The sequence below is a fragment of the Dermacentor variabilis genome, chromosome 6 (assembly GCF_050947875.1).
Source record: "Dermacentor variabilis isolate Ectoservices chromosome 6, ASM5094787v1, whole genome shotgun sequence".
NCBI classification, from domain to species: Eukaryota; Metazoa; Arthropoda; class Arachnida; order Ixodida; family Ixodidae; genus Dermacentor; species Dermacentor variabilis.
This window is the reverse complement of record NC_134573.1, coordinates 90544331-90688509: the sequence shown is the minus strand read 5'-3', so window position 1 is coordinate 90688509 and position 144179 is coordinate 90544331.

Here is a 144179-nt window from a genome sequence, read left to right as displayed (position 1 = left end):
CAGATGGTGAAATTGGAATGATGGCGTTGGAACAACCACGACGGCTTCATGCACAACGACATGGACACACCTAGTGGTCCATTCTTGTAGTAAACTGGGGTCACTGGGTCTGCGTAAGAGGACGGACGGACGGATGGATCACGATCTCAGGATCTCTCATTATAATATGTTGGGGATGTTGCTAGCGCGGAAATTACAAACACAAGACGTTTACACTAGTTAAATACTAGATTGCCGCCCGTTGATCCGCATCAAAGCAGCGCGCTGTGTAGAATACCATTATGGCCATGACAAACGGAGATTCGTAGAAACCGAGAATTCAACGAATGAATGAATTTTGAGGTTTTACGTGCCAAAACTCCAGATTAATTTAGGTCATCAGGGGATCTTTAAGTTGCCCCGCAATGTACGGGACAGAGGCGTTTTTGCATTTCATCCACATTTAAATGCGGCAGCTGCGCCGTGAATGTGATCCCGCGACCTCGTGCTTAACAGCGCAACACCATAGCCGTTAAGCTACCGCGGCTGATGTGCCAACGATACCATCCGCTGTCATATGTACGCATGTCGGTCTTGTTACGTCCTAAACCTTCATATAATTTTTTTCAACAAATATTGGGAGTTTACTGCTACACTACTGAACGTACAGCAGTCCAACTTTGAGTGAAATCGTGGCACCTCGACGTTGAGGCCTAGGCTAACGAATATTTAAGGATTAAAAAAAATGTGCACGTTTCTTGCGCAAGTTGAAGGTTGCTTCCCTCGTAGCAATTAACTGCAGCGTGTGGGCTGAGTGAGTGCAGACCACCGTTGCTAAGCCCAGCTGACGTACAGCCAATATCGGTGATCCTTTTGTGCCTATTTAATAATAAATCGCATTCATGTAAGACGTCTTAAAGCAACTTTTTTTTTACCTTCAAGGACACCAAAATGTTCCCATTTCTTCTGTCACATCACTACAAAGTGTCGCCGGTCGCTATGTAGATAACCTCTCCGCTGAAGACACCACGAGTTCACTAATTCTAGCACCGAAATCAAGCAATGAAATGGTCATCCATTACTATCAATTCCTCTTTTGATGTGAATACTCTTCTAACCAATGCTTTCTTCGTATGTCGGCTTTACGAAAGCTACGCAGTCTTGCCGCCACAGCCATGGAATTCAAACTGCAGGACAAGCGGACTTCTGTTGGATAGCTCCTTTCTAAATTGCTTCATTGAGTTGACAAGATGCAGCAAGAAAGCCTTCAGACGTGACTTGGGAGCTTAATGCTGGCCTTCCCGCATTTTTTTTACGCTTGACGTACTTTCATGTTCCCAGCCAGCCCTACAGCCCCTTCACCTAATCTTTCCTTCTGTCATCGTTCTCCCTCTCGTCATTTACTTTCTCCTTCTGGTTCATTGCGAAGCATTGCGTCCTCAAAGGGAAAATCCTTGTTCACCTTTCACGTACGGGGCTTTCTCAATGCAGCGCGTACGTGTAATACAACTAAAGTCAGTGACGCTAACCCGACCTTCTTGGAACGACACGTGCTAATGAAGCAACGCGTTCTTTTTTCGCTCTTCTCACAAGTTGTAAGGAAACTATCTGCTTTAGAGCCGCCACCCGACTCGACATTCTAGACTCGCTCATTATGTTCCTCTCTTTTCCCTGCAGAACCGCTGCAGTTTGAGTTCTGTGGCAATGCAGACACTCTGAAGGCATAGGAGTTCTCTCGTAGCAACTTTTGGAGAGGTGCTAGAAGCGTGTCACTGTGGTTTCTGTGAATTACGGTTCGCGAGTTTCATGGGAGCATAGTAGAGACACGTTCACGCGGCTACGCATCGGCAAGTTGCATACGAAGCGTTACTTCAAGGCTCTGACTGCAACTTTCTAAGTGCAGGACATGCAGCAATAGCGGGTAATTCTAAGCCGACACATCATTTACTGTACAGCCTCAGGACATTCTTGGAGATTAACATCTATATTATGTTGGAGAATTATGTAATGTCCAGCAACCTGACGTACAAATTTAGTTGATGGTTTGTAACCGCACATATATATCGTGTGCTTAGCTGCTCAACTAGTAACGAACTTAAATGAATTATGCACGTCAGAAGGAACTCTCACAAGAGTGAAAGTGGGTGCAAGTTACAGCAGCGAATCCTAATTGGTGAATTGCAGGCAAGTGACATTCTTCAGAAGTCAGGTATTTGCTCATTGTAGTCGTCCAGCACTAAATTATGGCACAAAAACGTCGAATCTAACACGGAAGCGTTCAAAAATAGCGGAAAAACGCGCAATCAACAAAATAAATGATGAGCGCATGACGTTAGTTTATCAAAAATGTAGCAGAATATATGAACTCTACAACTTTTTAGAGGTTATTACTTAGAATTTTGTGGGCGAAAGCGCAGCACTCCGCTTAATTATACTTAATACAAGAGGTCACAATGGATCTGACGTATTAGAGAGCTGGGCTCCAAGAAAATAGAGAAGAAGGGAATGGCGGCAGCAAATTAAATCAAATGACTTGTCGGGAAACTTGCAGGTGGGTAGTGGTCTTGCTTGTAGCAGGACGCGGTAATCAAAGATTTTGGTGCAAGATCCCTACTTGGACTCATTGTGTGGTCCCGCCTCCATCAGAAAGCCTTTGCAGAAAAACGGCGTCCAAATTACGTCACCTTCCCATAAGTAAAAAAAAAAAAGGTGGCCATGGTGTCCTCAGACGACAGTGTTGAATAAACCCGAGGCTGTGCATGCCGTTTGGCTCTGCCTGGCGGGTGATTCACTAGATGGCACCGTGGTAACAATGGCGCCACTGTCGGTGCTATTGAGTCTCCATCATCCGAAATTCAATATCCCGCGCCTACGAATCAGGCAAGGCAGCAGAGCGTTCATTCACTGCCGATGATGTACGAGTCCATCGCAACGCGTCGAAATGTGCAAAGCGAGCTGCTGCTGCGCGAAACAGCGTTCGCCGCCCAAAGTCAGCGATAACGCGACCGGCAGAACTAGCGGCTTCGGAGCGAGCACGGCGAGCTGCAGCGGATGCACCTTCGCATGCTTCAGCGCAGGCGGAGATAGGCGCGCTGTGCAGTTCGTCGAAACGGGACTCGTTGTTGCGCGCATGTGCAACCCTGAGCAAAAGTATGCGGACTAGGAAATGCGCTATAAATCTTATTTTCTTCTCGGCCTGTGAACGTAACTTGAAATGAAAGACTCAAATTCAAAGTTGACATTGCGAAGTTTCCAGTACACTCGTCAATTTCAGTTTATGCACACTAATTACGAAGAAATTCATTTCTTTTCGGTGACCCTGTGGTCCGTGTACCTTTGCTCACGGGCGTACGTGGCGCCAAATGTGTCTGAAATGGGGCGGGCAGCGTTCGTGTACTGGAAACTACCTTCGGCGTTATGCTGCAGCACATCCAAGCTCGTCGAATCTATCAGGACGTCGTCCTTCAATCGGGACGCGCGTTCAACACAAGCGTTCATCCGCGCGATGAGCGACGAACTAAAGACTCGCTTCTCCAATCGACTTGGCCCTCGAGAACATGTCATGAAGTAAAGTACGCATCGACATACTACTCCGATCAACGTTAGCTACGATCACAAGGCCGTGCTACTGGCGATCAAGTTGGACCCGCTAACACCGTCGCCGGAGCCCTTGGACAACAACGACGAACAAGATGCAACTCCCTTCAGGTACACTTCAAGACGACGACAGCAACATCCCCCAGAATATGAGGTGGAGTTAGTTTACAAGACTGGTGAAGAAATACAGTGTAAACCTCGTGGCGCCGATCGGAAAAGTATCGTCATCGCTCGGCAAAGCGGTGACATAGTGCCAAAAGTGGTGTCGCCGACAAGGAACACTCAGCGCTATGTGCGTGAAACACTATTTTAATGAGAACGCCGCGAAAAAAAAAAGAACTAAGCTGAGAGATGACAATATGGCTGGTTTGTCGCCTTGAATAGTTGTGACCTCATAACTAGCAATGTTACACTCCGACACATAACACAGCCGCACTAACCTCAGCAACATTTCACCGCAACACTAAACTCAGCGATAACTCAACCACATAACTCAGCAACACAGATAGCGACAAGTAACACTCTCGTATTTACACATGAGAAGAATTGCTTAGGTGCCCCCGTAGTTTTTCTCGAAGTCACTGCTTCGCATCGTTCCTATGTAGGCTGTCTCGTATGATTATGACGTCTTTTGTCGTGCAGCTTGCAAGGCGGTCATTCTGCACACACCATGTGTGCGCTATTGTTGATCACAGGAAGGGATAAAAATCGGGAGCCTCACAATGTTTTTACTGGTTTTATTAATTTGACTTTTATTGGCTAGGCATCCAGTAACTAATTACGTTATCAGGTGAAATTTCTCTCGAGTGCTATGGAATTCCTTAAGTACACCACTCTTTTGTGGAACCAGTTTAAAACTCAAGGCGAGTGCATCATCGAAGCAGGCAGTGTGATTAAAAGAAAATGGAAGTGGTGGTCACCTGACACTTAACATAAATGATGCGTGTCCGCACATCACGACGGCGCTACAGAAAGCAGAATTCATTGGGTGTGTTTAGTCAATCACAGTGGTTTGGGACGGGACACGATGAAAGGTTCCGACAAAACAGCGACCACGAAAGATTTAATAATGTCCAAAACCATTACTAAATATTCTGTGTTCGGAGCTCCTCTCCATCTTTCATCATTTTGTGCACACCGTGAATCCAACCTAAGGTTGACTAAGCGGACTATCAAAGTCCAAGACGCGATAGTAAGACGTACGGTGTTCGGTAGTGAGAGGTCTGACTATCGAACGCCATAGGTCATAAAATCACACCTGGTGCCATGTATCCTTATCAGTTTAACAGCTTGCTTAATGCTAGCTTGGTGTTTCTTTTTCTTCTTCTAGGGAACACAGATTTTTATGGAAAGTCAGCGAATGCAGTGTCCTCGCAGACAAGTTCCTCGGTGAGGCGTACATACTTTGCAGCTAATAACGCGAGCTGCAAATCACTAATTACTAAACATTTATACTTAACATCTTTATTATAGCTATAGGGGCAGTTGTGTCATTGGCGAACTTGAAAGCAGTCATATTTGAATGCAATCTCATTATTTAAAGATCTTGGAAGTCGCGCCTAGTTCGAAATACTTATCATTGAATTTCACCGGCAAATCCAGGCAATATCGAAACCGAGCACTGCGGGAGCGCGAAGTAAGCGGCCCCACTGCCATAACAGGCCGAAATGCCCTGTGACCAGTGTCGGCATCTACTGATAGGGCACGCTTTCCCTGGCAAGCATGTGCCGATGTGTGGCGGGTCATGATTTGCCGCGGCATGTTATCATTAAAACTTCGCCCCCCACTCCTTTACATGGCTGTGCCGTCTGACGTGTGGATGGACGGGCTCAGTCTCGATATTCCCTGGGTTTACCCTTCAATTGCGATGAAGGATACGTAAAATTATCTGTGTTTTTTTTTTATTTCTAGACAACTATCGCGTGGTGGATGTCTCATTCTCCCTTTATTAACAACTGGTAAGCCATAAATTGTGATACCCTACAAGCTTTTATATAAACTGCTCTCAAATGAACGAAAAGAAAGTTGATTAATTAATTCATGTTAAAGTACCATGGCACTGTCTTTCAGCAGTTCTTAGTTTATATTTCTAACTCATAGTAGAAGGTCCAATATGGTATACTAACAAATACCTGCCCTCTCAGAGTACATTCTAACCCAAAATTTCAATTTGAAATCGTTACCTCTCATCTCCTCCAAGCGAGAGGCACTGGCATTTTGCTAGGCTGCGTGTCGTCAGGAACTGAGGGGCTGTGTGCCGTCTGTTTTGAAACAGTTGACAACCACGTGGGACGTGTTTCTCCGCACGCTTTAGCACCTAGTGGCGTAGCAATGGCATCGCCGCTGAATTGTGTGTGCACCTTATTCCCTTGCACGATAAAAATCAATAGCAAACTAGGGAGCCGCGCGGAGACGAACATGCAAAACCGAAAACGATGCATGACGGCCATGAAGCATTCACGACTGCTGCAATCACTTCCTGTGTCTGCAGTGCACGAAAGCGTGGCCTTAGAGACTAGCTTATGTTACCCGAGGGAGCCGTTACCGGGGGTGCCCATTCATTTCATCACCATTCAGTGTCGCTTGATGGCTTCACGGTTCAACTGCGCCAATAAAAAAAAATTCAAATACAACTTTTTTACTGCATCGAATGCACTCACATTTTACTAGCTTTCTGTGGGACGTGTACAGTTTAACATGCTTGGATACTTTAGGCTCGAAAGTTTGATGTCATGGCGTCTTCAATTAGTTCATTCATAGTAACTTAAACGGGGGCAAAGTATCTCCGCCTCGTCGTAGAGCTCGTATGCGAAGACGACAGGTGTGTCAAATCTCTTCTGTCTCAAAAAAACCCATTATATGTGCTCACCATTTCCGGATACGCTCACTTGGAATTTCCCGCTACTGGTGCCCGTTTTGACAGTGAAGCCGTATATGGTAAGGGCATTTCTGTCGTCGATCGTCCGCGAACAACCCGCGAGCTAGCTCGTTGGCGTACCTCGGCGCAACCGCGCGAACGCGCTCGTGCCACTACTGATGCGTTAGTCGCGTCGTCTCCTTCCACAGCTAGCTCCGTTGCCGCTCATTGCTTAACGGGGTATGAGCCATTCATTCTCAAGAGGAAGGGATAATAATAACAATAATAATAATAATAATAATAATCAACAACAACAACTACCATTGAGTATCAAGTCGACGGTTACACCGGCGTCGCTTGCGCCCGTCGAGTCGGATCGCGAGCTGGCGGAGTAGCCATATGCGTGAGGAACGACGTAGCCACCGGCGTCGGGCTCTACGACGTTTCGTCCACCACCCAAGAACTAGAAAGCGGGGCGTATCTTTGCCGACGTGAGTGCACGTTCGACGCGCTTCGTCCCAGCGTGACGAAGACGACTTTATGAATGACCACGTTGGATGGCTGCTTTATCCGGTAGATGACGATCTAACTCCCGTCCTCGTCATTGCCAACTTCAACGTGGACGTGTCGCGGCCAGATGGCAAATGGGTGCCCTCGTTTATGCTCGAACTATGCGAGCTACAGTGCTACACCGATCCCAAGGCGCGAACTTCAACGAGGCGCTCGTGTTCGGGCTTAGCCTTCGCCGACAATCTGTCCATCGTCGTCATCGAACCTTTCGCCATCTACAATAGCGACCACAAGGCTATAGTAACTTGCGTAAAATAATAAACACCAAAATATTTATTTACCGCTGCGTCGTGCATTATACCATCCATACAGCTTCGCCGGTCAAGCTGCGGCATTTTTTTTCTTTATGTCCTCATCCTCATCACGCATTTGTAGCTACTATATCTACGTGGCAACTAGCTCGAGCCTTAGTACCTTTAAATTCATTGAGCATCCGAGGGTATAAGAGAATAGAAGTCAATAAGAACTAATAAGTTAATAAGTGATTAATAAGAGAAGTTAATAGTGAACCGCTTCCTTTTCTGAACAATCACAACATATGAAGAGGCTTAGCCCATATGGGAAGCAGATAAGTACAGTGTGAAGGATGGGTAGGCCGAATTCGAAGAACGTGGTTAACCGTCAGTGACACAGCTTGCTCTCACATTAAATCTTGCTAGCATGATTACGGGTGCCATGAGCGGCCTGTTATGTTACATAACAAACAACGACAGTTTCAGCGACGCACCGGAGTCATTTATTTATTGCACACTCGAGAAAGAAAGTTTTCAAGCCCTAATTACGGAGTCGACGGACAGCCAAAAAAATGCTAGATATGTGATTGTGTCGGTTCTCTTGTAAACAAAGCAGAGTTGTTCAATATTCTCATTTTCTTTTCCCTCGGAAGCAGTAAATAAACAGGAATTTTCTATGCAGTCCTTGCTGTGCACTGATATAACCTCAGTTTCAGTTTATTGTTCCCTAATTAGAGTCAATGAGTTGGAGATGATATGCAGACGAGTGTCCCAAAGTCAAAGACTAACGGGACTCTCGATTAATGCTAACAATATAGAATCGTGTCAAAGATCAATAACCTTGGTAAAACAAACAAACAAAGAGAACCACGTAAAATACACCAAAGAAAAAGTTAAGAAATGACATACATTTGTCAGTGTAAAATTCTATGACATAAAGATACTGTGAATGCATACAAATGGCAAAGGTAGCGTAACGAACAATGTACACCAAGTTATACATGCGGGAAATCTCGCCGCAGGCTTTCTATGCTGAACTACAAGGTATGCTTCTTTGAAAGCGGTAGCTTTCACTCTCTTCTAACACATAGCGCTCATTACAGATAGAAGTCACGTAGTCTACGTGGCACTGTTACTTATGTTGGTCTCGCAAATAGACGCGTCCAAGGACGTCCGGGATTATTAGTGACCCTGGATAGCAGCGCAAATGTTAAATCGTTCACGTTGAGAAAATTATTCGTCAAACTTATACGTGTGATCTTCCCTTTGTCCATAACTTATAGTTATGTTGGCAGTTCAGAAGAGATATCGTTACCAGCACAAAGAGAGTTGTTTCCGTATCTTCACTGTCGACGGATACACAATGATGTCATTATGTAAAACTTACAGCAGCTCAGATGAATTAGAAGGAGTGTAAAAATTTTACGGCTCCTATGTTAGCAATATCTCCTACGTGCTTAACTTTTAGTCGCTCAGACCACAAGCTGTTATTCAGATTACATCGATCTATTTCGTCTTACAAGCACAAAGGCAGCCTGTAAAGCATGCACTGCCACATAACGGCAAGCCCAGTGGAAAAGCACAAACGCGGAATGCTAAGCATGCTCTATTTGCATTCGCCGTGAACTTGACTATCTATCGCCGCGCTTAGAGAATAAAAAGTCTGGCGATGCTTAGCGCATCCCGCCAATGCGAAGAGTCGCCAATGTGTTGCATGCCTAACACGAGAGGCGAGACCAATTACTTCAACCCAATATGGCAATTCCAGATCTTGCGTGCTCAAATCTGTGTACCTATTCCAATTGTTCCCCCGGCGAATAGAACATTAATGCAGCTCAGGTGACAAGCTGCTCTATTGATCATTTTCAGTAATACTGATGGGCTCATGCACTCAAAAGGAGGTACCAGCTTTCTGTCTTACATATATTTGAAAAAATTGTGTAAAATTAGCACCCGCTTTTCATATGTGACGTATCCTTACGACAAACGCATACTCACCTTTCATATGTGACGCAGCAAGTGACGAGAACAATGTCTCCGTGGTATTCTTAAGCAGTTTTAGTATAGCGAGACATTAGAGGAAAATGAATATTCGTTATGTTTCATGTCACTAAATCTGTGTAAGTTCTTCGAAGAGCTATTGTATCACTGAAGCTCCACAACTGCTCAGGATGTTTGAATAGTTGCGAAATACTTGGCAATCCACGACGAAGCTTTTATGTACCTCCGTGGCTTGAAATTACAGCCAAGTTCAAGCGGCCATAAGTATTGCTACATTGCTTTCGCTTTATTAATGTCCGAAGTGTCTTAGATCGCCACTTGTGAGAAGGCATGAAGCGAAGTGAGCACTTCGTTCTATTGAGTCGTCGTTCGAATAAAAGTTACCACTAGTCATTGCACTGCTTCTGAAGCTGCTCATATGACCTGATCTCTCCCATCTTGTTGGTGTCCTCGCCTTTAACACATGCCACGTATCGTCGAGAAGAGATTGGAACAGAATACAGCTCCTCCCTTCCCCGTAACTTAGTGGTCTGCATCACCTATACTTAAAGAATAATTATTATAAATATTAAAATTACATTGCAAAAGTCATCACTGCACGTATTTGTGTAGCCGCTGGAGCATAAAAATGCGAATGAAACGTTAATAACGAGTAAAATGGTGCTTCACATGTCAACCTCCCTGTAGCAATGATGAACTCATGCATAATCTGACAGGCTTTCTTCCCGGTATGACCAAGTGTGCTCGCAGCACAAGATCAAGCATTAGGTACTGAGACAGGAGGGACAATAACGAGATAGCGGTTGTTCAAAGTATGTCTTTCTTTCGGTGTTATATCTTCTCAAAAAGAGGATAAGATGATCCACTGATTCAACACGACATGACGCACAAAGTTTCGATGGCGTAGATCAGTCATCGATACTTTGCGTTGTCGTCAGGGGCGCGCCAGGACATTACAGGATAAGGCTGACTGTGTGTCATCCGATACATCAAGCAGAGGGTTATTTTTGTGACCTAGAAATCGGTCTTTCCTTCGGAATCTTGTCATAGCCAGCAGAGTAAAATTCGGTAGAAAGAAACATATGGGCCCAATAAGCGCTGCTTTAGACAAACTGTCCGCAATCTCATTAGGCACAAGTCCCAATCCACAAGTCATAAGAATGGCGCTGTTGGGCGAAAGTGATGGGCCAAGGTGATCTTTTTAAACAGTTGTGCAGGCTTTCTTTTAAACGCGTCAAAAAGAGAGCGCGATCGGTAACTCTTCGGAAATAATGAAAGTTATGTTTTCAAATCTGTTTTGCGGACCCTGCATTACCATTGTAGTCGTAAAGATAATATTTCCGATGTTTTTATATTTGTTCACTACAAATAACTGTAACCTAAGCACAAAAGAAAGTAAACATGGGGTTGGTAGCAATATGTTGCATTTTCCCAACAGGCTTCAATATGTCTGACATGGTTCATGTAAGAATAAAACCCAGCAATTTGAACGTGACGGCCGCACTAACCGTTTCCTAGTTTTGGAAGTGGGCTGGAAGCTCTATCGGGTATAAATGTAGCAGAATCTGAAGCAAGGATGACCGCTCACTTGGTTAAAGAAACAAAATCCACCTGACTCACTCCCCCGTGTTCCTTTAAAAGACAAGCAATGACCTCAAACGCGCGTCATGAACATAGGACGTGTATTAGGCGAACGTGTCATCTACACAACGTAAATTCATTTTTTGCATTAACCTTAAGTAGCATATATGTAAATTACAGTTATGCAATATTTTCATTCATGTAGCGTCATATGAAATCAACTTATGTAGCAATACATAAATGTAGGACTTACATAAATAGAGGCTTGTGTCGGCGGATTCTCACAGTGTGTGGAATGCGCGTAAATATTTCCCTTAATTTTCCTCGTACAACGACTTTCTTTGCACGTGGGTACTACGAAAACCAGACAGCGCGTTATGACTCCACTTGCAGACGACCCAGACGACGCGGCGAACGAAGTCACTGGCGGATAGATTTCAACCATCCTCGCAGGGATTTCAACATAACCATCTGTTTTGAGTTAACGAATACAGCGGGATTAAAAGATAAAATATGACTACGTTACAGGTGTTGAAAAGTTGAGTGCCCGCTTGCACCGCCGTTTCCTCCTAGTTAATAGCATACTCAGATTCTTTCAGCGACTCCTTCTTTCTTTTCGATGGTTAAGTATGCCCGACGTCTGCGTTCTCCCATGCTACTACTGTGAGCCACTGACGAATACGAAAATCGGTAGTCCCTTTATCACACTGTGCAGCAAATGCAGCCTACGTCGTGCTTTTGAGGCGGGTCAACCAAAAGGCGGTGAAGCCATCGACTTGGGCACTTGGCTAGTGCCTATGTCGCAACGCAAAGTGCCGGATCTATTCAGTGCGCTGGTTCGGAAACTCGATTTTCTACAGAAGCGCCCCACTACTACGAGTTCTTGGGAACTCTATTATAAAGTCTGCTCGTCTCGGCTCCTCCGTGTGTAGAGAAGTGCGGTCGCTGAAGCAAGGCGCGCTCTTTTCGGAGATCAAAGCTGGTGCAGTTAGCGTGCCCCCTGGTGAAGGTGCGGTTGTGACTTTTAGGCTTACATGTGCTCGGTCGTTAAAGCGCCGGCCAGAGCATTGGTGAACGTAATATTGAATGTTGCGCTTTCACAAAACAAAAATCAGCTGTGCTTCCGTGAATGCAGGCTGCTAAATTATTGATGATGGACGACGTCACATGTGTTCCTGTCCACACGCATCTGTTATTATTTTATTATAGTTCTATACACAGGAACTAACAAGTAATTTTAAATATTGTTAGTGCACCATTTCCCGAGTTCTCTATACATGGGCTTATATGAGTATGCCAAGAGTTTAAGGATTATTTTGCGTACACACTTTTAAGTACAACTTTGAGCCTCAAAAACACCATTTTGGAAGGCTTTTACATTTTCACACAGTTTAGTGGGGCACTTGCGCACGACTTCTGCGTTATTGCGTTTCCATAGATAAAGAAGAGTGCTGCTTGTCTCAAACTTTAAAAAAATCTGAAAATTCATGGTGCGATAGTATGAAAGATAAAGGTCCTATAAAAAATGCACGGGGACGCTGAGTAGAAATAGCAAACACATTACGTAAACGGCTGAATGAAATATAGCATCTTCATCTGTATCAATTGAACCTATTAGCACTGCATGCGTCTCCGAAAGCAACGCCGAAGCCCTTGCCTTTTACCTGCCGATGTACTGTACCATTTACACTTGAACGCAGAAACATTACGCCAAAGAAAACTAGTTAAAACAAAAATACAAAATTTACCATGAGATAGTTAAGTATACCTCTGTAAAATTTGGTGTGACTCTTGTTTGTAAGAATTTTCTTTTAATATATTCTGAAAGTTCACATGCCTTGGAAGACCTGCTTCATGTTTTGCTACCATAAATGGTTAGCGTACTGTATAATTTACATACTTCTAGCCCTTTAAAGAATAAAACGCCATTCATAAATTTACCAATGCTTTTCAAGGCGAAAATATCATTGGGTATAAAAAATTAGGTAAATCTGGCAGATCGATTTGTCTAAGGCTTTAGAGGTTTAAAACAGAGCATGAAATTGAAAAGAAGTTATGCCAGGCTCCTTGGCAGCAGCAAAGCATGAATACAAACATAAAGCGTCGGCATTTTTCATCGCACAAAGGGTAACCTTAAGTGCACATAAAATCAAGGACACCAATTGAGATAGAACGTATCAGTAGGGATTTGATGTTGTGCGAAGGTAGTTAAGTCTTCCAGGAGTCATGCGATTGCTCGCCGATTAAGTACAGGGAGGCTTCGAGCTTTGTTCCAGCGCTTCACTTTCGCACCGCCTTTGCAGCGGGCCCTTGGAGCGTTCGGAACCATTTGCCGCACCCGTTCGGAACGGTTCCTTCAATAATTTTGAATAGGTGTACGGTAGCGCGATTAAAAGATAGCACAAACGAAGACACACGGGAACCCACACAGCACTGTGTGTGTCCCTGTGTTTCTTCTTTTGCCCGATTTTTTAATCGCACTACCGTACACCTACTAAAGATGCGTTGCCAACAAACCCACCTTGCGGCCCTCGCAATCCTTCAATAAGTTCCGGTTTGAATTCAGTTCGATGATGGCGAAATCAACGGTTCAGCTCTGGTTCGATTCGACACACAGCCCGCAATAAACAACGTACGTATGAATGTGCAAAACATAAGTAATGTTTATACCCGCTGAATAGCTAAGGAGCTTTCACGATATAGTGCTACCGCATATTTTGCTACCGATACATTGCTACCGCATTGCTACCGTTTGCAATATATTGCTTTGTAGTTCGCAATTCGCGGCAGAACACAGTTCCTGATGCAACGTAGAATGGCTGGTCCACAAATTTGAAGAGCTAATAGATGTAAACTGCAATTCATAAAACCGATCTCCAAGGGTCAAAGAATACTGCTGAAAAATGAGCTGCGTGCAACTTCTCGTTTTTTTATTCCTTCAAATTGGTAGTGGATGTTGTGCTTTTTCTAACATTACTTAACATATGAGTGCCAACTCTAAGTGGTCAAGACAGCGAGAAAAAAAAGTCCAAATAGATCACCGATAGCCCTCAAAAACCCCTTACGAGAATGCCTTTTATATGGTGTCCACTAACGGCAACCTTTATTTATTGGTAATCGACATGGCAGAAGCATCGCGTATATTTGTCGGCAACCGGTAGAATATAGCGATAGGATGAAGAGGGTCACTTTTTGCTCTCTTATTTCAGTGCATACAGCACACAAGTCTCCCTTACGCTTATTTTTTTACAGTTGATGTCTTTCAAACTTCAAATGCGGCAAAGTACGTAACTGGCAAACATAAGAAAATACGACCCGGAATTTTTTTTATCTACAAGTTGTTACGAATCGTAAGAGATAAGACAACAAAGCTCTATATTGTTCCTTTTTAATTTTTTTTTCACTTGCTGAGTCTGCCGTGAGAAGCGTGATAATTGGTAAACATGATGGACGTGAGAAGACGTGAGTGCGAATAATAAAGCAAGAAAACAGCGGGCAAATGCAATAAACTCTAAGCAGCCAGCGTCAGCTGAGATTCCGCTCCCCACTAGAACGCATTTACGAGAGCTGAGTTCTTTGTCGAGGTTCCCACGATTCTTCCAGCCATAGAGCAAGTACAGCGTGACCATTAACGTTTATTGAGACGCCTCGCTTCAGCGGTGTAGGAAGAAGTGACTGGTTCCTCTTTGAAATAAATATTGCTCCGATATTACACTTTATCTGGTTTAAGCCACCTTCAAAGAAGAGAGCAGCCGCCTCGCGGTTCCCGCAGGACGCTTTTCGCCAATAATGGAAAGAATTGGTACTGCTTGTATACAAAGGCACGATGCAGGACATTTTAGATCAGACACAATAATTCGATGTTATCGCGCACGTCACCGCAAAGTTCCTGGTAATTGATGTTTTATGCAACAGCGTCCGCCGGAGCACTTAACCTAGAAGCGTTGAAATTGAGCCATCATGCCTTGTGGCTCTAATGGCTGAGAAATAGGCCACTACATCTACAAGTTTTGTGAAAATAAATACTTATATGTAACTGTTACTTTTTTTCTCCTAGTATTAAGTCATTTAGCACATAGGAGACATTAAACCATCATAGGTTAATGGAGGGGAAACGATTGTTTTCAGCCTCGCAGCAACATTGTGTATTTCGTTGTGTACTTGCATAATACAATGCGCCACATGATTATCGAGTAGCTGCACTACCAAAGCTAGGTACGGCATATAAGGGTAACTTCATAAGTCATGAATGTTACAGTTTTATGCACAAGCTTCTAGGCAACACAATTGGTCTCTTATTTGCAACTGTTTATTTCTTTGGCGAAATCAGAAACCACGCTTTTCTGCTAAACATGTCTCACGCAAGTTTCAGAAAGGGCGCCCAAATATTACTTTGACCTTTTGTCTCCCTTCCGTCATTACACTTATTGTAATAAAATTACTTCTATGGAGGCTAACATTATACAAGACTTCGTAATGAGCGTACTGCCGGGTGTAAAGGTGGCAAACGTGTTTCTGCAATGAAACAAAAAATATTAGAAAAGGCACGCGAGAGAAGTTTCCTTCGCTTAAAACGTATCGTATTTCGCTTCTTACAATTCTCCATAATTTTTACAAATAAATAATTTTTGGTAGCACCTGGACGACCTCACTAACCCGTGGTATAGAAGGTAACGCGCACATAACCAGCATGTGCTCGAAGCAAGTGCGCTGATTACCCACTTTTCTCTTGGGTTGTCTTAATTTCATTAGTTACACTTTTCAGGTATTCTTCTATGAGTCGCATTTCGGTAAAGAAAGTTAGCAAACTCGGTTTGCGCTTCTGACAAAAAAAAACTGTTTTTTTGTTACACAAGTTAATTGCGTGGAATTATACAGTATAAGAATTGACATGTGTTTGAGGCTTGATAATGCAAATTTTTGTGTAGCGCATGCGTTACAGTATAGCAAAAAATTATTGCTATTTTATTTAAAAGAAAAAAATAGGAGCATGCTTGATGCACAGTGGCGTATAAAACTATCAATTGAAAATAATTCGCATTGAAGTATGTGTAAGGCTTCTAAATGCTTGCCACTTCAACTGCCGCTAGCGCAACGTTCTTTAGAGATGCCTGCAAATGGAACGAACCACTGTCGATTCTCATAAAGCATCAGCTATCTTGACTAGAACGACGAATGTAACACCGCCTCCTATTGCCGTGCGGGGATTTATTCATTCCCATATTAATTAGCTAGTTGGGCGATATCTCCTTGGTGTCTACTAGTGCAGAGGCTGACAATGGCGACCTCAAGTTGCTCATACTGCATGGCTCCAATTCTAAATGAGGCATCCTTGTGTCTTCTAATAGGCTACCTAGTAAATTGCGGACTTCCAAGACTTTTGTCCGCAAGAGCTACTCGTCCTGACTTTTAGGTGTCTATTCTTTCATAAAAGTCCATGGGAGATGATGTTAGGCGAATATATAGCGTATGTGAAGCTGGCGGCTGAAGGTGGTGAACATTGGGACGAATAAAATGTAGAATGAGTCATGTAAGCTCAGACTAGTATACAATAAGATACTCAGTCTTGCCGCAAAACGACAATTCCGAGAGATGGTGGCCCAGTCGTCCAAACAAGTGCTATTTGCGAAGGAAAGGAAAGGGGGGAGACAAAGGGGGTGTTGCGGCAGCAGCATTCACGGTTTGTCTGTTGGTACCGCGTTGGCCACTCAAAGTAAGAAGCCACGCTGTCGGATCCGACTGCTGTCTACTTCCTTGTCTCCGGAAGTTTGCTCTCTTATTATTTGTTGAACATTCTGGACGCGGGCTGCTCAAGCTATCTTTTCCCAGTCTTCTGTGATGGATTGAGGTTAATCGCTATCTGCGGTTGCCATAGTCTGCGGGCCTTGATCGTCTGTTATCCACGACGACAGAAAGGTGAACTATTCCGAGCTTTCTATTGTACGTCTCGGACAAGTGCTCCTTCCTTCGCTTGCGGGTGTTATGGCCTGAGTGAAATGATACACACAAAAGTTTTTTTTCCTCGTCAGTTATGTGGTGAGTCACGAGACGTTGTCTGTCCGTAAGACAACATTTAGTATTTTTGTTTTGTTTTTGCCATAGAGCCCATCCTTCCTATTTCTTTCTTTGTAATGATAGGAATGTCTTACGACAAAGAACTATAAAAAGTTAAGAGAATATCAAAAAGTTTTGTCATGCCCAAATGGCGTGGTAGGAGCTTAGAAAAAAAGTATAAATCCTAATTCCCCAACAAGATGAACAAAACGAGAACACGGTAAATGCGGGAGCCAACGTTTTGACACCTGGACTTTTTCAAGGCGAAAGGAAAGCCTATGTCGCCTTCAAGAAGACAAGCCTACTTGCCGAAACGATGGCTCCCGCTTTTACTTTGTTCTCGTTTTGCTTATCGTCTTGAATTTCCGTCTCCCGCCTTCCCTCTGTTTTCTATGAATTTCCCAGCGGGAAACTCAAGATAGTGGAGCACCTTAAGTTAAATTTGATGGGACTATGTGCCTCAGGAACTGCAAGAAAATCAAAGCAAAGTCTTTTTCGACGAACAAAGCGCTGAGATAAGGCATATGTGATCACACAAAAGGAATAATTAAAAGGCTTAATTTTAATTAAGGTTTGTATAAGCTTACAAAGTGCTAAAAATGCAGCTAATATCACGCCAAAATGCGCTAATAGCCCGAGATTCATCAAAACACCTATAATTTACTTATACCTCTGTGCTTGTTAACGTAGTCTAATGTTTAGCAAAAAATATTTTTTTTTCCTTGAGGAGAAGGCAACAGTCACTGGAAGCAACTATAGAAGTCTGACACCGATGAAAGAGATCTCCTCTTTCAACTATGAGCTCGGCTTCCAAAATTGCGCCGTACATTGCGTAGGTATGTTTTTGTTATGTTTCAAATATCATCCTTATTAGTTTTTGTTGGCCACCAAACCAAATTATTGCAACCGACATTTCTCTACGGTAACAAGTCCACCAAGTAATGACTTGCAATTCGTTGCTATGCTGAGACAATACGTGAGAAGGATGTCAAATTCTGTTTTGCCCTCAACCCTCACGATGGAATCACTGTCTTCATCAATAATGAAATAAACGCACAGCGCTGAGGAACGAGAACAGACGAAAAGAATAGACAGGAAAGCGCTCGTCCGGTCTGTTCTTCTCGCCTGTCCTCGTTCTTCGGCGCTGTCAAGTCATTTAATAATATATGTTACAAACTCTCCCAAGCTTCCATGCCTTTAATGTTACCCGTAATCAGATTGCCGCAACTCTGCTGCCATAACGTGAAAGCATCTGACTGGCGCTGGTTAGTTGCGTTCTTTGCTGCCAATATATATGGTACTCCAAAGTTTCATGTGTCTGAAATTGCAAGGTGTTTTCAGAGAAGTACCCTTGCCACAAAGTAAACTTCTTCCGAATATAAAACATGTAAAACGGGTACGTGCTATTGGTCGATTATCTCCATACCGATCTTTACACAATTTAATAAAAAAAAGAAAGCTGAGAGAGAGCTGAATTCTACAAATCTTGGAAGCAAAAATTTGTTTGCGCAAGTTGACAAAGATCGACAACAAAAAATATCCTCATGACTAAAATTTACAGATATGTATCTCTCTACCAAATACAAACATCGATTATATCTGAGCTGCATCTGTTAGAGCTTCTCTTAGCGACTAAAATATAAGTTTAGAGCTTACGTTAAACTGTTACAATGACTACGAGGGTTTCCAAAAATTCCTATTCTCAATTTATCGGCACTTGTAAGAGTATTGTATATGACATCACTTGTTTCCTACTTTTATTTATTAGCAGGAACAGTTTACGGGGTCATTATACAGGGTGGCTTTTTTTTTCAGCTGCACCAAATCTTTATATATTGCCTGTGGCAGATAGCCCAATTCTAATCCCCGCTGCAAATTACTCGAAAAGCCGGCCATTACTTCTGTGAGCAATCAAAATACTTAATTGAATAATTCAAATATTTATGATAATAAAAATTTTGATTATTAGCATTACGGCAAATACTTCAATCTGCGAATTAGAGCCGGTGAGTTCGGAAGGCTTATACACTTGGAACAAATTCTCACAACTGTACCAGCTTCGAGATATCAATGTGCTAAGTGTCTGACAAAATGCATTGGTGTTCCAGTTACTTTGTTCAAGAAAACGATGGTTCATTCATTGAAGCACAAAATTAACTCGAACGCCAACGCATTTCGTCGGACGCCTTGAAAATTGATATCTCGAAACCACAGGCGCCAACTACGGGGCAGGGGGGGGGGGGCTGCTCCGGGGCCCGAGCCCCCCTTCCCTGCGATGCCGAAGCCTACCGCTCCCCCCCCCCCCAACGTTTCATTGCCACAGTCTTGTCACCCACATTATTTGAGATTTCTTTTGACTTTCCTCGACCTTTTCACTTAAAATATTATTGTGGCTAATAGCGTACTGCATCATTCTTGGCGCGGATGTGCGCGGGTTTTAATTCATACTTTCCTTTATTACTGCGAATCCTGACAATAAGAGGACAAGCGCATTAGAAGCACCAGCGGCGGCTGCCTCACCCGTATTTCCTTATTTCAACATTTTCTTAAATTTCCACTGTAAACGCCATGCACATATACAATATACTTATATATATGCACAGGACAAAATTTATTGTATTTTTAAACAGAAAGAGGTAGCCAGTTAAAAATTATATCTAAAGGTAGGTATAGCTTATGCATAGAAAATGAATATGTTGCTGTATGTTCACCTCGCTTCAAAATGCTTTGCGGACTTTTTGATCTTGAAAAGAACCTGTAGACCTTAGTTACGCCTTCGGCAGAGTCTTTCTTCAACGGCGTGTGAAATGCACGTGAATATGTTTCTCAGTATCGCTTCTCTTTCCAATAAGCAAAGCTAACGAATAATTAAGAATACAGTTCTAATTATGTACATTTATTAGTGGTTGGAAACATCGTCAATTGTATGCAGAGGTCATAAATATATACAGGGTGTCCCAATCAACTATGAAGCACCAAAACGAAAAGAAAAAAAGCACCGTAATGCGTTGCTCGAAGCAAACCTAGTGCATGTTCTTCCTGTACAGTGGAATAGGTGCCAGTAATGTTATTGTTACTGATATTTAATTAGGTAATTGTAATATTTTATCTAATTCGAGACGTGCTATCATAATCATGAAAGTGTCGATGAGGCACTTGTAGGCACAGCCAAGGTTTGGTATTTTCAGTGACTTACTAAATGTTTACAAATTTTTTCCGACTGGTACATAAACCCTGCGAAATATGGCGAATACCACAGGACTGCGCTCCCACCCTCACCATAAAGCATTGCCCTGGAACAGGCCCCTTCCGAGTTAGCCAGAAGGAAATGAAGGAAATAAAGAAAAAAAAATCACTGCCCAAGCATTTCGTACATATGGTTAACCAACAAAGCTGAAACGTGCGGCCCCAGTGTATATCACTGGGTTAATCCCGACAGTTCAATAAACGACGGCTTCGTAAGCTGCCGGATCCTCGGTATGCAGTTGCTGCTTGCGCTCGGCTGCACGAGCCTGTTCTTGTGCGCGGGCTGCAGCATCGGTACGGCGTAGACGAGTTCGCTCCCGGTTCTACTCACGCCGCTGCTGATCGAAGGCTGCCTGCTTCTCAGGCGTATGTTTGACACGTGGCCTACCCATTTCGGAGCCGGAGAAAAACTGCTGCGCGCCCGCTCGGCTGCGACGAAGAGCAACGACGTCACTACTGGCACAGCCAATCACACACCTCACTTGCTTTCTCTTTCGTCGACGGACGGACGAATCGGCCAGCCATATACGGCTTCGCTGTAAAACATCGTGACCGAGCTAGTGCCTTTAGCGTAGATAAAGTGCGCGGATGGTTTACCTATCCCAACAAAAGCGAGTATACAACGTCTGTGCAAATGTTTAAAGGTGCGTTTTATTTTGTTCCAGTCGCCATCTCTTTCTCTAATGACCAGAAGGTAAAAATAATCCTTGCCTTCGGAGCTGCAAATGTGAAGAGGAAGGTCGAAAATATATATATCAGTCATGGCGGCAGACCAAACGCATCGACCATCAACAGTAATGATGGAAACCGGAGACAAACCGGCAGCTTCAAGAAACGGCAGCGTAGGACTCCATATTTGAGTACTAGCCTATACGCACGGATGTTCTTGCATTTATGGCCGCACACCCTCATGCTGGCGTGCGGGACGTGGCCGCTCAGGTAACCATTTCTAACTCAGCAGTTTGGAGGATTCTATACGACGGCCTTTCACCCACACCACCTTAACCAGCACCAATGTTTGGAAGATAGGGACCTGTAGCATGTGATAACACATGTAGCACATGTAGCACATGTAGCATGTCACATATGCTACATGTGACATGTAGCATATGTGATAAAGCGGACTCACTTATGCGTAGCTGCAGAAGGAGCTACGCACGTCCTCTAGGCAGCAGCTGGTTTTCAACGGCGCTCACGAATTCATAGAGAATAAGGGTACACTGAAATCTCATGTATTTTCTTTTTGTTCAGGCGTCCCGATTTCCAGTTCGGCTCATTTAGAAGTCGTTATTTACTTGAACGCATCGGTTTTGCCTTTTCCCTACACGTGGGTCGCTTCTCGGTCTGTTTATTTCGCTTTTATTTTATTCCATGAACCTGTTTTTGCAGCACGTATACACTCTCACTAAAACTGAAACCATCGCTTTTTTGTTATTCGAAGCAAGTCTCTGGCTCGAAATATAGCTGCGGGCGCGCTTTGTCGATGCGGTGCGAGCAATGCCGTCATTTTCAAACATGCTATTCCTATTGCATTGCTTCTCGCGTTTCGTGCGTGGTCAGAGCGGCGCTTAAATCGCGTTATCAAGGTGCTTTTGTTATCAATCTGATCAGTCGCCCTCGAGAGACGGATAATAAGCCTGACATAGACAGGAAGGAATAGCTGCAAAGCCACGAAACCTGCTCTTGGTGCTCGTTCCATACCATATCAAGGTGATGCGCTGTCTCTTCGGATTTACGACAGGCAATGCAGTTGTTTTCAATCAGCTTATTTGAGGGCGCTGCTTTATGATGCGGCTAAAAGCGCAGTTACGTAGCATCTTTTTTATATTCCGTGAGGTTCTTTTTTTGCCAGTCGGAAAAGATAGCACGCAATTAGTACGTCGCCGAAAACACAGCAGTTAGATGTCATTTGGGGGTGCCAGGGGGGCCTACAAATGCCTCATTGACACTTAGATAAGTAGGACAGTACTTCTGGAGTTCTATAATTAATTGCAATTGTCGATATAAATTTCAGGAATGAAATAATTGCTGGTCGATAGTCCACTGCACCGGAAACAACCTGCACTAGGTTTTCTCCGAGTAACGCAACTGCTCTTTTCTAAGTCCTGGTGCATGATAGTTGGGGCACCCTGTGTAATTCAATCAGTAAAGAAAATGAGGACAAGCCGGGTTCACTATAAATCAGAATCAGCAGCAGTCATGCGCAGGAGCACTTATACTCGGACTCACAGAAAAAGAAAGAAAAAAGACAGAGAGAGGCTGCAGTTTGGCTGGAAAGGCGAAGCAGTATTACTGATGGCGAAGCATACGACAATTACACGAAGGAAGATTACACCACCGACAGACGCCAGATTCTTGGCGGTGGGAGAGGCTCTGAAATTGAACTGTATCCTGCTGTGGGGTCTTTTAAAATCTCATATAAGGCCGTCACTGCAGGGAAAAAGTCTTCGAGGTCACACGAAATTTCTTCTAATGCAAGCAATATATATATATGTGCTTCGGCAAGCCGGTCGCCCCTACTCCCCCCCACCCTGCTCCCGAAAATATGAAACCTTTCCCCGTATGCTTAAAACTGATGCAATCCTGAGCATTTGTTTCAAGTGAATACGTCTTGCGAACTCACCAGCTAGAATTCGTAAATTGAAATAGGTTCCAAGTGGATACGCCTTGCCAACACACGGGTTATGATTCGCAGATTGGAACATTGGTCATAATTTTATAATTAAAACGTTCATTAATGTAACTATGCTAATTATTTACTTAGGTATTTTGATTTTCGTAGAAGTAAGGACCACCTGATGAGTAATTTAGATCAAGGATTACAGAATTGTGCTATCTGCAACACACAGGCCATATTAAATATTTGTTGCAGCTGAAAAAAACATCCTATATGTCTTTATACCTCTCTTACAGGGTTGTGTGGCTGACGCTTCAGTTTTCTTAACTATTATGAATCTCTAAAGCTTAAGTAAAGTAATTCATGACGTAAAAAAGAAAAGAAAAACATATCCACTCCTTGCAGTCAGTTAATTGCAGCTTTTTCTTTCCGATCCAGTAAACGAAATCAATTGAAGTCCACAAGGTGCAGAGCAATACCATTCCCCATTCCGGAGTCTTTAGATAGGAACTCATAAGGTCACTCTTGCTCGATTAAATCGCAGCTGCAAAGAAAACGTTTTTTTTCTCATGATTCTTTCCAAGCAGACAATTTTCCTCGCACTTTCAACTGCGAATGCTATTGCTTACATTTTTCATAAAAATAAATATTTTCTTTTGTATGTGCGTTGGCTAGAGTTGAAGGAAGGAGACTCTGTTCATAGAGTATACCGTCTTATCAATTCCGTCTATCAAAATGTAGCCCAAAAAATGCGCTGGCGTCCGCGTTTTTATGTTGCTTCAGATCTGGCGATGACTCAGCTGCAGTAATTAGGCTCGCACATTTCCTTTACCCTTGAACACAAAAGGCTTCAGGACTGATTGTGAAGTTCAGTAGCTTCATGAAATAGACTAATGCTCGGCTGAAGTAGACAAAGAAATACGCCAAACTTTCTGAAAGGTTTGTATAGTCGCTGTAAACATTTAGAGCAATACGTAGACAGACAAAAAATGTCTGGTTTACCATGAGGAAGCATCATATCTGATTTTGGAGCTTGTTCGCTCGACTGCCTTTAACCAAAATTCTGCAATGACAATTTGCTCCTCAAAACACAAACGGAGACGTAGCTTGTGCTTCAATAAATAAGGAAAAACTGTATTATGGTCTAATTTGATTTATACAACGAAAGAAGAGATAACGTGAAAATTCAATGAACCTGCATTAAGAATTTCGTTAATGCTTTAAGGCTGAATCTATTTAGTGGTCGTCTATTACTAGATGAGGTGACGAGCCCCAACATTATTTTTTTGCTTGAGTGCTTACAAGGTGTGAAAATGTCAGAAAACTGCCGCAATAAATTAAAATACATTGTGGCGAATACCTCCTCGACCACACATTGCGCACTGTCCGTCTTCTTGACCATCCACTTCTGAGCACCGTGTACTTTACATAAGAAAGAAACAGTAAATTTAACTTGCATTGTAATTGTAAACTTCTTTGTGCCCATTCTTCCGTGTGTGGTCTGGCTACTGCTGTATTGTGCTGGGTAGATCGATAGGCGGATATATTTGCCGGCAAATGGCGCTTACGTGTATAACCCCTGTAGGCTGGCCTACAAAGTAATGCAAGAACGCCCACTTGTAATAAACTTATTAAAGGACAAAGTGCTGCAACAAACACGAACATAGAATGTCGCTCATAGGTTTATCTATAGTACACCTGCCTCTTAATGAAATGGCACATTACATTCGACAGATACCTTGATTTACATCATTTTTTCTCATTTAGCCACTCGATATATCTATTTGCACTGAGTGAGTTCCATTCCTGGCCAATCCTCAAGGAAGGGTTGGCACTACTGTGGCAGAAGAGGCACAGAATCCTTCAATGTACCTAGATATCTATTGCACTTCTGTGTGCATACACCTGTCATGGACACTTCTCCCTATACAAGGGCCATAAAGTGATTCGTGCACGTGCACTCGCTGCACAGACGTCTATGACGTCCATCCGTCTGATTTAGTGTTTGCATCTCATCATATGGCTTGCGAGTGGTCAAGTGCATGGATGTAAAAATTGCTTCAAAGTACATTTTAGACCACTGCAGTCGATGGACATAAACAATGCGCGAGATTACACGTTGCATGGTATGAAAGTAAACACAATTGTACGCATCGCCGCTGGATGAATATCGTCTAATTATCTGCTTCACATAGATTTGAACGTACTCTATTCAAAGTATCACGTCGCCTCTCTGGCCCATGGTTTATGCCCGATAGGCTCGCGCCTTGCTACCATTTCTCACTAGAAAACAAGCTGCTGCTTGCGATGCATTGCTGGCCCACTAAGGTCGAGCTATTGTTCCATTCACCTGGACAAAATCACCGCCACCTATTTCTCTGTATAGCAAAAAGAAATATTTATAAAGCTAGAAACCTCGAATGGGTGATGGTGGTGACAGCGTCTGTATTTTAATATCACATGCTGGCCTCCAAACCTAAGTTGGTCTCGCATTTCTTATATGAGGAAAATATTTAAAGTACTAACGAACCGCGGTTAGGTCTCGCCATGGGCTACTGATTCTCAAGGCAGTACGGCAGCAGAAAGGTTGAAAACACACTGCGCGCAGCCGAATCCTGCTGCTTCGCAAGCTATCAGTGGGCTTGAACGGTTCAGCTCGTTTTGCAGTGTAGTGATTTTTCTCCCCTGCAAGCTTGATCCGCGCGAGATACTGCACGGGTGAGCCATTTTCACTTATTCTGCCGAGTTATGTTGCTATTTAAGCAAGATTTCTGTATCGTTTCACGCTTCTGTTGATGCGAAGCAATCATCAAAGCCATATCATGGGAAAGGGGATGGTTTCGGCCAGCTCTTGCATTTTCGGGTATGAGCACCGACAGATATTACCGAATGAAGACGATGAGCGGAAGTCTCTTAAGATTTTGGACGAGTAAACATTCTATTACGTTATCACTGTTCGTTGCGGGGCACTATGTTATATCCTAAATTGTCCTGACAGCCCTGGTACGTTGGTATAGCGTACTGGCTGAGAACATGTGAAGTGAAAAACCCTGTTCTTTCTAGAATACAGAATTCCAGCAGAAAGAGCAAAGGGCAGGCGGGACAAGAAAGGTAAGCCCTTCTGATCCCAGTAGCAAGTTGACGCGCTTTCACTTTTCATTCAGTGATGGTTTAAAACGCCTTCCGCTGTCAGCGTTATCGTTTTTCTCTGTGTGGCTTGACCTACAAACACACTAGACGGCACTGTGACGAGCTGTCATTTACTTTGCGTGGCGCGCTCCTTGCTGTAACTTGCTTTCATTATATCGCTCGCAATGCGCGCAGTGAATGACGTAAGCAGAAAAACGCTTTAAAAGCTTCCATCTGTCATCACGGCAAATACCGGGCTCATGTTAGCAACCAGCATTCACCATGCACGGAGTCGTTTGCGCGCTCGCCTTGTTAGCATTACACACGCAGTTGTGTAATCGAGCGGACTTCAGCTTTTAAATTTTTAGGTGTGCTTTTTGATGAGAACCTGAGTTTTACACCTCATGTAACGAAGATTCATTCTAGCATTTGTAGGTCAATAGGCATATTGTGTAAAATTAGATACCTTGTTCCTACTTGGTTGAAACGCCGTCTGTATTATGCTTTAATTCAGTCTCATCTTAGTTATTGCCTGTTGGTATGGGGGACTACATTCCAATCAAACTTGGATCGATTGATATGTCTCCAAAAACAAGCAGTTCGCTGTGTTGAGAACCTTGGACCCCGCGATCACACGCCACCTTTTTTCACAAAGCATGCACTTTTAAAAATTAATCAACTGTACGAACTTAAGCTCGCTATATACATACGAGGCGAACTCGTGAAAAATTCACTCATTCTTTATCAAAACCACCTCTCAAGCTACACCCAATACAATTTCAGGCATGACCATATTAGAGTTCCATTTTGCAGGACGAACTACGGTAGAAAACAACTAGCATACTTAGTCCCATCCTTCATAAATGCACATCCTAACACGATCACTATAGCGCAGAACTTCAGATCATTAAACTGCTTTAAAAGTGCCATGAAAAAATATTTGCTTTCCCTTTCTGATTGACATTGTGCTAATTGGTTTTTGTGTGTTTTACGTACAATTATTTTAAGTGCGTTTCATTTTGTGCTTGTAAATATATAAAGTTTTTTTCGTGTTCATATTACTCTGTTGATCCTAAACTATCTCTACTTGAAAGTTGTATAGTGATTGTTGAATTTAATGCACGTATGTTTGCAATGTATGCTATGTATGTCTAATCCACGCTATTTATATGTGTGTATACTATCTGTATGTTATATGCTACCGCACTGTTGAGCAATGTATGGGTGACAGGGCCTTAGTCAGGCAGACAATGTACTGCCTTTAGCCTTGCCATCCAAGACCTTCACTGTGTCTAAATCAATGTTGAATAAATAAAATAAAATAAATAAGACGGCTGCAGCGAATTTGTGAAATGTGCTTCTTCTGTGTCTCGATACTCTGAATATGTGTTGTCAGAGCACCCAGAAGGGTTTAAAACTTTACCTGCGAACGTGTTACCTTTTATATCGTTCGTTGAAATCCTGCTTTTACTGGAGGAAAACAGCCTTAAGGTTTTCTTGTCGTCGTTGTTGCAGAATAGAGGAGAGGATGTAATCTGGAAGCAATGACAAACTATACTTTATTTGCAAAGCCTTATTTGTCTAAATCAGTGTTGCTTCATCTAAAATCGAAAAGGCGCGACAGTGCGTGCATGATATGAATAGTTTAATTATACAACTATTTTTCGATTAAGAAATGCTTCACCTTGAAGACGCAAGGGTAAACTCTTTAGGCATGCTTCTAGACGACGCACACGGACATCGAAGACTTTCATTATTCTTGCATTCAGCATTTCTGCGCTGTCTCAGCAGAAACTGTTGTATCAGCAAGGACTCTCCAAGTGTATTCGTGGTTTTTGTAGTAGCAGAACGCCTAATAGAGCCGTGTAGTTGAAATAGAATTTAGTGAGTCGCCAAGCTTCTTCAAAATTGCTCCTTGATGACTGAAGTCCAAGAAGTATAAAGATTCAACTAACGAATGACACAGCTAGAGATACTAAATCTGATCTCGTGCTTTTACACCTAGTATAAAGAAAGCTTGTTGGCCGAATAACTACGACCACTGCCGGTGTAGCAACAATTCGTTGATGGGCCTAGTCGCAACAGCTGCAGGGGGAAAGCATCAAATCGGCGCATGGCATGTGCGGAACACTTGGCGATGGCTCAACGACATGGTGACGGGAAAAATAGCACCGTGCCCCACGCATTCATCTGCAGCAGTTCTTCTGCAGGCTTTGTAGCTACATCGATCGAATACTGCTGCATAGAAATACAGCTCGTGAGACAAGTCCTAGTACTAAGGGCCAACTTCCCTTTGGGCACACTGCAAGCAAGCAAGGAAACAAGTCAACAAACTAACTTCGCACAAACAATAGTACAAAGAAGTGGCTCCTGTGTTGCCGACTGTCACGTCTGACTTATACTCCATTCACCTGGGCACGCTAAGGGCCCCTTGAAGTTAAGGAGCATAGAGCTCTCAAATTGAACATTAGTTCAAGGGACGCAACGTGTCCTAAAGCATAAAAGTGACCAGGAACGAAAGGAAGCTGACAAAGCGCAGGAAACAATCGAGGAAACTCAAATGCGTAGCAGCCGATAACGCAATAGGGCACGGCATCCATGTTGCATCAATTTTGCTGATGGCATTAGACCGTGCCGGTGCTGCTGCACCGGTGAATTCATGATTGAGATTTTGGGTACCGTGACAGTGTTTAGTGCTTAGAAACCTCTATAAAACATCGAAACTTGTTTTTAAGAAGTAAAAATATAACTTCCGTATGTATGCGGAATTTTTTTCTTCCGTAGGACGCCCTCAAGGCTCAAGAGTATTCTCACGAGATTTCAAAGGACGAAGACGGATTCCCTGAACTCAAACCTCCCTTCGACTAGGCTTCCTTTGATGCGCCTGTGTAACTACGTGCAACTTCCCTTGACGTAGAGGATCTTTGGTTGAAAGCACTTTGAAGGTGTCCGTGTCTCTGAGGTATTACTTTTACCGCGCGGCTAATGCCTTGCAGATGCTAATTCCTCTTCGATAAGTGTGTTCGTTACTCTTGAGTGTGGTCGCCATTGCAGCGATGGCTGCTTCTTTGTTATCTAATTTCACCGTTCGTAATGTAGTATCTTGGGGCAGACTGCCTGCCATACATTAGTCCGTACGCCCACCCCAAGATATATTATCGCCAGGTATCCAGATGAAGTTTAACGGCATAACAGCGGCTTGCGTCATTGTCCTCTAAGACACTTGCTAAGGATTTTATCTGCAAGGGGTGCTCATCGTGCCTAGTCTGTGAAAAGCGAAGTGGCAGGAGACTTACAGTTCCAGCTAAGATTCCAGCTAACTTTCACTGCCACCCGCAGAAAATTATTGTCGACAACTATAGGTCCGATTTACGAGCTTTAGCACCCGTAGTGCCACAAGGAAGCACCCTGGGACCTTCATTGTCTTTACATGTGTATAAGTGTTCTCGTTAATATTAATAAGATTGTTGTCTACGCTGGTGACAGCGCTATTCAAACTGCAGCGAGAAACCCAAGTGATCCACTACATAAAGCAAACGATGTACTAATGGAACTGTACACCACAGCGCTGCCTTGTCCTTTTCATAACAGTTCTAATATATATAACGTGGTAGTATTTAAGCAAAATTTTCTCTCCGGTTTACATGTTGACGCATTTTTAAGCAGAAAGCAAAATAAGCTCGTATTTTTGACTATGGTTTTTTTTGTGGTTATGTAATCGAGAAGCGCTGGAAACTCATGGACCGACAACTGAAGCAGACATATTGCTCAGAATAATCTGCTGGTAATTACTGCTAGTGTAGCAAATCGGAGTATTCCGTGTCTTTTTTCAATACCTAATAACAGCAGCAAACAAAGTTATCAAGCAACAAGAACACTCTATTCATCAATATTATTGAATCGCTTCAGCTTATGCGCGAGCACGCCACACATTACTGCAAGAAAGAAAATTTTGAGTAGCACACTATGACAAGGAGTAAGCTTCGTACGACAGTGCCACTCAAACCAAAAGCGAGAGAAGAGCGCATGCACAAACAGAGTTGCACGCGATTTTCAGCAGGTGAAATAAAAGGAACTGTGTAAATGAAACTACTGACGCTAGAATTCCTCAGCCTTTCATCTGCTGCAGTCCGGCGCGCAATATTTTGTTTCTAAACTCGCTTGTGTTGCAGGACTTGCTGTACGAATAAGCGTTTCAACATTTCTCCGAATCTCGAACAACTTCTTTTGATACGGTGTGTAGCGGGAACGGTACAGAAAGCTTCCCCTAAGTACTCAGTGCAAGTGGAAAATAACGTAGCGACAAACAAGCAATGCTTTTTTTTTCGATTGTGTTATAATACTTCTGTGTGCCCATGTATGACCGTACTATACATACAACCCTTAATTAGACAAAAACAACGAAGCAAATAAAGATATACAAATCTTTACAACATTGCTGAAGTGCTCAAATGACGAGTGCAATACGTCAATAAAGAGTGAGAATGAAACAGAGAAAGAGGAGCGAAGACGAGAAAGTATGACCTTTAATCATAATATCAAACTCTTGCTTTCAGTGTTTCATTCGTACTATTACAACTTCAGTTTCCAACTCTTGTAACCTCAGCTTCTCGTTACTGGAGCTTTACACTACAACTTGCTTGCGCTACACTTTAAGTGGCTGTAGGGCAAATCTCTTGAGGAAACGGTTCAGATGCAGTAGCAGCAAGTAACGCAGCTTTACCGACATAAATCGTCTTCCGTTAATGCGAAAGCATTATACAAGGTGCCCCAACTATCATGCACAAAGACTTAAAAACTCGCAAATGCCACATAGCTGGACAAAACAAAGGTAATGTTGTTTGCCATCGCTTGCAGATATTCAGATTATTTTTTTTTATTTGCGCCTAATTACATAGTTAATCTTAACTATTAAACAACTTGTCAAATGTCATGTTTAGAGGAAAAGTATTATGAAGAAAACTCTAAAGCATCATGAGAAACTCCCGGAACAGCTTCCTGTTGCTCAATACGTGATATATAAAAGTGTTTTTCCGAGCATGAAGTAGGCCCGCGAACACACGCAAGATTGCCGCGCGACTGACCGCTAGAGGCACTTGGAGGGGATTCGAGGGCTTCTTTCACGCTCGAAAAGAAAACCACTTTTATGTAGCACGTATTGATCAACACAAAGTAGTATCGGTAGTTTTTCAGGCTACTATACAATCTTCTAGTTTACACTTCTCATCTCATTATAATAACGCAGCAGTCTATTAGATAATTAAGACTAATTATCTAATAAGGCCAAAAGCAAAAAATTAATAATCTGAGTATCTCCAAGCGACGGAACACAACATTACCTTGGCTCTGTTCAGCTACGTGGATTTGCATATATTGTTAACCTTGGTGCATGGTAGTTGGGGCACCCTGTATGTCGCTGAGGGAGAAAAGCTGGCGTTGTTCGTAACGAGCGGTACAAAAAAAACAATGTGACGTCATCAACGTCTTGTATGAAGTCAGTAGTATTACGGGATTTGTAAATGGTATAGCAACGTTAATTAGTCGTAATTAAGGATAATTAATGTGAATAGAAGTGAAACAAAGTGAAATAATGTTAGAACAAGTTAAAGTAACTTAAAGTGGAGCTGATTGAATTAAGGCGAAGTAAAATGAATGATGGTAAATTAAGCCGATATAAACTCGAAAAAGATGAATTATAGACGGTACAAATTAGAGAAGGTGGCGTCAGGTGGAATAAGGTAGAGTTGGAAATGATACTTGACATATGCTATCATGGACGTAAACAATTATTTTAAGAAGTCATTATGATTTCGCATTCAAATAACGCTAACATATTTAAGTGACTGCTAATTTCTTTTTGTTTCCGCCATGAAGGGTGCCGCAAAAGATACACCTACGCGCTAGCGCCGAAAGCGCGCGCACACACACAGAAAGAACACTAACAAATAAACGGTTGCAATTTAATAAATATATATATGGGTTTCAAAAAAAAGAAGAGAACCCCATAGATGTACTCACGAAATATTTTTATCGATTCCCATGTTATCCTCAGTTTCATGAGGTAACAACAGCTGGAGACAAAATGGCCCTAATAGCAGTAAGGGAAACACAGGCAGAGCATAAGATACGTGAACGTAGACAACGGCCGAGATTTACGAGAGAAAGGTTTTACCACACACAATTTGAAGCAAGAATTTCTGAACACTGCGGCGGGAGAAGAGTACGCGTACATAGGGAGTCCATATTTTTTTTTCTATTTTCCCCAATGTCAAGATTTACGAGGCGTGGTGGAAGCCATGGCTTTTACATTTGCTTGTCATATTCAGAACATTGTTTTTTTCATGTTGCTTTCACTAAGGAACTATCCCACTAGGCAATCGCCACTCGTCTTTCCGAGCAATTAGGAAGCGAAAGACTTCAGACCGGAGGCCACGTATTTAATAAATTTGGTGCATATTAGATACATCGCGTGTTAAAAAATAAGAAAGAGCAACCCCTTCCGTCGGTACATGACAATTCCAACTAAATCTTTCGCCAATTTCAACTCAAAGTTCACATGACCTATAGCACTTCGCAATGTGCTTTGGTCATCACCACGCTTGCAGGCATTATATCCCGATTTTTTTTCACAGTAAAGTCTGATATCTATGCAAAGAAATTAAAGAGGTTAAGACGATAAGTGTGTAGATTTTGTTCTTTGGCAGCTTGGCATCCAAGTGAGCAGTGATACTATCTCAAGAAAAGTGAAACCATCGTGCACTAAGCACGTCTATTTTGGTAGGAGTTGTAAGACAAAAAAAACATTTCTCACAACATTAATAATACCTGAGAAATTAAAATATATTGCATGTACCTCAATACCCACCAATATACTACTTCTCTCAATATGCCGAAATCGCTTGGTTTAATTGATTTCTTTAACCAATTCCCTTCGCCACTGTACAGTGCAGAATAAAACGAGAAATTCTCATCAGTGATTGTTAGCTTTCTAAATTTCATGTTGCTCAGGACAGGCGGATTGAAAATTTCATCGTTATACTTGGCCTCGCTGAACATTTTTGTTAACTCGCTTCTTAAAGCTTTTCTTGTGCCTCATGATACTGATCTCAGTTTGTTTTTTCTTTCTGTTTGTACAGAGCACGGCCTTTTTTCTTTCGAGCATTGCACGGTCGCCTGCGTTGCATCTAAGTAGTAGCTATGCAAATTTCGATTCGTTCTTTACTGTACCAACCACATCTCATTAAAAGAAAAAGTTGAGTTTCGTTGTCGGTAATAACATTTGAAACTCTGGATGCGGATACTAATATTAAGAGGAAGCTTTAGCTCGGGCCCAACTCCGACGCGGCCTATTCAAATACATGTAAAACGCAAAAACGTTTTTATGAGATAACCCCTGGACTGATTTTGATGAAATTTGTCGCATATGAAAGAGAAAGTTAAATTCTAGTGACTGTTGGAAGCGGAATTTCGATTTAGGGCTTGAATTTGCTTAAAACGATTTTCAAATATTTGACCGTTTGAAAAAAATAGAAGCACGAAGTTTATAAATTCATAGCTCTGCATCAAGAACCGATATCGCGGTTCTGTAAACGGCATCCATTAGATCATTCAAAGCGGACAAATTCAATATGTCATTTTACATCTTACGTGAATTTGTTACGTTGGTTACAACGGTTTTGCAAAAGTTGTATTTCTCTATGATTAAATTTTTTTTATATTCATGTGTAACATATCAATTTTGTCCGCTTTAGATGTACTATTAGATGCAATTCACAGAATTGTATTATCATTTTTAGTGGTTAAGTTACAGAGTTGTAAACTTGATAGTTTCGTTTTCTGAAAATTTTCGATTTTTGCCAATTCTTAATAAAAAATTGACGATCTAACTCAAAAATTCGAAACCAACAGTCACTAGATTTTAAGTTTGTCTTTTAAATGCAACAAACCTCGTCAAATTTGGTGCAGTGGTTGCCGAGAAAAACGAATTCTCCTTTTACATGTATTTAGATAGGAGCACTTGAGCTAAAGCTTCCTCTTAAGTCAATCCAAAACTCGCTTTCAGGTTCACTGTTCATGTGGAAAGTTACCGTTACAATTCACATTGGCGGCGCGAAAACAATGAGCTGAAAGTCGCGAAATGCAAGCAAATCTTCCAGATCAGCTGGCAATTATTGGGACGAAGCCAATATAATTATTAGTTTAAGTTGAACAGAATGCCACTTAGCGAAATTTCCTTGGTCGTTTCTAAACTCTGAAAAGTGCCGGCTATCATTCTACTTGAGAGAGCGGGCGCAATTACTTCCGAGCCGATGGCAGTACGGCGAAGTTAGTTGAAATACGGGACGAAGTACCGGAGTAACAAATATGTCCTTAACACGATTGGTAATCCACCTTAATGCCATAGACGTTTTATAATATAACGATCGTCTATACTGTTCGTGTCATTAAGCAAGCGTAAAAATTAGCTCCACGAAGACATATCACTGCAGGGCAGGAAACTTAACCAACATAGTAACAGCCGTGATCTTCGCGATTTTAATCACACGAGACGTAGTGTACATATCTGATCAATATCTCGAGCAAACATGGGTAGAGCCACATTCCCAGGGCGTGCATGGTGGATTCTTTGATGTTCACTGTCTGCCTTCGAGCTCAGCTACCAAAGAAAATTACTGAGCCATGAACATTATCCCATGAAATGTAATTAAAGCGTAGGCACGACAGGAAATTCTTTCGATAGGAAAAGGATTGTGAACGTTGATCCTTCTGCGGGACTCATATGGGCAAACAATAAGGAATGGAGTATAAGCATTCTTATACTCGCCGTATTTCACCAGAGAGGAAGAGGAGTATTTCAACATCCAGGACAAAACTTCGCGGGCTGCAAAGTTATATAAATAAACCTGACTTGTTTTGTTTCTTAGAGCTAGTATAGAGAATATCAGCGGTAAAGTGTCTGCAGAGAAACTTTTCAATGCTCCGGAACTACGCGTTGGAATGTAGTGACGTATTGCCGTCTTCAAACAATGCAGAAATTTTTGGAATAATACCAGCCTGGGCTTTCGTGGTGGCGCTACCGTATTCTGCAAATCTAAATCCTTCGTTTTATAGTAAACTCTTCTGCTAAGAACACAACTTCAGGACAGCATATCGCCTTCAGTTTTGTATTAATTTCTTGCTGACATGATTTTGTAAATATTTATTTCGAAGCCAATGTGAGCCCAGCTTCTCAGATCTAATTGAAACACTCGTGTTGCCCTCTGAACATATTATAGTGAACCGAATTGCATTAGCGATAGAGTTTGCTCTATTGTATCATAGTGGAACGAAAGCATACTACTTGTGATGAGTGAGAGGTGCATAAACTCTACAAAAATAGTAAATATTGTCGACTACATTCTCCTGGTTATGCAACCTAAATAATTGCTCATACATGTTTCAGCTTACCGCCTGCCTCCTAATCATAACTTACGGTGGCTGCAATATTAGCAGACGATATAACGAAATAATTATTGCCATAGTAACTATCACATTCTTTTTCCGTCTCCTGCTGCCTTCTGAAGACATAAATATTCTAAGGTTCGTGTGTGTGCGGGAAAGGGGGGGGGAGGACGCGTGTTTTACATGAATGCATTTGCGAGATAGTATTTGAACGCCCTTACCTGTAACACCCACATTAAGACAATAAATTAGATATGTCAACTCCTCGTCTGGTAGCCTTAGAACAACTCGTAGAGGATTATCGATTAATCTCATTCATCTTCAAAATATCGCATTGCAAGGTTGATTATTTAGGTCGCAGGAATGCATTGCTTGTTCGTTATATACCTTCACCTCCCAGGCAAACAGTTCAAATACGAAGAAAGACCTATAAAATCACATTTCCTTGTGTCGTGGTACGTTTTCATCGAGCGGCTGTGGTCGTAGGTTTATCAAGGTAATGCATCCGTTGCTACAAAAATAGTAATATTTCTTGGGGTTAAACTTTGTAATGCAGCGTCTGTCTTCGTTGCGCGAGCACACAACTCGATTATTTTTTTTTCTTACTTGTGCTTTCAGAGCGTAGCACTCGGATCCCTTCTGAAAAAAAAAAAAGTGTTTGCATACTGGCCCCGTACCTCATGGCTCCAATAAATTACGCATTTAATGAGAGCAACCATGTGTCTCAGAAAGGTCCATCTCTAACGGAAGCGCTATATGCGAAAGAGATGTTGAACGACTGATGGGGAAATTCTTGGCCAAGATCATAAGTGCAGGTCGCTGCTCCATGCATCCTTCGTTGCTTTTGACGATCCTTCGACCGCAACCGTGTTCCCTGGCAACGACAACATAAGGGTCATACGATCAACCAAGAGCGGCAGCTCGTCTCAAGCCCAATAATACCACAAGACTAGGAGTCTCTGTACCTCTGTGAACACAACGCTAGAAGGAGCAACGAAGGAGCTTCGCGTTCATTAGTACAGGTTTTGCTGTACTAATCCGGCTTTTTGATCGCTGTGCCGTCATCATCCATTAGCCGAGGGTCTGAATGGCGGGACGTTATATCTATTTGTTTGGCAGTGCCATGACTTATCCTTTGATAGGCAGTAGAGAAGGCTGCAGCACGCACATGCCTGACCTTTTATCCCTCTTTGCTTATGTCTTTATCCTAGAACAAAAGAATGTACGGAAACGCAATGCACATATCGGAATCAATGTGAAGCTAGTATCTCGGAAAGCGGTTAATTATCTGATATACAGATACATTCGATGCGTTCAATTTTATTTATTCTCATCCTGCGCAACCTGTAATCTCGTACAATGCTTGTGTTTATTCCCGGCAGAAGTCACAACTTTAATGCCATTTAATGTCTATGCGTATGCGTTCACAATATGTCCCAAAATGCACACAGTAGTTCATGCGAATATACACTGTGAGAAGTCGACGCAATAGTGTCACTGTCCATGAGAGTAGTGAGTAGAGTACTGAGTAGTGTGCCGTAGGCAAAGCAATCTTTGTCAAAGGATTAATGGTGAGTAAATGTTTATGCAAAGAAAGGTAAGGTGCGGTATGCATTGGTGAGATTGAATATTATTGCCAAGAAACAAAAGTGACTGCACAGGCGACGTTAGCGCCGAGCATGGCCGGCGGTCAAACCCTAGTAGCAGTCTTCAAGTCAGCTCAGTTCATATACATGTGTCATCCTAATTTCAGAGCAGTCGGTAATGCTCCAGCAAATTCGAGATTGAAGAGCCCCATTCGCGTCGTCACTTGCGATTTCCTTCCTACGATTCCAAAACGTTTGAATTCTTATCATAATTGAGATACGCGAAAATGTTTTTCGTATTTTGTCAAAGCTTTGTGAGGCGGTAAAGTCGTACCCTGAAAAAGTTCTTACCCTAGGACTATTTCGAATATCGGCGATATGTAGGTGCATGCATAGACACAGGGTGACTCAAAGATAACTCGTCCTACCTGGACCACAGTGCGTTGTCGTTTGCACATTAACCCCATGAATGTCAAGGAACTAGCCCACTGTATACCGTTTTAAAGTTGGCAGAAGTCAATTTCAGCACCTTGTAATGCTGTATGGCACAGTAGGGGAGCAAGGAATCTTATCAGGGGAAGGAGGGGAGGACTCGGACTTGGTTGAAAGAAGGGAGGGAAGAGGGGGGCAGTCGGGTGTTTTCGCACGTTGAATAATTCCAGGTGTTAGGTGCACATAAATTCCAGCAAAGAGTGAGTCTAGCAGTAGTCCTTGAGAAATGTTTTTGACAATCCTGGTTGTACCGAGGCATAGGCGGTGCTTCTCTTCTTTTCTCTGCATCCTGTGTCTCTTTATTCCATCCCTAATCTGATTTTCTCGGTGAAAATTCTTATAGGAAAGCTAATAATTTGTCACATACTTTTTTACCGAACCAGTCTTCAGTCGCGGTGAAACATGACATACTGCACCTTTTTTTTTACCTTCCCTTTTATTGCAGTAGAGACTAAGTTTAAACATGTGTGCTTTAATGGCGAAATATTATGTCGGGGTCATTCAGCATAGACAAGACTAATAATTGACGAGAAAAGCAACGTTGTGAAGATATGTATAGCTAAAAGTTGGAATCAAAGCATGAATACACTTAAAACACGAAAGACAATGATAGGCAGCACAAGATAAGTTTTTTTTTTACTTTATAATTTCAGATCATGGTCGCCTACCCTCGGTGCTACTTCACATAAAATTCAAATCAACCTACAGGTTAGTATATGTATACCTCCGTATTCCTAGCTTTATCAGATGCGAAATGAAAGACAGTGTGCCTAAGAAAGTGTTTGGCTTCACATTTCGCTTGCAGCTGCTGCACAAAATTATCGCAAGCTTGCCACGCCAACTATCTTAGCCTTGTGGATCTGTGAGCGTGAAGTGGGAGCTGACACTGATCGTCATTGAAAGCCAGCTTTCCAGCCTCAAAGGCGTGAAATACCACTTATCTATTGTTGTTTGAAGTGACTAATAGGATCTCCTTTGTTCTGCTTGTCAGCTAATATTACATGGAGAATAAAACTTTGTTGATGTGAGTTTTGCCATGCATTGCGGTGGTGTTGTTCTTTCTGAACTATTTCCCCTCTCCACACTCTTTTTTTCCCTCATTATTCAGAGCACCTTCTTAACTTATAGCAACAAGGCGAACTACAGTTGTGATCACTGCAAGTCAGCGAGCGTAAACAAAGTACAGCACTGTCCGTTAGACTGACAAATGTCGTAGCACTCACTACCCGTGATGTTCAGCCACTTCACCGTTGCCACGGCGTCAGAAACGACAACAACCGGCCGATCCGACGTAGCGTTTAAGCATAGATGACGCGAAGCTTGTTTGAGTTCGCAAGATAATCAGCTGCAGCGGATGACGCGAGCGCAACCTCTCCGTATGTAGCCGTCAGACTTTGTGCGCGTCAAGAAGACGATGTGCGATTCGCGTCATGAATCGTACTTCTCGGCGTAAGCACATAAAATTACGACGCGCATACACTAAAAGAAGCCATGCGTTGTAGTGGCACATACTCATTCTACGGGAGTGGTCAATGGTGGACCTACACCCAGTTTCACATACTCAGTGACGGAGACTATCGAGGTACATAAGAGGTGACCCGAATTATGTCTACTCCACTAGACAGCAGCATCCAGTGCCCGAAAGGTGACGGGAGGTGGAAAGAAATGTTGGCATTGAGAAAAACTGAATGCTAACAGTTTCTTCAGGCATGTCGTGACGATAAGCCTAATCTACTGTTCTGTTTCCTTTTTCTTTTTTGTCAGAGGAGACACAGACGCCAAATACGAGCTTGCGTTCTACAATGGATATTTGGAGAAGGGAACTACGACTCTATTATGTTTGCAACAATTGTTCACGTTAAAACACGCATGGTATCATTAAAAAAATATTTCATAGCTGAATTTTCAAATGCACGGTACAGTCAGAGGCTGATACCGGTTTCTGTAGGCATTCTTTGACCGGTATTTGGTTACCGGTACTGTAAAGGTGCTAAGGCCATTCCATAAATGAATAATAAAATAAATATTCCCGTCTGAAATAACATACAACCCCGATGTGGCTATACTGATAAAAAAGATTTGCTATAGAGAAATACGTGCAAAATAGTGTGAGACTTGCGTATCATCAAAACGTGGCCATGAAAGCCCACCAGTTCTTTTAGTTTACTGTTAATTTGTCCTAAGTAAAACATGATATTTTTTTAGTCAGCAGCGCGATGTTACCAGCAGCACGAACACACTTGTTTAGGCGCCCGCCTCCAACAGGAAAAAAATGCCCTAAGAATGAGGCGAGACCTGAATAATCTCTTGAATGAAATTGGAGTCATGATTGCTTGTTAGTGGGGAAGCAAGGAACATTGAAAAAATTGCCGCCCCCCAGACTGAACTATGGATGCGTGAAATACGCATTGATCCTTTTCTCCTAAATCAAAAGCTCGGTGAACCATCAGGCTACTCACAGTCCCTGTACAGCACGCCGCAACGTAGACTTTTAAATGATTTTGAACAACAATATATTTACTAAGCTTTCTTTCACACAGTCAATCGTTGTGCTTATGTAACTTGTTATGAAAATCAGTTTTCAATTTGCTTGCAAGTTATCGCCTTCAGGGAAACTACTCGACGTTACTGTAGCTATTATGCAAATTAATCTAGCGACTAGTGTTGTGCTAAAACAAATCTTGTTCATAATGGCGCATCACTGCTTTGCGTATAGTTTCTTGTAGAAGAAGGGAGAGAACTTTCATCAATTTCTGGTCTTTCATAAGCTACGATAATGTGCAAGGAGAATGGGTGGCTTGGATTGTCACCCTTGGAATTCACTATAAACCACCATCGTTCCGAGGCATGTCGCCTTCGTATTTTCTACCTTGAGCGGTGCCGCAACAACTTTTGAAGCAATGTTCTTTGTTTGTAACTTTCGGACAGTTCTCTTAATTTTCATCTTCACTGCTTCACATACTTACAGGTATGTTCTTTTTACAGTCAGAATGCAGGAAAAAAATAAACGAGAAGGCTAAACAGAATAAGTAAGACAATTACTGCTGCTCTCTGTCTTTTTCAAACATAAAATACTTTTTCTCGACAGATCACTAGTCATCCTTCATAATAACGCTGAAGTTAGCGCTAGTCATCCCTACTGTGCGCGCACTGAAAGAAAATATAGTATAGCTTCAGACAAATGTCAAAAGTGACATTTACGTTGACAGCAACGACTGAAAGGATTATAACAAAAGAGTGACGACGTCCGCCACTGAATAAATGTCGACGCTGAAAAGAATGGCAACGAACCTATGTAGACGGTGATGTCCCTGACCATACGTGCACCACTTTTTCGCTTCATAGGTGCTATTGTATTCGAATAGTTAGCAACAGAAGAACCTCTCCCCAATGCGTACTCCCATCTTTTCCGACTTTTTAAAACATGAATTCTTCGCCGAAGCAACGAATATCACAAAATTACATTTATAGCCGCATTCGAATTGAATTCCAACCAAAACCCCGTCCATTTTCTCCATTTCATTGCTTGACAGGGCGAGATCATATGAAGTCATTGTCCAAACCTGAGAGCACACTTCGCCAAGCACCAGTGACGCCACCGTTCTAACGCACGCGACCGAAGCCCTACAGGTGAAAGTACAGCTATGGGGTCACTTCTAGTCTTATCTTCACAGACAAATTGCTCTTGGTTGGAACGGAGTTGGCTAAAAGGATTTTTTTTTTGAACTTTTCAAAATGGGATCGTATCTCCTTCGTCACGCTTGAAAGCTTGCTTCTCTGATGGTTTAAATCTTGTATACCCTGAAAAAACAGATGCCAACTTGAGTGAGGCGAATTTCTCTTTTTGCTTCTCGTTATCGTTTCGCCTCAACTACCCAAGCAACAAAAAAACAACTCTAAGCGATCGCGATTGCGTCACTGTCTCAGGGCCTCTAGCACTTTCTCTGTGCGTAGAGCGTTTTATCACATGACGACAGAAAAGGAAGCGAAACTTGTTCTTTGTACTCTCAATGATATGAACTCGAATGACCATTTAGTGAAGCGTAGTCTGCACTACTATTTTACTTCACACCGTTAAGTTCTCGAAAATTTGTTTCCCTTGTGCTTCCCTCTTTCCGTCCGATTATTCCAATACACTAGTGACGATCGCGTCATCGTCAACGTTATTTTGTCGTCCTCGCGCACAGACGTCATCCCCCGATTCTCCATTGCTGTGGGGCGTCGAAGAAGAAACCCTTGCGCATAGTCGCCACCATGGGGTTTCAAACCTTTGGTTTGGCCACGATATGCATTTGGGAGTAGGGCATGCCAATGACTGTGCTAATGCGCAAACTTACAGCGACGGGCAAACAGTGTGAGGTATTGCACACCGCACCTGACGGTGGTATCGTCTCATATGTATTTCGTAAGCTACAAGAAGCTATGCTGTAGTGGACGCAGATGATGTATTTGAATCACAAAGAACTTGTTCTTGATAAAATAGGAGTATTTTGGCGCGCAGTTCGTCGTCAAGCTGCTGGAAACAACGGCGACGGCACAAAGGAGGCATGCATGACGGTGATAATGATGAGCCTCAAACAATGCACGTACCTGCAATGCCTGCAGTACGCGGCAGCTGGTGAAAAAAACAAAAGAAAACAATGAAAGCATCGACGGACTCGCTGTGCATGATTAAATGCTGGTTACGTGCCTCCACGCAATCTTCTTTCCATGTATATTACTCACTTATTCACCTCCTGATCCTATTGTATTTGACGCGTCACTGCGATGACGCCCATCGGGTCTCTTTAGCCGTCCTGCAACGTACGGACGCTCGTTGTTTTCTCCACAAGTCTCGACAGCTACGCAACATTGTTGGGCGACTCCCTACCACTAGGGCACCCAAAAGTTGCTAGACGTACAACGGTTCCCAAAGGGGAGGATACGAATCATGCACATGGGAAAACGGGCCTCACAAGCTTGGACCGTCATCATGTGGCTGGCGCGTGCCTAACGCGAGTCAGTATTTTCACGGGCCCATCGAAGACGCGAAATCTCTGCTCGCTTGAGCTTGCTCTCTTCAGTGTTGATAGCGGTCCTTCGGTGCGGCGGCATGTTGCCGTTACGAATCCGTCAGGAGAAGTCCTGCACCCGATGTTTTCAGCCTGCTAGGCAGTCTTGTACTTCGCGTGTACTCCTCGAAGTCGTATACTTGACGCCGCTACTCCAGAATCACCGAATATTTGGGCGCGTTCAACGTGGCCCGCAGCAGCGCGGCGAACCTCTTACCGCAGCGCACGAACACAATCACGCGGCGGGCGAGCGCTTTTTCGTTCGGAGAAGCCGTAAACTCAGCACGCTCTCTTCAGTGCGCCTTAACTGTAGGCTAGCGTGCTGCCGGACCACCCAGCCAGCACGCAATGCAATCTGGTCTAGCAGCTTCCGCGTGATATTGACATATTCTATTCCAGCACCGGCCGCGCCAAAGTCTGCCAAACACCGCTGATCGCGCGGATCGACGGCGTCTAACGTTATTAGGGCTTTTATATGCCCCGTGAAAGGGAAAATCCCGCGAGCATCCAGCGTTAACATCGGACGACAGGAAAACCCACGTGATCAAATGATAACGTCAAGTTCCCGGCGCCTAACCTCCTGCGGCTCATTCTGCGAAATCCCACGGTTGACCACTACGGCTTTGGGTGAATGCTGTGGCCCACACCAAGAAATTGACTTTGCCCAATTAAGTTTACTTAATTTCAAAACCGACAGGGCCCACTTCCAAAATTGACTTAGCCCATCCCCAAAATTTGGGTGGCCCATTCCCAAAACTAAGTCTGCCTAATTAAAAAAGTGACTTCACCCACGTTCAAAGCTGACCTGGCCCACTCCCAAAATTTACTTTGCCCAATTCGAAAACTGAATGGGCCCACGTACAAAACCCTACTGGCCCACTGCCAAAATTGTTTTCGCCCACCCCCAAAATTTCGATGTTCCACGCTTAATATTGACTTTGCACAATTTGAGCACATTACCAAGTGAAAAGTATTGTGCGGAAGAGTCATACTGCTTTCTCGTTGACTGCATGTAAGGAGACTTAAGTGCCTCTGTAACTTTGCTGCCACCAGCCTTTGCGACCGTTGACAATGCAAAGCAGCCTTGAAGTACAGGCGTGGTCCCTGCTAGCGGGAACACGCGAGTCATGGCATTGCTCCGCGGAGAGCTCCACCACCGGCTCCTTATGAATTCTTGTGTCGCAGGCGCAATCAAAGCGATTAGTGAAAATCCCGGAACTAGTCCGCTTTAATGAGTCGTATGCCGAGATTTCATGTGGCGCCCGGTGGTGGCGCTCAGTGAGGCGATACCACAAGCTGCCGTGTTCCCGGTAGCAGCGGTCACGCTTGTAAATTTCACTTCAAATGCCGTTAAACGGCGTCGCAGCCAAGAATTCAGAGTGAACATACGAAATTGTCCTAGTATTGTAAATCCTCATGTGTGCTATCAGCAAATAAAAACAATATTTCTCAGCACAAGCTAAACTTGGCAGAATTGTTCTCTTGTTAAACTTAGAGAAGGTATCTTTAATTGTGGTAGTCAAAGAAACACTTCATTTTGGAGGTTTGTAGCCGTATAAGGACAGACGTAAAAGTTATTGCATCACTTACATTTTGATGCAATAACTTTTACGTCGGACCTTGCATTGCATCATTTATATTTTTGAGTCCAGTGAGGAAGAGGCTGAAGAGTTCGGACGTTTTCATGTCGGCTCCGGCTTTCTAAAATGTTTTAGCATATTTTTTTCAGTGATTAGCTACATAAAGTTTTCCCCAAACGCTTCGTTAAGTTCTACGGACTATGTGGACACCTCGATTACAGGTGGGACTTCCCATTTTCCTGAGAACCGCATTTTTTCTCCACCTACAACGTTGCCGCCACGCTAAGTCTAGCTCGCCGGTCGTTAGGCCTCCGACTGCACCGGCTGCGTCTCGGCGGCGTGTCGCGCCTCGGCGCGCACCGTTTACATCTCCCACCAGGGTGAGCCCGCACCTCTGTCTTCGCTGTGGATATCGAGGTCGCCGGCCGGGATATTTCGCCAGAAGAAGTGTCCGCCCAGTCTGGCAGGCTCACTGCCCGAGCCGCCACTCAAAACGCGGCAAGGACAATTCGGCCCCGACTGATGAATCATCTCAAGTCCCAAGCAACCGGCTCCGCTCTCGGGCGAGGCAGCCCGTTAAAGCTCAACGACGGAGGATATCAAGATTGTCATCGGCCCCCAGGGCACCCTACATATACAGCCAAGATCGGCAGTCCCGTGGTGACTGTAGCCATTCTCCAAGCAGCCAAACTCACCAACGAAGAACGCTCAAAAGACACTGTCTGCCCGAATACGCAACAAAACATCGTTGTCGTCAGCACACCTCACCCGGACCATGCAGACCGGTACGCTTGCATCCGCTCTATCCAAGTGAACGGCGTCACCCACAATGTGAATGCCGATGAAACCGCAGCTGAGCACACGACGAAGGGGGTCATCCGTGGGATCCCACTCACGGAGACCCCCCCCCCCCCCCCAGCAGGTCCACAACAAAATTTTCACTACCCGAAACCCGACAGCCTTGGCAGCCAAGCGCATCGCCTCTACTACAACACTGATCATCGCTTTTGACGGACTGGATGTGCCTTATCAGGTCCGCTACGGCTCCATGTTACTCCCATGTTCGCTATATCGGAAGCAAATTGACATTTATTACCAGTGTGGCTGCCTCGGACACCGTATGGACGGTTGTCCCTACCCAAATAACAAGATATGCCGGGACTGTGGTGTCCGCAACACCCCTCTCCCTCCCCCGCCGACCACAACTGTAACGCCAAGTGCTCCCTCTGTGGTGATCCCCATCTCACCGCGGACAAAAGGTGTGCCACTCGTTATAAAACCCCGTACGTAATCCACAAGCGTAATGGGGAACGACGAGCAACCAGCCAAGCCGCCTATCAACAAGCCGGCGCCTCCACCGTCAACACCAGAACCAGGCCACGCTCCCGAAAGCCATCAAGGGGGAGCCGTTGCCGCTTCAGAACTAAATCTCGATGAGATGAATAATGAATAATGCTGAATAATGAGACTGAGGTCTGCGCATACGGCTACCAGGTAGCATTTATGATTTTCGCCTATGCGGCGACTGAACAATCGCGCCATCTGTCACAACATGGTTACGGCTACTGCGAAACCAATGTGTCTGCCGAAGCCGATGCATATCACGTCACCGTTTAGCTGCAGCGGCACCGGCAATGCTTTGAGTGGCCTCGCAGACGACACACATTTAGTATTTACTCTGAAAAAAAATTTGCAGGCGAACCTAATGTATGATTTAGCTGTCTCTTAGTGGCACTAGCTAGCACCTCGACGTTGGTGTTGTTTAGGTTACCTTTAGGCGAACGCAATGCAGTTGCCGAACTCGGAGGCAAACTGTTTTCCATTATTTAAAGGCTAAACATCATGCCACCTTCCTGTGTGTGACGTCATTAGTGACGTCATAGCTCCCGATTTATACTTACGGGTTTCCAGGAATTTCGCCAAATTCTTGCTCATGTAGCCGGTTTCTGGAGTCTACGATTACTTGCTTCGGTGTGCGGTATTCAGTGACAGTGACAAGAACTTTATTAGAGTGTCCTGAGGAACTCGATTGGGGGGAACCGAAGGCTCCTCGATCAAGTTGGTCGCTCCGCCCATGACGGGACAGGGAGGTGGTGGCTCTCCGCGACGTTGCAGTGTTTCAAATTCATTCTAATTATTCCAGACATTTAAGTCAGTCAACTTGGAACCAAACTTATGCTCTGATATCATAAATATAATAAAACACATGAGTTTTTACTGTACTATTTTTCCAATTTTTTCTGCTTTATTTTGATTTTCCTCCCCGGTCGTCTCACGAGGTGAACCGAAAGTGGTGCGCAAGAAACAAGAGTGGCACTCCATACTCGTGCCACTAAATAGAATGGTAAGTTGGGCTCACCACCGCGTTATTAAACGGAACCCTGCAATACATGGTACCTTTGTGCGAAATTTTAGCAGAGATGAGCCAGCGGTTAGCAGAGCTAGCCACGTATACCTGATGCAGTTTATTTATTTATTTATTTATTTATTTATTTATTTATTTATTTATTTATTTATTTATTTATTTACAAATACTGCTGTATCAATACATGAGACATGGCAAGAGTGGATACACCAGACACTAGATCAAAACAGCATACAATGAATTTGAAACATAATTACAAAATGTGATTAGACAATTCTTTCAAAAACCCTTGATTAGGTTTTTCCCGCAAGGGACCAGCTAGGTTGTTCCAAATTTCTACAGTGCTTGGAAAAAACGACTACTTGAAACAATTTACAAAACACTGGAAAGGAACAATATTAAGTGGGTGGGAATGGCACGTGGCACGCCCAGTGGCATAACTGAAGTAAATCGGGGCATGAATGCAACTTTGGCCGTGTACAATCTTATGTAGCAAAGTGATGCGTTCAGGTGTGCGTCGATGAGCCAAGTGTTCTATTGATAATGCGCATGCATGAGATGAGGGAGAAAAGTTGCGGTCATATCGGCGAAAAATCAACCGTATTGCTTTCTTTTGTATGGCTTCAAGCTTACTAACGTCAAGTGCAGTGTATGGTGCCCATACCACTGTGGCGTATTCTAGTAATGGTCTGACAAGGGATTTATAAGCTGTTAATTTGCAGTCCTTAGTAGAGAACTTGAGGGTTCGCTTTAAATATCCCAGTTTCCTAAGTGCCCTAGCGCAAATTGTTTCAATATGAAGGTGCAGTTTAAGTTGTGAGTGGAGGTAACTCCGAGATATTTGAAGGTGTTCACAGAATTTAGGTATTGCCCATTGCAACTTTAACTGAAACTAAACGGCTGCTTTTTATTACTGAAAGTCATTTGTACAGTTTTTTGGTAATTAATACTCACTTGTTGATGGAACAGCCAACACAAGGACAGTTCCTGCTCCCCCCCCCCCGGGCCTCTTGCTAGAATTTGGTCTCATTCTATATCTACGACGTTGCCTCCGACAGCTATCTTATTCCTCTTCAAGTTTACAAGTCATATTGCTTTTGTTAAACGAAAAACGACTTTCGGCACAAGGTCGCTGTTTAAACTACAAGCCTTTTTTTTCGCAGTACACGCATTATATCTGTATATTTTGCGTTCATTCATAGTTACACTACCTACGACACTGCTTCCTGGGGAACACATAAATCTGTCAGTTCTAATATATCGAACATGTACAGAAGCAAGCTATTCGCACAGTTACTATCAGCTAGCTATTCGCATACTCTAATTTTATCCCGTTCTTCAGGCTAACTTGCAACTTGCAAAATATTATTCACACTCATTCGGGCACGGACATCCTGCGTCTTCAAGGGCTTACAGATGGATACGTAGGACCTCAACCTACAACATCCGCTCCAGCATACACTGGCAGCGCTAGCGACCACCTGGGCTCGCCCATATAAGCATCAAAAGTACGTACAGCCATCCTAACACTCCAACCTAACTCGGCCCCGGGACTTGATGGTATTACTATTAATGTGCTTCACAACCTTGACGAGGACTATATAATAGCCATCAAGGCTCATTTTAATGCGTACTGAGAAACTGGACACCTCCCCTCACAATAAAAATAAGCTAAAGTGATTGATTCCCAAATACGGGAAGAGCATCCTACTAGGAAACTTCCAACTTATCTGCCCTGCTTCATATATTGGAAAGATCCTTGAACACGTCATCCTCGCTCGCTTACACAAACATATGGACGATAACGATCTCTTCACCATTAGCACGGTTGGCTTCCGTGCGAAACATTCTAGTGAAGATAGCATGATTCAGCTCAAGCACCAAATTTTCGTCGTCGATAAAAGTTCCAGGTTGGGCACCTGAGCCATCTTGGCACTGCACCTAATCAAGGCCTTCGATAACGTCGCTCATGAAGCCATACTGGCCAAACTGGAACAACTCCGGGTAGGACAACAAACGTCAAGTACGTCAGAGGCTTCTTTCCTGGTCGCATGGCCACCATCACCATCGGAGGGTTGCAGTCCCCAACTATTCTCCTCGGCAGCACAGGCACGTCGCAAGGAAAGGTCCCGTCCCCTTTTCATTTTAATGTGTCCCTGCTCAGAGTACCCCCAGTATTAGCTAGCGTCCCAAATCACTAGTATAGTCTCTACGCAGACGACATCACCCTTTGGGTCACCGGCATTAGCGACGGGGACATGCAAGACACGCTGCAGCAAGCTATCAACGAGGTTTTTGCACACGTAGACCCTCGAAACCTTGAGTGCTCTCCTCAGAAATCGGAGCTCCTTCTATACAAGCCTGCGTCAGGATGTCGACGACCGGATCCTCAACTTCCCCCACCCCACCGAGATACAACTCCACGTGCATCCGCAACGCATACCTACAGTGCCTAGCGTCCGTATCCTTAGCTTACGCATCCAAAAAAGCGCAATAAACGCGGAGATCATCAATTAGATACGTATGCGCACCAAACCACTCAGCTCATTGCACGTATCGCAAATAGACATCCCGACATGAAAAATAAGCAACCTGATACGCCTGGCAACTACCTACGCCCTGAGCAGGATAACCTATGTCTCCCCGTTTCTTCGCCTAAGTGTGACTCACAAGTTCAACCTCAACATCATGATCAGCAGGACCCAAGAGAAATCCCTACAGCTTACCACTTACGCCTCTAATGAGAAACTGGAAACCCTCGGCATTCACAACAGCATAGACGAGTTTACGGAAGCTTAGAGCATTACCAAATACGAGCGGCTAGCCAGATCCATTCTACGCGTCCTAGGCACAACCTACACCAGCCAATTCGCACCAAATGTATCCGTAACTCCTAACATTCACGCTCAGCTAGTTATCCCGCCCTGAACACAATGAGGAGCGACGTGCACATAGAGCTAAACAAGTAGAAAAGCAGTACGACCAAGCCGTGGACACAACGGAATACCCCCACTAGAATGCCGTGGTGTCGCCGTAGTTTCGGGCTCGCAGTACCTCCGCACCGCGACCGCATAAAGACTCACCACTTAACCCGAAGAAGAAAAGGAAACAGTCGTCGCTTCAGCCTACGCCTGTATCAATGGACACTGCATCACCGCCGATCTCAAAATGGCCATTCGCAACTGCACAAGAGGTCTGATAGCCCAAACACAGAATGTCTCGTCCCAAACACAGAATGTACTCTGCGGCACTCCCCCGGCAAGGAAACGCCGCGTCCTGGTCATCTGGGCCCCTGGTCACTCGGGTCTGGATGGAAACGAAGCCACCCACGATGCCGCCCGAGCTCTCGCACATTGGGCGCATCATCCTTCTCCTGCATCTCCCGATCCTGACGGGCCCTCTGTTCTGAACCGCGGTCATGCGAGGGACCGAATGGTCACGCTCAGAGAGATCCTCTTCCACTACCGCATACAGCGGCAACGCAATCCCCCAGCACACAAGGCACTCAATAGTTTCCAATCCACCACTTGGCGACTACTTCAGACACGAACCTTCCCAAACCCCATACTATACCACCACACTTACCCGGATGCATACTCCCCACTCTGCAAAGCGTGCGAAGCCCGCGCTGACCTCGATCACATTATCTGACAATGCCCCAAAACCTCACTCACCAATATCCACCGCACTAACCCTACACGTATCATAAAAAGGCCGAGAAGTGGGAGACTTGGCTGCTCAGCTTGGACCCAGAAGAGCAGCTCTGGGTCGTTGGAAGGCCGAAGACACGAGGCAGAAAGCAAGGACTCGCCAGCATTGAGGAAGTGGGGCACCGCGGGTTAGTCTCCCACCCCACGCCACCTCCGGACCCCATCAAGGACCCAATAAAGTTTTATCTCTCTTTCTGAGGCTAACATTATTGCCCCTGGTTTGTTGTCTGGGTTCTTTGGGTATCATTTAAGTATTATCTTGTTTAAGTTACTTAACAAAAGCTTCCTTACAAATCTATAGACTGCAGATTATTCGCTTGTACCGACTGCACTAGGTTTATGCATAGCCTAAACTATCTATTACTTAAATCTAACACCGTATGTTGAAAAATACCATCCCCGTTTGCAGCGTTAAAATATAGGATGACCTACCACAATCATCATCATCATCCTTTATTATACCCTTAAAAAGGCCCTTGCGGGTATTACAATCAATAAAATCATCTTCATTTTCAATGGATTAAAGTATTAATTGAAATGTTTTATTTCTTTAGATAGTTTTATGTCCGATAATGTGTTGTGTTGTATAGTTATGCTTTTTGATATATGTGCTTCCTGGCTAATTCCCACTTGCACATGTATCGCATTTTGCACAACCATTTTTTTACCTTGTATTTTTTTATGTTTTGCTGCGTTAACAGATGTTTTGTGCGCAACTTGTTTTTAACCGAGGGTCCGGTTGCAGTCACTTGCTTTGTGACCCTCGTCTGTATAATATTTTTACCTAATCATTGTTTCCTGAACTCATAATAAACTGAGACGGAAACTAAGACTGCAGGACCTAATTTTATTGATGACGATGATATGCGTTTCTTGTGGCGCAAGGGCCAAGGATGTTCACAGAGTGCCACCTAATTTTATTGCTCGAGTAGGATCGCTTTGCACCGGCTTGAACCTATCAGTAGTCAACGTGTCCCGAGGCGCCGATAAACTATCGTCCACCAATGAATCCATCATAGCAGTAGTTGTCGCGGTTGAAAAGAACAAGAGAAGTATGCACTAAGTCGTACTTTTTAGGCTACCAGGCCATTTCAGAATGGATAGCTATGTACTTCTCATAGCGTTCGCCAGGTTCATCTCTCAGCTGTGTGTCCTGTCTACATCTGCGAGTTCCCGCGAGCGCCGTGGGGAAGCGTTTTCCCCAGGCCTTCCCCGCGGTCTTCTGGTGAGGTCCCGGAACACGCGATACACCGGGCTCTCCTGGAACGCTTTGGCGTCGCACTTCCATCTCTGTTCCCGTAGAGAGCTTGAGCTGCGCGGATGAAATGTTTCACTCGCTCGCTCGCAACATTCATCAAGCCGGTTGTTAAGTAGCGCGCACTTGCGTACCGTGGTTTCTGCCCGCGAAACGTAGCAGAGCACATACGAAGCACTTTATCAGCGGCGCATGGAGCAGCCGCAAGCGAGGGCGCTTCCACGTGGCCCCGTGCGCTCGCCAGTTGCGTTGGGCCGCGCTCATTTGTCTCTCCTGCTCTCCCGTGCCCGTGTGTTCATTCTGGGTTCGCCCATCACGTAACTAGGCCCCTTCCTTCAACGAGGATGAACTACGTCGCCGCAAGGCATATTCGTCTTGCACCCGCTGCCTCGCACGTGGCGTTCCTTGCGCTCACGGCGGATAAATGAACAAACATACGTTGGTCTAATTCTGGGGTCTTGGATGCCAAAACCACTAACACCACGGTATTATTAGGAGGCGCTCCGCAGTGGGGATTAAGGAATAATTGTAACCACGTCGGGTTCTTCAACGTTATCCTAAACATAAAAACACGATAGCATTCGTTCGCCTTTCGCACCCTTTTCACTACCATTGAAGTGCGACCGCCACCGCCGGCAATCAAAGACTCATGGCCATGTGCGTAAGAACAGATGTTAGGAGAAAACAAAAGGTTGGGAAATGTGTTTATTTGTGGCTGTGAAAACTCGAATAAGAAATATGCATATCCAACGCACATCTAGGAAACTACGTGAAGCGAAGCTTTCGTGGATAGGTTAATCAGATGCTAAAAATTGCCCGTTTCTGTTACCATGCCTATGTAGTCAAGGGAACTGGCCCGTGCTCACGTATAATTCTGCATAATAAATATAATTCCCAAGTGTAGATCTGCTGAATTCATACACGAATATATATTAGAAGAATAATATGAATGAACAAGAGCATACCCATTGCGGAGAGGTAGACTTCATAGAAACAAAAATCCACCATTCATTATACCAGCCTTCAAGTCTAATTTAAACATTAGTCACGTGATTCTTCCATCAGGAAAAGAGCCCTAATTTGCTTTTTCTTCAAATGCGCATCAGCAGCAAGCATACTTAACCTGTCCTGTGTTTTTTATTGCTTTCGTTGTTACATTTCTCCTTCTCCTTCTATTCTCTATAGTAGGGAAGAAACCCAGCATTTCTGTTCTAGTAGAGCTCCCTACCCTTCTCCTTTCTTTCATGTCTTTGTTTCAAAAACAGTCTTAAGGTAAATTATAAATGCTGCATTTTTTCTGTAATGGTCTCTGAAGTTTTCTAAAATTCAACGAGGCACGCTGATTATACACCACCATTGAGCGTTTAAAACCTAAACGCACTCTGATGATAAGCGTAAGCAAAGCGTCAAGTATTTATTTTCTTGCCGGTGTGAGCCGTTTTGTTACTTAGCTCAGACCTCACAACCTCGTAAAATTTAAAAGCCTTAGCATTAGCTTGGGCTACTAGAAGGAAACTAGAGCATGCAGCACTTTTTGTCTGTGTTTCCTGCTGCATGACAAGAGATGGGAAGAAAGAAAAACATGAAATATTGCCGTGAACTTGTGAACATAGAAAAGTTCAAGTAAACTAAGATTAGAACAAAAGAAGGTGTTATAAAGCCCTTGTAAAAGGTAATAAAAGTTGCGATGACAAAGTGGTGGGTCATGTTAAAAGTTAAAATATTTATACCATTTCGCACGATACCAAATATTGTAGCAGAAGTAGCCTGCGCAAAGTGGGGTGCTTCCTTTGACTCCTGCATTCAGCGAGGCTGGCTTGCTGGTGCATTCAAAAACGAGTTGCTCCACTGCACTGCGCAAAAGATGGCACGATGGATTACAAGGCACGTACAGGCAGAACGAAAAAAGAACGTCAGCAGCACAAATGTGGGGTTCTACGCCTCCCCAGATCGCCATCACTTCTCACCACGAATCCCTTCTTTCGAAGAGAGCAGAAGCAAGTAAAGTCACGAAGTTGAATTACACACGCACCGCTTGCTACGCTGCTCGGGAGAAAGAAATGGAGGGACAAAGAGACAACGAAAGGCAGAGAGAGAGCGCCGACTAGTTGTAGCACATCTGAAAGTGCTTAGCACGCCTATGTAGACGAACCTTGAGGCACTGTTAACAGCCTCGTTAACACCCTCGCTAACGCCCTCGTTAGCATTAGGGACACCCATGGCTGTGGAAGTATTTTGGCTTCAGAAAACGCTATAGAGTTGAACTACTTTAATGCCCTCTGCGACAGGCGACGCTGGACGTGGTAGATGAAACAATAGTTAATTACTAGCTCTCTTACTCAGGTTTCACAATATTATTTCGCTCCCTGTTACGCTCCGTACTCTTGGTGAAGGGAACAGGTTTTCTTGTTGAAACGATGGCTCTTGGTTTAGACTTCTCGTGTTCGCCCACGGTTCAACACTTGTAGTATATGTGAGTAGGTCAAGTCGTTCTTAAATGAAAATATACTGCAACTCTATTTCTGAGATAATTCCCTGGAATAAAAATCGTTCTGCGTCTGAAAAAAAAAGAGCTTTCCGTTTGCTTGTTTTTCATTTATTAGTGAAGGAGGGAAACGAAAATGTGCAGAGTCGAGAATGGATCCAGAAAGAAAGTATGTGTGCGAGCCGCGCGAAATCCACAAGGAGAAAATTGTGCAATAGTTTGATGCTCTAGATTCTTAGGCGATGAAAAATTTTTTCGCAAGAACGCTCCTGCGTTTATAGGCTTTTCCGTTCCTTTCTGCCCTTTCGCACAGGTTCCACTCAGTGGAATAGGGCAGTATTTCCCTTATACCAAAACGCATAGTAAAATATGCAACCACTTCATTCATGGTACCTCCAATGATCTCCATAAGGTGCCACGAATTTGGGTATCAAGAAGGAATTTCTGCGGTTTTTTCGCAATCGATCGGTATCATCATCTCCAAATGTGGACCCGGTTTTGAAACAAAAATTTTGAGTGGAATAAAGGTGGTCAATTTTTTCTTATTCCCACCCATACGAAGTAACAGAAGATAAAGTAGGAGGAGGCATCGGGGAACCTAAATGTTATGTTTATTAGAAGCATGGAAATAATCCGGTAAAGAGAAGTGAAGAAGGATAAAAATATAACTTTCTCTCCGGTGGCTATCAAAGCCGACACTCTCCGCATTAAGCGCCCTCTGGTTCACCAATAATGCTACCGCACCGGCCATATCCTTTCGCCCACTTTATTCGGTGTCAGGAGGAGGAGGCGTAAATAAAAAGAGAAGGCAGGGATGTTAACCAGAAATGTGTCTGGTTGGCTACCCTACTCTGGGAGAAAGGAGAGAGGGAATAGAAAGATGAGATAGTGGGATGGGAGGCATAGGAAAGATGCAGTGAGCTCGCGCACGCACACGGAGGGAGGGCCTGATTGAGTCAAAGGCGTTCACATAGGCCAGTCGCCCTCAAGAAAGACAGAAGTGCCTTCACAGCTTTGTGGGCCGACGAGCGATAATAGTGCATAGCATTATGATCTAGGAGTGTTAGCCAGCGCCGCTCAGGGACAAGGAATGTCCCTTCAACGGCAAGTGTCGCATAGCAAGTGAGTTTAAGAACGAGCAACTGACCTGCAAGGCCGTTCGCACTACTTTCTGGAATCAACGGTGCCAAATTTGAGGTTGTCTAATGAAACTTTCCTTACACTTTTTCGGGATAATATTGCTTGACCGGTCAGGATGAAGAGGTTGCGCAGCAGCATTGTTTTCTATTCAGTGTAACTTAAGATTGCGTGACGCAGTTAAAAATGTCACAGTGTCACCATAAGGGCGAAGCAACGCATGCGATAGCAACATGCTAGATTAATACAGAAAGTGCTACACTCGTAGCTGTAGCGGCGGTATGAACTCACACAAACGTAAGCTGAGTAATTAAAGACGAGCTGCTGGGCTAGGCGCCTTGTGTTTGAATCCTGCCATCGCACAATTCGTTTATGTTAATAATTGAAGCCAACGTCCTGGGCCAGCCCCGAAGGCAGTGCAGAAGCGCGCCAATAAAATTACATCATTCCTAGGATCGAGCTCTGTTACTCTTTCGCAATTTTTATATTTAAGTCTGCCAAGATTTAGGAAGGAGGCATGCGCTATAGGCGTCTTGTTTCATAAAATTTGTTTGTGGGCTACCACACTAAAATCCTAAGGAATAATTCTGTCAAGAATGTAAGATGTGGTACGAGCAACTTTAGTGATAGAATGGTGTTGCAATAGGACCCGCATATACCACGTAGAATATAGCATGGCAATGACATATAGCATACATATACCCACGTAAATATATACCGAATGTCGTGGCAACGCCGATGGCGATGGTGACTGCAAAATATTTGCTTGGAGTGTCCATATAAGTGCTATCTCAATAAAACCATTTTTCCTCAGGACCTGAATAAAGTTCACTGCCTTCCTGCCTGCCCGCCTTCTGCCGCGATCACTTGAGCGTTGCTGATGAGAACTTACTGACTTTCCTACACGTTTCGAAGTGTCAGCCTTTTCTCGGTCACAATAAACGTGCACAGTATGAAAAAAAGACAAACAAAGTGGCAAAGACCGACGTGACATAATCTGGATGGGTGAAAATATATTGGACAGAAATAAACCACAATATTCACGAGAACTGTCTTTGACATACATATTGTGACGAAGCTCTTCGCGGGAAACGTGATGTGTATATAAAAAATAACGTTCTTGCTCATATTTCAACAGGCATGGTAGAAGGAAGTGCAATATTGACGTATCGAACTAACTTCTTTCCTCTGTTTCCGGGCTTTTCTCCCCCGACATTATTTCTTGATCCTTCTCAAGAGATCCAGTAACCGGCTGTGTACAGAACTCTTTTGTACAGGGCGAAGAAAAGAACCTAAACCTGAGGCGGCGGCGTCACTACAAGTCACGCTGAATTTCCAGACGTGCTCCGCAGCTCTGAGCGACGATTTAGCAACAAATAAAACAGAAAAAAGGACGCGCACCACTCCCCGCAGTTCCAACAGACCTCTTAATTTTGTATGCAGACTTCCACAACTGCCACCGCCTGGCGCCAGCTGCATGTTGTTGCAGGGCGTGAACAGTGGCGCAGCTTTGAGCTGCAGTTGCTTTTCTTTCTTACAGAATTTATTTTTAGAAACTGCTGTGCTGAAATGAGGGCGCTCTCTATTTTTTTTCTCGAAGGAGGCCCGCGAGGTATATGGGTCTCAGCCTGTCTGTTCATATTCAACAAAGTAAGCCGGCAAGGCCTCATTTGCGAATAAAGTTAGCGCGGTGTTATTTCCTTAAACGCTTGTTAAAGCCTATTATAGCAGACATGTTGAGTCGAACATGTACATTCTAGAAGAGCACATTGTTGAGCTAGTTGGTTTTCCACAATTGAACTAGTAACTAAGCGCGATAAGAACCACAGAGACGAAAAAAGTGGACAAAGACATGCGGTACACTCACAACCGTTTAATGGAAGGATTGAATCGTACATATATACCATATTGTCCCTCATGCGCATAGCAAGCAAAAGAGAACAGGCACATGTACATCAAAGGCGATTGTGCTAGAAGTCAAACTCGGCATCTAGTAATGAGGTATAAGGCTCAATTATACACCTATCTCTATTCTTCTCGATAAAGAAGGCCTCAAGGGCAAACCTACAAGCGGCGTTGCCGCTCCGGCCCAGAATAGCAGTCTCAGAAAATCGAGCGTCACACCCACACGCGGTAACGTGAGCCACCATATGTGTGCCCTTATCCTCCTGTTTCTTTAGTTTTTGCGCATGTTCCCTTAAACGGAGCCTTGAAGCAATTGTCGCTGTTTCATTCTGTACACTTCGAGGTGGCGAAGCGAGCAGTGGGTAGTCTTGCTTGGAATAAGCTTTGCAAAAAGCGTGCGTGCACCGAATGCGTTCTAGTTTCTTAAACCAAGTTGGACACCTTTTGGCAGATAGTTTCCCTTCAACGGTCGTCAACGCTATAGTAGAGCCTCTTCTGCAAAACGTAAAGCTTGTAGCACGAAGAGCAAGAGGAGAGATACAACGACCGAAAGTGAGATCGGTCGTTATACCCTGTATACGTGCACAAGGTGTCACACAACCTATATAAAGAGATTGCGAACCATCATGGTATTCGTTTCTTTTTTTTCTGCGCCCAACAAGCTTTCGATGCTGTGCTCTCGTGTTGCTGTGAGAGCAGGCGGGGCTACCGCACGAGGCATGAGAAGCCCTTTGTTAAGTGCTCCAGAGGGGTTGTAAATGCAATTCCCTTGCACCCTTCTTGGCAGCTCTACATTGGACAAAACGAGCGTTGCGTGCATGAGCGTTTAAGGGAACATTCGCAAAAACTAAAGAAACAGGAGGATAAGGGCGCACATATGGTGGCTCATGTTACCGCGTGTGGGTGTGACGCTCGATTTTCTGAGACTGCTATTCTGGGCCGGAGCGGCAACGCCGCTTGTAGGTTTGCCCTTGAGGCCTTCTTTATCGAGAAGAATAGAGATAGGTGTAAAATTGCGCTTTCCATCTTAATTACGTGATGGCGAATTTGACTTCTTGCGAAAGCGCCTTTGATGTGCATGTGCCTGTTCTCTTTTGCTTGGTATGCGCATGCGTATACACATGCATACAAAAGCGTGGACTGTATTCATGTTAGTTTCGCAGGTTCTGGAGAGGACTGGTAGGCTGTGCCATAGAAATCCAATAAAGAACGCCATGTTCAGTGGCAGCCTAGAGTGTATTGACACCTCCCAGGTCTTCCCTGCTAGGAACCTAAAGGTATGGCGAATTCCCGTCTGTAGCTTTTTAACATAATTCACATGAGGGTTCCAGAAGAGGTATAGATGGCGGGCCGAACGCTGCATGGAAGCCTGTTGGAGAGCCCAACGAGTGTTTGATTAAATAGGCTTGGGTTCAGTACACCACCCCGAGGGGGCCCCTCAATCACTATAGTGCTGGTAAGGTCGGTCATTCTCGGCAAGTAGGAAAAAAGATATGCTTTCTAGGTAGCTACTAATCCAAAAATAGACCTTGCCGCCAAGTCTTACTGCCTCTGACGTGATGATGATCGCCTGATCTGTTACGTTATCATATGCTCCTTTATCATCCAGAGCAGGATATAATCATTTCCAATACTTCTGGTGCTCGACCCACGTTACCAAGTTGTCAACGTTGTCTATGGAAGAACGGCTACGTCTGAAACTGGCCATTGCGCCTGGATATGTCTCGTAACGTTCGAGGTACCATGACGATTCATCCATTGCCGTACCCTCGCCGCCACGCCGTCTTGGTCGTACGATCGTCTTCGTTCTCGCTCCTTCATACAGTTGTCATCCGGAAGCCGTCGTTGCGCCTTCGTCTTCATTTAATTGTCCTCATATCGCCGGCGTCATGGTGTCGGCGTTACACCATGTTCATAATTTAAGAATGGACATATTGTGACATGCCGCCGTCGACATGCGCCTTTGTCGTTCCATCAATGTCATTCGGCTTCATCATTCCATCGTCACTGCATCAGCGTCATGAAGTGTTCGTCGTGCCTTCATGCCCAAGGGTGACAATGGCAACAAAATGCTTTAGAAAAGTGGTACGATATCGGAGTATGTAGCATATAGCCAAACCAACAAATGTCTTAGATTTACCACTAGAGGTGTTAAATAAAAGGGAGTTCACGAATATGGACTGTTGCTGCATTGATCGATTGCTATTCGCATCATCGTGGACAGTCATCGTAATACGAATTCTGCTGTAATTTTTTCTTCAAATGCTCGTGCATAGAATGGGTACGTTTGCCTTCGTATTGTATAGCTTTCCTTTTCAGTTCTAATCTTCTCTCGGAGAGAGACTCCAAACCTTCCGACAGTTTTTGCCAACAAGGTGTCCTTGTAGGGACATTAACTTATTTATGCTCCCCTCTGCGTTGTTTATTTATTTATTTAGTTAGTTATTTGTTTAGTTATTTATTCATATACCCTAAAGGCCCATTCGGGCATTACATAGGGGAGGGGGGCACTTACAATTAGAAACGTGTAAAAAGAACATTCATAAGATACAGTGACATAATTATATACAGAAAGAATAACATACGCAAGTAAGCCCTCAACACAGAAATAATCACACATTTAGAAAAACATTCAACTTGCTAAAAAAACATAATGGTTAATGGCAGATGCAATGTCCCTCGGTAGTTTATTCCAATGATATATTGCCAAAAGTAATGGTGAATGACGGTACAGATTATTGCGAGCAAAAAGGGGTTGCACTTTAAATGGGTGATCAAAACGCTGAAAAATACTATGAGCTGCATTGATGTAAGATTCGCGGAACGGGGATCTACTATGATAAAGCGCGTGAAAATGTGATAACAATGTTATTAGTCGGCGGTTTTGAAGAGAGGGCAATGAAAGTGATTCCTTGATATGCGTAACACAGTAGTATCGCGAGTATTTCTTTTTGTGGTATACCTTGCTGCTTTATTTTGTATTGCTTCTAGCTGATCGATCAGCTAGGTCTGATGCGGATTCCAAATAACAGATGCGTACTCTACTATTGAACGAACAAGCGTAGTGTATGCTAATAACTTAGTATCAGAGTTCGCCCAGTATAAGTTACGCTTAATGAAGCCGAGTGTTTTGGATGCCTTACTTGTTATGGTATTAATGCGCTCGTTCCAAGATAAATCAGAGGATAAGTGAACTTCGAGATAATTAAATGTGGACACTTTCTCAACAGGGATTCGCTGAATCGTGTAGTAGCTAAATTCTGGATTATGTGTTCTCATGAACGTCATGTGGGGGGAGGGTAGGGGGCTTGGTTTTAGAAATGTTAATTTCCATGTGCCACTGGCAACACCAAAATGAGAGTTTGTCGAGGTCTACCTGGAATGAGTTCTTGTCTTCGGCGTTACTAATTCGTCTGTAGATGATACAGTCACCTGCGAATAACCTTATAGTAGAAGATAAAGTGTTTTCTATGTCGTTAATATAGATCAAAAATAATACCGGATCCAGGACCGAACCCTTTGGTACACCGGATTTTACATGCAACAGTGAAGATGAGTACCCATTCACGTAGACTGACTTCGGTTGGTTAAAAAATTAGCTATCCAATTTGTAATCCTATTGTTTATGTTAACATTCGTTAGCTTCATTAATAAGCAGATGTGCGGAACTTTGTCAAATGCTTTTGCGATATCAATAAATATAGCATCTATTTTTAGTCCACCATGAATGGCTTCGTGGAGGTCAGTTACCAATTCGAATAGTTGGGTTTCACAGAAGCGACCTCGAAGGAAACCATGCCGATTACTAGAAAATAAATTATGATCTGATAAAAATTTCATGACGGTGGATGATATCATGTGCTCTAGTAATTTACAACAGATACTTGTTAATGATATGGGCCTGTAGTTTGAGGCTAAGAAGGGATCACCAGATTTAAAAATGGGAATCACGCGTGCACACGTGATTCGGATGTGTCAGGCACGCATCCTGCATTAACTTACTGTTGAAAAATAGCTACCAAGATACGTGATATAGCTGGTCTTGTAAGTTTTAGCAATTTTGCGCAAATGTCATTTGGTCCGGGTGCCGAATTGATTGGTAGATGGTCTATAGCGGCTTCTGCACCTTCGCGAGTGTTTGTGAGGTCATTCATTGAAGTATTTAAGCTGATGAAGTTCAGATCTGGTGGCACTGGTTCTTCTGATGTGAAAACCGAACAGAAAAAAAGTGTTTAACTCTTCCGCAACATCAGACTGCAGAAGAGGCTCACCATCTTTCGTTATCGACACAAGGAATGATGACGATGGTTTCGGATTTACTACTTAACAAAATTTTTTACAGTTGTTTTTTAACATTTTTGATAAGTCGTAGTTGTAAAATTTTTCCTTCGCTGCTTCTATTTCCGCTTTGCAAAGTCTCGCCTGTTCGAGATAGCATTCCCAGTCGTTGGCAGAGGTCGAAAGCTTTCCCTATGAATACATTCTTTTCTTCTTATTAATGCACGGCTTAACATGTGTTGTAAACCACGTGTTTTTATTTGAAGATGGGATAGTAATTCTTTCAATATATCTTTCCTTAAGTTCAGTAAGCGTCCTTTGAAAGATCTGCGAATTTTCGTTTGTACCACGCTCGGAAAAGGTCAATAAAAACTGCGTAGAAAATGTTAGTAGGTCATTATTTAGTCCGCGTACATCCGCTCTGTTGTAATCGTATATGGTTTCCTTTGCATTACGAGGTTTTTCATATTTTATTGTGTACTCACAGTGGATAACATTGTGGTCACTCATGCAGTCAAGGACGCGTACATACATACCTTGTGGATCTGTAGTCAGTACAAGATCTAGAACTGAATCACCACGTGTGGGACATGATACCACTTGGCTCAAACTAAACAAAGAAAGAACATCAAGAAACTGCCTACATTGATGCCTTCTGGCGCCCTCGACGGGTTTGCATGTCGGGCAGTGGATTCCGGGATAGCTAAAGTCGCCTGCAAGTATTATTTCCGATGACGGATTCCTGCTTTGAATATTGCCTCAAGAATCATGGAGGCATGCAACAAAGTCAGCTGAAGAACTGGGTGGCCGATAGCAAACCCCGATAACGCAAGTTACAGACGGCGATAAACGGAGTGCCGCTCCACAATATTCCCAGGACGGAAAAAGTGTCAACAAGGTGCGCACTGAACTTCTTATTTACAGCGATTATGATGCAACCGCCTCGAGATGTGCTTCTGTCTTTTCTGAACAAGGAAAAACTATTCGAAAGCCATAGTTCGCTGTCAGCTACATCAGAGCACAGCCAAGTTTCGGTACCAAGGACTACGTCCGCGGAACAGCATTCAATAAAGGCTTGCAGATGGTCTTGTTTGTTTAACAGACTTCGGAAATTTGATACTATGATTGACAAGGTGTTATTCGGATGGGTTCTTTCAGGTTCATTCGTTTGTTCTACGTGTCTGGTGGTCTGGGAGAACTACCACCTTATTTGGCCGAGGAATCAAACGTATAGTGCTTATTGGCAAGAATTAGTTTATCAAAAACTAGCTTGAATTTTTCGTTGTGTTGGCGGTTAGTCCGAGCAAAATCACGGAGTTTATTTCTGATCTGCCGCAAGCGCGGTGAAAAGCCTTCTTCTACCCATACTCGAGCAGATGCAACGTCTTTAAGCTTGCATGCATTCCTCAGGATATTGTTATATCCTTAAAGTTCAAAAAGTTAACTATTGTAGGGCTATTATATCCCGGCTTTTCCTGTCCCAGTCTGTGAGCCCTTTCCATACCACTAGGCTGAATGTCGAATGTATTCGTTATAAACTCTGTAATTAGTTTTTCCCTGTAATTCCATTTCTCAGTTCTTTCCTCGGGAATGCCCTTGAATATAAGGTTGTTCAGCCGCCGTCGGTTGTTCAGATCATCCACGGCGAGATTGGATTGTTCAATTTGTTTGAGTTCAATGGTTCAAATCTGATCCCGATTTTCCTGCACAAGCATCCCCACTGTGGATACATCTTTGTGAACGCTGTCAACTGTTTCTAGGCGCTGTTCAATTAGTGACAACCATCTTTTGACATCTGTAATATTCGACTGGATGTCCTTGAGTTTGACGCACGTGTCTTTCTGAGATTTTTCATTTGCCGCAGAAAGTTCTTTGAGAAGATTCGTAATTTGATCTACCTTGTCAGGACCTGGGTATGTTTAGACTTCCCCTGCACAGATAATCAGGTGCGTGACACAGAACAAAACTACGAACAATTGTACCCCAGCCTTCGATGTGCGGCACACTGACGCTGGCCGTAGCCACACGGGTGAGCACGATTTAGTGACTCTACTAGGCGCGACGAAACAGCTGTTCCTGGCGCGGTAGGTACATAGATCAATGCCCATCTGTGTTCAAAAAATCTCACACAATTTCAATTGGGGTTTGCAGCCAAATAGGGATTCCGAAATGCGCCAAAGCGCTGCAGACTCACCTACAATGAGCGAAAGCAACGGTTTTAGCGCTGTGAAACTGGCTGCAAATCCCGTTTGACGTTTGCCGCTGAGGTTTCTTATACTTGGCTTGAGGGCGCTGCGGTGCGGGCCAGTATCACCTGCGCGTGATTGCGCGACGATGGGTTCCACGACGCAAGGTGATATGAGTCCAGGACACAAGACAGCAGCTTTTGTGCTTGATGGGTGGCAGTCGGCCGGTGCATGCGCAATCAGCCGATTGTAGCAGCGACTGACGGGCGTGTCACAGGGCCACACGCAGATTTCCTACAATGAGCGAAAGCAACAGTTTTAGCGCTGTGAAACTGGCTTTCATGGAAGCTTTCATGGAAGCTTTCATAGGTTTCATGGAAGCTTTCATTATTTTCAGTCAGCTCAACGGGTTCTCCTGAACGCCTCTGCGGCGTAAGCAAAGCTTTTCTCGCAGTTTTAAGAAAGCAGGTTGGTAGAACGAGCTTATGTGCTCGCTCTATGCCATTTTTATTGAAAGCAGCGCTGGGTGTCTTTCCCTTGTGCACCTGTGCTATCTTCGATAAGAAAACGGGAATGGTGTACAATTAGCTCCATATGCAGTGAGCTGCATAACTTTTACAAGCAATGAGCTCCATAGAAAATATCCGAGGACATCTAAACACTTCCTAGTAGTTGTGAATGCCAAAGCATTAATGTCCCACTGAACGCCGCGGAGTGGTCCTCCAAGATTTGCGCCGAGACTGATATACCATAACGCTACATGCTGTCCGATCCAGCAAGCACCAACAGCCTGCGATGCCACCGCCATGTGGTAGTGTCCTACTGCGTGACGTCAGTGGGCACGCGCGCAGGCTAGCAGGCGCGCCCAAGGCCGGAAAGCGCGTGCAAGACGCTAAGCCCAGAGGTGGTGACATACAGATTTACGGACTCCGCACCAGCTTCCGAGAGCGAGGCTGACGTGGCATCGCGGTGATGCCCTCTCCCCTCGAGCAACACCAGGCGTGCTATCGCGGCAGCAGCTGTTCACTTTCGCCTGCACTGCTTCGTCGGGGCACGCTCGTAACCAAGCGTCGCAGCCAAAGCGAACTCCATAGAGGCGCGTTCGTGACGTGGCATCGCAGCCAATGGGAATTTACCTGCCATTTCGTCGCTACTGGTTATAGACAAATGTTTTTTCGCTCAATGATCCATTTGACGCTTTGCAGCAAAGTAATGATAGGGCCAAAAAATGCGCCTTTGGAGCGTTTTGCCCTTCTCTTAGAATATTACTCAAATAATGTCACCGCAGTGAAGAGTAAGACGCACAGAGAAATTTTGTGAAAGTGTAGTTAGGGAAGAGAAACTTAAAAAAAAGCTTCCCTTTATTGAGGGCACTCCTGGGACTGCAGCATACCCACTCAAATAACTTGGTCAGTTGATTTCTGATCCCTTTTGGGTGACCTTAGACCCACGGACACGCGTCCGCATCTTTTTCCTCTAATGACCATCGACCTACCGCAAAAGCTTTCTACTCTAACAAATTAGCTATAGCAAACTGTCACGTCACTAAGAAGGCACAGTTAGAAGATATGGCGTGGTAAGTTGAAAATGACGTGTTCTTGCCCTGTGACATATTGGACCGCTCTAACATATCGCGTAAATAAGAACCCTTATAAGACCGTTTGCTATGAAACTTGCACTTTCATGTCATGTTTAAAGCTATCCCCACACGACGTGTGTTACCCACACGTTTGATTTTCTTCATCATTACTGTACTCACAAATAATAAAATGTTCTCCGCTTTTCCATTGGTTCCTGTCAATTCTTATTTCTTTCTGCTTCCTGTGTTGTGTTTAAGTTGTATTGATGATCGCCTGTTCCCTTTATGGGTGCCCCATTTCATTCACCCTGAAAATTAGGTCCTTTATGCTCAGAAGAACACAGTCGCGACATCATCGTTTGACTGAAGGGCCTATGAAAGGAATTTGTATACTTAATCACGAGGGCAATACCTGCACCGCCCTTAGTATATCTGGCATGGCCAGTCCTACGTTCGTGAAAAAGTTTTAGGCACGCTAAAAAGCAATCTTTATAATAAATTAGTAGTTAGCGTGCATAGAAGAAAAGTTAATTTCCAAGAGCAGAGAAGATGGCAAGGCTCTTCAAACTTAATTTCGACAAGAAGAACTGGCACGATTGGAAAGATTGAACGTATACGTCGACAGAGAGCACAAAAGCAAGCACATAAAAAATTGCTTATATTTCCGTTTTGTTCCCCCAAAATAATATGCCGCGCTTTCCTTCAGTGCGAGCAATCTTTCAGAGGCCTCGTTCTCTAGCGCTTGCTTGAGTTCCAGAAAACGGAATTTCTCTGCACCATCTGTGTCCCTGTAATCTAGTCGTAGCATGGCGACAGTTACTACTCAGGAAAAGAACGCAGTAGAAGCTATCTAGACATTCCGCTCGTCGTGAAGCTGGATTCCGGTTCGTAATTGCCTGCTCCTTTTGTACAATAATAGAATGTGCAGCCTTTCTTGTCGACTCAAGTCTTATGTGTTTTTGTTTCTACGCAGAATGCCATAGTAAGCAAGCAGTGCCCTACGTCGAAACAATTCTCCGGGTTCGGCCGCTGAATTACGCCTTCCGGAGATGAGCCACGTGGCATGGTGCTTTCTGGGTATAAATGCTTCAGTTCTTTTCCCTACCTCGGAGCCGTTCGACGACAAAGGAAATGAGTTTGTCCAGTGCAACGCTGCCCTTGTTTACGTCATCCGGTGTGCGTCCGGCTAAGCGAATTGGACACGCTAGTGTTTTATGCATGCCTATTTATTTTTCTGCGATGTCACGAGGTTTTCGGTGGTGGAACTAGTGTTTAGAATTGACTGACCCACTTATGGCCATGACGTAGTCATTTAGCATGCCTATTTATTTTTCTGCGATGTCACGAGGTTTTCGGTGGTGGAACTAGTGTTTAGAATTGACTGACCCACTTATGGCCATGACGTAGTCATTTATGTTGCCAAATAAATGATATTCACTTACAGAATTTTTGAGCGTGTGCGAAAGTTCACTATCAGCACATAAACCGTTTCTGCAGTTTTTTTTTCTATTTGCACGCATAGCCTGTACCTATAGCCTGCATAGCAGGGAACGCTGCATGTGTTTTGTTGAAAGGATGCAGCACCCAGGAGGGGTTGGAGTAGTGTCTTTGATGATACGCGCAGCTTCAGCAGGAACATGTAGTATATGCGCAATCAAGTATTTGGAACCTGGCTTTCATTTTATACCCACTCGCTCTCTGGAGGACCCAGAGGAGACGCGCCAGTTGCTAGAGGTACTAGGCACACAACTGTGCCACCTAGCACCCATCCACTGCCTAGAGAACTATCAGGTGGTACCCAATTCCTAATTTATAAGGCGAAAGCCGCTGCAGTGTTTACAACCGCTTCATAATTGGGGAAAGCGCGAAGGAACAAAAACGAAAAAAGGAAACTGGGACACCCTTTCTTCGCGCTTTTCCCAACTCTGAATCCACATAAACTCTCCCAGTGCGCCGTATTACAGACACATGAACCTGCAAGAAGGCGAGTACAAGCAATACGCTGCCGGGCGCAACACGATTAAGGGACGGTTAGTCCAACATGCCGCACGTGATACACAAGCGCATGTCCTACCATGAAGGTTCTTGTGTGAGGTAGCCCCGGTCTGGAGGCCATACTCGGGCACTCTCCTAGTGCTAATGTGTCATCATATGAACAGCGGTTCTCACCAACCCACCGCAAGCCAACGCTAATGTAGTGCTACAGTAGCTACGGCATTTCGCCAATGTTGCTGGAATCCTCACAAGGATGTCATTTTAACATTTCTTTTCCTACTCTTTTCTTTTACATAGGCCGGCGGCCTTACAAAACTTTCACATTTCTTTACACTTTACCACAGTAATCGCACGAGGCCCTGAAATTACATTCTGTCCCTGCCTTATGTAGGGCGCATGAATCTGGTAATTTTCAGTCTCCTCAGAAATTAAATATGATGTCAAGATCGAAAAGAAATTCTGGAGAAGACACAAGCAAACATGAACACATCTGACTCGATGGCCGCGGTAACTCGGTGTCAAAACGCTAAAGAGGGGAACGGCGGAAGCAGCAGCAATCGAATTCAACATCGTGGTGCCTGTCGCTTCAACGCGACATAAACGGCCAGAACACAGCTCATACGAAGCTATCAGCCTTTGTCGCACCTAGACTGTCTAAGCTGCGCGCCCACTGCAGATCGCGGCTGTGCCATACGCAGCAGCCGCCGGAGTAGAACGCCTCCTCCCCTCTATCCCCTTCTCCGGGTACCTTGTGCGCGACGGAAGACGGCGCGCTTCCTCCCTGCTTTCTTTCCTTGTGCGCTCGAGATTGAGCCCCATCGCCGGTTCACCCGTCGGGTCACATCACCGGGGCACGCTTTCACTCCACATACGGCGCTCGGCGACTATGTTATCGCCCTTTGATTTTGCATGGAACATCACGGCGACGGTGACGGCATAAATACCTGGAGTGTCCATATAATTTCTCTCGAAATTAAAGTATTTTTTGCGCATGAAAGAAGCCCGCGAATACACGAGACATTGCCACGCGACTAGGCGCTCGAGGCGGTTTTCGTGTATTGGTGGGCTTGTCTCATGCTTGGAAAAACACATTTATGTAGCCCCAACTCAGCAACAGAATGCTGTATCAAGAGTTTTTCAGGTTGCTCTAAATTTTTCTCACTTGCTTTTAATCTAATTATCATATTGGAGAGGTTCATGAATAACTAAGACTAATTATGCATATAGGCGGAATGCAAAATATATTCTCATTAGCTTCAAGTGACGGGCCAGAAGATTACTTTGGTTGAGCCCAGCTACGTGACATTTGCATAATTTTATAGTTTGACACAAGTTACATGGGACATCGGGCATATCTAATTTTACATAATGCAGGTGCAGTTACGAGTGGTAAAAAACCTAAGCAATCAATTGCAAAACTCTCAACCTAAGGTAGGTTCAGCCGGGATTTTTTAATACTTTAGCATTCTTTCGGTATTTCACGCACTTTCTGGGGTTATCTATCTATGCATCTACGTTTGTATATTATATCTAACGCCTACCTGAGTCACTTACAAACGGAGACAAGAATACAAGTTGTCATACAATACGATTCCAAATACAACTACAATAGATTACAACAAAATTGCCCCTGCGACCAATCTCAAGGAACGCACATGGCATATATCGAATGATCATATTAAAACACATGTGAAACATGTGCGTTCCTATATGTTCATGCAAAAATACACATATGTAGCATATGTGTCACCTGGTATATTTTCTAGAGGTAATCAAATGAAAAACAAGTATGAGCATTACGAAAATATTGGAACATAAAGAAATACGATAATTTGAGCCGATAAAAAAATCGGTTTCAGTCTAATCAGCTAAGCGCTGCCTTTCTGATATTTTATTCTCTCCTTGTTTGTCTCTTTGCATGACATAGTAAAATGCCTCACATTTCAGACTACTCCTATCTCTAGCTTTCTTTAAAAGTACCACAGCTTGAAATCACAATGTTCCATGAAATGGGACTAATTTATTTTTATATCATATCTATATTTCTATCCTATATATGTTACTCTACTGAAAGGCGCTTCTCTGTGAGAAAAAAAAAAGTGTCTTGTGTGCTTTTTTTCTCAACAAGTTATAAGAAAGTGAACCTTTCTTCGTCAAGATTAACGGGCTTACATTCACAGCTTCGCTGGTCATCCTTTTTCACAAAGTGAAAGGTCACTGAATTTTTTTTCCATTTCCTGCATGTTTACAATTCACAGGTGTCCAATACATCGGTCATATTAAGGCACTCGTAGGTGCGCAGGAAATCCCATTGTGGATGCCGTCGTTCTTTTTTCTATTAAGTGCACTAAGCAAAGAAGACCCCATCTTCTTGATATGTGAAGGGCACGATGTGCTTGATAATATTTATTTATTTATTTATTTATTTATTTATTTATTTATTTATTTATTTAGAAATACCTTACAGGCCTCAAAGTGAAGCATCGAGTAAGGGGGGCAGTACATAGAAAATACATGGAATACAAGACATCTATAAACCGTATCAGTTTACAAACTACAACCGCAAGTACAAACGAGATGAAATAAATTATTTAATTCTTGATTGCTGGGGAAAAGAAGAAAACATAATATAATAACAAGGAATAAATCACACAGATTGTTTTCAGTGAAGTCGTGTAATTAACAAGAGCAGAGTGTTAAAAGTATTAATGATTAAAAAAATGACAGGAAAGTTACTGACCCGACATTCCAACGGAACGGTGTACATAGCGACATAACGGTAATAATGCGACAATAAGCTGTAAAAGACAGTGCAAGTACAAGAAAGCATTGTGCGACAAACGTAAAACTTCACATTTCTTTTGTCGTGTATTCAGTCTAGGCATCACGAAATGAATCGTAGTTGGACTGGCATGCCATGCTGTCCGGGAAGAGCAGAGTAATGGAATGCTTTTGTAGAACCGTAAAGGCGGGCATAGCTGAAATGATTACGAAGCCTATGTGACGTGGAGTAGGCTCGCTTCAAGAATGCGGGTGTTCGAGTGGAGGAAACAAATCTGTGGAACAGTGATAAAAGGGCAATGTCTCGGCGAGTGTTCAAGGATAGTAATGAAAGCTTAACTTTTATTTGTGTTACACTAAACTTGGGTAGCTGTAATCGTTTATGATGAAGCGGCTTGCTCTTGTCTGGATCCGTTCTAGCGTTTCAATGAGGTATTTCTGGTTAGGGGACCAAATGGGAGATGCATACTCGAGCTTGGGACGAACGAGAGTTAGGTAAGCTAGCTTACGAACATTTGAAGGAACATTTCTTAAGTTGCGTCGCAAGTATCCCAATGGTTGGAAGGCGTTAGCTGAAATGGACATGATATGCTTACTTCAAGAAAGATTCGATGTGAATAGAACTCCTAGATACTTATGCTGTGTAGCTGTTGTAACAGTGTAATTGTTAATATGGTAACTGGTGACTTCAAGGATAGAAATATAGTGGGGACGTCAAAAATAGAAGTGATATTTCAGTCAAGGATTAAAGTATTTGTTTCAAATTACATAGATTGCTTTGATTACGGCGCTCTGTTTTCAAAGGCAGTTTATCAAAACTATATTCGGCTTCAGAGCGCAGGCATTGACCCTCAGATTATTGCAAACAGGTTCATATCCCAACCCGGCTTTATTCCACAAAATTTATCCCGACACCTATGCCACTAGTTCTTGCAGGCACTGCAATGACATCGCTAGCCTAGACCATATGCTCTGGCGTTGCCCCTCGTTACGAGGCACGGAACAAATCAATGTGGACAAGTGGCTCTCCGCTATCAAGAGCCCCGATGCCGGGGCGCAACTATGGGCTGTCCAGAGGGCCCACGATGCGGTGGTCGGGCAAGGCCTGACTGTCCCAACGTGGGAGCGGCCCGCAGCGCGCTGAGTCGCGTACCTCAGGACCTTATTAAAGTTTTGCATCCATCCATCCATCCATTCAAAAACTGACCTAATTCAAATGATCAGATACAATAGCGCGTAATAATATTGGTTGCAGTACTTCCACAATAGCAAATATTAGCGAGTTCTGACATTGTTCGGCTGCTTACTGATCTTCTCAGCGACACTGCGCACAGATAAATGCGTAGCTTGTTTATGTTTTCAATTGTAGGGCCGCCATATTGGATGTGAAGTGGACGCAGATGTTTACAGCCAGCTACTCTTAGACCTCGCAGGCCGCGTTGGAGAAAGCAAATATTGTATTGTATTGAGTTTTAAGGCGCATAAGCAACTCAGGCTATCAAGCGCCAAACGCATGGTATCATTTATTTCAAATATTGAGTATCCTCAGCGAAAGTCCTTGTCCGGACAAGGACTCTGAGGAGCCCAACAAATTAAATGGAGACCTCAGCCTTCTTCTCAGGACTGAGAAAATGGGTGAGGTGCATCATAAGATGCATGAAAAAACTGGGTAAGAATTTTTAGAATTAGTAGTTCTTTGATATATTTCGTTTAGGATCGCTGCGTCTTTCAAGAAACTAAAAACAGATGAAGTTCCTACAAGTGGGTTATCTCCTAAAAGTAGACTTGGATGGAAGGGAATGCGTTCATTGTAAAATACAGTAAAATATTTTTTCCTTAGCCGTTCGAGTTGTGTGCACGAGAATAAAATTTAAAGTGAGTTCATCTCCACATTTCTCAAATAATTAGGAGTAATACGTAATGACATCCTGCACGGAAAGCTTGGCGTTTGATCCTGGCAATTGATGCTGCTCCTCTTTGTTGCCTTTTATTGGCTTTTCAAGATTCCATCTCAGTATCAGCGCAACCTGTGGAAGAAAGTGAACCGCCTGAACGGCGTCTGACCTTTAACAAGTGCTTATTTAACATTTATCTTTGTCTGAGAGGATAACTGACCCTAAGTTTTTGATTTACCCTAAAAAGAAAGGAAATAGCAACATTCAAGAAGCTGGCAATATCAGATTCGCTGCGGTCTGCGTGTAATGCGACTAAGACAGCGTACGGATTCATTCACGCTGAAAGCTGCACTGGAAGCTCACACTCTGGATGTATATAGGGCGTTTTTTTTATTAGTCCCACTGAATTATTAAAACTTTGACTGTGGCAGGTAGTACAATTCCAACCCTTGAGCTAAACACTCGATGAGCTAACCATTACCCCTTTGTGAAATGAAAATACTCAGTTGAATAATTGACACGTTTGCGCTAGATGACTTTTTAATTAATTACTTCAAGGTACATAATTCAGTCTACGAGTTGTATCTCATGCATCGGCAAGGCATGTCGACATGGAAGGAGTTGTAGGAGGGCGCCATGGCGGCGTAGCGGCATTGGCGTTGCGCTGCTAAGCTCGAGGACGCGAGATCAAACCCTGGCTGCGGCGGCCAAATTTCGATGGGTGCAGAACACGAGAACGCCCGTGTACCCTACATTGGGTACTCGTTAAAGAACCTCGAGCGGTAAAAATTTTTCCGGTGAAACTCCGTCGTGCTTCATAATCACGTCGTTGATTTGGCACGTAATAACCTAGAATTTCTTTTTTTTTACAATTCTGAAGACGGCGCTTCTTCCGACAAATGCGCTGTCAAATTTGCTGTAAAAATGCATTTTCGCTCGAATAATTTTTTCTTGCGATAACGCTGTTTCTTTGATGCATTGAAGCGTTAAAGTAACTGGGGCCCCCATGTATTTTGTGGCACACTTACAAAATTTATATCTCGAAAATGGAGTAGTCCTGAAGATTCAGTACAAGTGGATACACTTCGCAAACCCACCGGCTGAAATTACCCAATTGAAATATGTGGCGTAATGCTTATAATTCAGATGTTACTTAGAAAGAAGTATTTAGTGTAAACATGTTAATTGCTCAAAGGGGAATTTCTCGTCGAAATAACGGCCACTCATTGACTTTCGAGCTGTAGGGTTAGAATTGCGCTATATGACGTAGTCAATTCTCTGAACTTTGGTGCAACTACAAAAAGAAATCAACACGTGGTATAGTATAGTTCACAGCGGCGTAGGTTAAAATTAAGCTAAGCGCCTAGGCAGTTAGCAAGAGAATGTTGATGTCTATGTGAACTCCCGAAGCCACGTCCTCGAAATCTCGCGCATCCGGTATTCTTTGGTTTTGACTAACGTAGATTGTGTGCAACTGCCAATCATTTCTTTCCTGCGCAATTCACGCGCTAATCGTAATAAAATTACGCGGATGATGGGTGTCTGCTGAAGAAGTGTTTTGTTCTTTTAGTAATGATGCGCTTTTCTCTTTGCCTTATTATTTCATCCTATCCACCGGAGTAGTTCAGTGTCTGTGGCGTAGTGTTACTGTCGACGAGGTGGCGCGTTTGTTTCCAGGCCACTGCATGAACATTACACTGGAGCCGGATTAAAAAGAAAAGAAAACGATCCGGCACCCAGCAGTGTGTGCCCTGTAAGAGCTTTATGAAGCCCACTTTAAATCAAAGCCTTACATTAGGGTGTCTTCTTTAGTCCGCTTTTAGCTTTCGGACTTAGAACTACCTCCTCCAATCGAACGTTATCTTTATTTCAATATAGTAATTCTTATAGAAAAAGCAATAAGAAATGCGTCGGGTACCCTATACACGCAGGTCAATTATTACTTTGTCTACCACAGCTGCACCTTAGTAATTTCATTACAAGCCCATTATTACCGAGAAAATAGTCTCGGCGATCAACAATATTTAGACAGTACCATCCACCAATTCTTTCGCAGCACAGAGCGGGCGTTGACATGGCCGGCCGTTCCGCGCCTCCTTACGGCTTCGAAGCGGCGAGATCAGCAAGAGAAGTCGGCTGATACAGTCGCTTCGCGCCGTTAGAAGTCGTCCAACAGCCGGCTAGTCTATTCCCCCCAGCAACTGTTAAAGAATCGGCCTGCTGTACGTAGTCGTGCCACGTGATTCACCAATAAAACCAAAGCACAACGCTTACCCAGGTATATCATCAAGAACTCAGCAACAAAAAGCAGGCATATTACTTCGAACCTCATCCGCATTGCTAGAGTCATGGCCGAGTACCCCAACTCTACTGATGGCAAACTGCCACTCATTTCGAAGCTTTGCAGCTAACACTCTCCCCTTTTATACCCCAAACGAAGGCTGTACTTAGAGATACCGTCAAGAGACCTAACTTATTCTTGCCACCAAGAACTCGAGAGGCGCATGACTGGCGTTCGACAATGGAGACAACGTAATGGATTATCGTCTGGTATAAAGCGATGCTGACTACAGAAATCATAAACAGCCCAACCATTAGAAAAACGGCTTACCGAATATATTGATTGCGTTGACATGCCTATAGTGACGTGTACAGCTTGAAAACCAAGTTATTGTTGTTTTGTGCACAGGCGCCTTCGGAAAAGCCTTGTTTCGGATAAGGAATAATAATTTTTGAACGTGTGCTTCCTGTTTAGCTTGTAAAGTGCAACTCAAAAGCTATTTGTAAGGCCAGCAGTGTGCCGGTTCAGCTAGTCCACAGATATAGAGGGGAGAGAGGGGAGGTGTTAGCATACAAAAAATAACTACCTGGCACCGTCACTCGTTAATTTCTTCGTGTGTTGTGAAGTAGATCAACTAAAGCTGAGCGGTTTCTCAGATAGCCAAAACTCGATATCAGTCAAACTGCAACGTTTCTTTTTTTACTCACACATTCCGTACTGTAAAACGAATGTCCTCCATGCAGTGCGAAAGTGTCAACGTGTAGAAGCAATTTTCATTCACAACTGGAATTTTTACACAATAAGCGAACATAGATTCCAGAATATGCAAACCTACACTGAAATTATTAACCGTCACGAGGTAGTTACACGGAATTTGACTCCATCCCGTCTGTTATGACGGTGCGCCTGTTTTGTGCCTTATACACGGTTGAGTACACAACAGGTATCTCACTGACAGTACTAGAAGTAATGGTGCATAAACACGCCACAAGGATTTACATGCTTGCGTCGTTTTGCCTTCATTGCTCTTTGACAAAAGTTTGACAAAACGCAAAGGCGGTGTCTTTTCTTTTACTTCAGCCTTCGCTATACATGTCTACAAAGACTGACCAAAATGCATAGCAGGACAAACTGGCACTCAAGCCCTTCATTACAAGTATTTCACAAGGATCAGGCGGGCAGCCGCCATGGCGAATGAGCCGAGCGACACTACTTTTATGTCAGTTCACTTAGGCTTGCACAGAAGTGGTTCACTCATGCCAAATAGAATACCTGCTCATAAAAAATAGTGAAATACTTGTGCTTACCTGTTTTCATTAGGAAATCTAAAAAAAATCACAGAACTGGAAATCCCGGTGTTAAAACACCACAGAGTCGCACATGTGATGCCTCCATTTAGCGATCTTCGTCTAGTGCTTTCGTGACCTGGTTTTTTTGCGGCTTTCATGCCTTGCACGCCTGATCAAGCTTCTTTTTCGTATCTTTGCCGGCTTCATTCTTGGCCCGGCAACCGAAGCTGATGACCGAGCGCGATCCGGCTTGTGATGTCGCTGAGCGAGTTCCAAGGCCGAGCGGAGGCAAGCTCGACGGCGAAACGAAGTCAACCAATTCCCTCGCTTCGCCCGATTTAAAATTCAGAAAAACAGAAAAGAATACTAGACAGAAAGAACTTTGTTTGCCGTTCACTCAAGTTTCTTTATTTTTAAGAAATTGTGATTGGCAAGGATAGCAAACATCCTCATCTACTTCGTTTCACCAGATCTTGGGATGCCACGCAACCGCTAGGAGCAGCCACTTTCTTTCGAAACGAAAACTAGCACTCGCCTTTCCGGGGTTGGTATCATTGGGTCTTGACCGTTCCTCCGGAATCGGGAGTCACGGATGGAACACTATTTTTTTATTGGGCGAACCTACGAGCATTGTGCGGCTAGATGACTAGTCTTACCAAATCATTATAACATTGCCCCAACGTTCCCGTAAGCGATCACTGAGACACTTTGCCATCTGACCAATGTATATCTTCCCGCAGTCTAAAGGAATACGGTATACCACTTCTTCCATGCACGAAACAAACGCTTCTCGGTGTTTTTTTTTATTGCAGTCATAGTGCCTCTTTGTAGTACTGTTTACTTTCGCGCACAAACCAGACATTTTCAAAAGGGCTGCAAGTTCTGCAGTACCAACTAGCCACCTGTCTGTTTTCTTGATGTTGTGCTGGAAGACTGGAGGTAAAACATTCAGCACGTGATGGGCCTGGAGGCAAACTGCGGACTTGATACGTCTGGGAGTGACCACATCCAACCCATCATCATCTACCTTGGTAAGATGACACTGAAGAAAGCAACTCCGACTGCGAGCTGTCCGGTGTTGAGCCACTCGACGAAGCATAACAGCTTCTTAATAACGAAAGAACAGCCGTTATTGAGGCTATCAAATCTTTGCCAGTGGGTTCGCAGCAGCCAACCATCCTTCTATGATCTCTCAAATCAATAAGCAGTTAATTTAGTCGCATATTCTTTTTAATATAAGCTCAGTTCTGAAAAAGTAACGTCCTGCACAGATCGGGCCCAATTTAAGTACTGGCATGGAAACATGGTTAAATGGTAGAGATCTCAATACAACCCCAATTATTAACCCTGAATAACCATGTGGGGCCAAAAATGTTCATTTGGTCAGCCACTATTCAGCTTGACAAGTCCTATGGGGAAAATTATGCAGATCCCACGCACTGTGGGAATCGATGTAAACGAAGCTTCCTATGCTGTTTAATTTGACTGGCGATAATTATAGGTGATGTTGACGGCGAATGTTTAATTTATTAAACGTTTTGTCCAACACGAGATTGGTGAGTTGATGTTAAACGTTACGTTGCGTGCGCCACTGCTGTTTGTCTGCGTAATACACACAGCACAAAGGGAAAGTTGTTTGCTTGAGGCGTTGCTGTGCTCCATACTTCATGACCTCTGAGAGGGTTGAACATTGTAATTGCCTCGCTTAGCAGATCGCATAGTGGCGGAAGCATTAAACATTAAACATAATGGGTTTGTATGTGGTAAAACCACAATCAGATTATGAGGCAAGCCATAGTGGCGAACTCTGGATGAAGTTTCACACCATGGTGTTCCTTAACGTGTCCCTAAATCTAAGTCCACGAGCGTTTTTTTTTCTTTATTTCGCGCCCGTGGAAATGCGGCTGCCTCGGTCAGGATCAAATCCGCGACCTCGAGCAATGCCATAGCCGCAAAGCTACCGCGTGGGCACAGAAGTGTTGATTAGATGTGAGGCCGCTTCCATTGTGTCGCCTAGACCCTGAGGTGCACTTTAATTAATGCGGCTCTGCTTCTACACGCTCTGCGTGGGTTGGGTGGTAAACACATTTGCGTAGTTTCATTTTTCAGAAATATCATAAACGCACCGCGCTGTACCTTGAACTTAAGTTTATCCACTTTCCCCGCAACCGGTGTCGTGTCAATAGTAGCAGCGTTTTCTTGCCTTATCACGTCACTTTTTCCCTGTCCTCCCCCCCACCCCTTTGATTTGTATGGGAACTGCGAGTGAAGCGTGGCAAGGCTGTTATTCACTCATTTCTCGACTGCGTCGGTTCTACCTATTATATGCCTCCTCTCTTCCATTCTATCTAGCTTCCTTCTGGACTTGCAAGTTAGTAGGAGGGTGAGCGCTTGCAGGGAGGTGCAGACAATTGCAGCAGTCAAGAGGCTAATGTGGTGACGCCCAGGGAGCTCCAGAGGGCATTGCGGACGTACGACGCAATGCGGTCCAAACGAGTTTCTGGCGTACCTTTTCTTCTCTATCACTCTCCTTCCATGTATATACACGCTCTGTCCCATGTACAACGCGGTGTGCCACACAGCAGCAGCAGCAGCTGCAGGGGGGAAAGCTGTAGGAAGAGGCAACGAAATATTGGCTTTAAAAAGCAGTAGTCGACGCGAAATTGACAACCACTGTTAGCAGCCTGCATATCAAATCATGTTCATGTGGTTGCATTGTTTATTTTGGTTATCTGGCTCAGGCAAGTTATGCGAATAAGAGAACAATTATAAAACACCACTAGCTTGGCGAGCCCCATAATACTCAGTTGAGCAGTCACCATCGAGCTTGACGGGCCCCTTGGCGAGATAGCAGTAGTCAGGGGCATGCTTGAAAGGCACCATTAGCATTCTCCACTACAAATCACAGTCATGACGTAGACATTGTTTAATTTGTTTATTTGACTGGACAAGTAACGTAAATGCAAGCACAATTATTCACCCTGTATAACTCTGCTACCTTTTGTTTGTATGGAAGAATGCTGGCTAAAGTTGAATGTGTTTTATTGAGGCACTTTGTTTATAGCACAAGCCGTAGACAAAGTGATGGCCAGATTCAGACAACAAAATTGGTGCAGGAATAAATGGTGAATGTTGCAAAAGCTCTAAGTGCACTGCTTTGCTGGGCTCTTCACTGAACAATGTCTTTGTAACGATGAAAGCGTCAGGCAGCAAATGACACCCCACTGCACCATGTTATTCTTGTTGAAAACTTGTGGCACCATATGTGATGGACAGCAAAACCGCCGGTTTACTACAACTGGAAGCCTGAAAAATGCAACAACATCGCAAGGTGCTGTTTCATAATTTGGCACTCTCTCATGTGCACTTCTTCCGAGCTGCCGCATGCACTGATGCATGAACATATGAAGAGGAGGAAGAGGCGAAGTTGCTCTGCGATCCACGTGATGCTTTTAACAAAATGTATCTGTAAATTTTCACGTTGCCATAGCTGGTCGAACTTTCTTTTCTACAAGTTGGTTAATGACGTTATGGAAACAACACAAGAAACAAAAACATAAAACACAGTCAGATGACTGAGAAAGTAGACAAGAGAGAAGAAGCAGGCACTGCTGTTCACATGACTTGGTGCTTTGAATGAGACGAGTTAATGAAATTGTGAAAAAAGACGTAGCTGAAAGAGAACTTACAACAAATAGCAATATAAGATACCAGGACGAAATAAGAATAAACACAAACACGCATAGAAGCAGGCACATATTCACACTCATGCACACAAACGGGAGCGCGAAATCTAAAATCTCAAATATAAAGAAATGGTAGAAATAAAGAAAGGTATATATAAAAGCACAAAAACGCACACATTTACAAAAAAAACAGGAGTAGAAGTATTAGGAGTAGGTTCACAAGCTCTTCTGCATACCTTGCCGTATGTTATTTTTTCTCACCGTTCCTTTATCATTGTCATGGAAATTTTTATTAGCAACATATTACGAAAATTGAAAAGCAGTGCAGAAGTCTGTTGTGAGAAAGCATATCGAGCGCTTGCCGCACACATCATACGTGACTGTGTCGCAGCAGGCATTCTATAGCTGCGGCGTCCAGTGAGTAAAGAGTTCTAAGTCACACAGCGACTCGAATTTATCTGAAGTTTCTGAAGGGAAACAGACACTACGATGAAACATGTGACCGTTACTAATTCAATCACATTCGCTCAAGCTTCACGTGTCACTGATTATTAGCAGTGGCTGACAGCAATCGATCGACGATGTTACACAACGCTCTAACGACGCTGCTAGATGCTCGGCTAATGCTGCTGACAACAATCGTTCGCGCTGAGCTGGCAAAAACGAATCACTGCGCTGGAGGTTGCTTTCGCAAGTCTTTTCTGTTGAGACACTCGTAGGATTGACTCATCCACGTACGCTTTCCTCATTTCTCCTGAGAATGGTTTTGCACCATCACTTCACCCCGTCCGACGAAAAACAAAGCGACACAGTACACGAACAGACTTGCAGCTAACAGCAGGCACCAGGATTTCACCAACTTTCCTCGTCGTAACTTCACTTTGTAGCAAAACAAAACACACGCAGCATGTCTGTAGCGGTCTGTCGCCGCGGGGTCCTGTCTTCAGACAAAGGGTAGTGCAGCATCAGCGATGCTCGCGGCAATCTTTCATTGCCGCATCGCGGCTCAGAACATACGCATGTGGCACAAATGGTGCATTGTAAGCTCGCAACAATATTTCAGGCATAGTAGACCACCACGAACTGTTTGAAAATTCACTCTGACGAGGGGCAGACGCATACGACTGACGCGGCTTGGCCCCGATCGAAGTGCGCGGCCACTTCAGCGTCGGCGGGGTCACCTAGAGTGCGCGTCCATTGGTGGAGGCTCGTGTGTATCCGCCTTGAAGTGGAAAGCGCCCCTCCCCCTTTTTTTTCTTCAAAAGTTCTACTTGACCACAGAAATACAATGAAGTTTCAGTTGTTTCAGTTTATTTATTTATTCATATACCCTAAAGGCCCGAGGGCATTACTTGGGGGAGGGGGGGATAATCTACACCCATAAAATCAATTGACCAATCGAGTACAAAAATTATATATAGGTAGTAACGAACGTAGACTACTATTAAGACAAATCTTATAAACTAAAAAGGAAAGCGTAAGAGAACAAGCTAACAAGGCTTAGAATTCACATCCTGAAATAGTAGTCAAATGAACGAATTTGCGCATGTTGTATAGTGTTTTTAACAAGACAATGTAAGCACATAACAAATCTGAGACAATTACATTCAGACACCAATATGAAGCTTTAATTTGCGAATGACTTCGTCATGGTTTGTTATACAGACAATATCTTCTGGCAAATGATCCCGACGGTTAACAGCGAGGACTAAAGGTTAATATCAACACAGTTTAACAAGAACTGCCACAGCTGTAAACTGGATGCTGGACTGCAACACCTTGTGCTCATACGGAAGGGACAGTAAGCTTCTGAAGCGAAGATCCCACAACGTTTGAAAGTTGTGAAGTTATCCGTTCATCAAGATGCACTTAAAACTGTGCAATACATAAAAAATGGGCAGGTGTAGGTCAATTAGACGGTGCATAATGCAGCTAGCAACATTACATAAAAACAAAAACAAAAAGATAGAAAATTTGACCGCTTAGCCGGATACATGACTTCACAAACAGGATAACAAGATGTCAACAATGCATTAAACTCATAATCAGGCAGCGCCAGGACAAGAAAATCATTTTAAGCCACCGGAGAACTTGTCAAAGAACATTGCTAGGTGAACAGCCACAAGGAACAGCATATTAAAAGACTTAAGATTTTTTATCGCTTGTTCAAGGCACATTCCCATAAGTAGTGAACGTAATGTGAAAATGTGTTCTCGAAACATTAGTCAGTGAGATCGAACCCTGACGTTCGAGTGCAGCATGACTACATCACAGGGGGCCTGGCGTTACTTTCTAACAACATACATGCACTTATGTCCCTCACGGAAATAATTGTAAAAGTAAAATCTGAAGTTTTGAGAACATTTAAAGGCATGCGCTGCTTTCTTCTATACTCGTGCACTAGTAGGTACGAGGTTGCACCAGTTTTATGCGGCTCGCTGAGCTGGTGTTGCAATCTTATCGTAAGTTAATTTCTTTTCCCTTTCTCCTCTGCTGGCTCCAATACTTGTTAAGGAGGGAAGGTGTTTAAGGTCCTAAGTCGGCGCCCCTCGATGATTCGAGTGCACGGTGGCAGCGCGAAGGAAGAGCCGTTAAAGAGACGCTTTATTCAAACGCCAAGGCGTCGGTCCGAGTGCAAGCCCGAAACTCGGCTCTCCCCCACACAACCAAAACATGACTTTTCAACCCTCAGTTGCACAGAAGAGTCGCAAACTAGCCAATCCCACATGCGAGTTCACACCACTGCAACCAATAGCACAACAACCTTGGGGCCGCGCACGGCATCGGTGGAAACAGCGGCACACTTTACCGCACGCCAGGGGACAGGCTTGCACAAAGACACGTGTCATCGCCCTCTTCTCTGCGTTAGGCTCCGACTATCGGCCTCGGTGTCCTCCCCTTTCCACTGCAAACGGCCGCCACGCAAGCTGCGAGAATTTTTCCACAAACCCCCGGCTTATCGACTGCATGTCTGGCGGACAATGGGCTGTCGTGCCAGCACTGAGAAAACTCTGTCCCCCGTGCAGCTGTGGGCCGGATGGCTTGAAATCCGAACACCGCAATTGGGACCCGATGGCGATCGCACACAAAAACATCCATCGGTCGTAGCCGGCTAAGTGGCCGCAAAAATACCGCCGTTTTCACAAGTCACTCTCAGAAGGCGCGCGCGGATGCCGAAAATTGACACTAAAACCGGCTGGGCAGTGTCGCGTCGTTCAATTTCCGTGACTACGCTTCCATGTCTGGCGGCGAGGCCCAAAAACAAAGCGCAGTCAAGACCATGGAGGTCTACGGGACATGTGGTAAGCGCATGGGCATTAGTGGTGGCGGCGACCTCTAGCACCTCCTACCTTTGTTCACCGCTCGTGTCCCCGAACGCTTCCCTTCAGCTGGCACCGTCTTCCCTTTTGTTCCCAGCGAGGGCGCAGATTTGGCGGCTGTTCTACAGTGGAAGGGCTAATCCGATTTCTTTACACGCGTGGGTGTCAGCGGCATCCCCTCTTCCCGGAACCCACCAGCGTTCTTCATTTCCAGTTATTGGCCGATACAGCAGTGTGTGAAACCGTCCTGAACTTTGCTGTACTCACCTAAACTGGGCCACACAACAACAGCAAGGCCAACTGCCTAGCCTCGAACTGACTCCATACCTGAAATGATTGTCGCCAGAAGTCTCCCATGTAAAGGCATAAGATGTTCATTGCAGTACATTATATAAAGAAGTTTTCAGGTTTCTGCCCCGTAAGTGAGTAATGTCTTACCAGTACTCACCTACGGGGTAGAAACCTAGAGACTTACGAAAAGGGTTCTACTTAAATTGAGGACGACGCAACGAGCTATGGAAAGAAGAATGGTGGGCGTGACGTTAAGGGTAAGCAGAGAGCAGATTGAGTGAGAGCAGAAACGCGAGTTAATGACATATTGGTTGCAAGAAAAAGGAATTGGGGGGGGGGGGGGAGGGCAGGGAATGTAATGAGGAGGGAACATAACCGATGGTCATTAAGGGTTACAGACTGGATTCCAAGAGAAGGGGAAGCGTAGCATGGGGGGGGCAGAAAGTTAGGTGTACGAATGAGACTAAGAAGTTTGCAGGGACAACATGGCCACAATTAGCACATGACCGGGGTACTTGGAGAACTATGGGAGAGGCCTTTGCCCTGCAGTGGGCGTAACCAGGCTGATGATGATATGAAAAAACGTTAATTACAGGTAATTTAATTTGAAACTCCAAATATTTTTTCAAGAGTACAATTGCAGCCAGCACGCTTGCCGACAATGAGGCGCACGCTCCTGCTTTTCAGCAGGTCCTTACCGTTCTTCGGTCAGCGCTGCTTCCGTCTCCGTTTGGTAAAGATGAAGTGGCGGCGTCTACATGCTAGACCGGCCTGTCACTTCCAGTCGGTATCACCTGAGGAAGCAAACAGCACTCTACCGCCACGACTCTTGAAGCCGATGCGCTTGCAGTCGTGTCGGCTGAATTTCCAAATTCCACGTCAATATAGGCATGAGGTTGAGCCTTGCGCTATTTGGTTAGTCGTACGTTTCTTTTGCCGACACGCAGACTTCAATAGCGTTGCCGGCTCCACCCATATTGACACGTGCTGCTGTTCCATGTCGCAAAAGGGCGTGTGTATAGCATACTATATAGCATACTTAGAAAGTATGCTGTATAGCGTGCGCATGTGTTACTTAGCCCACTTAAATGGCATTTCTCAGTTGTTCTGTTACGGCATGTCAAACGCTTGTGCGTCACTCCATCGCAAATTGAAGTCAAATACAAGCGAGATTTTTCCGCTAACCCCAAGACGAAGGAATGTGAAACTGATACAGCAAATAACAGCAGGCGTCCGTTGTTTCTGAAGAGTAATCCATGGCACTCCGTGATAATGGGTAACGTGCGTTGGGCGACTGTATTCCAAGAACCTACATCTCGCATTTCCGGATCTAAAGTTCCTATCTTTAAGAAGATGTCGTCGTTAAGAGTAAGCTGTAGCTCGGGCCCAACACCGACACGCATATTCAAGTACACGTAAAACAGAAAAAAGTTTTTCTGAGATAACCTATGGGCCGACTTTAGTGGAATTTGTTGCATCTGAGAGAGGAAATTAAATTCTAGTGACTGATGGTAGCGGAATTTCAATTTATGTCCTGAATTTTGTGAATAGGATTTTCAACAATTCGAAAGTATGAAAGAAATAGAAGCACGAAGTTTACACATTCATAGCTCCGCATCGAAAACTCATATTCTTAAAGGGCATCCATTAGCTCATTGAAAGCGGACAAATTCGGTATGTTGTTTTGCATCGTATGGGAATTTGTTACGTTCTTCAGAAGGGTTATGCAAAAGCTGTATTTCCATATCACTAATTTTTTGAGATTCATGTCTAACACCACACTAATAAACGCTCCCTACACCTAGAAACGTCATCGCGTACGTCGCACACATTACGCAATCATAATTGTTTCACGCGTATCTATGGTAAAACTGAAGCATTTAAGTCGTCTGAAATTCCACGTGTCGTTCGGCTACGGAACAGCCTCCCCGATAACATAGTTGCGGTAATTGACCGTGAAAAATTCAGGCAGTCACTCAACTCGTTCAACCCTTTTTAACCCTTGATATCAAACTCACTCTTCTGTGTTATTTTTCTTATATTTTGATTTCACTGTAATACGTTTCTTACAAACTTACAGATTTCCTTTTTATCGTACTCATACACAGCATTATGTAGCTAATACGTTTCTCTAAGTTTTATGCCGTGAACTTCACTATTTTTTTATTATTATTAATATTGTCACTAGATTGTACGAACTGATGTGATTCTATGCTCCCCTTACTCAATCTCCATGTAGGGTCCTTGTAAGGATTTTTACAAATAAAAAAAATATCAATTTTGTGCCATTTATATATACTATTAGATGCAATTGCCGTAATTGTGATATTGTTTTTCGTTGCTGAGTTACATAGTTGTAAACTTGATAGTATCATTTTTTTGAAATTTTCGATTTTTGCCAATTTTAATAAGAAATTGACGACCGAAATCAAAAATTTAAATGCATTGCAGGCACTGAAATGACTTCGCTAGCCTAGAACATATGCTCTGGCGATGCCCCTCGTTACGAGGCACAGAACAGATCAATGAGGACAAGTGGCTCTCCGCTATGAAGGGCCCCGATGCCGGACCGCAACTATGGGCTGTCCAGAGGGCCCACGATGCGGCGGTAGGGGATGGCCTCTCTGTCCGAACGTGGGAGTTGCCAGAAGGGCGCTGAGTCACGCACCTCAGGACTTTCATTATAGTTTTGCATTTATCCATCCAACGAACCTCGTCAAATTCGGTGCAGTGGTTGCCGAGAAAAATGAATTCCCCTTTTACATGTATTTAGGTAGGAGCACCCGAGCTAAAGCTTCTTCGTCTGCGGTAATTAAACGCCATACAACTCGCACCATGACATCACAGATACATCGTTCGTTGCGTTGCGCTCACACGTGACCACGTCGAAAGACCGCTGTCGAACGGGGCCGCGTAAAGAACCGAAAGCTACCGCAATCAGGCTTGATTAGTTTGCGCTTGCCCGGTCGGCAACCGGGAAATAAATTATGCCGCAGCGCATCTTTTTAGATTACCCGTAAGGCGAAGCTTCATTCTGATGTCAGTGAATATTATTTATGGGTAAGCTAGCTGTTTGTCACTAGTAATGAATAAGCGATGATTGATGTATCCGGACGATGGAAATCAAATAAGCTTTCTGGCTTGCCTACCATTCGCGAGCATGGATTTACAATACGTGTTCGTGTTGTTGTTGTTGTCCTCAGAAGACACAAGCTGTGTGAAAACGTTACGATTAAGGCACAACGCTCTGCAATTATCCTACAAATTTATAGAATATAACTGTGGTCATTAGCAAACGTGCGTTACTTCACTGTTGATGTGACGGTACACGAGAGTGAATCAAATTTGCTGTTCGCCCCTACATATTGGTGCTCTCCAACATATGCATTCCTAGAGTTCACTTATCCATTTTTTCCCTCTTCAATTTCAACCTCTTATTTTCATGCCTTCAGTAACGACGAACCTGTGGCTCTATAATAAACTGATTTACGAGAAGCGAGAAATTATAAAAATGCGCAAGAAGAATCACTTCGTAATAACGTCGACAACGTACGTTCTACTATTCCTCTACAGCGTCGTGCACATTTCCGTTTACTGTGCTCATTTTACTAGCATGAAATAACTAGGCTGCATTTACGCATATCTTGACCCGCAGCATCGCTGGGCAAAAGACTGGGAAGCACTGTCTCCAAGCGACGTTATCAGTGAAATACGATATAGAAGACTGAAGAAGAGAGAGCGGCTTCAAGCTGCTAACATAAGTCGTAGCTCTGGCAGTAAAGCGTAATGGTCCGTACACAGGCCGCAAGAACATGAAGTGAAGACCGGTATGAAAAGCTGTAGGTGCGCCATCATATAGCCTCTTCCTCGTTGGATCATTCTTATTTTTCCTTTTTTCTGTTTTATCTATGCGCAAAGCGGTTCTCTCCCGAACGACCTCAAACGTCTTTAACCTGTAATGCTAATGTTTGAGTTTGCGATGCGTTTAGCGCCAGTTAATTTTGTTTTTCATTGTATTTACCTTTGCTTGCTTCTGACGTCGGCTATTGGAATGGACGTCCCGCAAGAAAAACACATTAAATGGAACATGCCTCAGTGAGAACTATATATATATATATATATATATATATATAGTAACCATGGTAACGAAATAGACTTCTTGATCTAATAGCGAAAGCGGGCGGTAGTGGAAGTCATTTGCTAGCCGTCGTGCGTTCAGGGCAACAGTAACGAAAACTGGACAATATATCTATCTATCTATCTATCTATCTATCTATCTATCTATCTATCTATCTATCTATATATATATATATATATATATATATATATATATATATATATATATATATATATATATATATATATATATATATATATATTATATATATATTGTCCAGTTTTCGTTTGTCTAGTTTTTCGTTATATGTATATATATATATATATATATATATATATATATATTATATATATATATATATATATATATATAGTAACCACTGAGGCCTGTTCCATTCAATGTGTTTGCTTCCGGGACGCCCATTCCAATACCGTACGTCAAAAGCAATCAGAGGTAAATACAATGAAAAACAAAATTAACTGGTGCTAAACGCATCGCAAAACTGAAAAATTAGGATTACAGCTTAAAGACCTTAGAGGACGTTGGAGAGAGAAGCGCTTTGCGTATATACAAAAAAGAAACAAGGAAAAATAAGAATGATCCAACGAGGAAAAGGCTATATGATGGCGCATCTACAACTTTTCATACCGGTCTTCACTTCATGTTCTTGCGGCCTGTGTACGGACCGTTACGCTTTACTGCCAGAGCTACGACTTATGTTAGCAGCTTGAAGCCGCTCTCTCTTCTTCAGTCTTCTATATCGTATTTCACTGATAGCGTCGCTTGGAGACAGTGCTTCCCAGTCTTTTGCCCAGCGATGCTGCGGGTCAAGATATGCGTAAATGCAGCCTAGTTATTTCATGCTGGTAAAATGACCGCAGTAAACGGAATGTGCACGACGCTGTAGAGGAATAGTAGAACGTACGTTGTCGACGTTATTACGAAGCAATTGTTTTTGCGCATTTTTATAATTTCTGGCTTCTCGTAAATCAGTGTATTATAGAGCCACAGGTTCGTCGTTACTGAAGGCATGAAAATAAGAGGTTGAAATTGAAGAGGGGAAAAATGGATAAGTGAAACTCTAGGAATGCATATGTTGGAGAGCACCAATACGTAGGGGCGAACAGCAAATTTGATTCACTGTCGTGTACCGTCACATCAACAGTGACGTAACGCACGTTCGCTAATGACCACAGTTATATTCTATAGATTTGTAGGATAATTGCAGAGCGTTGTGCCTTAATCGTAACGTTTTGACACAGCTTGCGTCTTCTGAGGAATTATCAGCACTATATCTGCTCAAGCACGTATCGCATTTCTCGAAACCATGTTCTTGCAATATGGTCTGCGCACAACTATGCAAAAGAAACTTCAGACAGGCAAATGAACTTCATCTCAGGTAATAGACATAATTTAGAACGCTGATAGAATATATTTATACGAAACAAATTATTAGCAGGGTGACACCTCTAATGTCACATTGTTGCACATGGAAGCTAATGCTTAACGTTTCAGATTATGACAAAGCAAAGATAAATGTGGGGTCAAACTGTATGCTGTCAGGCGCTTAGTTACTGTCGGTAATTTGAGGTAACGTAGTTGTTAAGCCAATAATTTCAAATGCGCAAATGCAGAATGAGTCTCCTTAGTATATAATTTGCCAGCTCACGTATCCGGACAAAAGAAACAGCTGCAAATTCGGCAATATCAGCTTTCTAAAAAAGCTTCATCAGCTTAAGCCGACAATTTTAGGTAAGTAAGAACTGACAGCTGGGCAAGCTGGTAAAGGTTAGCTGTCGTAAAACGGTGCTACTATAAGAAATAGAACAACAACAACAACCACACGATCACGTATTGTTACTCCATGCTCGTGTTTCTTTTCCGTGGCGTCGTTTCAATGAAAGGAGCATTAGGTAAGCCAGAAAGCTTATTTGATTTCCATTTTCCAGATAGATCAATCGTCGCTTATTTAATACTACTGGCAAACAGCTAGCTTAACCATAAATAATAATCACTGACATCACAATGAAGCTTCGACTTACGGGTAATCTGAAAAGATGCACTGCGGAATAATTTACTTCCTCTTTGCCGACCGGGGTAGTGGAAACGCAGCCTGATTGCGGTAGCTTTCGTTTCTTTATGCGGCCCCGTGTGACCGCGGTCTTTTGAGGCGGTCACGTGGGAGCGCAACGGAACGAACGATCTATCCGTGATGGCACGGTGCACGTTGTATGGCGCTTAATTACCGCCGGCAGTGACGAGGAAGCTTTGGCTCGGGTGCTCCTATGCAGAGAAGAACGCTATTGTACAAAGCCACGAGGTCATGTAGCGTGCGATTCTTTCATTGTTTTTGTTTCTCTTTTCAATGCTTCTTTCCTCTGCTCTGTTCTATGTTGTTTTTTTCTATTGTCACATAGCATTGCTTTCTATTTGTGGTTTCTGCGTCGGCTCATTAATATCCCCCTGACCCGTCATAATCTTGCAGGAAACAAATTAACATGTGTTGTGGTCCACGTCATCTTCACTGCGATAAACTGGCTTAAACATTGGTTGTCTATGACAAATTGGACCACCAGAATAATCGAGCAAGAAAAAAGAAAACATAGCCAGCACTTACTAAAACATCCAAGTCTCCAGAGGGAGGAAGCATTGAGCCCCAGGCGATGTAGTTGCGTATGCTGCTGGCAAACGAATGCGGTACGTGGAAGGAAAAAAAGAAAAGCGCCAACGTTAGTTTCTCGCAATTTCAGTTTTGCTTTGCTTTCCAGGTAATGCCTTTCTGCACATTTCTTGCACTTGTCTAGTGGTATGCGTAATCCTAGCAACACTTATTCACGGTTGCTGGCCTGTCACGATAATACCTCTACATATTTGATCTCTCTCTGCTTAGCTCCTATCCCACTGCATTACGGTGCTGCCGCACAACGATATCTTGCCTTTTAAATCAAGAAAAAACGATTCGCTTGAATATTAGGTACCGGCCTCCTGTGGAAAGTGCTTCATGGTTTATTTATTTATTTTTCTCTCTCGCTCCGGTCGTTTTTATGTCGTATATTTGTTTTGTTTTTCCCCGGTAATTAACTCTAACGCCGTCCCGGGTTTCTCACTTATCCTTAACGCGCAACTCAAGCAGCGAGCGCTATTGCAGGCCTTGTTCTTTTCTTTTCTGTTCTTTCTTCTCTACATTCTTTCTTCTCTTCTTCCCTTCTTTTTTGAGGTGAGCCTTTGAGGTGCTCTCCGCCCAGACTTGGCTTTAGTTCATATATTGCACGAAGGATGAGGGGAGTGTTTGGGCCCTTCCTAGCCACCAACGTCGCGCAGTTTTCTCAGCAGTGCATTGTGCGTCGAGCAAAATAAAAAAAAGGAAACCTGCGGTAGGAGAAGAAAACAGACTGCGCAGAAATTAAGTGACCGTGGGGTCAGTTAAGTAAGCGCATTTATTCCTGTCCACTTCTCCTGGGATCCTGTTCTTAATAGTGGGCAGGTCTCCCAAGGGCAAGCCATTCTACCCGAAGTTCCTTCTATGCTGCTGCAATTAGCCCAGCTTCCGACATTACGAAGACCGGAGATTTTCTGTTTTTTTTTAAATGTTTCTCATCCTCTATGACACGCGGAAGAAAATGTGCTGAAATGACTCTCAATAGAAAAACGACTGAGAAAGAAAAAAAAGCTGTGCAGGCAAAGCCTCGAAGTGACGCCAAGCGGCGAACAGCTTTTGGGTTCGAGGTAATTGCTCCTACGGTTGGCGGTTGTTCAGGCTTCGCGTTTCGTGCTGCTAACAAAGAAATTGTATTCCACTGACTTTTTACTTCTGTACCTCAGTTCGCAGATAGCGTAGGCCATGGCTACACAAACAGCAGCAGAGCACTTTCAGCCAGAAATAAAATAAAAGAAAACTTTAAGCGAACACCATGGCGACTTATCCTAGTCGTCAGTCAGCGCTAGCGTGTGTTCACCTTTCTATCAGCCACTCGTCTTTTCGCGCTGTTCTTTTCTCGACTTCAAATGAAGTTTGTCTTCCGAAATGCGTAGATAATAAAAAAAAATAGAAATACCGTTCTATGCAGCTGCTTGATTTTGCTGTCAAACGCTGCAATTGCAGCATATTAGTGCCTATGATGAAAACCCACGGAAAACAAACAGATCTGAATTAAGGTCTTTCTGATTATTTTTATTGTATGTTCATCTTGCTTCAAAGACTAATTTTATTCACATGAATCATTGTCTGAATCAATATACTGCTCCGCTTATAGCGTCTAGGTAAGCCTCTTTCTTGCTGCGCATATTTTGTCTTTCTCCCTTCAAATTCAGTGCAATACCTGACCTCACAAACCTGTGATTACTGTCCTTTATCATTCTCAACACTTCTGCATCCTGCGCAATGCAGGGTCTGCGCAGCGCATGAAGTCTATTTCATTTCTTGTTCCTCCGTTTGTGCTCTTCCATGTCCAATCCGAGTTATTGTACGTCGAAAGGAAGAATTACGTATTTCTAGTCAGTCTTGATGCACCAATTCCATCTACATATTGCCTCTACTATTGCTAAATCGATGAGATAGTTCCCCCTCCTGCTTTTTCGCAATATTTCGCTGAAATCGCCCATCCCAACAGTGTTCAGAGTTTTCACTTCTCTCGCTGCTAATTCAACGTCTTCGTATAACTTTTCTCCTTTATCATGATTGAATATTGCAGCATAGGTTGTACTACTTTAATGTATACGTAATATGTACCTTTGCTTCGAAAGTTGGTGCACTTTTATCAATGGGGGGGGGGGCGGTAAAACTCGACAATGTTACTTGCTATGCTCTGATAAATTAGAAATTACAACGCGCATTTGGTAATGTGTTAATGGCGTCTGTACCAGATGAACCGATCATTAGTCAGCCCTGTATATGTATCAATAATTATCCTAATCTAAATAAAACTCGCTAGCCTTACTCGTGAAGCCTCGCGTATTGAACGTTGTCGTGTTCTGTTTCCTGTGACGGCCTGTCTTAGTCTATAAATTCTAAGCACTCTCTGTTGATCCACAAGTTTGACCGCCATCATAGTAGTGTAAGTGCTCTGCAGCCGCTAGGGCTTGATGGCCAGGGTTAACTGAAAGATTTAGGAAGCTATTGTGCGAAATAGGACGGCTTAGGCCGCAGTTTCTGTCCTTTCTCGGGATTGTTGTCTTGAAGCTCATTGGACCTGCTTAGTTTGGCTGTACCAAGAATTGTGCAGGCCCACTGGCTCTCCACAGTCCTTTTTTCGTTGCTGAGCTCAGGAGCCGCCTCGAACCTTAATTACATGTTGGTCCGGCTGGCTGTTCAAAATAGGGACCGCGGATATGTGTAGGAACCCGATGTTTTAATTGCGCTTCATGCCACCACCTTCTCATACTTGTACTTGTGCTCAAATTTTCCTTCCGCCCCCCCTTCATTTGATAGTATATTATCTGCGTATTCCTTCCTTCAAGCAAGTCGTGAATATTTATATGTATTTATACTGTATTCTAATATTTCCCTATAAAATTTGTACCTTTAGTTTTCGCAATAGGTTTGAATGAAAATCACGCATACTGCATCTTCTCAAGTCGTCAAGCACTACCTCTGTTCCTATGTGTCAGTAATATTCGCGGTACCTCTCTATGGCGCCCAGTGTTGTGGCATAGCAAGCGAGCAAACAACTCACATCGTTCTCTCCGAAAATTCTAACATAACGCCCTCCATAATTCTCTCAGTTACAGTTGCAGCACATTATTTCTCTGACTCTGGCCAGCCACTCCTACAGCCAGGGCTACCTACTCCTAGATCGAAATAGACGCAAAGAACACTGTTCCATCTACGGACACAATTATAACCTAACGGAAAGGTACATTTATCGGTCGCTGTACATATATTCCATGCTGGTGCCTTAATAACACCAGTCGGGTGTATTTTAATGTAGCGCCCCACGAATGTTTAAATACTGCGATTGGCACCACGACGCAACGCGAATTTTATGAGAATGTGGACGAAAACCTCCATCACACCCCTCGAAAGCCCAAGCAAGCCTGCTTTTCTCCCCCGAGTGAATGTCTCAAGCCACATCCACTGGGACCAACAATATCAGGACCCTTACAACGAACCTGCAATCTTGCGAGTTACCATGCAGTGAGCCTCAGAACAGATGGGCCTTAATATTACTGTAAAATAATGCTTTTTTTCATTTCTTATTGGTTCAAGAATGAACATATTGATATAGCACGCACGGAAGCCAATGCGGCGTACCTATGTCACGTTCTTTGGAACATTCATGTGCACGCTAAATTAATCCAACTATTTCTCTCTTGAGCAAAGACAAACTTTTGTTGTGGTGGTGGCTCGAACTGGCAATGCGCTCTCACTAATCCTATCCGTGTGCGTAGTGTGTTGGGCATCCTTGTCAAGTGAGGTCACGACTTTTATGTTTCTATTTTGTACTCGTGGGCCATAGTAGTGTGGGCACAAATTTAATACCTGCTACACGAGCTTACTTTCTTTTCTGCAAGCGCAGTACGACGTGCCGGTTAGAAAGTTCATTCATGACAAGTCATCGCTATCACACACCCCAGCCTACTTTATCACAGCTTCATTATCCTACTAGAACGTGGGTACTATTCTGAGGTGCTGCAAGCACAAAAAAACAGGAGTTTGGTCTAGATCTTAAAAAGCGTTGCGGATAGCTGCATTGTCTATGGCGAGTTCCGACGCACACAGTGCCAGAAGCACCAGAGCGCAATGCGGGTGTAAATGAGAAGATTGTGCGTTTATGAAATGAGTGAGCGACGGCGCTATATCGACAGTTAATAAAGAATACATTTATGGATATATATTTATAGATAGCCTAACTTTCGAGCTATATGTCCGCAGCCCTTTCTTATGTCAAAAAGGACACGGACTGTTTAAAAATAATGAGTGCACCATATTCGTTCATTTTGTTCTCACAGGTTGATGATTAGAAAAAAATGCCGCTGTTTCTGGCGAGGTATTGATTGGGATGGGCAAATTATTAAAAATGTATAACAAGTAAGGATAGTAGGTTATATCAGCCGTATAAACATTGCCTTACTAACTAAATGAACAAGCATGGTATCAAGCGCGCGCAAGCAAAAATAAACGCCTCTCACTCGATGACCGCGAAAACTCGCTGTGAAAACTATGGAGTGAAAAAGCCTGGCAGTAGCAGCGAGCGAATCGCGCTTCGTGCTGTCTCTCGCATCAAAGCTAACTAAGCGGCGAGGACACAGCGCACACGAAGCCATCAGCCCTCCGCATGGCTAACCTTTCTACAAACCGCAGATTACTTTCAAGATAGCGCCCCCGCGGCCACTGTCGATCGCTCCCTCTCCTCCCCTCGCCCTGCTGCCTTGCGTGCGTTGGAAGACGGCGCGCTTCCTGTGCACTCTTTCGCTTGCACGCACGAGATCAAGCCAACATCGTACTCCGCTCGTATTAAAAGGTGAAGACCAAACACTATTTTTTTAGAGCGCAGCTCTTTGGCGTCCGTTCCTGGGTTTCGCGTCGTCGTCGGCGTCGTCGTCGGCGTCGGCGTCGTCGTCGGCCTCGTAACCAGCTCCGCCCCCCTTTCATCCCCCCAGCGCTAGCAGCGACCGACTGATACCGCTGGATGCCGCTGACGCCGCTAGAGAGTCAAGATAACGTGACTGCATAGAACACCGTCGCCGCCATGCAGAAAGAGGAGGAAAGGGTCCGTCCCCCCCTGTTCTTCTGTGGCGGATAGCTGGGGTTGACTCACTATCGCCGTCAGCGGCATCAGTCAGTCGCTGCTATCTCTTCCCTCCTCCCTTTATCGTGTTGTCCGCTTGCTGCGCGCGCTTCTGCCCCCATCGTTTGCCGCTGGGTGTACACGCCGCCCCCCTCCGCTTCCGCTTACTGCTGGTTGCTCTCGACGGCGGCGATGAGCCTCCGCTTCGGCGGCGCGAACTGCAGGGTCTTCTCGGCGGCGGCGATGAGCTTCTGCTTCAGCCTCGCTTACTGCTGGTTGCTCTCGACGGCGGCGATGAGCCTCCGCTTCGGCGGCGCGAACGGCAGGGTCTTCTCGGCGGCGGCGCTTAGCCTCTGCTTCCCCCACGGCTGTGACAACCTCGCGAGGCACTTGTATAGATCTCGTCTTTGAGAATCAAGCATTGGTGTACCAAGTCGAACATATATCAGTCTATTTCTCCGACCACAAAGCTTCCTTCATGACTGTCAAGAACTGTTAGTGGAGTCTGTGATATGAAAATTATGTGATAGCGCATACATGTGTTGCTCGATTTCTTTGCCTCAATCTATCCAAAAGGTGAAACAGCTTATTTGCTGCGCTCAAATTTCGCATTAGGAAGTAACGTAATCGTCGGTAATTTTTTTAATTCCCGCCGAAACCTTAACGCTATTGTGTAAATGCGACGTCATAAATTTAAAGTCTTTCGTGGTTCTTTACACACAGTGGGGCTGTAAAAGTTCCTAAAGCTCAGTTCAGTCTTTGACTAGTGGTCTGGCAAGTGGTGGAGCTAGGAGGGACAGACAGTGTGTGCAATGCCGAAGCCCGGTGCATGTGTGTTATCACGTCGTGCTCGTAGTAAACCGATGTGATGTGGCACACATTGAACCTCTTCTAGGTCACATATGGCGCAGTCGGCCCCTACGAACTGTGCCAATAGCCTTCTCGCCACATCTCTTCAGCCATTATTTAGGCTTCCATCCACCTAGCCAAATCAACCTGCCCTTCGTCACGCCATCGCTATGTCGCTTATCAACTGCGAAGAGGCTACTGCCGCCTACGTCGCCAAATTCACAGCCGACTTCATCAGCGAAAAATTGGCACAGCGCGGGTGCGACACCTCAGGCTCAAAAGACGGGCTCATTCAACGTCTCCTGGTCAGCATCGTCGAGAAGACAATAAGCGCGTCATCTGACGCTACATCTGCTAATTTCGAGCCTGCACATGGTTCCGCTACAGCTCAGCGAACGATTCCAGCCATGCCACCCTTCACAGCGGACGCAGCACAAAACACGCAACTACTCACAGCGTTTCTACAACAGTTGCCGTTCACCGCAGCTCTTGCGCCCACCAGACCAATCAGCGTCATCACGCTACCTGACTTATTCGCTACCGCCCGCGCGTTCACCGGCGACGCTGGCTTGTTCTATCACCAAAGGATGGAGGATCTCGAACGCACACAGCAGCTCGCGCCATGGGCTCCATCATCGCTTTTAGCAATCGCTGCTTCAAAACTACGTGGTCCTGCAGCGGATCATAAAGTGACGTCGGGCAGCCATTTCACAACATAGCCTGAATGAAAGTGCGCGTTCCTCGCTTAGTTCGGTCAGCAACTTTTGCTTATACATTGGCGAGAGCGGCTACCCGCGCCGGCACAAAACAAAGGCGGACCCTTGCCAAAGTAAGAATAAATAACTCCTGTGCACTGACTCTCGCCGACAATGAACGCATCGGGTATCTCGTGCAAGGGATACGCGACGACCAGGTGGCTCAGACGATTTCAATGCGCCTACCGAAAACTGTTGCTAGGTTCCTAAGTATTGTGACCGAGGTTGATCGCGCTTGTGGCCATGACCGCCTCGCCCGCTTCTCGCGACGTGCTGGACAATCTCCAAGACACTCAACATTTGGTCCTGTCTACAGACCACGCTTATCCCAGCCAACCGTTGCTCGATAAACGATGCCACCAACCCATCTCAATCGCATCACCAGCTAACCGCCGAGCGAACAAGAGGCAAGATATGAGGCAATTTCCGCCAAACACAGTGCCCCTGGATGCCGCCCAAGCCAAGACCTAAGCAGAGCCACGTGCTTTAATTGTCGTCAGATAGGTGAGCTGGCTGCCAAGTGCATGCCTGAACGTCATTCATTCACTTTATTTGCTCTTCAAAGATTTACATGTTGTGAAAGGGCCAAAGAGAGAAAACGTTACTTGAAGGAATCCTTAGTCTCGTTTCCGGAACAATAAACCAGTGTCAACCCTGTCGTTCTGCCTTATAAACCATTCTCGAACTGTAACAGGGTCCGTCCGTCCGTCTGTCTGTCTGTCTGTCTGTCTGTCTGTCTGTCTGTCTGTCTGTCTGTCTGTCTGTCCGTCTGTCCGTCTGTCCGTCCGTCCGTCCGTCCGTCCGTCCGTCTGTCTGTCTGTCTGTCTGTCTGTCTGTCTGTCTGTCTGTCTGTCTGTCTGTCTGTCTGTCTGTCTGTCTGTCTGTCTGTCCGTCTGTCCGTCCGTCCGTCCGTCCGTCCGTCCGTCCGTCCGTCTGTCTGTCTGTCTGTCTGTCTGTCTGTCTGTCTGTCTGTCTGTCTGTCTGTCTGTCTGTCTGTATGTCTGTCGGTCCGTCCGTCCGTCCGTCCGTCCGTCCGTCCGTCCGTCCGTCCGTCCGTCCGTCCGTCTGTCCGTCTGTCTGTCTGTCTGTCTGTCTGTCTGTCTGTCTGTCTGTCTGTCTGTCTGTCTGTCTGTCTGTCTGTCAGTCCGTCCGTCCGTCCGTCCGTCCGTCCGTCTGTCTGTCTGTCTGTCTGTCTGTCTGTCTGTGTTGATATCTAACCGTTATCCCGCCTACTTGCGTCCCTGTATAGTCGGTGGTCGAATGCTTCGAGCTTCAGGCTGCTGTGCTGAGGTAACAGGATTCGAAATCAATCACGGGATCGATTTAGATCAATGAGTATGTGCCAGTGTTTATATATGTGCCTCTCTTCTGCGACGCTCTCTCGCGCCGACGTGAGTGACTGCAACGCAGGATTGGGGGCATCGATGCCCCAAGAAATTCTTTTACGCCAATTTGGAGTATTGGCCAGGGGGCCGTGGAGTTCAGCAGTGTCTCACATGGGCTCCCGCTTCTCGTGCTTCTCAACCCGGAAAAAGGCCAGTGACGAACCCAAGTTTTGCACCGGTGCAGCCGGCAAGACCAGAGTAACCGGCGGACACTAGCCACTTTCGGGTGAGTGCACCTTATCTCAAGATATAAAGCGTTATTCCCGACGACCACCCACCCGCCCGGTTAAGCCTAACGCCAGAACCAAGCTCCCGCGATCTCATCGGCAGAAACACCCTCGCGCCGCGCGCCGCGCGCCACGCGCCGCGTGAGCACGAGCACACGAGCGCTCGCCCACGCCGCGGCGAAGAGCCCCTACGATGAGCCGAGAAGCAGCTGCTGCAAGCGAAATGACAAACCAGAAAGAAGATGAAGCAAATGCAATGCAAACAGACCGGACGGAAGAAAACACCGGGGAAGGTACCTGCAACTATGATGCAGAAAGCGGCCGAACAATCCAAGCGGAAAGCACCTGGATCACAAGAAACAAGAAAGCAAAGAAGGACACCTCGAATTCAAAGACGCCGGCAAAAAAACCAACCGATGAGCAAACGCCCAATGCAGCACCTTTACAGCAACAACGCAGACCTAGGATGCCGCCCCTGCCACTTGACGACTTTAAGATCGTCTACCGCCCGCAAGCAGGTCTCGACCTCGCCAAATGGCATACCGTCGCAGTCATGCACGCCATCGGTAGAGCGAGTGGACTATCGCAGCAGGACTTCAATGATAAAGTACGCGTACAAGTACAGAGAATCGAAAATTTAATCATCGCAAGCACGGCCGACAAGGAAGACGCCAAGATGCTGGTCAGGATCAACAGAATACAGCTCGGAGGCACTTACCACAACGTCAAAGGCAACATACGAACCCCTGACGACGTATCCCGAGGCGTCATCAATGGCCTCATACCAGGAACAAGCACCGCAGAACTTATGGCAGGAATCCGAGCACCGGCACGATACACCGTACTTCACGCCCGAATGATGGGTCAGTCGACCGCGGCAATCGTCTTCTTCGAAGGACCGCACGTTCCCTACTACATCATCTTCCAGAGCGTAGACTTCCGCTGCAGACCATATCGCAAGTCAGTGCAGTACTGCCGCACCTGTGGCAACACGGGACACCGCCAAGACGTCTGTCCGAAACCCATCCCAGATTTTTGCTACAAGTGCGGCAAGACTGGACAACCACAAGACCATGACTGCAAACCGACCTGCAAGCTCTGCGGAGAAGCGCACGAAACTGCAAGTACAGAGTGCAAGAAGAAACTGAAGCCAAGCCCTCCACCCTACAATATACGGCAACAGCGCCTTAACAGACTACAAGAAAGAGACAACCGCTGGAGCTCCAGCAGTGAAGAGTTCCCGGAGCTGGGCACCTCGGCCACCAGTTCGAGCAGTGTCAGTGCGGGCAGCTCGCCCAGGCGCAGCAGCTCCAAGCCAATACTGCGAAGTGCTTCGCGCTCACGTTCCCGCTCTCGCTCCCGCTCAGTCAAACGCGCGAGCTACGCCGATGCGGTAAACGGCTCGAGCGACTCGGCTGGTACGAGCAGCTTGGATGCATCGGCCGAAGCGGCAGTCATTCGGGTCCCAGCAAACAAGCAGCAGAACCAACAGAGCAAACTGCAGAATCAGCACAGCCAATTACAAAGCCAGCAAGACCTCATAGACAAGCTACTCCGCAGTCAACAGAAACAGCAAGAGCTCACCGACAAACTGCTTCAAAAATGCAAAGAGCAACAAGAACTCCCAGACAAGCTGCATCAAAAATGCCAGGAGCTCGAAAACATAAACAGACAGTCGGGAACGACGTTGACCAAGGCCGACGTTGAAGCCATAGTAGATGCAAGGTGCCTGATATTTCAAGAAGCCTTTATGAAGAACATTCACGCCACAATGGAAAAAGCTGTCCAATCAGCTGTCGAAAAACAGCCGCTACCTTCGAAAACAAGATCGCCACGTTAAACGCCAAAATTGATGGGATCGCACCACAGCTCAGCAATTTTATCGCGCATGTAAAGAACAACTACATCACTAAAGCACAGCTCGACAATTCGCGCCCCACGACTCGGAAGAAGGCACGGGCGAACAGCCACAGCGACTCTCACTCGGTCTCGCCCACTCGCGATCGCCGACGCGAATTCGAATCTTACGACGATGGCGACCCCTAACCACAAGGCAAAGAACCAGCATTCAACTATACGCATATGGCAATGGAACTGTCGATCATACCGCCCTCGACACGCCAATCTACAAGAATTCGTCAAGCTGAATCAACCCGACGTCATAGCACTACAGGAAACCAACACGCAGAACGTCCGACTGAAAGGATACGCCACATATGCACAAACCCGACGAACTGCCATACTGGTGAAGAAAACTTTCACAGCCCAAAAACATGACGTAGAGGACACCCAGACCGAACACACCTTAATCGAGGTTTTACCGGAACGAAAGACGCATAAAAGCCTATTCGTGGCCAGCGTGTACAGCCCGCCTCGCGACCAGCTACCGGACTTCGATCACTTTGTGCGAAAAATCAGGAAATCCACGAGTGGACACCAACTCGTCATAGTGGGAGACTTCAACGCCTCGCACACGGCATGGGGCTATCATACCACCACAAAGAAGGGTGCTAGAGTGCATGATGCTGCCCAGCAACACAGACTCACCCTCTGGAATGATCCTCTCCAGACCACAAGAATTGGAAACAGCGTCTCGAGGGACACCAACCCCGATCTAACCTTTACTGCTGACGTCCCCTGGGCAGAGTGGAGTCGACTCCAGGAAACCTTAGGTAGCGATCACCATATCCTCCAATTAGATGTAGCACACACCCGTAAACAGAACAAGACCGGAACTGCACGGTTAACTGAATGGAAATCCTTTAGGGACAATCTAGATTCCGGAGCAAGCATAACTGACATTGACGAGTGGCTCAAAAATGTATTAGACACAGCAGAACGTTACACCAAGATCATACAACTCGATGCCGATACACCCGCGGTCGACACGCACCTCCTCCATCTCTGGGAGGCAAGACGTGGCCTCCTGAAGAGATGGAAGCGACAAAAGCTTAACAGAAAGCTAAAAACACGTATTGCTCTCCTGACCAAGCAGGCTCAAGACTATGCGGACCACCTTGCCAGGCAGAACTGGCACGCTTTCTGTGACAAGCTACAGGGGACTCTGAGCACGAAGAGGACCTGGCACCTCCTACGCGCACTCCTGGCCACTGAACCCACCAAAACGAAACAGAAGCAACATCTTCACAGTCTTATCCACAACCACGCCGGATCAGAAGAACACCTCCTGCGAGAACTACAAAAGAAACTATGCGGAGACGCACCCTCTACCGCGTCAACTCGCAGCAAAGAATACTCTGGAAAACCGAATACAGAACTCGACCGACCCTTCACGCAGGCCGAAATCCACGTAGCCCTATCCAAGCTGACCAGAAATACTAGCCCTGGTAAAGACCGGATCATTAACAAACACCTACGCAACCTACCGCCGCAGGCCACCGAGGCTCTCCTCCGTTACTACAATGAGTGCTGGGAGAAAGGAGAACTGCCTGCTGTATGGAAACACTCGGACATTACCATGATCCCCAAGCCCAACAAACCTCTCAGCTTGGAGAACCTACGCCCAATTTCCCTCCCCTCGTGCGCGGGAAAGCTTTTCGAACATATGGTTCACGATCGCATTACCCAGTACCTGGAAGACAACGGTCACCTACCAGACACCATGTTCGGCTTCAGGCAGCACCTCTCAACGCAGGACGTTCTCTTACAACTAAAGGAAGGCCTTCTAGATCACTTAAACAATCGAAGCAAATACTCCATAGTGGCAGTAGACGTCAAGGGAGCCTTTGATAACGTTAGCCACGACGCCATCCTCACCAATCTCGAAGACACCGGCTGCGGCGCTAGGACCTACGCATACGTCAGAAACTTTCTGATGGACCGCACGGCAACAGTCGGAATCTGCAACATCCGCAGTGAAAGCTTCCTACTTCCAAACAGAGGCACCCCGCAGGGGTCGGTCATTTCACCGCTACTCTTTAACGTAGCTATGATCAAGCTACCCCCACTCCTCGAGACCATACCAGATCTGCGTCACGCGATGTATGCTGATGACGTCACGCTCTGGACCAGAGCTACGAACATTGGAAGGCAAGAAAGTAGCTTACAAGAAGCCGTCGACACCATCGAAAGCTATCTCCGCGACTGCGGTCTCCGCTGCGCCCCAGAGAAGTCTGAGCACCTCGTCCTGAAAGCAAGAACGAGGCCGACCACCTAACAACGAAGAGCCCGACCCTACCATCACACTCAACGGGACAACAATCCCGAGAGTCGACACCATACGAATACTTGGACTCCACATCCACAAAGACGGATCGGGAGCTGCAAGCCTACCGAGACTAGAACGCACCCTTTCGCAACTCACGCACCTTGTCAAGAGGATCTCAAACCAAAGAAGCGGGCTCAAGGAGCAAGACACTCTAAGCATAATACAAGCACTGCTCACCAGCCGCATCACATACGGCACGCCGTACCTGGCTTTAAAGAACGGTGAAATAGAAAAGCTCAACATCATGATAAGGAAGGCAATCAAAGTCGCCCTGGGACTACCCGCCATGGCCTCTACATCACGTCTCCTTAAGATGGGCGTCCACAACACGTGGCAAGAGCTCGCCGAAGCGCACAAGAACAGCCAGCTAGAACGCCTCAAGCTCACGCCCACAGGGAGATCAGTACTGCGACACCTGAACTACAGCGAGACGTATGTCGCAGACACGGACAAGAAAGAGCGAATACCACCGGACGTTCGAGAGTGCATATGCATCGCACGTGTCCCGCGCAACATGCATCCTATATATCACAAGAGTAGAAGACAGGCTAGAGCCAACGCCATCCAACGAAGTTTCAAGCATGACCCGAATGCCCGCTACACCGACGCGGCCAAGTATCCGCATCGAAACGCGTACGCTCTCAGCGTGGTAGACTACCAAGGCTCCGAGCTAGCATCGGCAACCGTCAAGGCACGCAACCCGGAAACGGCTGAAGAAGCGGCCATCGCCCTCGCCACCACTACATGCACAGACTCAGTGGTTATATTCACTGACTCTCAGGCCGCCTGCAGAAACTTCTTGAGGGGCCGCATCTCGGCCGATGCACTCAAGATACTAAAACGACGAGGCACTCCGCTCCCGTACACCTCCGTAACGTGGGTACCCGGACACGAGGGACTACAGGGGAACGAAGCGGCCCACGCCGCTGCCCGCGAGCACGTCAGCCGGGCTCCCCTCTCCCCACGCGCTCTCGGACCCGCGACAGAAGAGACGGAGGCCGTACCCACCAACTATTCGGCCATATTGCAACATTACAGGCTCGAGCGTCGAGTGTACCCTCCACCGCACCCTAAACTCGACAGAGAAGAAAGCCTGATCCTCAGACGCCTGCAAAGTAATACGTACACGCACGGAATGATAATGCATCGCCTCTACCCGACGCTCTACGGATACCTCTGCGCACTCTGCAACGTACCCGACACTCTGGCACACTTGATCCTGGAATGCCCGTGGCAGGAAGGCAGCGAAATGCAACTAGAGAAGCACGCAAAACGAGCAATAGAATCAAACGACCTATTCGAAACGTGGGAGGCCAAGCTAACCCTCGGGGACCTGGAAGACCAACGACAACTCGTCGCCAGGGCCAAGAGGGCAGTCGAAGCCAGAGGGTTCCTGGACTAAGGAGCCTTCCCACCTTAGGGTGATCCCCGTCCTCGCTAGGGACACTGTTTCGTACAATAAACGTTTCTTTCTCTCTCTCTCTCTCTCTCATTCGGTCTGTGCTAGACTTCAACGAACCTCTTTGATGCCAACTTCGTTCTCTGCATATGGGCCAGTAGGCGTGGGCGACTCTTAAATGAGCCCTTCTGGCGCCAACTTGGTCAACTATTATATGTGTCACTGGTAATGTGCCCCTCTACATTTACTCGATAGATCCCTTAAATTTGTGCTGAGCGGAATAAAATCCATGTCAGAAAGGTTCCTTAAGGACATCAGCCCCACGCATTTTCAGGCTGCTCCACCAGTGCACTGAGTATTTGCAGCTTTTCAATGAACGCATTTCACGCGAATGTTTCTTCTTTTTAGTTGTGCAATGAATGCACATGCGATGTGCGACTCCTGAATGAACGTTTCACCAACTTGGGTTATTGAGTATATGCTACTGATTGTGTTGCGAACGGGGGAACAATTCTCAGCGTTCGCAGGGGGTGGCGAAGGGGAGTGGCAGGGAGGGTCTCGCCCTGGCCCAAGAAGAAAAAGTATTACGGTGAGAAGCATAGTACTTGCCGAACCTAAATATGTATGTTATGCTGACGGCAGTACTTATTCGACAATAAGTAGAACACTGGACATTGTGGCCCCTAGGTGAATGTCGAAACATTTTCTTGGCAATTCGGAAAGAAGCGCAGGTGAAATTTATTAACGGAAACACATAGATTTTCCGTCCGCCTTTCTTTATCAGAAGTTCTGAAGGCGCTATTCTTCCACTTTATTTGCTGAATCTCGCTTACATGTTGAAGCCGAACGATCACAATGCGCAAATATTCAACGCATATTCACGTTGCGTTGTTTAAATTTTGCTCATGCACCACTTACAAATAAAATAAGAACGACCCCTATATAGTATACATGTGGGAACCAAATAAGAAGAGACATCTGATGCCGTAAGAACAAAATTAGACAGCTGCACCTCTTGGCGTAGGAAGTTGCTTTGTACGTTTGCTTTTGTACGGCAGGGGACTTGCGTCGAAGTGTATTAGCATCTCGATGAATACTGCTCGCGTAAAGGTCAGGCTTTTTTCGTGCGGGCAATGGCCCCTCGTAGCGACTAACATGGAACCTATTCCTGTCTCGCGACATCTACTGAGTGATCACGCATTCCGCTTTAAGGCAACTAGGAATCGAAACATCTAAAACTAGCGCTGTACGCGTGCCGTAGTAAACAACATAGTTGCAACGCAGCGTTGAAAAATGCAAGCCAGGTCATATCAGCAATTATTCAATGGTCGTTACGCTCTCAAACGAGATGAAAGTTGTTTCTAAGTCAATTGAGAGCGGCTCCAGGCCATCAAGAAAGACGCGAAGCAGTCTGCGTGGCCGCATCATGCAGCAACGTGCCGGCCATTAAACTGCCGCGCCGCTGCAGTTCTAAAACTTGGCTCACTTCTCGTGTGGCCTCGGATTCCCTCCTCTTAACCCTTAAGTGTGCTTGCCCTTTAGAGATCTCGCCCACATGCCACGCATAATGGAGCAGCCTACACGGGAGAGCAAAAACGGATGACTTTCAGGTAATTTCACTGTGTCGGAGATGACCTCGTTCAGTGTACGTCAAGGCGTGTAAATCTTTCATTGTGAAAATTACAAATTGTAAATTTCATTACGTTTGTGTTATAGGTGATGTTGCACGATCCGTATGGCATGGCAAGACTGCACCATTAGCAAGGAATTGAAAACATTGACAGGACCGGGCATATTTTGTCACAGAAAGTGCCGTGACTTCTGCAGTAGCATGAAAAGAAACAAAAGTTGTTACTAAACACATAACACTACACATTTCTATATACTGGAGTATCATTTCCTAAGTTTGATAGAATTGTTAAAAATAGCCTGTTACACATCACACAATAGACATAATGTAGCATAAGAGAGAGGCGTACATTAGTTGCGCATAAAATCGAAGTACAAATTGAACTAATTAACAAAATTCCACTAATTCTCCGTTTTATTAGTTAGTTTCCGGCACATATTTCACTTTAGGAATAGTAGCCTGTGATTACGCAATGCGTTACCATTTGGAATGAATTTTAAGAATGATCCCAGTTTTGATATGTGCGCCATTAGACTTGCGGGAAAAAAATGCAATCTTCCACCTTTTTAACAACACACTCTTTTAGACACTGAAGCATAAAATTGACTGGAACGCCCATGTATGTTGTTCCACACTATGGGAAATAATATCACGAAACTTGTGTCGTCTGGAACTTTATTTCAAGTGGATACGTCTTGCAAACTCATTGGCTACTTCATAAATTGCAATTTCTGCCGCAAAGTAATTGAATATATGGTTAGTGGAATTTTTTTCATTAGTTGAATATGTGTTTTGATTTCTCGTGCAAGTAATGTCTGCCTTTTGGAATAATCTAGCTCAAGACCTAGAATTATGTTACCTGCAACATGCTATTTCTACAAATTGAATGAATCCTAAAAATGATCCCCCTTTACGCAGTGGACACTTTCTTGGAAGGTATACAGCATTGAGGTTCACATTGCGGCAATATGAAATGTGCATAGGTGTTCCTACGCACGCAGCCACTTCCCGTCAGTTTTTTGATGAATGAAGCCAGTATTTAGAACCGCTTTCTCGCTCGTGATGCATTTTCGGTTGCCTACCTTATTAACTGGTAACTATTTCGTGTCGGAAACAAACTGCAGCATGCAAGGAAAAAAAAGACTGCGAGAAACCGGATAGCCAGCCCCGCCTACGAGGACGGAACGCCAGAGCACGTCACATGCCAGCCGCGCTCTCACTGGCTGCGGCCAGACAACGGTGCGGTTGTCGTACGCGTCGGACGATGAAAATCTGCCCGGTTTGTCGCACGCCGGACGTCCGATCCGGCGCTTCGGCACGGCAAAACACCTCGATTCCGGCGGCCGTTCCGGCGCGTCGGCTACCGGATCGGACACCGAATCGGACCATGTGTCTCCCGCTTTACACGTCTTGAAAAGTTTAGAACGTAGAGTCGACAGGTTTTATTCAAAAGTAAAAGAGATTGGCCGAGTGGCCGTGGTGGCGCCCCAACTGGGCAGCCACTTTCCTTCCAAGACAGACGCATGGGACAATGACCCCCACGGCGAGGAAAAGTGAATTTCTGGAGCATGTGGATCTGAGGCCCATGGCGGGAAGAACGAAGTGACGGATGGTCGCTACAAAGGCTCGTCCCCTTGAATGCCAGACGCTTAAGCGTGAATGGAGAAGGAATGAAGTGTTAATGTTCAAGATTGGCTGGTTTCACCTATTTGCAATACACTGTCCCTTCTTTGTCGCGAACGTCAATCTTCAAGATTCTCTCTGAACGCGAAACCGCAAGAAAGGGCTTTCAAAGGAAGGAGTCAATGGTGGCTTGATACAGTCTCACTGCCGAAAGACGTGCCTGGTTGCATCCATTGTCGCGGAATTAAACACAGGCTGCCCGTCGGCGACACGGGGGAGTGTAGGTCGAAGCTGGTCGAGCCACGGATGTAGCCTCTCCAAGTGCTGCGCGGCCGCTGGCGGAGTGCCTTGCTGGGTGCCGTAAAACTGGCCTGGAGCGCGGATCGCTGACCCATTAGGGCATCTCGATTGCTTCGACTCCAAAGTGATCCTTGACTGTTGTTCACAGGCGCAGTAGCACTAGAGGCAGCCTTTCCACCCAGTACTTGTCGGTGGAGATGCTCGACCATGCCGTATACTCTGTGGGTGGTAAGCCGTGGGGTTATGAAGGCGTGCGCCGAGCAGTCTCGCCAGGTCAGAAAAAATTGGAATTGCCGGCTTGAGCCAGCAGTTATGCGCAAAGGGAAACTGTACGGTGGCACCAATGTAGCTATAGATGCTTCTGCCCCTGTTCCAGCCGTGGTCTCTTCTAGAGGCGTCGTCTCAAGCCACCTTGAGTGTCGGTCGACGCACGGGAGCAGGTACCCAAAACCTTCGCCGGGCGGTAGAGGCCCCACCAAGTCTAAATGCACATTGTCAACATGGCACCCTGGTGGTCGAAATGGCTGCACCGCTGAACGCGTGTGCCGGATCACTTTCCTGGCTTGACAGGCTTGACAGCTTCTTGCCCAGCTTCGAACATATTCGCTGATCCCTGCCCAGACGAAGCAGTCCGTGATAAGCCAGTGTTACTTTGATGCTGGGATGGCTTAGCCCGTGCAGTGAACCGAATATTGGCTGCCGAAACTGATGGGGCACAATTGGACGAGGAGCTGCCTGCGATGTGTCCCACGTGACCAATGTTGTGTAGGGAAGCGGCACATTCCGCAAGCTTGAGTGACGAGCCTTTTTCCTGCAATTGGCGTAGCTAGGAGTCGTTTTGCTGGGCGAAGGCCAGAGCTTGGAAATCCACAGAGCCAGTAGGCACAGTGTCGATCCGCGACTCTGCGTCAGCTGTCTGATTTTAGGTTCCGGAGATATGGCGGATATGGCGGACACGGCGGGCAACTTCCTACCTTCGTCCAGCGAGCCTCCGTAGCCGGTCGGCGACAGGTGGGCCGGTAGGGGTAATATGATGCGTCACCTTGTGTTTCATGGGCAGCGCATCGTTTCAGAGCTTCGTGAGTGGCGGGTACTCAGCAACTATCTTGCCGTACGTTGAGACCGGCCAAAACGTGCCGATGCCAAATGAGGTAAGGTTGGACTGCAGGCAAAGTACATCAACGGATGTGACGTTATCCTTTAGGTACCGACCGCGAACACTCACATCTAGTTTGAAATGGCTGAGGAAGTCTGCTCCCAGTAGCACTTGTTAGGAGGGTTGACGGAGGCAAGAAATACACGTTTTGACAGCTTGAGAGCGGAGAATCGATTGGCTTTATTCAAAAGTAAAAGCGGGCTTGCCGAGAGGCAGTCGTGGCGCCCTACTCGGGCCGCAACTTTCCTTCCAAGACAGAGCAGGGGAAATGACACCTATGGCGAGGCAAACTAGAATTCCGCAGACACCCATGGCGGGTACAACGAAGTGACGGATGGTCGCTACACACTGAATGACAAATGGTTTACCATAGCGATACAAATGAAGTATCGGTGCCAAGAGAACTTACTCAATGCAAAGAGCATCTGGCAGTTTTTGACAAGAACGGCCTGTTTTGACATCAATAGGCATTTAACAGCATCTGCTTTTGCTGGATGGTCTGAAATATTGTCATCGAATCTCTCGCACAACGTCAGGATTTTTACGTTTTCTAATGCAGAAATATCGACTGATAACTTTACAAATTTGTGAGATTGTGCCCTTGAGAGTACAGAAGAGAATACGGTGTTGTTGCTATCTTCATCCCTTTCAGCACCTCATAAATTCAAATAATGCGTTTTGCCCGTAGTGGCGACGGCAACTTCATGCATAAATTCGGGTTCTTATTCTACGTATTGTTTTATCATTTCATGTTTGAAGACATTAGAAGATCAAGCATGGCTCATGTTAATTTATTGAACAATCCATACTTCGTCACCAACTTTCAAGTTGCGGACTGAATATTTTTTTGCCGTATTAAAAGATTTGTTTTAGATGGACTTCCTTACGTTCAGCATGAGCTAACAATTATGTATCATCAAGTCTGATCCGCAGATCCGTGAGGTATCTCTATGTAGTCCGTACATCATCGCCGAGTTCATCAATTGTCTGGAACGCACGATTAACTGTGAAAGGACCACGAACCTTTCATTCGTAAATGAACTCGAATAGCGAGAAACTGAAACTCGCTTGTGGGACGCCACGATAGGTGAACAACAAATGTGCTAATTAGCAGTATCAAAAACCTGGCTACTCTTGGCACATTTGCTCAGTCATGAATTTCAAAGTCCCGTTGTACCTTTGCACGAGCCCATTCGCCATTTCATGGTGAGGCATCGTTCTTAGCAACTTGATAGAAACGAGACGACCAACTTCTTGCACGAACTGTGTCGTGAAGCTCCTTCCTCGGTCAGTGACCATACTTGTTTGAAGATCATCACGGGAAACAATCTCTACAAGTGCTTCCACAGCATGTTCAGTGTTGAAGGCAGGCAAGGCAACAGCATCAAGGCATCGAGTTACAAAATCGACCATTGGCAGTAGGTAGCGATTTCTCTTCTCATATCTCGGTGAAATAGGACCGACTAGGTCAACAGCCACACCTTCAAATGGAGAACGAATGACACGCATTCCTCCAAAAGGAGCCATCCGAACGAGTTCTTTGGCGTTTGTCGCTGACAGACGTTTCCGGATGGACCACCTCCCTGAAATTGTGGTCAGTAAGGTTCTCTTAAGATATGTGATTATTTTCCGAATACTACAATGACATGACGTTGTACTCGTGTGTGCCACTTGTAAAATGCATATTCAGAATGACGCTTGAGCTTTTCTCCCCACCCACGGTAAAACATTTAAAGCATGCCTTTGTAACAAAGGAATAAGTTTGGCTATTCCTCGACACAACCTTATTGTGTCCTTTAGGTAAATACAGCTTATCCAGTGCTGACATTTGTTGCCAGTAGTAGTGACAACTTTTTTTGCTTTTTAGCGACAGGAGACGTTTTAGCGACATTACAGAACAATTGGCAACATGTAACGGATTTCGAAGTTAAGAAAGCAGCATCCGAAATCGCCTTACGGAACTCAATTTATTACTGAAAACCTACATGTAAGCTGACAAATTTCACTTTATGAGGCTTTGCCTCATAAAGTAAAATTTGCACTACGCTTCACGCCGTAGTGGTAATCACAGACTTCGCTTTGTGCTTACAAATATTGTTTTTATTCTTTAAAAAATACCACTTCGAATGAATGAAAGCATAAGTAAATGCATTGCGCTGGCGCACGTTCGCAAGCGTAGCAGCAAATTAACTTACCAAGACCTACTGCAAGAAATTTTATCTTCACACTTAGAGGAAAGCATGTAAATAAGGCAGATCAGCTGCTTAAATGAGTGTATAGATATCGGGGGCAATTGAGCTAGTTCACTGAATCTGAAGCCCCGCTTCTGTTCCTCACGGCTCTTCAACACAAGTCAAAATTTCATGACTGGTTTCAGGTGAATCAAGGGCCGAATCGTAATATTGGATTCGTACAAAGATAGTGTAGTTGTAACCACAGTATTGACAACATATGTCGAAGCGCGTGCCGCAGAATTTAATTGTGATATCACACAGTTCGGGAAATAAAACAATACTCAGGTAAAACATGGATCAAGCTTCTTTCTGTGCTAGAAAAAACAGGTTACTTTTCTTTTGAATCGCGTAGAATTTGGGCTCATGCAAGCTGAAGGCATAAACACGGAAATTAAGCTAAAGTCATCTGCTTTGTATTAAAATCTGACAGAACCCATCTCACGATAAATGTCGATGGTATTGCGTTTAGCATTGGATCAATATAGCGACATAACGTATTTATACTATCGGAAAGAGTTAGGGTCTGAGTCTTGTACTGCAGCTAGACTCCTCTTTGGCGCTTCCTTAGGAACAGTCGGCGCCATTCAGAAGCAGCGCCCCCATGAAGTCTGCGCCTAGCTTCCATATGCTTGGCACGCCGGTGCGTGAAAGCGCTGAGGATTGTTCCTTAGCTTGCCGCACACCCAGTTGTTACCTGAAGAGAGGAACATGCCCAGCGCATACATGGCGCAGCTCGCTTAAACATTGACGTAAAATACGTTCATTGAAAATCGGCACGTGCCCGTTTGCCATACATTTGTGGCGCAGCTCGCTAAAGCATCGGATTGGTGTCCTTAAGGAACCCTTGTGACAGCAATTCGATTTCGCCGAGCAGCAGACAAAATTAAGTGATTGTTTTTTTACAGTATAGATCGCTCACACCAACTGGTACATACCCAGTGACTGAAGTTGGCGTCGAAGATGTTCATTGACAACTAGCTGAGACAATATGGCGCATACCCGGTCCTCCAAGTCGGTGAAAAATTCGATTGGACAGTGACACATAGCTAGTTTGACATCTACAGTGACCTATGTAGTCAAGAAAGAGGTTCGTCAAGGAGCGAAGGGATGTTGCTTGCTGCAGGTGGACCTAGCCTTGCAAAAGTTGCGCACACTTGGTCAGCCTGAACGCCACCTATGAACCGCGATATGGTTTGAAATACTTCGCAGTACAACTAACAGCACCATGTGTCAAACACATGTTGACACGCAGTGCGATACGTAGCACGTTTTCCGAACCACTACAACCCACCCATGCGGCTCGCCATTCAATTCCCAACCTTGTATCACCGAGAAACATTGGGATTGGCAGAAGCACCTCCTTTCTAAATATCCAATGTCCTAACGGGCACAACTTATCACTTGCATTTGAGTGTGGCGCCGTCTTTTGCTTGAGTTCATCTATTGCTATTTAAGGTTCTGCTTCAAATGGAGGACACTTCAGTATGTGATGTTCCATGCCACCAAGTGCTTGACAATGCACACACGACGATGGTGGGCCACGTCTTCTATTGCAACGCCAAGCTGGAGTTTATGCTTGCCCTGAGCGGATGCGATACGAAAGGGTAGCATCAGTTCTATTAGGTCAGTTAATCACACAAGACTGATGCGATAGAAACTACAAAGAAAAAAAATGGCTTAAGATGGCCTTCGCGTCTCTTTTTGCATCCAGGGAACCTTCTTTGTTCGCTTGAATTGCAGCGCCTTGCACGTCAGGCTGTCAGCGACTTCGTTGCCTGCTATGTCGATAGTGGAAGGTACCCCCAGGAACACGAATCTAATCCATTTTTTGTAATTCCTTGACAGCGTCTAATGAACGCTGAATGCACTAATAGTTGTAGGAATAGTTTCAGCAATAGTTGCAGCGCAGCCTTGCTGTCTCAAAAGAGAACTACAGGTTGAGCCTGATAGGAGTTCCGTTACCGCAAAGCTGACCCATATGTCGATATGGGAAGGTACCCCCAGGAACACGATGTGAATCCATTTTTCGTAATTCTTTAACACCGTTTAATGCACACTTAAAGTACTAATAGTTGTACTGCTAGTTTTGCAGTAATACTTACAGCGCAGCCTCGCTGTCTCAAAAGAGAACTACAGGTTCAGCCTGACAAGAGTTCCGTTTCCGCAAAGCTGATCCATATGTCGATATGGGAAGGTACCCCCAGGAACACGATGCGAATCCACTTTTTGTAATTTTTCAACAGCGTTTAATGCACACTGAATGCACTAATAGTTGTAGTAATAGTTGCAGTAATAACTGCAGCGCAGCCTTGCTTTCTCAAAAAGAACTACAGGTTGAGCCTGATAAGAGTTCCGTTTCCGCAAGGCTGTTCCACTGGTGACACTTTCACATGTCGTCGAAAACACGACGTGGTCGAGTCTTGCAGCCCATGTGAGATTAAAATTTGTTATCACTATTTGGTATCATTAAAAATTGGTATCCGCTGCGCTAGCTTCATCCTCTGTATCAACAGAGTATTCGGTTTACAATTGGAAATGTCTGTCATACACACTGTCGAGGTGTTCTACCACTAAAGACGTAGCCGCCGCTTCACGTGCAAGGCACTTTAAGCCAATATGCGGAATGGTAAGTTGATATTCCACACTCTTATGTGGGCACGGTAGTTTCTCACGTTATCTTTTGTTTTTGAGTAAATTGCAGGCCAAATACACTCTTTGTTGCGTGCCACAACGACACGAGATTCCGCCCGCGTGCAAAGTCTCTGGAAATGGATGGATGGATGGATGGATGGATGGATGGATGGATGGATGGATGGATGGATGGATGGATGGATGGATGGATGGATGGATGGATGGATGGATGGATGGATGGATGGATGGATGGATGGATGGATGGATGGATGGATGGATGGATGGATGGATGGATGGATGGATGGATGGATGGATGGATGGATGGATGGATGGATGGATGGATGGATGGATGGATGGATGGATGGATGGATGGATGGATGGATGGATGGATGGATGGATGGATGGATGGATGGATGGATGGATGGATGGATGGATGGATGGATGGATGGATGGATGGATGGATGGATGGATGGATGGATGGATGGATGGATGGATGGATGGATGGATGGATGGATGGATGGATGGATGGATGGATGGATGGATGGATGGATGGATGGATGGATGGATGGATGGATGGATGGATGGATGGATGGATGGATGGATGGATGGATGGATGGATGGATGGATGGATGGATGGATGGATGGATGGATGGATGGATGGATGGATGGATGGATGGATGGATGGATGGATGGATGGATGGATGGATGGATGGATGGATGGATGGATGGATGGATGGATGGATGGATGGATGGATGGATGGATGGATGGATGGATGGATGGATGGATGGATGGATGGATGGATGGATGGATGGATGGATGGATGGATGGATGGATGGATGGATGGATGGATGGATGGATGGATGGATGGATGGATGGATGGATGGATGGATGGATGGATGGATGGATGGATGGATGGATGGATGGATGGATGGATGGATGGATGGATGGATGGATGGATGGATGGATGGATGGATGGATGGATGGATGGATGGATGGATGGATGGATGGATGGATGGATGGATGGATGGATGGATGGATGGATGGATGGATGGATGGATGGATGGATGGATGGATGGATGGATGGATGGATGGATGGATGGATGGATGGATGGATGGATGGATGGATGGATGGATGGATGGATGGATGGATGGATGGATGGATGGATGGATGGATGGATGGATGGATGGATGGATGGATGGATGGATGGATGGATGGATGGATGGATGGATGGATGGATGGATGGATGGATGGATGGATGGATGGATGGATGGATGGATGGATGGATGGATGGATGGATGGATGGATGGATGGATGGATGGATGGATGGATGGATGGATGGATGGATGGATGGATGGATGGATGGATGGATGGATGGATGGATGGATGGATGGATGGATGGATGGATGGATGGATGGATGGATGGATGGATGGATGGATGGATGGATGGATGGATGGATGGATGGATGGATGGATGGATGGATGGATGGATGGATGGATGGATGGATGGATGGATGGATGGATGGATGGATGGATGGATGGATGATGGATGGATGGATGGATGGATGGATGGATGGATGGATGGATGGATGGATGGATGGATGGATGGATGGATGGATGGATGGATGGATGGATGGATGGATGGATGGATGGATGGATGGATGGATGGATGGATGGATGGATGGATGGATGGATGGATGGATGGATGGATGGATGGATGGATGGATGGATGGATGGATGGATGGATGGATGGATGGATGGATGGATGGATGGATGGATGGATGGATGGATGGATGGATGGATGGATGGATGGATGGATGGATGGATGGATGGATGGATGGATGGATGGATGGATGGATGGATGGATGGATGGATGGATGGATGGATGGATGGATGGATGGATGGATGGATGGATGGATGGATGGATGGATGGATGGATGGATGGATGGATGGATGGATGGATGGATGGATGGATGGATGGATGGATGGATGGATGGATGGATGGATGGATGGATGGATGGATGGATGGATGGATGGATGGATGGATGGATGGATGGATGGATGGATGGATGGATGGATGGATGGATGGATGGATGGATGGATGGATGGATGGATGGATGGATGGATGGATGGATGGATGGATGGATGGATGGATGGATGGATGGATGGATGGATGGATGGATGGATGGATGGATGGATGGATGGATGGATGGATGGATGGATGGATGGATGGATGGATGGATGGATGGATGGATGGATGGATGGATGGATGGATGGATGGATGGATGGATGGATGGATGGATGGATGGATGGATGGATGGATGGATGGATGGATGGATGGATGGATGGATGGATGGATGGATGGATGGATGGATGGATGGATGGATGGATGGATGGATGGATGGATGGATGGATGGATGGATGGATGGATGGATGGATGGATGGATGGATGGATGGATGGATGGATGGATGGATGGATGGATGGATGGATGGATGGATGGATGGATGGATGGATGGATGGATGGATGGATGGATGGATGGATGGATGGATGGATGGATGGATGGATGGATGGATGGATGGATGGATGGATGGATGGATGGATGGATGGATGGATGGATGGATGGATGGATGGATGGATGGATGGATGGATGGATGGATGGATGGATGGATGGATGGATGGATGGATGGATGGATGGATGGATGGATGGATGGATGGATGGATGGATGGATGGATGGATGGATGGATGGATGGATGGATGGATGGATGGATGGATGGATGGATGGATGGATGGATGGATGGATGGATGGATGGATGGATGGATGGATGGATGGATGGATGACATGAGCGTCCCCTTTCGAATGGGGCACATTGGTTGCGCCACCAAGCTCTTCATATTATACCGCCTAATGTTCTACCTAGGTTAAAGAAGAAAAAAAGGGGGAAAAACACTTTAAACTCCCACAACTACATTTTCTGAGCCCCTATTGCGAACATTGCTTTTGTACATCTCAGTTTTTTGTCACTTCTCTACGTTTCTTCCACCAATCTTCCAATCACCTCTTACTAATCTCTATGCGGACACGTTTACTTTACCCCTGCTCTCGCTGAGCCCGAGGGCTTCAAGGCGGCCAGTAATGCCTGAACCGACCGCTGGGCAGATGTCTTCACATTCTAATAAAACATGCTCCATCGTCTGCCTAGCGTCACCGCAGCAAGCACATGCTTCGTCTTCCTTCTTATATCTCGCTTTATAGGTGCGTGTTCTAAGGCATCCCGATCTCGCTTCGAAATTTAATAAGCTTCCCTTAGAGTTAAGAAGGAAAGCGTCACCTTGCGGTTGTGCAAGAAAGCCAGCGGCGATGTCGCATGCGTCCTCCGCTGTGATTGGTTGTCCTATTCGGATAGAGAACAGCCACAAAGCAGCCACGGTCACGAAAACCCGTCGAGGTTCGCAAAGCAAAGCAAAGCTTTTACGTATTAAACAAAATACACTGTATGCCTTTTTCCCTCGATGTAATATTTCTCATACGGAGAATATCATTCAAGAAGCATCAAAGTAAGTCTTTTAGGAAGCACTTTTAAACAAGCAAAAATTCATCTCGCTCGCTCGTACTTATTATTGCAACAGTTTATACGATCAAATGGTACAGGGGTTAGGACAGAGATCAGTGAATAGTCAGGCTTCGATCTCTCAATATATTGGTTGCGAAAGAAGATGAAAACTAAAGGACGCAAAACGTAGCATTAGGAAAAATTGAATAAAAGGAATGAAGGACGATTGCTCACTATTAAATTACCATTTATGTAGTTCTTAACGTAACTAAACAAGAGTTCTAGTTGATACAGCAGAGCATTCGTTTAAAGACAAAACATGGTCCTGCAGCAACCTGCATTTGAGCTTGTGTAGGTTACCAGTGGAGCCAAATATCATTAAAAAGGTTCTCCGAGAACAGAATACAGTAAAGTCATTAGGACAAGAAAATAAAGAAGGGAGGGGGTGCATCCGTACAATGAAACAAACATAGGCGCAACTTCGACAAAATTGGGACAGCCAACCGTTGAACAAGGAAAACGAGAGAAGGATCTCGTAAAGTCTGTCGCTACATGGCAGAAAATGAATTATGGGAAGTGGAGCTTCACCGAGAAATCTCGAACGGACAAGACACGAGCGTGCTATCGCGGTGCTTTTTATTAGAGTCCGTCCGAGCAAATCCTTCGCGAAGTTGAGTAAAACGCGTCCTACGCTGGCACTAAACTTGATTATCCCCAAGCGTTCTCGAAATGGTGAGAATTTCCGTTGAGCCTGAACGTGCCCCAGATTGGATGACCCCGATGTTTGTTTCTCAATGTGGTCTTATTTTTCAGCCCTCTTTCTTGAAGCTCTTTTTTTTTCTTTGTTTCCGAGCTCGGAACCTCGTCACATATATAACACGTCTCTTTTATTTCTTTTTTTCCCTCCTTTTTTCGATCAGACCTTGCGAGGAAGTCTCCCTCTAGAACTTCGCGGCGGGAGATAAAGGTAGTGGCTGAACATGGTCCACAATTTCTTCCAACGCAGGTGTTTTTCGACGGCTGTCAATTTCCAGAGTGAAACCTGATGACCGCCGTTCGCGTTCTGTTTCCTGCGAACCACTTTCATTTCCGCTGTCGCAGAGCGAACACAGCTCAAATGGAAATAGAGTTCGCGCGGTTACAAGGAACCCACTCACTGTTTTCATTATATCTCCACTGGCTTCCTTCATAGCTAATAAATATTTAATATATATGACCAACTTGGTTACACGGAAGAGGCTTTCGTGCAAGCTTGATTCCTATCATTAATAACAAACTCATACTTGTCTGCCACGTGTCGGAGTACTCACAATATCTTTTTTTCCTGATCCCTTGCACAGTACTGCAAAGGCGAGGCATGGTTTCAGCCCGACCAGTAAGTGCGAAAAAGGTTGATAACGTCACCATTAAAAATGAAGTCGGACCTCTTCATGGTGTGCAGCTACTGGGGACTTCTCAGAGAGTCAACACCGGGATCGAATGTGCTTTTTGGTTCGGCTTCGGAAACACGCGTGCTTTCTAGAGGTAGCCTTGCTACTCATATATATGTGGCTCTCTCTGCGAAGGCAAAAAAAGACAGAAATAAAGACTTCTAGAGAACTAATCCAATACAGCTGAGAACACTGAAAATGGATCGTCCATGTTTTCTTCGCTATCCTCGCCTTTTTGTAGCGCAAACATTTCATGCTATAACTACAAGATAGGCCAAGTTCAAGTTCTAAAGAAACGGCAGTAGGCAATATTCCACTTGACATTAACAGGAACGAATGGAATCGGTCAGGCCGGGTAATGCGTAAGACGTATAAACCACGGTATATTGCAGGTACAGGGGCGCCTATAACGTAAAGCTATTCCAAATTTTTCTTTTCCAATTCTGCAATCGACCCTCCGTGATTGGTCAGAAACTTTTTTGTGCCACGCCCACTTCACCAGTCTGTCACGCGACGTCTCGAAAACCGCGATAGCTCCGCAACTGATTCGACGTGTGCACACTGATTATGCACGATTGGACCGAGCAAAAGGAAAATAGGTATTTCTTACTCGCCGCCTTTTCGCCATTAAACTTGGTCTACTGGTCAAAAATTTTAGGGCTGCACCCGCTTCACCTGCCTGTCACGCGACGTCACGTAACAGCGAAAACTCACTGCGTCAAAGTGATGTGTACGCTTTAAACATGCAGTAAAATGCCGAACAAACCTGATTTTATTTTTCTGAATAGTCGCAGGCTGTCCCGTTCGGAAAGAAATCAGATATGGCTGATGCCGTTCGCTCAGGTACTGGCTAGTCGCACCCACCGGAAAGAATGCGTTTAGCGCCCAATGAAGCCTTTTGCGTGGCCGTGTAACGTTTTCGAGCACTTTCGGCACGTTTACGACCTCGATATTCCAACTCGTCTTTGCTGAGGATCCGTTTTAGCAGCATTCTTAATCTTCCGTTGCATGCCGCCACGATTTTCGACCAGCCACCACAAGCTAAGTAAGGGAAAACGGACCAATCACACACGCCAGCACCACCTTCTTCAGCCGATTATTGATTTTCAGTGCACTGGCTCGGACCCGTCGAATCCCTCTCCACTTGACCGTGCTCCTCGCCTTTTGTCAGCCAATTGTATAAGACAAGCTGCTCAGTGTAGGCAATGTTATTCGTTTTTTTTTTTTTAAAGCAGACAAATGTGACCTCCTATGATTGAGGAGAGCGTTTGATTTGTCTCTTCAGACAACCGGGCGGGTCCCCGCATAATGCTTGCGTCGGTGGTTACGCAAAGTTGACGTCAGGAGATTGGAATAAAAACATATAGGAATATTTTTTACGTTATAGGGCCCCAGGTGGGGAACCAAGGAATGGGAAGCACAGCCGAGGACGGCAGAGAATTAGCTGGTGTGATGAAATCAGGAAATTTGCAAGTATGTTTGGAGCTAGCTGACGCAAGAAGAGGCTAAGCTGAGATTGCTGGGAGATGCCTCCGCGCTACAGTGACGACGATGAGGATTATGATAGTGATTACAATAATGATGGTGACAACGATAATAACAACGGCATTCAGTAACATTGGAGTGGCGGTCGTTTATTCTGAAGTAAATGTAGAAACATCTTGAGCTTTCTATAACAAGGTTTCTCTTTGACACAAGATAACTGAATAATGCAATCTCCGAAATCAATTAAATGATTCCGAGCTAACACCAGACATGGACATGGCCCTGAATCGATGATTATCATAAACCAGTCCACTTTCGTTTTCCTTTTTTGTGTTCTCAGCTTTCTTCGTGACGTGGTAGAAAAATATGTTGGAGGGAAGGATTTAACAGCTTTGGAGAACATGCTGTCATTATGGGTGGATAAATGATTCAAGAAAACTCTGATGCTTGATAAAAAACCAAAAACAGGGCGGGGACAAAGAAAATCATTGAAATAAAAGAATGCGTCGACAGACAGTGATCAGCCTGCAGAAAGAAAGATGTGAACCATTCCAATTGAGTAGAATGTACCTCGAGAGTCGTAGAATCGTAGTTTAGCTGTGAAGCTTAGTGTGCAATTTTTCATTAAAACTAGCAGCGACATCACATGGGTGTAAATAGGAACCCTATAAGACGATTAAGAAACGGAAATGATGGACGCTGCGATTACAGTCATTTTTGAAATGTGGTCTTTGCAACCGATATGACGTTTGTGAGCTCATTTTATAAGCAAGATATACGGAGTCGGCGTGCTCTCAGGAATTAATGGTCGAGATACAAAGTACTGCTTTGCTCTATACTGTTCCATTAAAAAGCATGAGCACACCAAAATGACAAAGGTCGCTTCCGTAGCGCGTATAAGCTGCGCGTACTCTTATATGACTCGGCCAGTGAATTCGCTGTTTGTGCCACGGCATTGGGTACTTGCTTAACAATCTTAAGGGTGGTCCCTGTGAGCAGCAATGGGCGGCACGTAGCTACAAAATGGACACGTGTCATCCTCCATTCTCGAAACTGTCAATTAGGCTGCCTATAGTAAACCACAAGAAGAACCGGAAGGCGTCACTGTCTTGCTTCCGTACAGATAACCTGCAAGAACGTTTTTTTTTTTTTCAAATCGGCGACTAACGCTATATAGTGTCTTCAAATGCTGATGTAATATTCCAAGGTCCTGGTATAAGCTGTCTCCCTTTTCAAGGCACACGTTGAGAGACCTGCTTCCCTTGGCATGCGAGGACGCGCCGAAAGCTACCCGAGATTTCGGGACTAATGCTTCTCCTCGGTTAAGTTATTTATGCTGTATGTGAAAAGCTTGCATTCGCCTGTTGAGAAATCATCAACAATTTCGGCGAACCTCCGTATGGTATCGTCGTAAATCTACAAGAGCCCTTTCTGTCTCGCAAGGCTATTTATGAGCTTTTGAATCCTTGTAACTGCAATTTGTCTGTTGTCGGAATGCTCTTAATTGTTCCTTTAAGGCCACGCTGCTGGATATCTTCCGTTGCAATGTGCGATGTTGCAGTCATAATCTTTCACACCTTTGCTTGCTTCATTGGTTCGGTCAACCACATGTCATATTCCGAGGTATTGAAGTTCTCAGAAAGACATTAGCGACTCGTGCCATTCGATTGCCTGGGTTTTTAGCATGCAAATCGTCATCCGTGTTGTTGCTGGATAGGAAGTCAAGCCGGCAACTCGTGCTTGAAAGGTTTATCCCAGCTTAGAAACCCTCGCAGTCCGCGATTTCTCGTCTTCAATGCTTCAAACATCGCCTGGCAATATTTTCCACATTTGGTCAAAGCCGATGTGCACGCTGATACCACATCGCGTGATGACAGGTGCCTGCACCAGTTCATCAGTTACGCCCCTTCCCAGTTTTTTTAACATAGTGACGAAGGACGCCGTCATTTTAGTTTTTTCGGTGCCTTGGTGCGTGCGGTACCTCGATGGGGCTCAGCGCAACTTTCGCGTCAGACAATTGGCTTCGACTGCGCCCCTCCCCTATTCTTCGTCTTTCGGTCGCCTGGTCTGAAGTGCTGGCGAATCCGTTGAGGGCTTGTTGAATCGAGCTATGCCTTTTAGTCAAAGGGCCGGTATTTTGTAGCGATGCCTTTTCCGATGCTATGCTTTTTCAGGCTTTTCGCGCTTGGCCAGTGGTCAGAGCGACGGTCTGCCCACATTATCAACGGGATCAGGCGGCCGTGTGTGATGGATGATAAGAATAGCATAGAATAAGGCATAAGGCATCGCTACAAAATAGCGGCCCAGGTGTCTTCACAGATCTTCGGTAAGAAAGGTGCATTGGCTGCTACCGTCGAAGATGCCTCTTACGTAGCGACAGGCGTTGGCATTGGTTGCCCAAGCTCTGAATGTATGAAGGACGATAAAAGCGCTGGATTTTCGTTATTATATCGCCGTTCGCTTACAGACGCGCGCACGCTCATTCTTGCACTGTCGTTCCTGACATTGTGAAGCGAGTTGCGAGCAATCCTCAGTCTGTCACACATGCCTTAGATGTGATGACCTTGGCACCTCAAGCAAGAGATGCTGCGTTTGCAGTCGTGCGTCCGGTGGCCTTTGATTCTACATCGGAATCATCATTTATCGTTAAATAGCACTCGCTTCTGCGTCAAGGACGTATCAGCAGGTCAGGCTTCTGTCATGTGCTGCCGTTTCGTTAAGAACCGACAAATCTCCTTAGATATTTGAGAATTTTAGAAGTTAGTGTGGAGAACAGATAAAATAGCTTTCCATTTGCGATGGCGATATGGATGGCTTGACGCATGCCGACCACCATTGTCTCGTGTGCTGCTCCCCATGTAATAACCCGTCTCCAGGTTCTCCATTTCGACAGAAAAGAGCTTGAGTACACCACCTAGTCGATTAGAAGAGGCAGCGTTGCATGGTGTGTGGCGCAGGTACGATAATATAGAAGTTCGATGTCTCGTGGTAATTCCAGGAGAAGGATGTAAAAGAGTATCAATAAAAACAGCGTCTTTTTTTACCTCCAGGTGCTGCAGGCCTAAGACGTTGACGAGCAAATAGTCGTACAGTTGGGGGAGTGCTCTTGCGTCACAAAATGAATAAATTGGGCTCCGAAGGTACAACCTTGGGAAGTATTCCTGTTCCAGTGGCGTCTTGTCCTCGAAGCGTTTCATCGGCATGCTTATGGTGTCTTGCGAAAATCTTTTTCCTTTTTTTCTGTGGGAAGACCTGCTACTGTTGAAACCACGTTTCCTTGAAGAAACAGTCGCAAATAACTAAAATTACTCGTGGTGGTCTGACTTCCATTGTTGCGAACAATTTGAGCGAACTGATGCCATAATTCGGTCTATCTCCACACTGCTCCGGAGAAGAGAGCGATTGCAACGTTCGGTAGCTTAGCTACTGTCATTTTCGATGGTGCATCGACCGTCAGGATAGCCAAGCCCTCAGCAACAAACTTGTGGAAGATAGCGTACTAGTAGCAGCAGACGCTTGCTATCCCGTCGATAAGTTAAAGCATATTTTAATTATACTGGCTCGAGGTGCAAGGCCCTGCTAGTAGTTAACATCCCCATTCTCCTCTCATGCTCTACCATGCGCTTCTTCTTTTCTTGACCTGCACGGCACTCGTGATATAAACAATGTGTCCTTGCAAGCGCCGCGCGCGAATTTTGCGGCGCCGCGCCTCGTTTTCAGTGGGAAGCGCGAAATATGCCCGGCGGCATAGAGGCTTCGTACAGGACGCCTTAAGGTGGTGCCATGATGGCGCGTCGCTACGTTGCTTCAATCATAATCGAATTAACGTCGACATTCATAATAAAATGAATTCTTTCGGATTTTTTTTAATACGAGAGCATTTTGGTTGCCGTACCCTACTTTGCTCTCTGTATGTGGTCTCGATATGATGGTCGCGTAAAAACAATTAGGCAAATATAGCCCCCATGAGGAATGAACCCGAACGTGCTGCATGGTAAGAGCACTTACCCTTAGTGGCTCGGCAGCCTTCTTTTTTGTACGCAGTTGAGAGGGAGTCTGGAGTACTTGAGACGGCAGAGCGGAAGAGCAGCGCTATCGTCTGCTGTCACAATATCTAGGCGCAAGCGCTGCTCACGCGTGGTGGTTCAGAAGGTTTTGCGAAGATGCCCAGGTCGCTTGGTTGCAAAAGCGGCAAAACCAAACGGACACACTGTCCCGCTCCGCTCGATCGACTGTAAACGAAGTTGAATAAACAACCTGTGCTGCACCAATTACTCAGACAATCGTATTATCGTAGATGGATTCGGCGGGAACATCTAATGTGATTATCATTCTCTGGGAACTTCACGCAGTTTCGGCATATTCGTTCGTACCTAACGTCTTTCACGCCAACTAAGGCCCACCGAATGGACTATTTCGGAACAGGGAACCCAGGCAACTGGACATGTGCAACTGGGCATGTGACACCAGGCATGTGAACATTCTTAGCCAACCATACACAATGGGCATGTACCGCTGAGTATGTGCCAGGACAAAGAGAACATGAAGCACGCAGTGAAGAAGGTGGCAATAAAACATGGAAATAAGCTTCAAGAAGTAAAAGAAAAAACATCAAACCCAGCCGAGTATGGAAAAAGAGGTGAAGTAAACAGAATGTGACCAGAGCGTGTGCTGAAATTTGAGCGCTGAGCAAGAGATAAGTAAGTAACTTGGAAATACGGTGTGCCGTCAGGTGTGTAGAGCTTACGTAATTTTTATGCACGAGTTAACATGACCACGATGTCGCATAAGTTGGTTTCTTTTTTTCTGGCGAGTGGCTAAAACTAGAATGTTGGCAGACATAATGTGGACCAAGTGAGTCTTTTTGATGTCAGAATCAGGTGACTTATTTGAAGCTATGTCTATTTATTATGTGCGTGCTTGTTATACTATTATCGTTTGATGCGTGTGAAATCTTAATTTCAAAATTTGAAGATAAACACAGGATTTCTGCTGATATTATGCATTGTTTTTCAAGTGAACAACTAAATAAATGAAGGTATCTACACCCTGCTAAAATTCATTGTTTATTACTCACCTAAGCAGGCACTAGACGATAGTGAAACATTTCGATAGATAGGCTACTCCATATAAGCCTGTGTGTTATAGCGTCCTAAGAATGCTGGCGATATATAAAAATCACTAGACAGTGTTAACGACAATTTTAGCCAAATTGGCACGAAATTTCCTGCAAGGGCATGGATGGCATGGCAGACAGCATAAGTAATGCCAGGAATAAAGATTGTGGAAACAAAGAGACTACTAAAAGGACATATTTAGCGAATACATTAGTAATAACTAAGTATTTTGTCGACATTAAAATAATATCGTAGTTTTCATCGGGTGTGTGATGCAGAACGTCTGCAGTGCACGCGAAGAATGTAGTGATCACGTTTTGAGCCAAGCAAACGGCGCAAAAAGTAAATTCCGAATGATGCTTGGCCACTAAAAAAAATGTTCTAGCCAGTAATTCTTAGAGGCGCTTTATATGCATTCTTTCTTCTTATTTTCGACCAATCTGCAGAAATAAAACTCAGCAGGCTGCCATAACGCATCTTTTTTTGCAGAATTGTGCAGTGAGACAAAATTGCCTTGCGCTAATTTATTTTTTTTTTGTTATTTGCTTACTTTGCTGACGCCATTCTGTGAAAACGAAGTCTGACAATGCTTTTTTTACGCAAAGGCATTTGCAAGAGCATGCATCAGCAAAAGCTCTACCAAACCAGGAATGCCGTTGCGTGCATCCACTGGCAGCGACTACGTGTTGCGATAAACAAATCCGCAGGGGTCCGATGCATGAGAACGGCATCGCAAACAAGCGGAATGCAGGAACTACAATCCTCGATACTTGGAAACTGGCACGCGGAGCCCCTAATCGTCGGATATTTTTTACTGCAAGCGCCCATGCCAAATAGGATTTAAACGCGTATGCTTATTCTAAACGTTCCTTGAGCAGAACTGTAACGTTAACATGCGGTTTCATATTTACCGAAACTTCTCGGATCTGTTGCTCGCAAGTATAATAAATACATTTTGTCTTGTATTCCCTAAAGATAAAAATCAGGATACGTACGTTCGCATATGATCAAAAGTGTATAAGCGAGGGCTGCTGTGAAAAAGCAACCAATTACTCAGTGGTTTAGAAACACTGAAACTGATACTAACAACTGCACCGCAATGCTTTGAATGCCAAATTGAAACGCTGTCTTAAGCGTCAGGTTTAATGACAGGGTGCCGATATTATCCCTCTTCTTTCGTTCATTTTTTTGCGCAGAATTGCTAGTCCGAGCACTTCCGATCACGGGTATTTAAGCAGCCCGTCAACTCCAGCTTACAGCTTTCACACTAACAATTGTTGTGAGCTATCGACAGCGTGGGCGTGAGCACCTGCCTGTCGCCAAGACAAGTAATGCGCCCGTATTACAAGGAAATAGAAAGTGTTAAAAGCAGCGCTGTCGCATTTTCGATGCGAAAGCATCAGATGACCATTTGAGCGAAAAAAAAAATGCCGGTGTCCGGCGTCAGTGGCAGCCTACTTACCCATTGTCGGAAACGCCACCGAACGAGCGACCCTCGACGGAGAAGAGTGGTCGAAACGGAACACCAGCGCGCCAGGTGTTGTGTGAAGAGAGAGCGCATCACCGCGACGCCACGTCACATTCGCGCTCGCTCTCGAACGTCTGTCTCATCGGCATGTTCCTTGGCCGCGCAAGCTCTGGCATGCAACGTTCCCACTGCACCTCGGTAAGGTCAGATCAAAAAGCGTCAAGGCTCTCAACGCCCTCGCTTTCCTGCGATGAGTTCCTAAGAAGAAGGACCACTCAACGGCGTTCAATTGGACAATAATGTTTTCGCATAAACAACTCAGAAGCGCATAGATGTTCTCGGATTGCTTCTCAAGGACGATGGGCTTGTGCGACCATCTGTGACTATTAATGCACTTTCTGTAAGACCACACACGTCAGCGAACTCACCGCAATTTCCTTCTTTCCTTCCCTCCTCTCTCTCCTTTTTATCTTTATTTTTCCCCTTTTCCATTCCCCCGGCGTAGGGTAGCCAACCGGACGTTATTCTGGTTAACCTCCCTGCCTTCTACTCGTCTCTTTCCCTCCTTCTTCCTTCCCTTTATTTTGTTATTTTTTGCTGAGAACTTCTAAGCCCAGATTCAAAGAAAGCCACACGGTTTGTTTGACAGGAATTCCGGCCAAGGTGCACTATATTTATCTTGGGAAAAAGTACCATTTCTCGGCCCCACAAATTGCAATGACAGAATTTGTGCAAACGCCTTTTCTTCTTCCACTGTAGTGGAAGTCGGTTTTTATTTTACAACAGATTTAGTGAAATAATGGAACATGTGTCTCATGATTTTATATACTAATATTCCATTCAGAACTCAACCAAATAAATTTTCAGCGCGTTTTCACTACGTCTCTTTGATGGAGTGTCGCCATTGCTAATACGAAACGCAGGATCCGGCTTGTAGCCCCTACAGCTAAATATTATGTATTTGGATTTGGATGTAGGTTAAGAAACCCAGGAGGTGAGAAATAATTAGGAGTCTCCCACTACTGGCATGCCTCATAATGATTCAGTGTTTTGGAACTCGAAATGCAAGGATTTTTTTAATGCAACCGGTGGAAGCATATCTTACACGTGAGAAGAGAAAGGGTGGGCTAAGAGTGGGAAAAGGTGTCAATCGTGGAGCAAGGAGTGGGGAGATGGGGTGGGGGTAGTGAAAAGGAAGCTTCGCTTTATATGTTTCAATTACAAGCAGGCTGTCTTATCATCCCTCCTACCTGTAGAATCGTGGTGGCCGCATCTTGGGACCTAGGCACACAAGCACTATCGCACTATGTGGTTCAATCAGGCAAAGCTCCATATATGAGGTTATATGTAGCATTCTTTTACCTCTAAAACTGCAGTTTGTACAGACCTCCTGCCTTCTGCCTACAACTCTCTGCAAACGCGTGCGTGCGTGCGTGTGTGTGCGTGCGTGCGTGTGCATGCGTGCGTGTGCGTGCGTGCGTGTGCGTGCGTGCGTGCGTGCGCGTGTGTGCGTGTGCGTGTGTGTGTGTGTGTGTGTGTGTGTGTGTGTGTGTGTGTGTGTGTGTGTGTGTGTGTGTGTGTGTGTGTGTGTGTGTGTGTGTGTGTGTGTGTGTGTGTGTGTGTGTGTGTGTGTGTGTGTGTGTTTGTGTGTGTGTGTGTGTGATGAAAACACACCACAGTTTTCGTCTTACGCCAAAATTTAAAAAATAAAGCCATACTAAAACAGCGTGGACTGTTCAGGACAGAATCTATATATATATGCCCAGCAAACGCACTGCCTACAACTCGTAGACTGATCTATGTGCCGTAATGTAAATGATTAAGATAGGTTATTAGTGCAGTGATGGTATTTATTCAATTAGGCACTCTGATTGCTCGTAGAAGTTATAGGCCGCCTCATCTAGTAATTGAGCTCAAAGGCTGGACGTGTGCCATCTCCCACATGCGATATTTAAAAAATGGTGCCAATAAAAAAAATCACCTTATGTCTTCCCCCCCGAGCAAGACACGTCTCTATCAAAAATGTTTACGTTTACTGTAACGTATGTGTGATATGCAAGTGAAAGTATCGCATAAACGCTGTGATCTATACAAGAATGAGGTATTGCATGCATTACTCTACCAATGGTGGCCATCGCAAGACCCTATGAAAACTCTCTTTGTGATTTTTCAAAATATTTCAAATTTTCAAATTTTCAAAACTGCATTATGTCGTGTTAAGTACTTTCTTATATGAATTATAAGACATTAATTAGTCGAAATAATTTTTCTTGAAAGAGAAAGGTGCACAATATGACATGCTTTCAGAATGAAGACGTGCGCAAATGTTCTCTGTAATAAGCTGGAAAAATATATGGCCATGATAAAACCTCGCAAACAACACCCAACAATGCATAGTGCAACGTGCGCCCACTTACGTTCAGAAAAAGGTGTGCACTTTTTTGTTCTCTTGCAATCCGAAGCTTTGTGCCAATACGCTGCAGCCCAAACTGGTCCGCTCCAGTTTGGGTAGCCCTTATTCGCACTTGCATGTCAGCACGACGTGCCGTACGACTGGCGACATAACAACGCGTCCCTTCTCTCGCAGGCTTTGGGACCGAACAAAAGAAATGTAAAGAAGCTCAATGGAATTGAACGGCCCTCAACATGTTGAGAAAAAGAAAAGGCGCCCAGCTTTTCTTTCCGTATTGGGCTCTGTTCATGCACTGGCTATTGTAGTCGTTCGGCCTGCAGAAGTCCTGCTCCAGTGCTCTCTCTCAACAAATTATATGTTTATATATGTTTTGTTGTATGTGTTTATCTCGAATGCATAAACATTGCTCTCGGAGCACAATTGTATTTTTTTTTCTGTCAGGTCCGAGAGCAGGCGTTATTATATCAAGTTTGGGAGTGAGCGAACTTTCTTTTACTCACATTCTGCTTTGCATATTATCTGAACACCACGGATGTTCTTATGAAACAGTGGGAGAAAAGGCTGCGTAAGTGCGCTGGCTTGCAATGAAACAGAGCTGCTGAATCTATGCGACGCGAGCGGGAGCTGTTGATCATTCTCATTGTTATTACATAGCACTGTTAACATATTACAAAAGTGGTCAGGTGTCCTTTATTAATGAAAAGACACGCGTTGTCTCGTGGCAGTCATGAAGCTTCCAGCATAGTTTACTCTTACCATTTAAGAAATAGTATCATGCATCTGTTAGTTTCTCCATCACCGACGGAGTTGTGTACACACTCAATCACTCTGAAGTACACTTACTTTACGCGTCCAAACATAACAGGATATAAAACATCTCGGGCCTCTGAAATCAATGTCGACAGAGAGAGAGAGAGGGGGGGGGGGGAAGGCAGAGAGGTTACCCAGGCACAATTCTTCAGTTTGCTACCCTGCTCTGGGATTTGCGGAAATGAGGTTAGGAACAAGGAAGCGACAGAGAGAGAGCTGAAGAAAAAATCAACAATGTAAATCGAAGAAAAATGCGCCAGCTTAGGGCTCTCCGTGTCCTCCCAGTTCGACGAAGCTGTAGGTGAGCATTGGCCATGATATTAGGCTAGAAATCTCGTAAGCTGATCGTAGGCAACAAAAAAATTGATCATTAGAACTGAAAGGCCCGACTATGGTCTACTGGCTCACATTTTCTATAATATAGCATGATAATAGAAAAACACGAACCTTAGAAACACAACCATCATGTCACTAGTTATCTTTCAAGTCACGAATATTTGTTCAATTCCGATTATTCCATTCTCACTTCTCCTCACAAAAATTTATGATGTGTGTAAGGTGCGGGCCGGCAGTGAAATGGCAACACGATGACCTGTGTACCTGGGATAAAGACAGGTGGGCAGTACCTTCAAGCAACACTAACTGCGTGAGGCAGCCACTGATCTGTCATATCCTTTACCTTTACAGCGGAGCTGTATATGGCTAGGGTGGTACATAATTTTTGTGTCCACACACAAGAAATATCAACATCAGTGGCTCACAGCCCAATAAGGCAGAGGCTAGAAGCACTCAGCAAAGTGAAGCGAATAATGCTTACATTCTTTCAGTGCATGCGTAAAACATACTGAACAGCATGTCGAAATGTGTCATCATCAATGGCTCACACCCCCGTAAGCAAGCAAAAATGCAACGGTTCGTAGCCCCTTAAGGTTCGTGGCTACTTACTTTGCGTGTGTTAGTTGCGATGAGGCTACCCCTCTGGTCGTTGTCGGTGATTTCAATCTGCATGTGTCGGAACCGAAAAGCGAGTGGTCTATGTGCTTCGAGTTGGACAGATCTCGCTTGCGTTGCCACACCGATCCGGCCCAACCACCCACAAAGCGACGTATGTGCATCGATTTCACATTCTCAAAGGCGTCTGCATTTGCGAGTATGCCGATGAATGTATATCATAACAGCCACAAATCCATTGCGACCATCGTTACCAATTGAAAATGAGGGATGCAATAGCGTCTTTACGACAAGTTTTCTTACCACGACGTTTACAGCTCCGCTGGTCATCCACGTTCGCAGGGCAGAATGGCCTTGATTTTCGTTCAAGTAACTGGAAAACTCACAATGGTGACGTCACTGCCTTTACACGGGGACATATGCGGCAGTATATTGTAAACATGGATTAGCCATATTTTCATTTTCTGCGTGTCTAGAGACAAGAAAACATCATTTAGAGCGTGTGTACGCATTACGACTTTGTTATTCTCGCAGTATTGTGAATATTGTGAGCACTACTGTCCAATATGTATTTATGTTTTATATTTCATATTTCGATTTATGTTTTACCTTTCATTTTAAGGACACACACAAGCCATAATTTTATCTCCTATATGGTCAGAAAAAGAAGGCATTTTGTTTTGTTTTTGTATTCTTCAATTTGAACGTGCGTGCGTATTGTTTCTTTTGTATTCTTGCAGTACTATGAAGACTGCATGGCCTACTTTTTGGCTTGCGTTTGATATTTTAGGAATATGATGCAACTAGAGCTTATTATGTGACTATGTATATGTAAAATGTGTGATTTACCTTTTACCTAATGAAAAGCTGTTGCGCTGCATTACTCGCCCTTCAGGCACACTCGAACAATTCTGCGTAGCTTTTTCTCTAAAAGACGCCCAAATGGTGTTAGAAAAAAAATTATTCTATTCAATTCTGTTCTATCCTGGAAAGTAACATTCAAATTTGAAAGGATGGCGGACTGAGTAGTGGAAAGGAATTCCAATAAGTTGCGTGAGTTACTGACGGATTTGATCTTATTGGGCTTCGCTTGAAGTTGATATGGTTACTGAACCGTAAAAATGTTATTCATAGCCATCGTTAAAGTAATTTGATGTTATAGGAGTTCGGTTCGAGTCGATATGGTTTCTGAGGCGTAAAATTGTAATTCACAGTCACCGTTTAAGCTATGTATTTGCGCGTATTTATCATACAGAAGAGGAAACGCTTTAAAAAAAGAGAAGCTGCATGTAGGACGTTGTATGTCAAGCTGTGTATAAATAGTACTAGTGTTTATTCAAATATATATAGCTGGCTAGCAGGACTAGATCTTCCAGAGTTTGTCACGCACATTTACAATTGTCGACTGCAGCCACGATCCTTTCCTTCGAGTATATTGCAATCAGAGAATGTTTTCGCTTTACGAAGCTGTAGCAGACAAGGACGCAGCCAAACGGAAATGAGAAGGCTGACAGAAGATCGACCAGTAGTGTTAAACAATATTTCTAGCATTCAGAAATATTACACACGCGCGCTTTCATTCCGAGTTCTCGCAGAACCACTTTCGCCAATAATTATGGTCTTATAGAGAGAGTACTGTTTGGTACGCATAAAAGAAAATTAGTCGGTACGTTTAGCACCGCGACCAACGGGTTGGAAAACGGCCTCTCGCAAGTGCTTCATTCTTCGCACGAACCGAGCAATCCTGCTCCGCGAAGGAGTCTTGCTGCCAATTTCCTGATTCGAGCCCAACGTGCGACATGCGGCGACTCGTTAACTGCCCTGAAAAGCAGCCAATTTTACGTGGGCCGCTTGCGCGCTCGTAAAACGGTCTGGCCGCGGCACCGTCGCGCTTCGTCGCCTCTGGCGCGGAGTCCCGCCGTTCGGTAAGGCTGCTCCTCTCGCGAGGCCCGTAGCTACGGCAATTGAGTCAGGTTTCATTGCGTTAGCCGGATGTCATTTGCCAGATGTTCTCCTGCCCCTTGAGGAATGCCAATTACGCATGCTACTGCAGGCGACATTACGCGACACGGCTCGAAGTTGGCGACACTGACACTCCAGGGAGCGCTGTCGATACCACTGGGCGTCCTCTGGGGGTTGACTGCACTGGCAGCCTTATTCAGGAATTTCATGAGGGCCCTAATTGCCAGAGCTGGAACCCTATGGACGAAAACTATAAAAGTCAAAGGCTGAAAGGAAAAGAGGATGACATCATTGGCAGAATGATATCGACGTAAGATTGTACGCTACCACATCGTGCGCTTATATATGCCCTATCTCTTAGGAGAGGAAAAAAAAGAAAATCACTGACGTTACGATAAAAATGTCTGGTTGGCTACACTACGCCGGCACAAGGGAAAGCGGAAATTAAACAAGGGCGAAAGAGGAACACATGAATGCGTGGACGTATGTGGTTCTGCAAAAACATACAAGTTACCTCGGTGTTTACTTTTGTTACAGAAATGCAGCTATATTGTTTTTGTATAGCTTTAGTCAACATTCTCAATAAAAAAAACTGAGGCATCAATACTGAATTTTAGGCGAGTTCAAATATTCCAAATTTCGAATACGAATAGAACGATTCGGCTAATTCATTCGTATTTAATTCATGAATTGACTATTCATAGTTGTCGAATATTTGTTTCTGTGGCGTACATAAGAGATGAAAACACTTACTGGGAATCTTGTTGGAGAGAAACGCTACATATACGTGGACCATTCCACGTGATTCTGCTGCAGTGTACATGCAGTTGCTGAGCGAAGGCACAGGGCAGGTAAGTTTTTCAATATTTCGCAGTGCTAATTTCAGTGCGAATGGCTAACGGGGTTGAGATAAAAAAGGCATGACAAGGTTAAGACGTGTGGTGACGTGGTGGGCCAGAAGCGCTCACCCTGGAAAACTCAACCTCAGCTTCAATGAGCATGACGGACGGCGTGCTTACGCACTTCTCCCCTTCTTTTGCTATCGCAAGTGGTTTCCCATATTCTTTAACAGTATTAAACAAGCCGGCAGGTGGCGCCACGTGCATCCACGTTTTTTGTTCCTTTATGTTCGTCCATTAGTTCAGTCAGTGCAACACTAAGCGCAATTCAATCATGAACGTCCACCAACTAGCCCCGTTCATTGCTTTACTAAATTGTTATCGTATTCAAATGATTGTTGACGCTCCTTTAGTCGTGTATCAGCACACCGGCTGGTCTCGCCTCTGTAAATATTGCCGTATTTTAATGGCAACACGTATACTACGCCAACGTCGCATCTTACGGACTCGGTGTTTTCTTTGAGATGGCGGACACGCTTTTTCTTGTTCGTTTTGTCGCACTCTTCGGCCAGCACCAGGCAGATTCGGTGCCGCCTTTCAGAGGCGCTGGAAACACGTTAACGCCACACCGGCTGTCAAAATTCTTTTTTCTATATATACCTAACTATTATATACATCTTATTTTTTTTTCTAAATGCTCTCGCACATGCTCACATTAGTTAGCCTGGCTATATAAGTACCTCTGTAACTTCCTTTCTCAATATAAACTCTGTTGCGAGTCGGCGCTTGTTTGTTACCTTAGCTCTGTGTCTGATTATTTTGTGCGCTCTGCAGTTTCATAATGATTAAGCTTTCCTTCCTCAGAAAACACAAAATTACACGCTGATGGCGGAACACGCTGTTCCTTTGTTTCATTACTGTAAGTGCCATGGTGCTCCATTAAACTTGAAAGCAGTTGTGTATAATTTACAAGCTCCTCCGTTGTACAGGCGTGTTATGGAGAGTTGCATTACTTGCATGCGTCAATATATGTGCATCTGTATTTCCTTTCTTTTTTTTCAAGTCTACTGCGTGCAACCTTTGTATTCCATGTTGCTTTCCAAATTCTATATTATATATATATATATATATATATATATATATCGGCGGTCGCTTTGGTTTTTTCGGATATTCGTATTTGAATCCATTTGATAACTTCCCTGTCCAAACCTCGCCAATAATGATACAATAATGATGCAAAGGGAAAAAATACAAATGCTGTGTGCGCTTATATTCTAAGCATACAGCGGCACTTTTCACTTGCCGTAAAAAATAAAACAAAAACAAACCTTCATTACAATATTTATTGCTGGCACGGCGAAGGCCGAAGTCGAGGAGGCTTTTCAACAGAGCATATATCATAGAACATGTCTCAAACAAAGAAGAGCAAAACCTACAAATTAGGCCAAGTCAGGAAAGAGAAAGTAACGGCAATGTTCGTTTGCGTATTGTGTGGTTGTTTTGAAAGCATGCGAGAGACGAATACGGGTGCAGTGCCATGAGCGCAATTTTCATCGATTTTAGGAAAAAGAATTGACATTGCGACGGATAACTGAGCAAGAATTTCTTTTGCTGCTTTTCTGTGGTTGAGCCGGAGTATTCATTTTAAAAGGACAGGGAGAACAGTACAACGTGCTCAAGGCGCATGATGACCTCAAAAGGCCAGCGTTATGGTATTGGGTCTCAGAACCAAATAATACGTTGGAGGAACATTTCTTAAGCGAGATGCAATTGATGCTTTCTCCAAAGAGGGAGGCAGTATGTCAGTTGCGGAAAGAAACAACGTAGAAGAATGAAAGGGAAAAAAATCCAGCGGAGGCAGTGAAAGCGCAGCATCCGCAGCTGGAACATCACTCCGAAAGCTAAAACTTTGAACCACATACTTTTTTTTCTCGTAAGTGTTTTTTTTTCGCGGCTTTCTTTGAAGCGATTGTAGCTCCCAGTGACTTACTGTTCTTTTTTTTTACGTTTTGTGTCTCCACTACTTTTTGTAAATCTATGCCTATGCAATGGCAAATAAGTGGCGAAGTCGAACATATATTGATCCATGCATGGAAAAATGTAGGGCACAGGAAGGGACGTTACTTAGTACGGCTAGCGTCGATTCTAGGCCCCTTTTCTGCCTTGAGAGCCATAATTTCCTTATTCGTGGTGTCAACGAATACATACAGTTCCTCATACACAGCAGCTATGTACTTTTATTCAACGGTGTTCTTTGGCATCAACGAACTCGCGTACGTCTGCAGGAAAATCGGCTTGCAGCCACACACACACACGCACGTGTGCATGCATTTGAATGCTTTTGTTGAAGATACTGTGCTACACTGAGATGAATGGACAAGCTGCATTCGAGCACCTTCTTACAAGCAACTGGCAGAGCCGTAAATAGTCTATTTTTTATGATCATAAAAGACAATGTAAGGCTCCAGATATTCTCTCGAACCAAATTTTATTCGAAGATTGTCTAGAAGACGTAACAGTGTCAAAAATGTAAATTCCTCGGTATTGTTTCATCGTGTAAATGCTGGCAGCGACTGCACAGCGAGCATTGGCTCACGCATTTTGTCTGCATGTACAGATTAATTTGGTTAAAATCTTGCCCAATCTTCTGCTTGTGGACTGGGGTGTTAAAACGTAAAGCTATTCCGAACTTTTCTATTGCAATTCTGCAATCAGCACTCCGGTATCCGTCAAAATCTTTTTGGACCGCCCCTGCTTCGCCTGTTTCTCACGCGACGTCACGAAAACCTTGATAGCTCCCCATCTGATATGACGTGTCACCATCATCATCATCAGCCTGGTTACGCACACTGCAGGGCAAAGGCCTCTCCCATACTTCTCCAACTACCTCGGTCATGTACTAACGGTGGCCGTGTTGTCTCTGCAAACTTCTTAATCTCATCCGCCCACCATACAGCCTGTAACTCTTAATGACCGTCGGTTATCTTCCCTCCTCATTACATGTCCTGCCCATGCTCATTTCTTTTTCTTGATTTCAACTAAGATGTCAATAACTCGTGTTTGTTCCCTCATCCAATCTGCTCTTATCCCTTAACGTTACACCCATCATTCTTCTTTCCATAGCTCATTGTGTCGACCTCAATTTAATAGAACCGTTTTCGTAAGCCTCCCGGTTTCTACCCCGTACGTGAGTACTGGCAAGACACAGCTGTTATTCTCTTGAGGGATAATGGCAACCTGCTGTTAATGATCTGAGAATGCCTGCCAAACACACCCCAGCCCATTCTTATATTTTGATTAGTTTAATCTCATGATACGGATCCGCGGTCACTACTTTCCCTAACTAGATGTGTTCCCTTACCACTTCCAGTGCCTCGCTACCTATCATAAACTTCTGTTATTTTACGAGACTGTTAAACGGTACTTTAGTTTTCTGCAGATTAATTTTTAGACCCACCCTTCGGCTTTGCATCTCCAAGTCAGTGAGCATGCATTGCAGTTGGTCCCCTGAGTTGCTAAGCAAGGCAATATCATCAGCGAATCGCAAGTTACTAAGTTATTCTCCAGTAACTCTTATCCCAAATTCTTCGCAATCCAGGTCTCTGAAACTCCTGTAAACACGCTGTGAATACCATTGGAGAGATTGTATCTCCCTAATATAACATGGTGGAATATGGCGTCAAATAAGATAAAAACACCATTCACAGAAAGTCCATGTTCATTTGGTTGCAGTTATAATATCAAGGAAGACGGACCTGTATTCGTCTGCACGACAAATTTGGTCTTTCCATTGCACACAAGAGTGCAGCAGGGAAGCTCGGTTGAACAAAGGGGCAGAATATTGGCTTAGAGCATGGTTTCTCTTTCTCAGACGGCAGAAGCGGGATATCGAATATAACGGCGTGTTCGAGGAACAACGTACTCTGCGTTCAGCGGACTATTCGAGAGGGTAGGGCGCATCACGGAACGGTTCATTCTTGATAGGTGAGACAGTATCAATTTTCAAAAAACATACAACAACAATTATAATCCCCTTTGTGCGTGTGCGTGCGTGTGTGTGTGTGCGTGTGTGTGTGTGTGCGCGTGTGTGCGTGTGTGCGTGTGCGTGTGCGTGTGTGTGTGTGTGTGTGTGTGTGTGTGTGTGTGTGTGTGTGTGTGTGTGTGTGTGTGTGTGTGTGTGTGTGTGTGTGTGTGTGTGTGTGTGTGTGTGTGTGTGTCTGTGTGTGTCTGTGTGTGTGTGTGTTTGTGTGGCTGCCGCCCTTATCCTGCCCCAGGCAATATCGTCATTCGAAACGAAGGTAGCAGTACTCGCGGCACCAGCCCAGTGAATACAGTGATGTTCAAGTGTCCGCAGAGAGCTGGACGGGACTCTGTTCAAAATAAGGGCAAGTCTAATAATTTGCCGCTCAGTTTCTGTATGTGGAAATACGTCCGAGGGAAATGTTTCCGTGCTCGCAGCAAAACGAGCTGGTGTTGAAAGATGTAATGCCCAAGTTTCAACTTATTCTGCTGCTGAAAGACGCCTTCCTCGAAAAGTAACAGCCGCCGCTATCCACGGAAAGGAGATGTTGATATTTTTCTACAATGGTTTTTGCTCTCTGCCTAAAGAACACTCTCATGCCTTGTTCTAAGCCTTCATCCGTAAACACAAGTTGAGGCTTTAAAAAAAGAACCATATAATTTCGTATACCGCGCACCTTAAACAAAATCACCTTTTGCTTCGCGATTTGATTGCTGGATCTCTAGAGTGCCGCGCTAGGGGTCAAGTGCTCTGCAAACAGCTTAAGTAGGAAGAATGCATCGGGGAACACTGGGAAAACAACACTTCGTGGCACAAGTTGCAGTGCTCACAGTTCAGACACTGGCGAGCAGAAATTAAGGTCGGGCTGGCAAGCTAATTAAGAAAGGCGGCGAGATGGAACGAGGGCGGTGCTTGGAGCACGACAGAAAAGGTGTAACTATGCTCTCAAACTTGTCTGTAACTGTGTTGCCTGGGGCAAGCACACTGTATGTAGGCGTGGCTGCGCCTGTTTCTGCTAAGTCCGCATGACATTATTAAGATTCAAAATTGGAGAACAGTCAAATAAACAAAACTGCTAAGCCACATAAATTAAGGATACTAAGCCACCCTCCCTGCCTACCTACAGCAGACCTTGTCGCCGTCGCAGATTGCGTTCGAACTACAGCGGTCCGGGCGGTCGCACGGAACACCCGGAGGAGAATGCGCCTCTCTCTCCCTCCGGAGCCTTGCGCGCGACGTTAGATGGCGCCTTGCCTCCCTTTTGCGCGCGAGATTGAGCCGCGATTGCCACCCCACCCTCGCACGCTTTCGCTCGCACGTACACCATAAGGCGCGAGGCGACGATTATACAGCCCTTGTACTATATACGTAACCTCACAGCAATAGCGGCGGCATAAATGCGCTTGAGTGCTCGAATAATTGCTATCGCTATAATTATTTTCAAACAGCGCCTGCGTAACCTTCTCGCCATTCTATATCACTCTTTAATATCTCGTGCGATTTGCTGAAAGAAAATAGATTAAAAAGCGGCCATTAAGATTATGGTGTACACAATGCTACCTTTGGACGTCTTTGAGGGCAGGCGTTGATGTTGGAAAAAAGTGACAGTGTTGAAAGTTCCACGATTGGCTTTGTCATCACAATACCGTAAAATAAGCCAAGATTTTCGGCTAAAAATGAACTATTACAGAAAGACATTAGTGGAGCTCACGTCGAGTCACGTGGTCTACAAACGTTATCAACACACTGATTTTCTGCGAGACTACCTTACCAATTGTGGCATCATGGTGCGCTTGACAACAGGCTACACACTTCGGTGAAGTGCAAAATTTATAGACCAGCCACTTGCCTGAAACATTAGTACAGCTTGTTCAGTGATAGCCTATGCCGTCATTTGATAAATATACGTTCTAATTGCACGTGATTTGCATAATTACATTCTAACCCCCCTGCGCTTTTGTATGAAACCATCTACACACATAGTGGCAGAAGCACCAAGTTTGATACATTTTGGTAACTTATTGCTCGGCGGGGAAATTTTTTTGCTTATCAGTAGCTCATACCCGTGGTTTATTTTACTCTGTCTTGCTTACCTCATAATTTACTCTTTTATGTAAGCAGATAAGGAGAACATTTGATCTGCAAACCTTTCGCATCACTTTACACCCTGTATATTAGGGATTGTTTGGTCACGCTCAAGATTTTACTTATTATAGATTCAGTGTACTTCTTTATTGTGCGAAATAGATGTTGCTAGTTGCTCTGCTTTATCTAAACATCAACCTCGTTCACGTAGGGGAAATGAGACGTAGACTTCCTTCTCTAGCAGAAAGAATGTACACATCTTTAAAAGTGTTTGGCAGGCTTGTAGGATAGGAAAGTAACTAGTTTTATGCCAAACTAGAATGTCTAAATCGAGCGACGAATTCTGCGCGAAAATTTTTACAGCAGAACAAAGTGTAGCCATACCAACTGTGAGGGAGCTACTACCCCAGCACAGGTGGAGGAAGCAAGAAACGTGCAATCAGCTCATTCATTTCTTGTGCTAGCAGAGAGTGTAAGGAGCTGTTCCCAGTAACCAAGGGCTGACTCCGCAGCCATTTAGAGCTTCCCATTTACATTTTCTCAATGTGCCAGCATATATTACTTGCCACAAAAGTGGCATGTCCGTATCTCTCTTAAACGGTGCACTTGCAATTGCACACTTTGCTTTCTAACATGTCAATGTCAATGTAATTCGAGCATCGGTCAGACCTCTATATATAGTTCTAAAAAACTTGTACCGACTGTATTCCTACAATGAACGGCTCACGGGTTGCTCAAAGCTAGCGAAGACTCGGAGTGAATAAAGCACAAATGAGGAAACGCTTGTACATGCTATGGTAGTGAAGCTGCGCCAGTAAAAACATAGTCATGGAAACTTACACTGCGCATTGCATTCTGCTCATTTAGAGATGAAGTGGCAGTATTACTTACTACAGGACATAGTAGTGTAGTCTCAGAAAATTACCTTTTTAACGCGCCCTTTCATTTACTTCGTCTCTAGACAACACTTCTCCCGTTTTACTAGCCGAGCAGCAGTGGTTTTCTTTTCTGCGGCAACAACAAAGCACAAACACGGTTCAACTTCTACTTCAGAGCACAGCAAAGTTATCTGCCAATTTCAATAACTTCAATGAGCCATGCTGAGGTGACAAAATAAAGGGCAAGTTCCGATTGCCTAGTAACAAACTGTGATATATTATTCCACTTGTCTTCGCTTGTCTCAACATTCTTCTTATTCAGACATTTTCGGTCCAAACGCTGAGCGAAGCATGCCAAGAAAAACGCACCCTATCCTCGTCGTCATCATCGTCAACACAATTTTTGTCAGCTGCATACAGGACAGGAGCCCCTATCAGCGATCAACACTTATCTCTGGCATGCGTGAGCGGACGGCATTGTCTCTGCAGAAGTTTTCTTAATCTCATAAATGCATTATCACATCTGCTGCCTTAGACTGCATTTCCTTTCCCTCGGCGCAAACTCCGTTACTCTACTAGAACAATACCTATCCTTAGCCATACACTCCATTTCTTCATTTTGCTCTCAATCAGCACATCAATTACACGCCTTTCCATACCGACATTTTCCTGTCTCTTATAATGTTAGAGCTTTTTATTCTTGTTCCACCCTTTGCTACGCTGGTCTTACGTTCTCAAGTGAGGGTTTTCTTCCAATTCAGCAGTGCGCGTAGATACTGACCGGCAAATACTGGCATGTTATTTCTTGAACTACGGCTCAGGTAGAACAAGTGTAAGTCTAATTGGCCAAGATTGTTCAAAGTTATGTCATTTGACTGGGCCCTCTTCCACAGCGCCCCCAGGTTCAATCCATTGAGCATGATTAATTCGATAGTAAACTTTTAGGGTATAGCTCCATTAAGACAACTCTTGCCTAACAATTTGGCATAGGGGCAGGAATGAGTAGCAAAATTTTAAGGAAATGGCGTCCCCTTTGAACAAATACGCCCAGAAACGTATTACATATGATATATATAGTTAAGAATTTTGTGAAACTTCCTTTCTTAAAGGGCCCCTGAACCACATTTCTAACTATATAATCACAGAATGAAAACGCAATTAAATTAAGTCGTCTTACGGATCTCAAACCGGCAAATTTTTTTTGAATTCGTCAAGCGCAAGTAAAGTTATCGGGCTGATGAGTGGCTTTCTCTCTCATTTCATTTCCAGTAGCACTCTTGAAGCTACACACAACATACGGCAAGGGACAACAACCTAGCGATGCCCCGCTGGCCCAGCCCAAAGGTTGGAAGTCTCGGCGGCGATACCACTCGTGGCGGCACCCCGCGGCGGCCGTGGTATCTACACTACGCTTTTGATCTTGGAGGCCACACGCAGCAGGCGACGCAACCCGCAAGGAACTGTATTGTGTAGACCGGCAGTCCAAAGATGAAATGGTTTTTCTGCCATTTTGAGTTCGCAGACATATACTTTTTTATTCATTTATCTCTAATGATACATGTATTACAAGGAATGTTGTCGGAGATCACGAAATCATCTAATAGCTGTTGTGATTCCGTCTGCTTGAAACCAAGCTGCATGACGACATTACTTAAATTCGAGCCAGTAATTTTACGCTGCTTTTGACACGAGGTTGTCAACATTCTTGTGCATACATTGCAATGATATATGGCTCATATGTTCACAGGAACCACCAGAACAGATGAGAAACGGTTTCATACTATGGTAAAAAAATGTTTCAGTGCTCCTTTAACGAAATATGCACATTTTCGTGTATAGCATTTGTGTTTCTTGAGGACTATAAAAGGTGAGAAACGGAACACGAATGCGACGAGGCACAGGAGGTATGGTGTGAGCACTGCATGCATGAAAAGGGAGTAGTTCATTGATTGCCTTATACGACTGGTCGCTCACTCAAAAACTCGCATGCCTGTCCAACCACCTTGACATCTTGTTTTCAAGTTTTTCTCTTCCAGCAGTGATTTTCTTGTATTTTGTTTATCTGCAAAACGTGCGTAAATCCTTCATTTGATAAGCTGTTCGTTACATTAATCTCGTAGTACACCATCTTCGACCACGCAAGAAAATTACTTGTGGGGAAAAGACGCACAGCTTCGTAAGTTCCAATTGATATCCCTTCTAGTTACAAGGTAATACAAAACAGGCAATACAAGTTAATAGACAAAAATATCCTGCGATTGACGTTATACTTAAAGGAGCCTTGCAACGTCTTTCAAACCTATCATTTTCGCTTTAGATCTAAGCTCACCTTTTCAACAAAAAGAGCGAGACAATTATTTCACCTTAGTTGCAGGGATCCTCGATTCTAGCTTTTCTGGCGCTTGGTCCACATCTCACTATCATAATGACTCAACACAACGGTGACCAATAACAACAGATTGTCGATTTTACGTAGCAGAATCAAGTGAGGCATGGTTGCTAACCCAGAGAACATTTTAGAGCAATGTTTCGAAACGTATAATACAATTCACGATGTCTATCTTGCTTATGTGTGTCGCAAAAGAATGCACCGCCCAGAAACAGACTCCAAATCACTCGCATTGTAGGCTGCGTGTATTTGACAGCGTATTTCCACATTAGCGACCGCCCAGATGGACGCGGGGCTAAGCTGATTACGGAGACGTTCGTTGTTGTTTTTTTACACATCATCCAAACTATTTTGCGCTTGTCAATTCGTTCTTTCTGCTCAAATTTCACAGCAAGATCTCATCTTATGGCGCGGATCATTTATTGTAAGAATTGTCACGGTTTAGTTGCCTGGTGTTCGAAAAAATAAAGGAACTTTGTCTCGTTGCCTCTACTTGCGTCTCTCACCGTTAGTGATCTTCAAAACTTCGCGGCTATAACGTCACCGGGTTTGTGCCGTCGTTTCTTCTACGCCAGAACATGGCCTTAGAAATTGGTTTGCAGTACGTACAGGTGTGGGGAAATTTGGCACCACAAGGTGTGCAGGCGAAGACAAATACGTATTTCTTCCCCCGAATACCAGGCAAGCAACAGTGCTCAGCACTACATTGAATGATCCGGACCATAAAAATAATTCAAAGGCCATTGACATACATCGTCAATGGCCTTTCAATTTTACAATTTCAAATTTCACAAATTTGGACTCAGAAAGCTATATTATACTTTTATAGCTAGCTTTCCGAGTCCGAAACTGTGAAATCAGATCCGTGAAAGCCGCTGGCGAAATGCTTTCCACATTTCTTGGTGGTGACGTCCCGTCGACGCTGAGCCTCACGTCACTTTTCCAACTTCTGTTTCTTTTCGGCCACACTCCCTGCAACCGCGTGTATGCTGTGCCGCCGCTTCGCCGACTAACAAGGTTCTAGAACCTCCGGCGTGACGTCAGCGCCTCTCCGACCATCCATCGAGGTCAAGAGACACCATGGCGTTTCCCTCTCCTTTGGTGACGAACGTCCTGCCAGTTGGCTTCGCTTGCGTGGCAGCCTTCTCCTCCTCACTACACTGCTACCCTCTTCTCCTCATCACACAAGCGGAGATAATCCAGCGGCCGACCAAAAAATTGTGAGGAAGAGCAAAAGAAAGTTATTCGCTTGAAGATACCGTGCCATACTCCTGCAAAATTTGAGCAACAATAAGGCCAGAAGCAAGCGCAAAACAAAACCTTTATGATGTGCAGAGAAAAACGCGCGTGTCTGGAATCGAAGGCAACTAAACTACCGGAGCCCAGATGAACTGAAGCATGGTCTGCCTCCGTGTGCTTTAGAGGTCAGTTTGAAAGCGGTTGGGGTGACGGTTATGCTGAGGGGCATTGTTTTCTAATGCATGTACTTGTACGATCAACACGACTACGACATAAAATACGCAAACAAACGCGTGCACGCGTCTACGGCACTTCTCAGTATTGCCAGTACCTTCCACTCACCGCGACTGCTTATTATCACGCAAAATTCGCACAGACGTAGCATTTCGCGGTGCATTCGTAGCAGTTTCGCACTGTATTCAGTCTAATACCGTGTCTCCGTATACCACACTTGACTGGTTCGTCAAGAATAAATCGTCACTAGGCATTGGCGTGATGTGCAACGATGCCTGAAAGTTCACTTTGCGGGAACGAAATTGTCGCGCAATCCGTTATTCTTAAAGCGAAATGCTTCTCAGTAGACAAACCTTGATGACAAAATTGTTTCGCATGGTTTTTGTACTGTACTTCTAACGGAAAACGGTGGCAAAACATTATTTCATAGTTTTGGCATTGTAATCACCATGTCGCACAAACACTAACAGCACTTTACATCTCTACGCAATGGCAATAGCGACACTGGGTAAAGTCATATATGCACAAAACCACCGCATCGTGACGGTGCTATCATTATATCCTGAAACACTTTTTCAGGCGTGTTAATTGG